General features: G+C 37.9%; 1 protein-coding gene and 1 non-coding gene across 2 annotated transcripts; both read left to right on the forward strand.

The window, feature by feature from the left end:
• Window positions 1-23,090: 23,090 nt before the first annotated feature.
• On the forward strand, window positions 23,091-82,490 carry RNF145 (ring finger protein 145). The gene is made up of 11 exons (XM_047091793.1): window positions 23,091-23,172; window positions 28,633-28,835; window positions 37,996-38,104; window positions 51,964-52,055; window positions 59,662-59,897; window positions 62,607-62,782; window positions 66,085-66,225; window positions 69,370-69,552; window positions 77,244-77,391; window positions 78,281-78,637; window positions 80,873-82,490. Exons 2-11 carry the CDS (start codon window positions 28,652-28,654, stop codon window positions 81,257-81,259), a joined length of 2,013 nt encoding a protein of 670 aa, XP_046947749.1. The 5' UTR covers window positions 23,091-23,172; window positions 28,633-28,651; the 3' UTR covers window positions 81,260-82,490.
• On the forward strand, window positions 38,328-38,412 carry TRNAL-UAG (transfer RNA leucine (anticodon UAG)). The gene has a single exon. It is a non-coding gene; the product is annotated as a tRNA-Leu (tRNA).
• Window positions 82,491-102,528: the final 20,038 nt, after the last annotated feature.

Here is a 102,528-nt window from a genome sequence, read left to right on the forward strand (position 1 = left end):
AAGTGAAGAGTTGGATATTTCCAGGTATTTATGAATGGCCACAATTTTTGTATTGATGATTTTGGTCTCAAGTCTGGTTTACGTTAAAGAAGAATGAGAGCCTCCAGATTGTCTCAGAATAAGGCTCATTTTCTAAAAATATTGATGTCTTTTCTGCACAAGAGCAGAAACTCCAATGGGCAGGCTTTTTTGTTTTTATTTGCATAAAATTATATTTTTAATAAAAATCTATGACTGGAAATACCATTATATTTCACAGCTACTGGTGGGGCTCTGTGAGAAGCACTGTTCTCATTAACTCTTTCTTATTCTTCAGCTATCAGCTCAAATGCCCTTTCCTCATGTAGGCTTTTGTGAACTCACAGACTAGGTCAGGTACTTGATTATGAACTCCAGAGAAACATAATCCTTTCCTTAAACTTACAGTTCATAATCACATTCCCCATTTCCACCTAGAAACAGCCATCGTCCTGAATTTGGTGTTAAGCATGACCTTTGTTTTAAAGGTTAATACATAGGTATATACCTCTAACATGAGGGGCGCCTGGGTAGTTCAGTCGATTAACCATCGATTTCTGCTCAGGTCATGATCTCCCAGTTTGTGAGTTTGAGCCCCGTGTTGGGTGGGCTCTGTGATGACAGCTCAGAGCCTGGAGCCTGCTTTGGATTTGGTGTCTCTGCCCTCTCTCTGCCCTCCCCCCACTCCTGCCCTGTCTTTCTCTGGCAATTTAAAAAAAATTACAAAATGGTGTGCCTGGGTGGCTCAGTTGGTTAAGCATCTGACAGGCTCAGGTCATGATCTCGCAGTTCTTGAGTTTGAGCCCCATGTGGGTCTCTGTGCTGACAGCTCAGAGCCTGGAGCCTGTTTCGGAGTCTGTGTTTCCCTCTCTCTCTGCCCCTCCCCCCACTCATACTCTGTCTCTCAAAAATAGATAAATTATTTAAAAAAATGTTTTTAATTAAAAAAATGTTATTCAGGTTTGTCTATTAAGCTACATCAATTAAATCACATATGGCATTCTGTGATTACTTTCACACTGTTATGGGATTCGGCCATTTTATGTGTGTGCTTGTATTAATTTTCACTGCTGTATTAAAAATCCGTGACATAGATACATCACAATTTTATCATCCATTTTATTGCCAATAGAAATTTGAATCTGGCCAAAGTTTTTGCCTATTGGGACTCTTATAATCTATTTTACATTGGAGTTTCTTATAGTGTCTTTTGCTTCATGTGTGCACAGATACTTTAATTTTATCTTTAGGAATAGAATTGTTTGGTATATGATCTGTGCTTATATGACCCTACCAGGGGATGGTAAATTGCTTTCCAAAGTTATGCCAAATTATATCTCCATGAGGAATATATGAGTTTGCCCTGCTCGATACTTTTTTTTAAATTAATTAATTTATTTAGAGAGAGCACTCGCGTATGTGCAAATTGGGAAGGAACAGAGAGAGAGGAGAGGGAGAGAATCCCAAGCAGCCTCCACACTGTCACTGCAGAGCCTGACACATGCCTTGCACTCAGGAACTGTGAGATCAGGACCTGAGCTGAATTCAAGAGTTGGACGCTCAACCGACAGAGCCCCTACCTGGCTTTACATTCTTGTCAAAACCTTAGTACTGTGTCATTTTTACATTTGTGCTAGTCTAGTGAGTTGAAATGATTTTTCATTATGGTTTTAATTTTCACTTCCCTGACTACTGATGAGATTAAGCTTTTTTTTTTTCCATTTCTGGGCATTTAGATTTCTGTTTCTGTCAAGAATCTTTTTGCTTATTTTCTGTATGGTTGTTTGTCTTTTTCTTAGTGGTTAGTAGGAGTTATAGATTCTGGATACTAATATTTTGTGCATTATATGTGTTGTGACTATTTTCTTCCAGTTATGCTTTTCATTTTCATTCTCTTTATCATGTCTTGTTGAACAGAAGTTCTTAATTCTGAGTATGTTTAATGTTTTACCTTTTGCTTTATGGATTGCTCTTTTTGTATCTTCTATAAGAAATTTTTCCCTAGCACATATCAGATATTCTGTATTTTATTTTGAAGCTTCCAAATTTTTACTATTTATATTTGATCCATGGAAATTAAATTTTGATTGTGGCATTAGCTAGGAATCCATTTTTACATGGGCTTGTTTTTCTCTTGTGTAAAACAAGTCTGAAGATAGCAATCTAGCAATTTTACTCCAAGGTGTTAGAAAGAGACTATTGGACAGACGCACCAGGAATCATATGAACAAGTTAATTATAACATAAGAGCAGCAACAACAATAAAAAATCTGGAAATAACAAGGAATTTAAGGTGGAGAACTAGTTTTAGAGCTTTGGCAGAGCTGAAAATAAGGTGAGGCATCTCAGAAATCGACAACTGCAGGGAACTGCTGCCATCTCTAGGAAAGAAGACAAAAAGAAGAGCTATAGTATGATTGGAGCCCAGGAACCAGGGTATGTGGCAGGACCCGGAAGTTAGAGGAGGAGCCTCCAGCACCACTGGATGGACTGTGCAGCCAGAGCTGGAGCCATGGTAGAGTGTGACCAGCAAGAACTGGACTAAAGAGTAGACGCAGTCACTGCCTGAGATGCTGCCCTCTAGTCTACCATCTGTGCCTCTATTGGCCAAACCTAACCAGAAGCCAGTGGCCAAGACATCCTGAGAAATGTGGGCTACCAAGGTCAGCATCCTGTGATATAGAGGTAAGCAGGGAAGGTCAGGGAATGGATTTGAGCACTAACAGACCAGTGACAGGCATAAGACACTCTCACATCTGGCCCTAATGTGCCTTCCTTCTCTCATTTCTACCACTCCTTTCTCTCTTGTTTTGTCTCAGCCATGTCAAGTTATTGGATATTTCCAGGCTATGCTATGTATATTCCCATTCTTTGGCTCTTTATTCAAACCATCCCCTCAGCTTGGAATTCTTCCTTGTCTGCCTTGAAGTCTTACTCATCCTTCCAACTATTAGTTTATGTCCTCATCCTTGAAACCTTGAAACCTTGAAACCTTTCCAGTCACATTCGTAAGTTTCTCACCCTCCAAATACCCTTTAAGTATTTGGGTCCCTAAGATTCTGTCCTTGATCCTCTTTTAGCTCATGTCACTGGGTGACCTTAGTGGGTGATTTCGTCCATCCCCATGACTCTCAACTTCCACTTAAGTAGTGATGAGTCACAAATTGTGTCTTTCCTAAACACCAGACCCACATATATAGGTACTGATTAGACATTTCCACTTGCCTTTTTCATAATGCCTCAGATTCCGTATGTCTGAAACTTAACTACCAAACTCCCTCTCCCAGTATATTTGTACTATATTATATTCAATTGCCCATGGGCCATATTTAGAAAATCCCCAGTGCTACTCCTTTCTTATGATCCCTTCCCCAGTTATAATCAATCATACCAAATCCTGTCAATGCTACCTCATTTACATCTCTCAAAGATGCACTCTAAAACTTTGGAAACATATATTAAAAGTCTTAAAGATAATGTTATGGGTTGAATTGTGTCTCCCTGAAAATCATTTGTTGGAGTCCTAACATTTAATACTTAAGAATGTCATTAAAAAAATTTTTTTAATGTTTATTTTTGAAAGGGGGGGCGCACTAGTGGGGGAGGGGCAGAAGGAGAGGGAGACACAGAATCCAAAGCAGGCTCCAGGCTCTGAGCTGTCCCCACAGAGCCTGACATGGGGCTCGAACTCCTGAACCACAAGATCATGACCTGAACCGAGGTCGGATGCTTAACCAACTGAGCCACCCAGGTGCCCCAAGAATATCATTTTATTTAGAAATCAGGTTATTGTAAATGTCATACTGGAGTAGGGTGACCCCCTAATACAATATGACTGGTGTCCTTATAAAAAGGGAAATTTTGGGCACTATAGGCAAACAGGGAGAATACCATGTGAAGATAAAGACAGAGATCAGGGTAATGCAGCAGAACACAAGGATGGCCAATGATGGCCAGCAAACCACCAGGAGCCAGGAGAGTGGCATGGAACAGATTCTCACTGCCCACAGAAGAAATCAACCTTCTAACAGTTTGATCTTTACTTTCTAGGCTCCAGAACTGTGACAATAAAATTCTATTGTTTAAGCCTCCTGGCTTGTTCCAGCAGCCTAGAAAGCTAATATAAATATGTGTACTCTTTGACCAGAATTATCACACCTACTAATTAATCCTATGAAAATAATTGCACAAGTGAACGAAGGACAACTATAGTGTTCATAATAGCATAATCAGAAATAACCTAAGTGTCTTAACAGTGGGACACAGAGTGCATCATTTATGGTATATTCAAACAGTGGAATGCCATATAGCTTTTAACAGTGAGGGTGTATGTATAAAGCTTGAAAGAAAAGGACTTTCACAATATAGTTGTTACTTAAAAGGGGCTATATGAGTTATGATGTGTGTTTTTTTGCAGCTTAAACTTCTGTGTATTATAAATGCATGGAAAAAAGTCTGAAAATATATCAACATATTTACAATAGTAGAATTTCAGGTAATTCACATTTTTATCTTTTTGCTTATCCATCTTCTCTTAGGAGCTGTGGCTTAAAAATTAACCAGTGTTTCTAGTTTTCTTCCCCCTCTAGCCTCTTCTCTTTGCCTGGGTAGATTCACAATCCCTCCCTATCTTGGAAAGCAGGACGAAATAAAGAATAGGAAGGGGAGAGGAAGAAGGAAAGGGAAGTCAAGCTGATTGAAGATCTAGAACAGAAAAATTAGGAATTTAGAAAGCAAAATTATCAGTGTGACCTGTAGGAGGAAAAGTTTTGGGGAGGTATAGTTAAGAATGAGAGAATCCAGTGTAATCTTGGTTGCAGAGAAATGTGGAAGAGAGAAAAAGAACACAGGAAAAGTGTTCCTGTGGGTTAGAAATGAGACCCTGTGGGGGGCTCCTGGCTGGTTCAGTTGGTGCAGCATGCGACTGTTTATCTTGGGTTCATTGTGAGTTCAAGCCCTGCATTGGCCCTAGAAGCTTAATTTAAAAAAAATTTTTCTAGAAGAATAACAACAATAAAATACTTACTAAAAAATAAATGAAATCCTCTGTAAAGATTGTTGAGCAATGCAAGTTAAAGCTCAGAATTTCATTTCATTTTTAAATAATTCTTACCTATTTAGACTGTACTTTTTAAAAAAAAATATATATATATATATATATATATATTTATTTTGAGAGAGAGAGAGACAGAGAGAGAGGGAGAATCCCAAGCAGACTCCATGCTGTCAGTGCAGAGCCCTATGTGGGGTTGATCTCATGAACTGTGAGATCATGACCTGAGCCAAAATCACAAGTTGGACACTTAACTGACTGAGCCACCCAGGTGCCACTACACCATACTTTTTTAAATGCAGTGTCCATATAGAGAAAAGACCCAATTGAGTCTAGGATTTATAGGTTATGGTTTTCTGTAATAAACATATAGACTGCAATTCACAAACTGAAATTTGCAAGAAATATAACTATTTTTCTATCTTTGAACTTAACTTTTATTTGGGGATGGGTAATTATTCTATTAGGGGGAGAAGATGAGCCTCAGACAATGCAAGTTTTCTGAGGTAACATTTAAGTGGAGGTAGGGGGTAAACATAGGCTTAGTTAATGTGAGTCACATGGAGAAGCCATCTGGGCCTCAGCTCTTAGAATGATAGCATCTTTTGAGATGTGCATCTTCCCATAAGGTCTTTGGTCTTTTGTCCACCCATGTTCCTGTCTTTTCTGGTTTGATGAGTCTCTTTGCTAGGGCCATGCTTTTTTTGAGGCAAGAAGGACCCTCACTGGGTCTGTTTTATTTCCTGAACCACACTGGGTTTCCCTGAACCACACTGGGTTGTGGGTAAACTCTGGGGTCTTGTCACCTTCAGAGCTTAATATGGGACTGGGTTATGGGCCCATAAATGCACTTAAACTACCAGATGAGTCTGTCACTCTCAATTCTTGCTAGGGTTTCAGCCATTACATCGTCAACCCCCTAGCTACCTCCCAGCAGGTACCATGATTTCTTCCGATTTCTTCCTCATGGACACCTACTGATATTTATCTCTTTTGCATTATCTCCAATTCTCTCTCTCCCCCTTGGCCTTGGGAAGTCTTGCCACAGTTTTGTGCTATCTAGATTTCTTAGGCTTCTGAGCATCCCTTCACTCTCTATTTCTTAGACTTTTGTTCTGTCTTCTGTCCATGAAGTAGTCAGCTACCCAGTATTCCATCTATGGCCCACTTGTCTTTTCCCAGGTTCTCTTCCACTCCCAGAGAATTAACTACCACTTCTGTGTTGACTCCTGAATGTACAGTTCCAGTCCAAAATCAATGCCCAGTTGCTGTATCTGTCTTCATGATCTCCCATAAGTCAATAAAAACTTATCTCAAATTCTAAGGGGATGCAAAGAAAGGATCTCTCATTTAGATATAACTGCAGCTGGCATCTCTGTATCTGCACAGCTCAGGAACTTGATCATGTCACTTCCTTGCTCCACATCTTGAGGAAAAACATATAGTGGTCTACTCAGGAGCATGGCCACTTGACAGAAGGGATCATTTTATCATTGTTTAGAATTGTTGGCAATGTAATCATTCTTATTATTGTTTTCAAATACTCCACAGACAATGCCCCCCGTCTTTGTCTACACCCAGGGTGGACCGTTCCAGTTGCCTTCTCTTTGGTGTGCCACTGAGAACTGTAGGTCTCCAGCCTCCTCTCCTTATTTCCCTTCTGCCTTGCAAGTAAGGATCTAAAGAACGCTTTGCTGTTTCTCACTTCTGTGTTTTTTATCATGCTCTCCCCTCTGTCTGAAATTGCCCCATTCCATACACATACATCATCTGGCTTCCCCCTACTCTTTAAAATTCAGCTTAGTGTCACTTCCCCCAGGAAGCCGCCTCTGCTCACTCAACTCTGAGTTATGTGTCCCTTCTTGGGCTTCCATAATGTCTTCTAAATACTGAACCTCTTCATTGTCCACATTGTACTCTAATCTGTTCATGACTCCGTCTTCCTCAGTTATTATGCACAAACCCAAGGTAGTCCTATTCATTTTTATATCTCCAAGATCTAGGGAAATACTTGTCTCTTAGTATGCCTTCAACAGAGGTTTACTGAAAGAGTGAAAAAATGAAATCATTATTTTATATTTCACCTATATTGATTAAGGTTTAACACATTTAGTGTTTCTGAACTATTAGATGTACATGCTGATAGTAAAGCGTGTTTAGTATTATTCTTAGGATGTAAGTTACAAATTCTACAGAACACTTATTTTCATGAAAAAAATGTTTATTTAGTAATCTCTTAGTATCTTCTTTCACTTCCTTTCCTGATGCCCTTTAGAAACCCTCATATGAACTTTCCACATATTTACTTAAGGCCTGATTAGTCTCCACACAAGCTGCCTTGATTCTGCACCATTCACAGATCGAAAGACATTTTTGAGTTTTAAAGAATGTTCTTCTCTAGATCTCTACAGATCTTTTGTTGTAGTGAGACAGTTATGCTCAGTGACTGAGAGTTTGGGATTCAATTATTATTTCATTCATTTAACTACACCAATAAATGGCGATAGAATTCAGAATTCTGAGCTACAATAAGGTGGAGTTTTAAGAGGCACTTGAAATTCTTGACAGCTGAAGTAGGGCCATTTTAAAATACACATGATGGGAAACTCAATTGTGAAATGTTCTCTTTGCAGTCTTCTCCAAAGAGATGCGTCTGGAAATGACTTCTTTTTCCAGGGGAGAAAATATAATCCGCTCCTCTCTTCCCATCACTGCCTTTAATAAACCATCAAGTCTTACAGATTTTTTTTTCCTCCCAGTGTCTCTTATAACCATCCCATTTATTTTAACTGCAGCAGCCTTATGAATGTTCCATCACTTACCATATCTTATGTAGTGATTCTTTAGTGTTGAAATATTTTTAAAAAGCTGGAAGCAGTGGTGTACTTGTAAATGTATCACAACCAGCTCTTTGGGTACAGAAGCTCTGTTTGTAGCACTTGCCAATTTCCTTGGTGTAAATACTCCCACCAAGGCAGATTTCAAGCTATCAATTTGATGTCACTGAATAAAGAATTAGAGAGAGATGTACACACTCAGCTTTCATGAGCCAGTGCAGAGCTGCTACACGTCTGCTCCAGCACACCACTGGCTAGAAGATTAATGTTTCTCAAGCACCATTAAGTAGACTACTCCCAAATTCAGGAATCTACCTGGACCTCTAATGCTAACTGTGGAAACCACAAATATGGTCTGTTCACTCTTCTCTATCACAAGTACTATGCTAGGCTACTTGATTGAAGACTGCAATAGCCATTTAAGTGATCTCCCTGCTTCCACTCTGGCCCTAGAATTCTCCACATAGCACACAGACTGATATTTTTAAAATCTTAATTTGATTATGTCACCCGCAGGGAGGCAATGTGCCACACCAGGGACTATGCCTGCAGTGTTTCATGGAGTTATATAGTGCCCAGGCTGTATAATCAGCCATACCTAACACCTCTGCCCTCTGCTTAAAATCCTTGGTGGTTTTTTCACAACACTTGGGATTTGTATAATATTTATACTTGTGTAACAGATGGTGTAACATGGCCTCCGAGGGTCTATCTGATCTGACCTGAGCCTCTTCTCAATCCAGCTCCATCTGTTCTGTTCTAGCACATCCAGCCCTTCCCAGGGCCCCACTGGGAACTCTCCTCTCCTTGTTCTTCCCTTGGTAATCTCATTTTCTGAAGTCTCTGCTCACAAGACACTTTCTCAGAGAGGCCTTTCTTGAACCCCTAATCTAAATTAAGTCCTCTCAATTAGTCTCGTTTTTCTTCTAGACAAAGACTATTTATTAAAAATATTATTTTTATATTTTTTTATTTTCATAACAGTGCTTTGTAGTTTACTGTCATCAATTCTCACATTTAGGTCAAAATGAATACAGGGGTCCCTGGATGGCTCAGTCAGTGGAGCCTGTGACTCTTGATCTCCAAAGCTAGAGCAAGATTCCTGTTACTTATGTATTGGATTTCACTGTATCATACCTTTTCTGAGTCATTACATACAGAATACTGAGATGAATGGACGGGTAAGGGCCAAAGGGAAACAGTACTAGGGACAAAATCACATTGATTAATGTTACCAAAATACTAACCCAGCACACACACTTTGGCAGTTTGTTTGGCAATTCCAAATGTTTATGGAATATTAATATTTGATGTCAGCCTTCCACCAGATTAGAAACACCATGAGGGCAGAGATCATGTCGTTTTGGTTTATTTTTATATTAAAAAGTACCTAGAATAGTACCTGGCACATAGTAGAAACTGAATAAATATTTGTTGAAGGCGTAAATGAATTTAAACCCCTTAGGATGACATTCAATATGTTTAACCAAATGATGATAACTCCTTGCTCTAAGAAGCTAATTTTACTTCTGTATTGACCGACTTTCCATGTCACCTGAAGTGGTATAGTTATTGCCTCTGTTTGTCACTTATTCAAGACTATATCACTTTTTTGAATATTTTGTTTTCTTGCTAAAAATATTCTTTCTCTTCTCTAATCATCTTTTCTCCTTTCAAACTGACCTTTGAAAACTGGCCGTAAAACTGACCTCCAAACAACCTCCCGTGATTGGCCTTGCTTGTCTATTCACTTAGTTTCATTCATTCCTCCTTTGAAAAATATTAAACAGTCACTGTGTATTGCACATCATTTTGGGCATTGGAGACATAAATATAAATAAGACAGAGAAAGTCTCTGTTTAAATAACCAACTACATAATTAAAGTATCTCCAAATAGTGGTGAATGCTATTAAAACACAAATATAGGATGATGTGTAAGAAAGTGATTGGGGCAGAACATTAGGTAAGGATTTAGGAAAGGACTTTTGAGGAGGCAGTGTTTGGTCTGATGTGAAGAAGATGTGAGAATAGAGCATTTCCAACAGCATTTCTGGCATGAAGGTGAACAGGTACATGGACCTGGTGCAGGCACAAAGCATTCCTGGAAAAGCAGGGGTGAGATCATGACTGGAGCTACCTGAGCGAGAAAGAGAGTGGTAGGAGTAAGGGTAGAGAGGCGGGCAATGCCAGATCAAGCAGGAACCTGTAGGCTAAGAACAGGAGTAGGGATTTTACTGTAAATGTAAGGGGGTATTTTAGAAGCTTTGAAACTTGGGCATGTCATGGCCTGATTTATGTTTCAAAAGACTCATTTGGCTGTTGGGTTGGTTATATACATCGACTGCAAAAGTGAAAGCAGAAAGACCAGGAAGAAAGTAATTGCACTAACTCTAGAGATGATGATAGCTTAGCATGAACTAGGGTGGTAGTGAAAACGGAGCAAACAGGGATATGTTCTAGAGGTAAAGCTAATAGGCATCCTTGGATTTGTTGGGGGTGGGAATGGAGGCTGGGGTGGATGTGGAAAGAACAAAATCAAATTTGATTATTAGATTTTTTTTTTTTTTTTTTAATTTGAGCAACTGGGTGTTGATGGTACCAAATACTAAGATGTAGAAGCAAGGACAAAAAGATTAAGGTGGGAATGGAGATGGGGTGGGGAGTGGGAGTCAAGCAGTCTATTTAGTTCTTGTAAGTGCAGATGTTAAGTTTGACCTTGAGAGCATGAGCCTGGAGCCCAGTGGAAAGCCAGAGCATGTAGTGGTCAAGAGAGGAGGCTCTGGACCCATCTTACGCAGTTTCAAATCCTGGCTCCTTCTCTCTATGTGGGCTTGAACAATTTACTTAACCTCCTTGTGCTTCAGTTTCTTCATCCATACATTGGGGATAAAAATAGTACCCCATAAATTTGGTGTAAGGATTAAATTAACTAATACACAGAAAGAATTTACAATAGAGTCTGGCACATAGGAAGCATCCAATAAGTTTTAACTAGGATTATCAATATGGGTACAGGTGAGGGCTAGAACCTAAATTTGGTAGTCATCAGTGGAATTTTAAAACCATGGGATTAGATGATATACCCTCAGGAGAGAGTATATTTAATTTTTTTAACTTTTTTTTTTTTTTTTTTTGAGAGAGAGAGCACAAGCGGGGAAGGGACAGAGAGAGAGGGAGACACAGAATCCAAAGCAGGCTCCAGGTTCTGAGCTGTCAGCACAGAGCCTGTGGTGGGGCTCAAACCCACGGACCGGGAGATCATGATCTGAGCAGAAGTCGGACACTTAACCCACTGAGCCTCCCAGGTGCCCCGAGAGAGTGTATTTAAAGAAGGCAAGGGGCAGGGAGTACCCAGATTCACGTCATGATCTCGTGATATATATATATATATATAGAGAGAGAGAGAAACATTTAAAAACAGAAGAAGAAGGCAAGGGGCCCTGGGCCAAGCCATGGGTCACTGCAACATTTAGAGTTGAATTAGGGGAAGCAAAGTAGCCCCAGAAGGAGAGTGAGGGGGAGCTGCCAGGGGGAAGGAGGAAACCAGCAGTGTGCAGTCACAGGAGTTATACTGAGTTGAATCCTGTCCGCCCAGAATTCATGTCCATCTGGAATCTCAGAATGTGACCATATTTGGAAATATGGTTTCTGCACATGCAGTTGGTTAAGTTCAGATAAGGTCATACTGGATACTGATGAGCCCAGAATTGAATAACTGATAATCTTATAAGAAGGCCATGTGATGATGGAGGCAGAGATTGGAGTGATGCATCATCTGTAAGACAGGAGTGCCAAGGATTTCTGGGAGCTGCCAGAAGCTGGAAGAGGCAAGGCATGGTTCTTCCTTAGAGCCTTCAGAGGGAACACGGCCCTGCTGATACCTTGATTTTGAACTCCTAGCCTCCAGAACTGAAAGAAAAAAAAAATTTCTGTCGTTTTTAGCTTCCCAATTGTGGAACTTTGTTACAGCAGCCCTAGGAATCCAGTGCAGAAATCAAGAAATGGAGATGTTTTTGGAAAGAAGGAAATGACAGATTCTTTGAAATGCTACTGGTAGTAGTAGTAGAATAAGATGAAGACTGGCAAGGGACTGTTGGACCTGACAATGAGGAAGTCTTTGATGATCTCACTGGGAATGGTTTCAAGGGGTATTTGGGGTGGACTTGTAAGTGGAGTGGGTTGAGGGGCAAATGGAGAGTGAGGAAATTGAGATAGCGCTGTAGACAACTTCTCAGAAAATCTTCGCAGTGATATGGGGGGTGATGGTTGCAAGGCATGAAGGGAGGGATTTTTTAAAGACTGCCATCCTGAGCATGTTTGTATGCTAGTGGTAGTTATCCATGAGAGAAGGAAGAGAAGTTGATGGTATGGGGGGGGAGGGGGAAGGGGAATTATTATAGGTTCTAAGTCCTTGAACAGCAAGAGAGGCTGTGATCCAGATCTCTAGTGGAGGACATGACCTTTGACAGAAGCAGGGAAACTTCTCCCACCTGAGGGGAGTGAAGACCAAGAATATCACCACCAAGCTGGTAGATCATGGAAGAAAGTTGAGGAACTTGATCGGTTACATCCATCTTCTCAGCTACTCACTCAGCTGAAAGTGAATGGAGGAGAGAGAGTAGGTGGTATTGGAAGTTTGAGAAGAAAGCAGAGTGAGCCACTCTGGGGAGTCGAGAACAACCTCACTAGAACAACGCAATGGTTCTGTGTAGCAGCACTGAAGGCTAAGCTTTGAGATTCATGGTTGCTTGTGTGGTTTGTCCAGCAATCTCAGCTGCTCAAGTGCAGGTGCTGAGCAGATGGTGGGAAGGAAAGTTAACATTTATAAATGAGACATTTAAATGGTAGACTGTAGAATCTATGCTGGGTAAAGAAAGAGGTAGGACATAAGAAAGGTATGTGAAGAGTTGGTACGGTCAGTGGATTGGAAGCTTGATGCTAAGAAGAACACACGAGTATATTTTTAAAAAGAATATTTGTAGGAGTGATCACAGAGAAAGATGCTCAAAATTGAAATTCTGGAAGTTGATGTTAATGACAGTTTGAGAATTAACTATGATAACAAATGGGTGGCAGGAAAAGATCATTTACACGAGAATGTTAAATGAGATTAGGAAGGGGATTAGGAGAAACAACTGCTTGACAGGCAGAGGGTTCCCTTTGGGGGCAAAGAAAATGGTTTAGAACTAGGTAGAGGTGGTGTTTGCCCAATATTGTGAATATACTAAATGCCACTCAATCGTTCACTTTAAAATGGCTAATTTGGGGGGCTCCTGGGTGGCTCAGTTGGTTTAGTGTCTGACTCTTGGTTTTGGATCAGGTCATGATCTCACATTTTGTGGGTTCGAGCCCCATGTCGGGCCTGCTTGGAATTCTCTCTGTCTCCCTTTCTCTGCCCCTCCCCTACTTATGCTGTCTCTGTCTCTCTCAAAATAATAAATAAATTAAAAAAAACAACAACAACATGTGGCTAATTTGATGTTACATGAATTTCACCACAACTTAAAAAAAAGAAAAAGGAAAAAAATCCCACATGGATTATCTATGTTGTTGAAGTCACAAAAAATGGGGGCACAAAAACTCTATGAGGTGGATAGGACAATTATCTCCATCCTAAAAAATGAAGGAACAGAGGTATAGAGAGGTCAAGTGATTTGCCCAGTGTCACACAGGTAGTCAGGGGTAAAGCTTAGGGAGGGAAAAAAAAACGAGTAAAGCTTAGAGGGGGTGCCTGAGTGGCTCAGTCGGTTAAGCATCCAACTTCAGCTCAGGTCATGATCTCACGGTTCTTGAGTTTGAGCTCTGAGTCAGGCTGTGTGCTAACAGCTTGGGGCCTGAAGCCTGCTTCAGATTCTGTGTCTCCCTCTCTTTCTGCCCCTCCCCCATTCATGCGCGTGCTTGCTCTCTCTGTCTCTCAAAATTGAATAAATATTAAAAAATAAATAAAAGAACAAAGCTTAGATTTAACTGAAGTTTGGGTTCTGGACTCAGAGACGTGTCTCTATGAACAAACTCATTACCTTTTCTGGTATATGGCTAGACCGACAGGAAGCAGAGCACAATGTGATAATTCATTTAAACTACCTAGTATAGAGCCTAGAACATAGTAAATGCCCAGTAACTATTACTGTCCTGTGCTAAGTACTCAGTATTGCTTCATTTCCTGTTAAAGTCCAGACTCCTTAGCATGCCATGGAAAGTCTTTCCTCAGCTCCTGAATAGAGCCCAGTTTACTTCATCTCTCCCTACATTCCCTCTGGAAATCTGAGATCAAATCATAATTATACTGCTTTTCATTTCTTGCATGTACTTTACACTCTGGGGGTATCTGATTTTGTTACCTACTAGCCGTCAACATTTTTATTCAGAAAATTTATTTTATTTTATTTATTTGCCCTGCCCTCCAAAGCAAACTTGGGCAGATCCCAAGACTTCTTAATGGATGCGCAGTCCTACTCACTTTAAGTTACAAATCACAGTCTTGATTCGGTAATTAGAATGTGTCCAGTCAGAAGATTAATTAAATGCTTCAATCTCCCTTCAGTGAAAGATCTCTCCATATGTGAAGTGGTGGACTTCTGCTCTGTCCCCACTGCCTTCCTTCCAGTGTACCAGCAACTGCATCAGACCCTACCTGGGTGGAGACCGCTCGAAGCGGGACAGGTCAGGGATGGGGAAATTCATACTTGTTGGGGGTCTTCAACTTCGCTGGGTCTGGCAGATGGCTACACTTGAAGCTTTCTCTTTTAGTACCTAGTGCACTTTTTTTTTTTTTAATAGCAGTTGATTGAAAAGATACAGGGATAATACAACAAAAAGTGATTTGCTAATAGCCCCAGGATGCTAGTCCACACAGTGACTTAGAAGGGGGACCTGGTTGCAAGAGTACTTAGGCTGCTTCCACATTGGTTGCTGGTTACTTTGTAGAATCTGAACGATCAGCACCGGACTGCTACTGGTCTATCAACTAGGAGAAGCTAGCTGGCTTTTTATAACTGACCAACTAAGGCAAGCTGGTGGCTCTCCATGGGTTGTTTGAAGATTCTTCTTTTTTTTAATTTTTTTTTATGTAAAAAAAATTTTTTTAATCTTTATTTATTTTAGAGAGAGAGAGAGAGAGAGTGAGCAGACACAGTGCAAGTGGGGGAGGAACAGAGAGAGAGGGAGACACAGAATCTAAAGTAGGCTCCAGGTTCTGAGTTGTCAGCCCAGAGCCCAATGCAGGGCTCGAAGTCATGGGCTGAAGTCGGATGCTTAACCGACTGAGCCGTCTAGGTGCCCCAAAATTCATTTTTTTTTAAATGTTTGTTTATTTATTTTGAGAGAGTCCCAAGCAGGCTATGCACCCTCAGCACACAGCCCTATGTGGGGGCTCAATCCCATGAACTGCCAGATCATGACTGAGCTGAAATTGATTCAGAATCTTCACTGACTGAGCCACCCAGGTACCCCTAGAAGATTCTTAATTCTTCAGTGACCTGGGTGGATGCATCCTTATTCTAGGTGATCACATGTGGCCCTAGGAATTGGATTTTTATCTCCAACTTCTTACTATCCGTCTCCTCTGTCCTTCTATTTAGTCCTATTGTACAGGACTCCAGACAACTGGGGCCATGTGGTGCACATCTGCTCCTTGGGAAACACCCACACACCTTTTGCTTCCTTTGATAAACTCTGATAATGCTCATCCGTCCCAAGACAGCCACACTGTCTTTTACTCTCTCAGTCTTTTGCAGAGAACCTATTTCAACTTCTGTGAATGGTCTCATAGAAGATCTCTCTACCGTCAGACCTGAGCAGAAGGAGGTAGTGTCCCCCATGATGCTTCCTTTGCTTGGTACTGACAGCAACAGCTCTCTCCAGAGAAACTTCTCTCAAATCCCCTCTCTGCTCACGCTTTTACACCATTATCTGGATAAATGGGTCCAGGAGCCTTGGAACTAGTTTGCTCACATTCCTTTTGTAAACTATGCCCAGGGAGAATTTACTTCACACCCATGCTGACATCCCATTGTATTGTTTTGGCAACTCCCTGAGGCAGGACGTGTCCCATGTTAACATCCTGAAATGTGTATGTAAAATGTGTGCTCTTCCCCTCTTTGCCTCAAGTCTTTACTCACCAGGTGACTCCTTATCTATTTTTCAACAATTAGAATGCCTTTTCCTAGCTTCCACCCTGTGACCCTACAGAATGCGCTAATCCATCCCATTTGTATTTCCATGGTAAACTTTGCCATCGTAACCAATTCATTTAGCTTTATATTAAAACCATTTATGGGTCTGTCTCCAAACCCAAGAGACTGAAAGTTCCCAGGGACAGGGACTCTCAAGATTTACTCTTTCATATTCAAAGACTAATATAAAATGTAAATTACCATTAGTAGTAGCATCAAAAACATAAAATATCTAGAAATTAATGTAATAAAAGGTAATGCAAGACCTCCATGTGAAAAACTAAAAATCTGAACTAGATTTTAGGAAACTTGACAAGCCAAAATTCCAAATTTGATTCCAAAATTGATAAAGAAATGCAAACAGCCAAGATTCTCTTGAAGAAAAGAAAACAAAACAAAAGAAAGAAATTCAGGGGAGAGGACTTGCTCAACAACCTATCAAGACTTCTTATTTAGCTAGAGTAATTGAAACAGTTTGGTATCCACATCAAGGTAAACAAACCAGTGGAATGGAATAGTAAGTTCAGAAACAAACTTACTCAAATATACACACCTGACTTACAATGGATGACACTGTGGAGCAGGGGGGAAACAGGCTTAAAAGAAGCATTTAATATAAATTAAATTAGGAATTTATGTTCATTAAAAAATACCATTTAGAGAATGAAAAGGAAGCTATGGAACAAGAGAAGATTTTTGCAGTGTATATAATTGACAAAGGGCTTACATTCAGAATATAAAGGATTATAAAACAAAAAGCAAAAGATAAACAACCCAGGAGAAAATTGGGTAAGAGACTTGAACAACTCACAAAAGAGGAAGTCCAAAGGCCAGGAAATACGTGAAAAAGTACTCAACCTCATAAGCAGTTGGGGAAATGCAAGTTACAAACTCACTAGAGTGGTTAAAATTTGAAATTGACAACGTCAATTGTAAACTAGAATGCAGAGCAATGGGAACTCTGAGGGATTGCTGCCAGGAGTGTAAATTGGTGCAAACACCTCTAAGTTGAATACTTCCAGACTATGGCCCAGCAATTCTTTTCTAAAGAAATGTGTGCCCATGTGCACTGGGAGACAAGAGCAAAAATGTTGATAGCATAATTTGTAGCAGCCCCAAACTGGAATTTGGGTGTTCATGAACCCAAATGCTCATATATAGCAGAATGAATAAACAAATAATATTCTATGCATGTGATAGCATTCTATACCGCAATGAAAATGGCTGAACCGCAGTTTCACACAAGTATATAACTGAATCTCAAACACAACGTTAAGCAGAAAAATCTGGTCACCAAAGAATACATACTATAGGCATCCATGTATATAAAATTCAAGTACAGGCAAAACTAAACTACAGTATTTAGAGATTCACACTTGGGTGGTTAAACAAAGAAAAGGAAGTGACTATATTAAAGTCAGAAAAATGGTTACCTTTGTGGTGAGATAGTTGTGATGGGAAAGAGTATGTGGGGATTTTCTGGGGTATTAGCAAGCTTCTATTTCTGGAGAGTGATTAAATAGCTTTGTTTTATAATTTGTTAAGTTGTACAATTGTGTTTCTATTTATTATTTTTTTAAGTTACTTCCTTCTGTTTGTAACAGTATATTACACTACAGATTAAAAGGATTGAATGCCTTAGGACTCTTTTAACTGCAAATAATAGAAAACTCACCCCACAGTAGCTAAGCAAAAGTAATGTATTGGCTGATATGAAGAATAGAAGGTGGACATGCTGGCTTCACATGAGGCTTAGAACAGGACTCATACACTGTGACCAGGTCCTGGTTTCTTTTTGTGTTGCAGGTTCTTTGACCTGCTTTGAGACATTTTCAGGCTGGCTCTTACCTTTTGGATCCGAGATGACTGCCCGTAGTCCTTGAAATTATGGGATTCCTTTTTTAGATCTAGCAGGAAAGAGAAAGCTCTGGTCAAAAGCTCTGGTGTTGAGTCTTGTCCTGATTGACTTGGGTCATGAGTCCTTCCCTGGACTAATCACTAAGGGAGATAGGGTAAAGTGATTAATTCACAATAGACTGCATGGCTAGAATGTTCAAGATGACATTAAAAAGAGAAAGAGGAGAATAATAGATATTGGGGAAGGTAAGTAACAAATGTCTATGACAATCAGTACCCATTCTATTTAGCTAATATCATCATGCTTGAAAAGCAACACACAATTTTGCATTACTAGCCATCTCTGTCTTAATCAGAATTAAACAGAGAAAGTGGCTGGGTAAAATAGAGGTACACCAGCAGAGCTTAAATCTGAAAATGATAGCAACAATACATTTTTCCCTCCTGCTGATGTTAGAGATTCCAAACAGTCCACAAGTACTCAGATGGATTAAAAGCAAAACTGGTTTGTAATACATAAAACTAAGGCAATGGGTGAAACTTGAGTGGATCTTGGTTAGGAAAAATGTTACCTGTGAAAGATATTTTGGGGAGAAATGTGAAAATTGGAACATCAGCCGGATAGTAAAAGATTAGGGAATTATCATTTATTTTCTTAGTTGTGGCAAGATCATTTGGTAATATTGGAGAAAGCTGGTATTTTTAGAAGAGGCAGCCTGCAGTATTAAGGGGTGCAATGTGTTGATGTCTGCAATTTACTCTCAAATAGCTTAACAACACATACATATGAAGCGAATACTCAAAACGTTAACAATTGCTGAATATAGATGAGCATATGAGTGATGATTGCAATTTTTTAACAATTCTGTATATTTGAAGCTCTACAAGATAAAAAAGTTGGGAAAATAAAAAATGTTTTGGGGGAAAATCTGAAAAATCCAAACCAAACAAAACAGGACTTGTTTCTATATTTTTTCCCTCCGTAGCCTCCTGTAGACCTAAGGTCTACAGGAGGTAGAAGAAGATAAATTTATTTTGTTATTAAAACAGTGTAAGTTCTATTGCTTTTCCAATTATCCATGAAAAATATTTATTCAGCACCAACCATGTATATGCATTTCTTATTGTTAATAGGCAGTTATAATTTTATCTCTGTCTGACTTTATTACAGAATAAATGTTGCCAACTGGATACCAAAGACAGAGGGAACTACTAACAACATATATACTGAGGGCTTACTTTGTACCAGGAACATTGATATACATAGTTTTATTTATTTTTTATTATAATCCTGTGAAATAGATACTGTCATTAATCCTTGTTTTACAGATGACAAATGGAGGTGTTTGTAAATTATGAACACTTGGCACAGAGTCCCATATCTAACAAGTAGGGGGTATCTGAATCTAACAGTAAATCTGTCCTTGTACACTGCTGGTGGGGATGTAAAATGGAGCAGCCACTTTAGAAAACAGTGGCAGTTGCTCAGAAAGTTAAACACAGTTACCATGTGACCAGGTGATTCATTTCTACTCCTAACTATATACCCAAGACAAATGAAAATATGTGTCCACACAAAGACTTATATGTGAATGTTGATAGCAGTACTATTCATAAGAGCCAAAAAAAGTGGAAACCACTCATATGTCTATCAACTGGTGAATGGATAGACAAAATGTGATATAGCTATACAATGGAATGTTATTTGGCAATAAAAGGAAATGAAATAACTATACATGCTACAACATGGATGCACTTTGTTGCTAAGGGAAAGAAGGCAGACACAAAAGATCACATTTTGTATGACATAACCTATATGAAATGTCTAGAATAGCTAAATCTGTAAGAGAGAGAAGGATTAGTAGTTGCCTAAGCGGGGGAGGCAAAGAGAATGACTGCTAAGGGATACAGCAGGTTTTTTGTTGTTGTTTTGTTTTGTTTTGTTTTGTTTTTGGAAGAGAGGTGGTGATGAAATGTTCTAAAATTGATTGTGATGGTCGCACAACTCTGTGAATCTACTAAAAACCATGGAATTGCACACTTTAAAAGTGTATTGTATCATATGTGAATTAGATCTCAATTATATCTCAAAAAAAGTTTATTTCCCCTTTACTGAACCATGTTGCCTAAGAAAACTTTAGTTTTCCTCTTAGAATCGGCTTTCAAAATCAAACCGTAAGAGTAGTCAGGTCGAAAGAGATTTTATATGTCATTTAGACTCTTCAAAAAGTTAATTATTTTGGAATTAGATGGAGAAAACCTTAAAGTGCCCATAGGAATAAAGTAAGTGAATAAATGCATACATGAAAATTCACCTTTCCTCCATATCTCCAGAGTTGGCTCTCTGAGTTTTTTGGATTTGGGCCCCATTACGTGAAGTCTGTTATGTGAGATCTTATCTCTGGATCTAGAAGGCATAGTGAACTGGCCATCAGCTATCTGCAGATTTGCAGCAGAGGACATTTTCTATGGGATTTATTAGCAATAGCTGGTTTTATAAGGCATTCAGGAACTAGTCTTTTGGAATGGCTAGAGCTGTAACAAACATACACTCTTCCAAACTTTACGCTGACTTCCTCCTTAATGTTGCATACATTTAGTGAATAGGAAGATGACCTTTGGAATCCTGAATGGTCTCCCATTCCATAGTCATAAACATTCCAGTTCTTTCCTTCTACCCCTGAAGCTAATTCCTTTTATGGCCAGGTTTGTGGTATTTGGACATTTGCTTAAGCTTGGTTTCAGGTACTTATAGTAAGTTTTGCTCCTAACCTTTGCTTTTTTGGGTGCCTCTAGAAAGTACTTTCTACACTGTAACTGCTTTTATTTGAATAGTCTTCTCTACTGCCCCACCCCCAGTCTTTTTCCCTCTTTTTTTTTTTTTCTTTTTTTTTAGTTTGATTCAGTTACCTGCATCTGGTAATGTGGAGCTTTCCCAAAACTGGATTAGCAGCAATATAATAGCAGTAACCCTTTCATTACCAGAGTAATTTTCTTCACTGTTTTGAACTTAGCATTTATAGGCAACTGCTGTAAAACTCAAAGGTGAAAAAGACGTGACTTTGTCCTGCTTTTACAAGTCCAGAGTACTTATTAGTGAGGGTTATAGAACTTTGAAGCCATTTTTTTTTCCTTTAAAAAAGGAAATGTGAGTGCTGAGGTAAGCTTTTCCTCCATTTAAACAAAACACACAAATCCAGTAACAATATTAAAGGAATATTTTCAATATTCTGCAGTTTACCCTAAAAGAATAAATAAATCCAGTAAGAATTTAAGGTTATATAGATTTTGACTTCTTTGCAATCTGTTTCTGGTCTTATGTTTTCTTGCCTGAAGTCAGTAGTAAAGTTGTTAAAATGCGGTGATGGAAACCAAGGTATAAGGCTTTGCTATCTTGGGCAGTTTTCTATTCTAGTCATTAGTCATGCGGACTCTGTAATTTAATTTCTTACTTACCAGGCTGTATAAAGAGACTCATAAAACGGCCTTTCTAGGATGTAGCATGCCTGATTATTCTAGTCTAAGGCAGCAGGATGAAAGCTGTCTACAGAGAGTTATGAACATACTTCCCAGAAATTTTTAAAACTTCATTTCTATAGAGCTATCAAACTAGTGGAAGGGAAGTTACTCAGAATTTGAATGTGGGATGCCTCCAGGAAAGCTTTCTTTTACAATTTTAGCAAGATACAAAGGTTGTGAGGTATTGGAGATTTATGTTTAAAGCACAGAGGCCAGAGAGTTGAATTTCCAAGGAAGGCCCCCAACACAGAGATCTACATTGAAATACATTAATTTCTCTTGTAACAGGCCGAAGTTGAGGTTTCACAATTTCAGGATGATCCAGGATAGTTGCAACATTTTACCCACTCCTGGGTGTGTGTCTTTGTGTATATAGGCACTACCAACATCAAAGGCCAGACTGGTTTCTAGTAGCTACAGGCTCTCCAGTTACTGACCAAAGACACAGCAAGGAATAGTGTAGGATTTTTTGTTTCCTGGAGAAGGGGTGTCACAGGGGGTGAGGGATTTGTAGAGTGTCGGTGAAGTCCTAGAAAAACTGGGGAATAAGGTGTCTTGCCAAAGCAAAAAACACTAGCAGCATCCTTGATTTGTTCTGTGCACGTGAGACATGCTTCAGGCTTTGTATTGTGGGTAAGTGGGGAACAGTTCCAGCCCTAAAAGGTATATTGCCATTCAAATTAAGGTAGGGATGCTGGTCAGTGGGGCACCTTGGGAAGGGGGTGTGTCCACTTACCTCTATTTTGAACCTTCGACCAAAAGCAACACACAAATACTATTCAATTTCGTATTACAATAAAATTCTTTGAACAAATTCTTTAAGGGGTGGAAGTTTAAAATTAAAGATAGTGAACGTTTTCAATTCACTTATTCAGGCATCCAGTCACTTATTCAACAGAGGCTTATGGAGCGCCTATTCTATGCTAGGCACTGCTGAGCCATCACAGACTTGGTCCCTGACGCCATGGAGTTGACAGTCTAGTCCAGTCAGTGAGGGAGTTAAAAAAATTCAGGCATCATTGCTACTGCGGTTGCACCGGGTGAAGATCAGCCCCTCCAATTCTCCCACGTGGTCGCAGCAGGTGAGTGTGGGTGTGAGCGCTCGCGGCTTCTGGTATTTGAGGAGTGTGAGAGCGCACGTGTGTCAGAATGGCGCGTGTCACAGTGTGAGTGCCAAGGTCGGGGTGGTAAGCGTCTCCACAGACGCTTGGGCCCGGCTGCGTGGGCCGCGGGAGGACTGCGTCTCCCGCCCACGTACTGGGGGCGGCGCGGGAACCACCCGGCCCGTGCGATTGTGAGTGAGCGCAAGAGCGCGCGCGCGCGCGCGCGGGGGCGGGGGAGGGGCGCGGCGCGCGCAGGCGCAGAGAGCTAGAGCGGACCGCGGCCGCCGCAGAGCGCCGGGGGCGGGAGGAGCGAGCGCAGTAGGCCATGGCCGCCGTCGGCTGCTGAGGGGCTCGGCCCGCGAGCGCCTGCCGCCGCGGACGATGGTGACCGCACGGGTCGGGCCGCTGCCGCCGCCGCTGCCGCCGCCTCCCAAGACGCTGCAACCAAGGCCCGGCGCGGAGGAGCCGCCGCTGTGAGCCGCGCCGTCCCGGCCCCCGCCGCCGCCGCCCGAGAAGAACGGGAGGGCGGGCGAGAGAGCCGGGGAGTTGCGGAGCACGCCTGCCCGCCGGCGGCGCCGCCGCCCTGCGGGGAGAGAGGCCACTGCCCGAGGTGACCGAGCCGTCCGCCCTGGCTGGCCTCTTCTCATCCAGGCTCCCCCGCCCCCTTCTCTTCCCACATCCTTCCTTCTCCCCTCCCCCACCCTTTTGCCGGCTTCTTCCTTTCCCCCCTCCCCCGCCCCTTCCTCGGTTCACCTCCCACCTTCTTCCCAGTCTCGGCGGCGTCCACATCCCCTCTTCTCCCCTGGCGTCCCCTCCCTCCTGACCAGCTGCCCCTCTTGCAGACCTCTTGGCCCCCCACCAGCTCTCTCCGACTCTCTGCCCTCCCTTCCCACCCCCCCTTCCCCGTACAGAGTCCCCTCCGCCAGCTCCAGGGCCTTGAGCGCCGCCTCCTTAATTGCCCACCCTCCCGGAGACATCCCTTACCTCCCCTGGCATTCCTAAGATGCTCTCTCTCTGAGCTTCTGCCCCATCGCATCCCTAGGACCCCCTTTCGAGGTCTTTTCTAAGCAGCTTCCTGAGCTGCCCCTTCCTAGGTGCTCCTTTCCAGCCCCTTTTCTCTAGTTCCCACTTCCAACTTTCCCTCTTTTGCGTCTTTGTCCGCTTTGCTTCTAAGCTTCCCTCCCTCTTTCCTTTTGACTTATCCTTTGGTCTACGCAGCCCCAAACTCGGCCTCCTCTTTCCTTCTTTCATGTGGTTTGAGGTTGTTTGGGGGTGCGGAAAGGCCTGCCAAGCCATTCTTCGAATGGGGGCCCATTTGCTCTGCATCCCATCTGTCCTTTTTCACTGTGAGAGCGTTCTCTATCCCTTCCTTTTTGTCCCCATCGCGTCCTCTCTCGGCTGCCATCCCTTCTCCACCCCACTCCTGTTTTGCTTTTCCCACTCAAGACCCTTGCCCTCCCTTTAGGAATGAGTCCCCTTTCTGCTCGGGGATGATGAACTTGGCCCGTGTCTTTCTTTGGAAGCTTTTCGGTGCGTGGCGCGGCGGAGCCAGCACCCTTGGCCAGACAAGAGGGGAGCTCCCTGGCACGGGCCTCTTTACTGGCAGAGTTTTTGCGAACGTAATCCCCTAGCCCCGCGGCGGCAGCGGCCCTGCTGCTGCGCTGCCTGCTTTGCAGCGAGCTGGGTTGGGGTTACTATAGTTCAAACGCGGCTGAGATCAGCAGGCGTGGAGGGCGGGGGAGGAGGTGCGGGGAGAGAGGAAGGGGGCTTTGCAGTGAGAAGGCATCAAAGATTAATGGATGGCTTTGCATCGCTGTCTGCAGTAAACAGGAAACTAGTTTGAAAGGAAAGGAGAGGATTGTGTGCCTTTTTATTTTTTAAAATGCGGACTGTGCTCTTCTACTGAATCTTGAATCATGCCCAAAGGATGAGCTGTCGGTGCTGCAGTCGTGACCCAGGCTGAGCGCCCAATGGCAGAGACAGCAGTTTTTATTCCCTCTGTCTGGCTCCTTAAGAGTTGAAAGATGGTCCTGTTATTCAGAATGGATTCTGTATCTTTGCCACTTTGGAGATGAGAAGCCACAGAATTGCTAGTAGTTTATGTGGAAACCAGGTACATACAAAGTTAGCTAGCAATAGTGTGGGAGTGGGGAGGACCAGCTATATTTAAAACATGTGCCAATGCTTATGTAAGAGGTGCGTTCTCCTCCTGGGTATCTCAGTTTTGTCTGAGTTTACTTATGATTTTAGGCTCTAGCTTTGCCCTATAACATTTTCAGGGGTTACCATCCTAATGTATGGACAGCCAGAAAATTTTTCTTGAGATTGGTTTTAGCAGATGGTAGAATTTTTTTTTTTTCCATTGGATTGGACAAAGAAAGGAGATTAATGGTGATTTATTTTTTTTCTTTCGAAGCGGAAGAAAGGTGTAGAAACTTTCAGCCTTAAATTATCTATCATACTGAATTTAAAATTGGGTCATATGATTTTCTCATTTATTTCTTATTTTTTATTTGCCTTTTTAAAAAGGGAGTTTATCTGCCTTTTTAAAAAGGAGATATGAATAGCCTTTTTTTTTGGTAAGATCCCATTTTCCGTTTCTTTTTCTTAATTCTTCAACAGACAAGCTATTACTTTAAAAACATACATTTTCCATGTTGTTCCGGATGATTTGTGTGATTTATTCATAAAACAAAAATCAAAGTGTTTCCAGGAAGGTGTAGAATGAGACTGTGTTTCCTAACCCACAAATATGAATGGTGAGCTGTGCAACGTTATACTTGTACAGGACATTACTGTGTAAGTAGTGATTGCTGCTTCCAAGCCTGGGAAAGTCCTCTAATGAAATCATTGTGGTCCTGTTTTTGGTTAGCTTTGTTGAGTTTTTGTTTTGTTTTGTTTTTTGCCATTTTTGGAAGGGTTTTTTTTTTTTTAAGGTGTTTCACTGTGTAAAAACATCTTTAAGCTTGAGTCACATTTAGTTTACATTACTTGCTGAAACATTGTGTTGGCATATTACTTTCCCAGTTCTGTTAACATTTCAAGGAGGACATATAAAAATCTTTCATGGAGGGGAAAATATGTGTAATTGAACATGACAGGAAATAACTTCAATATTTGGCCTTAGGAATGTCATCTTTGTGTTCAGCTCCTTTACTTATTTTTGAGGATAATTTGGTATTATTATGATTTTAAGAGAATTTTAAGCTTCCTCTGACTTGGAATATACTCATTAGCTCTGATAATAAATCTAGGAAAAAGATAAATTAGGCTTCAACCAAACATCATAGAAATACAATAATCTTTTTATGCCAGGGGAGAAAGCTCCATTTTTACTTCATGCTTCTGATAGAGTGGCTTGGCAAATGTGAGTGACTTCAGTGATTTTTAAACAAGATAAATGTTTCCACATTTTGCTTAGATGTTAATTTAGTGTGTGGTGCTGGAGTGTAGTGTGTGGTATTTGTGATGGTGATCACCCTATCATGTGGCACTTACACTTTAGAAATCACAAAGTTGGGCTGGGGATTTTGTGTGTGTGTGTGTGTGTGTGTGTGTGTGTGTGTGTCCACAGCTTTTGTGGGTAATATTTTAGATCTGGTTTTCCATGAATTTGTTTCGTCTATGTCCACATATAGGCCCAGCTTGCCAATGACTTGCTAAAATATAACTTACAGAAATAAATGTTTATAAGCAGTGGGGTTGTTATTAAGTGGGCATATTTCATTCTATACAAGGTCCTCCTTAATTCAGACATTTGGGTCTTGGATTTACTATGCAGTAGAATTTGGGGATCAGTCTCGGATATTCTGTATTGAGAGCTTTAGGAACTCAAGATTTCCCTTTTTCTATATGTGAGGCAGGAATAGTGGTTATTGAGAGGGAATTTGTACCATTATCCTAATGGCCCTCTTCTGTAATAGAGTTGAATCTCCAGAAGAATTGAGATTTTTTTTCTTGTTAGTTGTTCATATCTTGATTTCATATCGTGATGCAGGAGTGGTTATTGGTTTACTTAATTTTTTTTTTCTTTACCCCTTTGAGAGCTGCAATAAATGGTAAAAATGGGTACATGTAAAAACAGCAAAACACTAAAAAAGGAGGAAGGCTCTAACTCAGATGAAATAAATATGGACCACAAGTACTAACTTAGTAATAGTCCCTACAAAAGCAGTAGTGATTTATATTGGATTCTAGAATATGGAAAAAGTATATTCCATTATAGTATAAAGCCTGTCAGTGATACTGTTATCTTAGTCCATAATGATTTTCACACGGGACTGGTGTTTTGTGAGAAAAATCCATTGTTCATGTACTTTGAAATAAACTCCCAACTGAGTTTGACTGTTTATCTGTTTGACCACCTTAGTAAGTAGTTATGTTCTATATATTTCCGTAAGTCATCTAGATACCTGAGGTATATTATACTTTTTATAAAGAATTTCTTTTTTTAATCCCCAATAATGGGTATTCTACAACATTTGGCAAACAGAAAAGGAAATAAAAGTCACCTTAGCCTTATTGTTGGAAGGATGTTAATATGATATTTTGGTATTATTTCTTCTCAAGATTTTTTTTTTTCTCTCATGAGCTTTGAGAAATTGAAATTCCTGAATGGTGTAATTTGCACTAAATGTTGAGTAGAGTTTTTATTTTTCAGTGCTTTTTTTCCCCCCATAGGACACAACGGTTAGGTTTTAATTCTGACAATATTTATTTCTTATGTAGGAAAATTATTAAAGTGATCTTGTTCATTTAAAGTAATCAGAATTACAATACTTATTAATAAAAATGTTAATTGTGCATTCTTAGGATAACTTTTAAGTAATGGGAATGATTTATGATCATTCAATGATTGATATAATGTATCAGTTTTTCAGTGATTGACAAACTTCTATTAATGGTTTGCCAAGTTGAGCTCTTTTTTTTTTTTTTTTAAACTAAACTATCTGAGCTAGGAAGCTATGAAAATTAGAGGGTAAAATGGAAATACTGACAAATATTTAACCATAGCATAGTAATCTGTCACTGTAATTTTCTTCAGAAATAAATGTTTTCATTTGTCCTGTAATGTCTGAAATTACTGCCAAAGCTGGAAATGTGTTTAGCTTTCTCAGCAAAATTCTTAAAAGGATATTGTCAGAGCCAACAATCCAGAATTATCATTACTTTTAAAACTGTCTTTAACACACTTGTTTGCCTGATTCTCATAATTCCTTGGATTAATTTGCAGCACTATCATACAAAGTAGTGTTGCACAGAATTGTCCTTTTAAATAATAGATTGTCCTGGAGATCTTTCATTTCCTTTTTTTTTTTTTTTTTTTTTTTAATTCTATTCGTACTACTCATCAACAGCTGAGCACAGACAGGGGCTGCAGACTCCATGTGCCAGCGTATCTGTATATCACAGGAAGAATTTGATGTTGCAGTTGTTTCCCACTTTGAAGGCAGATTATGGGAATATCAAGTGAAGAGTTTAATGATTCAAGGAAATAATATTGTGAACAATGTTTTATTTACCTGTATCGTGAGTTTCTCTGAATTGTATCTACATCATGTAAATTCAGTACTTCAATTTTGATTGCAAGTAATATAGAAAAGGATAAGTCTTTGAGATGCTGCAAACTAAATGTGTAGTTAGCAAATTTTTATTGAATAGCTTAGGCTTTTTTTTTTTTTAATCAGTTAAATTTTGCTCTTTTTTAAGACCTACATAAATCTCACTTTTATAGGAGTGAATTTTTCCTTTCAAGTTAATTGGACAAAAGCTGTAGTATTATTAGGGTGTTTTGTTGCTAGTGCCTAGAGTTGGAGTTAAGCTTTTAAAAATAAAGTTTGAGGCCTTACCACTTATGCAGACTGGGAAGACCTGTAAGGAAGGGTCAGTGTGAAAACCCAATATAAAGATTGCTTCATGAAAGCCTAGAAGTAGTAGCTGTGGCTGAGGAGTTTTATACATTGTTATGTAGTGTTTGTATAGATATGGCAATCCATTAGATTCCTAAGAGGATATCTAAAAGCTGTTTGAGGTGACTTATTTTTTATATGTTGGATCTCCTGAATTTTAGGTCTGCTCCAAGAAAAAACATGGCTGCAAAGGAAAAACTGGAGGCAGTGTTAAATGTGGCCCTGAGGGTGCCAAGCATCATGCTGTTGGATGTCCTGTACAGATGGGATGTCAGCTCCTTCTTCCAGCAGATCCAAAGAAGTAGCCTCAGTAACAACCCTCTTTTCCAGTATAAGTATTTGGCTCTTAATATGCATTATGTAGGTAAGTGTCTATATCACCTTTGCTAATCTGTTAGTGAGCATTCTGATTTATATCTTTGTTAAGATGATTTTGAATTTGAGTAAAATGAGGTTTGGTTATGTTGAAATGACAGTGATAGTCATTGATGTTTATGAATCTTGTTTGTAATATAATTTGTCTTACCATTGCGTATGAATTATTAGGGCTAGAGAAGAACAGACAGTTTTGGGTTTATTTTACTGGATGACACTAGAAGGCAGAAGAAAACATTTTAGATTTTAATATGATAAAATGTAAATGAGAACAAATTTTCCAGACATTTGGTCTGTTCTAATTTGTCTATTAAGGGTTTTGTTAGTAACAAAGAAGTTGGGCTTCCTAAATGCAATATTCTTTATTGTTCCAGAACATTAGTATCAGTGGAACATAAGGCATTTATTTCAGTTAAATGAAATGTTGGAAATGACATTTGTAATATTAAAAATATATATGTTCCTTGAAATATAATTGATATGATTTGGAGTTAGTGGTTAAAGTAATGTTGAGGTTAAAGAGGTAGAAGTCAAGAAATACAAGCAGGAAGGGCACCTGGCTGGCTCAGTCAGTAGCACATGCTACTCTTGATCTTGGGGTTGTGAGTTTGAGCATCATGTTGGGTGCAGAGATTACTTAAACAAAATCTCAAGGGGCACCTGGCCTGGTTGGCTCACTCGATTAAGCCTCCGACTTTGGCTCAGGTCATGATCTCACAGTTCATGAATTTGAGCCCCATGTCGGGCTCTGTGCTGACAGCACGGAGCCTGGAACTTGTTTCCAGTTCTGTATCTCCCTGTCTCTTTGCCCCTCCCCTGCTCAAGCTCTGTCTTTCTGTCTCTCTATCTCAAAAATAAACATTAAAAAAAAAAAAATTAGAATCTTAAAATAAGGAAAAGAAATACAGGCAGGAAACAGGTAAAAATTCATCTAGTATGACAGTGATGATCCTTGATTTTTAGATTAATTTTTGGTTTATATGTAATCATAGCAATAATGTTTCATTTGGCATTACTATAACATAACTCAAGATGTGGTTTGATGATAGTGGTTTAATAATATTATTATTAGAGTTGTCCATCAAGAAGTATATATTTTATAGAATTGTGAAGGGTTTGTCCTGTCTCAGTGAGATTTATTTTTATCTATGGAAGGACTTTTTGGGTTCCAAAGCTCAGCCCTGAAAACCCCTTACATCTCTAAGAGATTCCCAAGTAAGCCATTGTGGGAAGAAGTATAGTAGAAAAGGCAGTGCACTAGAAGTAAAACATCTGGGTACAATAAATTCATCTCTCTTAGATGGCATTACCTTGGGAAATTCTTTGAAATGAGAATGTTCTTTTATGCTGCAAAGCACTATAATTCTCAGCCCTTTACTAAAAGCTTTGTATGTTAGGCAGTTCATGGAAAATAATTCCAATCTGTTGTAGAAGAACAATCGGGTACTTGGCTTAGATTTTTAGCTTAATCAGCAGAATAATTCACACTGTGCTTTAAAAAATGTGCTTATCACATATATTATTTCTGAGTAGATTGAAATATTTATTTTAAAAACAGCTGCCTAATAATCAGAAACATTAATTTTAGAAGTTGAGTGGGTTTTAATACAGTTGAAATTCATACTCTGGCTTATAACTTTGGGAATTCAACTGAGCCTTCTTAAATACACTTATTACATGCTATGGTAGAATTAACTCAGTGATTACATGAGTAGATAGTTACAGCTTGAGCAGTTTTTTGGTTAGAGTAACGTCTGGGTCAAAGTATTAAGGAGTGTTTACGTAATGTTCTAGTTTATAAACTTTCACCCTTAAATACATCTTTAAAATTCTTTTTAAAAATTAGTAATGTATTTATACATTTATTATATGTTAAAAAAATCAAAACATAGAAAGTGTACAGTGAAAAGTATCATTCTTCTTTTTGCCAACTACTAAGTTCTCTTAAGCCCCAGCAAGTAGCTATTTTTATTAACTTGTGAAAAATTCTAGAGATATTTTTATGTATACATAAGTCAATATAAAGATATATTGGTAAATAAACATAAATAAGTATAAATATATGTATGTTCTCTTTATACAGATGATGGGATAATATACAGTGTTCTTTTTTAAAAATGTTTATTTAATTTTTAAATTTATATCCAAGTTAATTAGCATATAGTGCAACAATGATTTCAGAAGTAGATTTACAGTGTCTTGAACCTGTTGTTTGTTTTAACTTAATGATGTATCACAGAGCCATAACTACTGCTTTTAGATATTCATGAAATAAAGCTTTGTACTCTGTGTTTTTATGTTGACACTTCCTGTTCTGCCAAATTTTAAGATTCTGATTAAATGTTAAGGCCTCCTTCTCCCCCTAGGCCTCCTAATTCTGTTTCGTAGTGGTGTAGTATCCTTGTATGGCCATACCACAGAATTGATGCTCTATTGGTGAACACTTTAGTTTCGTCTGCCATTTCATTCAGTGTTGCACTAAATAATTTTATATAGCCATAATTTTGACAGATACATATAGCCTTGATAAATTGCTAGAAGTGAAGTTGCTGTGTTAAAGAGTATATATGTCTGTAATAATGGATCGATATTACTCTCTATGGGGTTTTACAGACAGTGGTTGAGAGTTCCTACAGTCTTACATCTTTATCAAAAACCATGTTATCAAATTCTTACATTTGGTTATTCCAGTACATGAAAAATGGATGTTTTTTAACATAAGTTTTAATTTGTATTTCTCTTACTGTGAGTGAGATTGTATTTATTCACATGTTGATGAAAAACGTGTGTTTCCTCTTCTGTGACTTGTCAGATCATGTCCTTTGCCCACTTTTCTGTGGGATTTTAGCCTCTCCCCTCCCCCCTTTTTTTTCTCAAAGGCACAGGTAAGGCTTTATTGGGGCTACAGCTCTAGCTGAAGGGAGACACAGCACCAACAGAGAGTAGTTAGGCTGGCCTTCTCTGGATTTTAGCCTTTTCTTGCCAATTTGTGGGAGTTTGGTATACATTAGGGAAATTAACCTTTTATGATGAGTTAAAATTACTGTTTTCAGTTGTGCTTGTCTTGATTTTGGCTTATGATTTTTTTGACTTGCAGAATTTGTTTTTAATGAGATTGAATTTATTGTTTTTTCTTTTTTTTTTAGTTTATTTTTTATTGTTTGTATTTTAATTTTTTTTTCAGTATATGAAATTTATTGTCAAATTGGTTTCCATACAACACCCAGTGCTCATCCCAAAAGGTGCCCTCCTCAATACCCATCACCCATCCTCCCCTCCCTCCCACCCCCCATCAACCCTTAGTTCTCAGTTTTTAAGAGTCTCTTATGCTTTGGCTCTCTCCTACTCTAACCTCTTTTTTTTTTTTTTTTTTCCTTCCCCTCCCCCATGGGTTTCTGTTAAGTTTCTCAGGATCCACATAAGAGTGAAACCATATGGTATCTGTCTTTCTCTGTATGGCTTATTTCACTTAGCATCACACTCTCCAGTTCCATCCACGTGGCTACAAAGGGCCATATTTCATTCTTTCTCATTGCCACGTAGTACTCCACTGTGTATGTAAACCACAATTTCTTTATCCATTCATCAGTTGATTGACATTTAGGCTCTTTCCATAATTTGGCTATTGTTGAGAGTGCTGCTATAAACATTGGGGTACAAGTGCCCCTATGCATCAGTACTCCTGTATCCCTTGGGTAAATTCCTAGCAGTGCTATTGCTGGGTCATAGGGTAGGTCTATTTTTAATTTTCTGAGGAACCTCCACACTGTTTTCCAGAGTGGCTGCACCAGTTTGCTTTCCCACCAACAATGCAAGAGGGTTCCCGTTTCTCCACATCCTCTCCAGCATCTATAGTCTCCTGATTTGTTCATTTTGGCCACTCTGCCTGGCGTGAGGTGATATCTGAGTGTGGTTTTGATTTGTATTTCCCTGATGAGGAGCGATGTTGAGCATCTTTTCATGCGCCTGTTGGCCATCCGGATGTCTTCTTTAGAGAAGTGTCTATTCATGTTTTCTGCCCATTTCTTCACTGGGTTATTAATTGTTTTTCGGGTGTGGAGTTTGGTGAGCTCTTTATAGATTTTAGATACTAGCCCTTTGTCCGATATGTCATTTGCAAATATCTTTTCCCATTCCGTTGGTTGCCTTTTAGTTTTGTTGGTTGTTTCCTTTGCTGTGCAGAAGCTTTTTATCTTCATAAGGTCCCAGTAGTTTATCTTTGCTTTTAATTCCCTTGCCTTTGGGGATGTGTCGAGTAAGAGATTGCTACAACTGAGGTCAGAGAGTTATTTATTTATTTTGAGAGAGAGAGAGAGAGAGAGAGAGAGAATGAGCTGGGGAGGGGTAGAGATTGAAGGGGACAGAGGATCCGAAGCGAGCTCTGTGCTGACAGCAGAGAGTCCAGTGTGGGGCTTGAACTCGTGAACTGTGAGATCATGACCTGAGCCGAAGTGGGGCGCTTAACCAACTGAGCCACCCAGACACCCCTATTGTTTTTTCTTTTAGAACTTAGAATTTTGACTCAATTAGAAAAGGCTTCTCTATCATATTTTACTCCATTATTTTTATTTCATTTTTTACATTTACATCTTTGCTCCACTTAGGATTTATCTGCATGTACAGTGTGTTGTAGGTATAATTTTTTTCCCCTAGATAACTATCTGGTGGTTTCCATGTATTTATTAAATAGTTCATCTTTTCCTGGCTAATCATTATATACTAAGTTCTCCCATATATTTGGTTCCATTTCTGATATTTATTCCTGTTTTTTAAGTGTGTGGTCATAATGAATATTTAGACTATATTGTACTGTCTAGACTTAGTCCCTTCATTGTTTTTTATTTATCCCTCAGAGTTTTTCTGATATTGTTGGCTATACGAACTTTAGATACTTAGTTTAAGTTAAGATGAAGAGGTAGCTTAAAGATGTTAACTCTTCTCTATGTATGAACACAGAAAGCCTCCCTATGTTCCAGGTTTCTTTTGAGTCCTGGAGTGTTTTAAAGTTTTTATTATATAGGTCTTGGGCATTTATTGTTCAGTTCATTCCTAGGTATTTTGTCTCTTTTATTGATATTGTGACCCCCCTTTTATATCCTTTAATTATTATTAAGAGCTTAAACTTAAAAATCAAGGTAGGGAATGGTAAAGTTCATGTTTATGGAATATAATTGTACCTTCAAATTGAGAAGCTTTCCAGGGTGGGTTTTGTCTGAGAATAGCAAAAAGAAGTGATTGTCTAAATATAATTGGAATGCTAATTATAGAACTGTTTTGCGAAGTATAGGTTATAAAAGGGGAAATAGAAGTAATATTGAAAAGTTATAGTGGAGGAATTTGTGAAAAGACCTGAATACATATATTAGGTATTCATAATTTGGGAGGTAGTGATAGGTCAGTGAGGAATTTAGAGCAGGTGAACTGCACTTAAGAAGATTGATTAGGCAGTGTTCTACAGGCCACTGGATTGGGGAGGGGAGAAACCAAGGGTAAGAAGACCAGTTTGGATTTTAGGCAAGAGGTAATGAGAGCCAGAATTAGCCTTGTAAAAGGTGGAAAGCAAAGACTGGCTATGAGAACAATTCCATTGAAATTGCAATCACTAAAATCATTAGTGACCTAAAATGTAAAACTCAGGCTTCATTTGTGTTGTCATTCTGCAGACAATCTCATCTTTATGGAATTGTTGACTGCTTCCTCTTAACAGTGTTTCTGGATTCTTCTAACTTTCTGACCATTCCTTCTGACTCTTTTGCTGTGTTTTTTCTTTAGACTTCTTAAGTGTTGATACAGCCTAGAATTTGTGTTTAATTTTCATCTTTTGTTGTTTGTGTGATCTCATATAGTTTTGGCTGCAAATCCCTATCTCCAATTTCCGTTGCTTTTTTGACCACTGTAGTCTGGGGTTAGTGTTCTTTCCTCTGATCTCATGGTACCCAGTTCATAACCTCTCCCATAGCACTTACTATGCTGCATTCCAAGGATCCTTAGGCTCATCTATCTTCCTAACTAGATTGTGAGCCCCTTGAAGGTAGGAATGGGGTTATTCCTAGCGCTTAGCTAGTGCCTGGTACTGAATGGATTTCTAACTATTGTTAGACATGACCACCTAAGTATTCTGTAGACCCTTCGGTTTATGGTCATGAACTCATCATCTATACCTCAAACCTCCTCCTTCTCTTGTTTCCTATCTTAATGGTAAAGTTGTGATTATCTTGATTATCCAAGCTAGAAACATCAGAACCATTTTCACTTCCTTGTTCTCCACTCATAGATCACTATTAAGACTTCTTTAAATATGTTTCTCATAGGTGACCCTGCCAACTCCATACCAAAGCTGCCGATTTATTCTAGGTCCTCATTTTTCCCCTCACTACTAAAATAACCTTTAAATAGCAGAAATCCCTGCATTTTGTTAGGAACATTCATTAATGTTATTTTAGGTAGGTCATCATTTTTAAATGCTGCATGTCTTGCATTTTAATTATAAATTATTGTTGGGTTATCTTCATCATCATCAGTTGAGTTTGTTGTGATAGTTGAGTGAATAGTGATGCATATTTGCATGGGCAATAGTTTTGGCTTGTATTTTTCAAATAATTAGATTATATACATGTTATAATTTAGATAAATTATTCATACTGTTCTTGCTTTAGCAGTATTCATAATTGCTTAAGATTCTTGTGTGATATTTTTTGTTATCACTGAGTTATTTTTCCACTGCAGTGTGAAAAAGGAGGGGGATAATTGGGCCATAGGGTTTTTGTTGTTTTGTTTTTTGTTTTCTTACCTCACTTAAAAGTGTATCTAAAGGATTTGAGAACTGTTGGCCCAGTCTAAACTCTTTATTAGTGTATACAAGGCTTTATATTGAAGTGTTAGCCACCAGTTCTATCAGCATCATCTCCCAGTACTTTTTTATTTACACCAAATTTTAGTCTAGCCTACAGAGTTTATGGTCTCCTGAAAACATCCTTTTTTTTTTTTTTTAATAGTTTTCATGCCTGCTATTCTCTTTTCCTAAAATGTTTTTCTTTTTCTTAGCCTGATAAATTCACTGTTCTCAGTCCAGGTCAAGCTTAATCACTTAATAATAGCCCTTCTAATATTTGTATATTACAGCACCAATATTGTATCATACTTTTGTCCATGTTTTTTCACTAGACTATGATTACTTTATTGTTTGGATCTTTCATGTCTAGAAATGCATATGGTTCACACTTTATATGTAATAATTGGTTGAGTGGATAATTGAAAGAATGAATAAAATCAATATGTTTAGTCTAGAGGATTTGACAGCTGTTTTATGAGATGTGCACAAAAAGGGAAAGATAGGAATATCTGGAAAGGAAAATGATAGTTCATTAAAAGAGAACTTATGGAGAGTTTTCATGCAGTAGATTGAATAGAAAATCCTCAGCCACAAACACTAAACATGCTTGCTAAATATAATAAACATCCTTTTTAAATACCTCTAAAGTCCTTTGAGATAGGAATTAAAAAAATAAATTGGGGAAATTATTTTAAGAAATTAAAAGTTAGTAGAAATACTTCTGTCTAGCTTCTGCTGGATTGTTCTTAAAGTTAGGATATGTGGGAAATCTGAATTCTACCTCTTTAGTCCCTAGCATAGTGCTCCTGTCTCCTTAGCTTTAAGCATGAGAGGTGCATTGGGTACTAAGAAGGGTTATCTGTACCGTAATAAAGACTCGCTAATAAATGGAAAATAGTTATGGAAGAGTAGACAAGAACCAGATATTGCAAGACCTAGACTGTCAGACTGAGAAGTTAAGAACTTTTGAAGGTTTTTAAGCAAGAGATTTGTCTAGATGGTGATGGTTTTGTACTGAAGTGTAGGATCAATGAGGATGGAAAGAGACTGAAAGAAGAATAGTTATTAGTATGCTATTATATTGAGAGTGGACTGGGATATGGGGCATAGGGACTGGAAAGGAAGGGTGACATGAGACACTTAACTGGGAAAGACTCAGCAGGACTTGGTGATGACGGAAAGATGACTCAGGTTTGAGTCCGAGTGAATGGGATTTAGGGGAGAAAGAGGGTGAGCCAGCCTGTTGAGGGAGGAGGATGGGTGCTCAGTTTGTACTTGTATATGAGAACATTTAAGTGGATTATATCCCAGGCATTGTGAGATATGATATATCTGCTTAGAATAAGAAATGATTGCTTTTTTTTTTTTTTTGGCATATGCAGTAGGTAGGTTCTCAGTAACTTTGTTGATAACATACATTTAGAATGGTATATTTGAAGCAGCAACATAAATTGCTTGAGCTAAATACTTTGTAGGGGAAAAAGCAGTTTAGGGACTAAATTTCCTTTGTTCATTTGAGGGGGTAAAAAGCAGCGGGGGAATTTGGAGATTATAAGGAAATCCATGCCACAGAGCCAGTTTTGAGGGTGGTTGCCGGGACAAGGATAAGCAGGGTGTTTTAGGTTTGACAAGTAGGCAGTTGTTGACTTCTGAGGTTTTTTTTAGAGTAGAAGGGCAAAGAAGTTTCATAGAGCATTTGTAGATTGTAGACGATTAAGAGGAAATAATGGAGTGTTAGAGAATGGAGGCATTAGTACAGATAGTTTACAACATTTGTCAGTGGAATGAGAAAAATAGATAATAGCATGAAGAGAAGTTTCTCAAGATTGGAAGAAGAGCCCTGTATGTCCTTGGAAGAGAAAAGTGAGCACCGGTGTTAGGGGGATGATTGAAGATGTAGGAGATTAGGAATTAGAAAAATAAGATCTTGAGTCAAGTGGAAGAGGCAGCTTTAGAGAGGGACATTAAGCAGTGTTTCCTCTGGGACGAGAGGATGAGAGAATTGGTGTAGAACAAGTAAGTTGACATCAAGGAAAGGTAGATAATGAGAGGAGTGCTGTTGTATCTTTGTGTGGTATACTTGATTGTAAAGCAGAGAAGGCTACAAAAAAAAAGTGAAAAATGCTTTGTTTTCAACAAAAAGTCCATAGTGATTTTTACTGTATTAAACTTACTTTGGTATGAAGTAAAAAACCTGAAAGTTGTTGAAACTTAATTGGAAAGTAATTGACTTCAGGTTCTTTTTATTAGTATAATTAATTGGAAGACTAAATTAGAATTATATTTTATTTATAATCTCTCTTTATTTCTACTACAGGTTATATTTTAAGTGTTGTGCTACTAACCTTGCCCAGACAGCATCTGGTTCAGCTTTACCTGTATTTTTTGACTGCCCTGCTCCTCTATGCTGGCCATCAAATCTCCAGGTAAGAATGTGACCTTGTTTTTGAAATGTATGACCAAATATGGTTTTTCATTACCAATAAAATATTTTTCATGAATACTGTTAATAAACTGAGGCTTTGCTAAGTTCCAGAACAGGGTTTTTAATATTTGTTTTTTAAGTAAATATTATTTTATGGAAATAATAGCTGGGGTTATGCCTCAAATTTTATTTCTGCGTTTAAAAACAATCTTAATATGAGGGTTGCCTGGGTGGCTCAGTCGGTTGAGTGTCTGACTTAGGCTCAGGTCACGATCTCATGGTTCATGGGTTCGAGCCCCATGTCGGGCTCTGTGCTGACATCTCAGAGACTGGAGCCTGCCTCAGATTCTGTGTCTCCCTCTCTCTCTGCCCCTCCCCTGTTCGTGCTTTGTGTCTCTCTCAGAAATAAACAAACATTAAGAAAAATTAAAAAAAAAACAATCAATATGAAATGGACCTTAAGATTATGTTTACAGAGATACTCATGAGCTTTTCTATATCACCTAAGACAAGAATTTCCAAAGATAGGCTGTAGAATATTTTAACAATTATAGACTTGATTATTTTCATCATTTTAGGGAATCAAGTTTATGATGCAGGAGAATCGGCATGAGATGCGACCACCTATATAGTGGATGATTTGTATAAATTATCTGATGAGGTTCATGGTATAGCTCAGAACTTCTTCATCTTTAGCAATGTTGTGTTTGTCTGGGTCTGCTAGTCCTAAATTTTAAGACTCTGGTCTGCCGATGAAAATGAACTTCCTACTTTGGAATGGAATGTTAAAATACAGGTGAACCAAAAGCCACACAATAAATGTAATGGTGGGGGTATAAATAAATTTGGAGGGTATGATTTCTTTTGTTATGATTGAAATGTATAACCAAAATTAAATATACTCCCAATCCTAAGAAGAGGGACAGTTACTTTGCGTATATAATAAGAAGTAGTTGTCTAGAAGTCTGAAACGCAGATTTTGGTGTTAGCTTGAAAATTAATCTTAGAAATAGCATTTTTATATTACTAGAATTGAATGGTTGACTTGGAAACTTTTTTACTCTCTTATAAAATAATACTGTTCATTGGAGATGAGTTTTGGGAAATACAGAAAATTTAAAGGTAGTAACAATTACGTACTGTAATCATACCACCCAGAGATAAACCTGTTAAAATCTGGCATTTCCTTCCAATTTTCTTAATACCTTCTAGTTTTTACCACTTTTGTGGATACGAAAAGAATGAAAATAGCAATAGTCCCGGACTCTTGGCCCCTCTTGTTGAAGCAGGACTTTTATCCTCCTTAAAATTTCATCTGGTTATTTCTCAAAGGACCCAAAGCGTTTTGCAGAAACTCCATCTTCTCACATTTCTCTCCTCAGTTCCTGTCTGGTCAGTTTTCTCTGGTACCTGGAAGGTGATGTTTTACTCTCTAACTGCCATTATCCTTGCCCAGGGTATGTCCTTGGATGTCAGTTACAAAACTGGACCTATTGGAGTAGTACTGCATTTCTTGTAATCCTAACAGTGGTTCAAGTTGAGCTGTGTTTTACTCCTAAAGTGAAGACATGAGTTTTCTAATTTTGTGTCACACAAGTATGTCCCTGTGTCTTGGACTCCTTCATGGGAACATGAATTAGATTCGTAGCATCTTTATTCACATAGCCAAGAAGAGGAGTCCAGTGGCCAGTACCAACACAGACAACAGAATGTACTTCCAATCCATTACCACCAGCCCCAAACCCTGACACAGTCTGTTCCTGTGGCCTTACCCAGGACACCTCTGAATCTGAGCTCAAGTTCAAGGTAGAGACACTTCTCTATCTTTATTCCCTTTTTTTTTTTTTCCTGGAGAGAGAAAGAGGGCACAAGTGAGCGAGGGGCAGAGAGAGAATCCCACAAGAGGGAGAGAGAGAGAGAGAGAAGAGGGGTTCACCTGAAGCAGGGCTTGAGCTCAGGTGATGTGGGACTCAAACACACAAACCTTGAGATCATGATCTGAGCCGAAGTCAGATGCTTAATGGCTGACTCACTCAGGTGCCCTGTCTTTATTCATTTTTAAGCAAAAATTGTGTCTGTAGAGTATAATGCAGTAGTTAGAGTATAGGGTTTTCTAAGTCATCATTTTTGTGTACAGATGAGTGCCTGGCCATCTAAGAGTGCTGTATTTTTTAGATAAGTGGACAGGTGATTGGGGCGTTTCAAATTCCATGTTCTTTATTTACTATTCTATAACCTCAGTGTCACCAGAAAGATAGGTCTCCGTTTTCTTACCTGTAAAATGTTGATAATATCTTACGGGGCTATTGTAAAGGTTCAGTAAGGTAAGGCATGTAAAGCTCTTAGCATGATTTCTGACATACAAGTGTTCCGTGAATTTTTTCTTTTTTTTTTTTTTTAAGTTTTTTATTTTAATTCCAGTATAGTTAACATCAGTGTTATGTTAGTTTTAGGTGTACAATATAGTGATTCAACAATTCTATACAGTACTCCATGCTCATCATAAGTGTACTCTTAATCCCCTTCACCTATTTCACATCTCCCCCCACCCACCTCCTCTCTGGTAACCATCAGTTCTCTGTAGTTAAGAGTCTGTTTCTTGGTTTGGCTCTCTCTTTTTTTCCCTTTGTTCGTTTGTTTTCTTAAATTCCACATATGAATGAAATCATATGGTATCTGTCTTTCTCTAACTTATTTCACTTAGCATTATACTCTCTAGCTCCATCCATCTTGTTGCAAATGGCAAGACCATTCTTTTTTTTATGGCTGAATAATATTCCATCGTGTATGTATATACCACATCTTCTTTATCCATTCATCTGTGACACTTGGGCTGCTTCCATAATTTGGCTGTTGTGAATAATGCTGCAGTAAACATAGGGGTGCATATATCCTTTCGAATTAGGGTTTTTGTATTCTTTGGGTAAATACCCAGTAGTGGGATTACTGGATTGTAGGGTAGGTCTATGTTTTTGTAATGTTTGTTTATTTTTGAGAGAGAGGGAAGGAGTGCGAGTGGGGGAGGGGTAGAGAGAGAGGGAGACACAGAATCTGAAGCAAGCTCCAGGCTCTGAGCTGTCAGCACAGAGTTCGGTGCAGGGCTCAAACCTACACACACGAGATCATAACCTGAGCCGAAGTCAGAAGCTTGACCCACTGAGCCACCCAGGCGCCCCAAGGTAGTTCTATTTTTAACTTTTTTGGGGTTTTTTTGTTTGTTTGTTTGTTTGAAGAACTGATTTTTTTTTTGTAATTTATGAAGAATTCTGTCCTAGATATCCAATTAGAGTATCAACTACAGGATCTTTCAGATTCATCAGTTGGAGTAAGATCCCAGTTGCCTAAAGTTTCTGAATTATGAACTACTTTTTTTTTTTTTTTTAATTCTCAAGTTAGTTAACATACAGTGTAGTCTTGGCTTCAGGTGTAGAACCCAGTGATTCATTTTGTACATATGACACCCAGTGCTCATCCTAAAAAGTGTCCTCCTTAATGCCCGTCATCCGTTTAACCCACCCCGACACCCCTACCCCCATTAACCTTCAATTTGTTCTCTGTATTTGAGTCTCTTATGATTTGCCTCCCTCTGTTTTAATCTTATTTTTCCTCCCCTTCCCCTATGTTCATCTCAGATTCCACATATGAAAGAATTTCTCAGATTCTGCCTATGAAAGAAACCATATGAGATCTGTCTTTCTCTGACTTACTTCGCTTAGCATATCCTCCACTTCCATCTCGTTGTTGCAGATGGCAAGATTTCATTCTTTTTCATCGCTGTGTATTATTCCATTGTATATATAAACCACATCTTTATCCATTCATCAATTGATGGAGATTTGAGCTTTTTCCATAATTTGGCTATTGTTGATAGCACTGCTATAAACATTGGAGTGCATGTGCCCCTTCGAATCAGCATTTTTGTATCCTTTGGATAAATTCCTAGTAGTGCAATTGCTGGGTCATTTTGTGAACACTTGATGTTTCTTGTGTTTTTGATTTTAGACATTCTGACAGGTGTGAAGTGATACCTTACTGTAGTTTTGATTTGCATTTCCCTTCTGGTGAGTTATGTTGAGCATCTCTCCATTTGTCTGTTGGCCATCTGGATGTCTTCTTTGGAGAAATGACTATTCATGTCTTCTGCCCATTTTTTAATTGGATTATTTGTTTTTTGGGTGTAGTGCTTAGTGAATTTTAACTAACATTCTTGTGTCTTGTTTTTATTACACAGCCATGTTTTATGAGCATTTTCCTGTGTGTCATTCTTTAAAAAAAGATTTTTTAAATCTGTATTATGATATAGCTATATAATGATAGCCTTTTAGGTTGATGTGATTTCTTTGATTAATCATCAAAATCCTAAAGTTGAAGGTAGAGCTATATTAGTTATAATTCTGGGTGAGAAAACAATGATACTATCCTTTCCCTCATGCTTTTTTGGTTTCCATGTGGTTTAGTGGTGTAGTGATGAAAGTCTGTAGCTCTATTTTTCTATACCGTGTTGCCATCCAGGCTTTTTTAGAGATCAGAATTCTGTTATATAAAGATAAAGGTGACTGTGACCATGTCAGGGGTAAAGGAAAGCCTTTTTCTGACCATTCTTCTGGTGGCAATTTTAACTTTTGATTTTTAGTTTATGGGAATGTTTTTTTCTAATGTTTAGAGTTTGTTTTTATTATAAGATCAAACTTATTTAAAATAGTAAAAATAATTATAATAGAATTTTATAATAACACACATAAAATACAAAAACATTTCTTTTTTTTTTTTTTTTTTTTTCCGTTTTGATCCTTATCCCAGTCCTTTGGGATTTATAGAAGAAAAAATTGAAGTGGGTGAATAGCTGGGAAGGAACAGTCTCAGACTTTAATTTGAATGTAGGTTTTCTAATTGCTAGTTTAGTCCTCTTAGGGAGACAGCATGGTTAGTGGGAAGAAAATGAGTTTTAGAATCAGACTGTGTATGAACTGGTTCCCTACTTAGTAAATATATTACCTTGGCAAGTTGTTTCTTTGAACCTATAAAGAAAGATAATGCCTATCTAATGGAGTTAGTTTTGATATTAAACTAACAAATTTCAAGAAATGAAATATTTTAGTATTTCTTTTCTTAGTATAATATTTATTACATGGTGCTGTCTCACAAAAGGTTAGTAAAGATGTGTTATCCTTGATTAATTATTCATAATATGTCACATTTATAAATATTGAGGCTTAAACATTACATTTATAAAATATTAAGGCTGAAGTTTTTAGTTTTAAAAAGCATAATTGTTCACATTTCATGTAGCAACTTTATAGCTATCCTTTTTTTTTTTAAGTAACAGTTTTATTGAGATATAATTCACATACCTATTTAAGGGACACAGCTCAGTGGTTTTAGTACACTCACAGAATTTTACAGACCATCACCACACTTTAGAACATTTTTTTTTTTTAATTTTTTTTTTTTAACGTTTATTTATTTTTGGGACAGACAGAGACAGAGCATGAACGGGGGAGGGGCAGAGAGAGAGGGAGACACAGAATCGGAAGCAGGCTCCAGGCTCTGAGCCATCAGCCCAGAGCCCGACGCGGGGCTTGAACTCACGAACCGCGAGATCGTGACCTGAGCTGAAGTCGGACGCTTAACCGACTGAGCCACCCAGGCGCCCCTAGAACATTTTTATCACTCCAAAAAGAAACCCCGTACCTGTCAGCAGTCACTCACCATTTTCCATTAATTCCCTTGCCCCCAACCTAGGCAACTGTGAGTCTATTTTCTGTCTCTATGGATTGGCCTATTTTGGACATTTCATATAGACATATACAGTGTGTGGTACTTTGCGCCTGGCTTCTCTTAATTAGCATGTTTTCATCCATGTTGTAGCAATTGTATCAGTATTTTGTCTGTCCAAATCGTATTCTGTTGTATGAATATTGCCACATTTTGTTTATTCATCCATCAATTGATGGACATTTGGGTTCTTTCCACGTTTTGACTGTTACGAATAGTGCTGTGAACATTATGAGTAGGCTTTGTGGACATGCTTTTTTTTTCTTGAGCATATACTTTGGGGTGGAGTTGCATTTAACCTTTTGAGGAACTGCTATACTAATTTTCTGAAGTGGCTTCAGTATTTTACATTTCTAACAGTAGTGTGTAAGGGTTCTAGTTTCTCACATCCTTACCAACACTTGTTGACATCTGTCATTTTTAGTATAGCCATCATAGTGTGAAGTGATTATTTCATTGTGGTCTTGATTTGTACTTCCCTGATGGCTAATGATATTGAGCATCTTTTCATATGTTCATTAACCATTTGTAAATCTTTTAGAAAAGTATTTATTGGGATCCTTTGTTAATCATTTAACGTTATTATTATTTAACATTATTTAATCATTATTATTATTATTATTATTATTATTATGGAGTTGTAATACAACTCAGTTCTAGCTAGATACAACTCCTTTATACAATTATACGATTTACAAATATTTTTTACTATTCACTCTAGTCTGGTTATATCAAGACAAAGTGTAGTATGGTTCTACAAAGGAGAATCGATACTTGGATAATTTAAATAATTAACTTGGTACTTGAAAAACTGGCTATAGGATAAGTCATTTGGAAATATTAATTTCTTAAATTGAAAATTTCATAAGCTTTTAAAAAGCTGAGTTTTTATTTTCCCTTAAGACATGTATTTAAGAAATAATGAAGCTAATTATCCTTAAGTGAATAAAAACTTGTTTAGAGTATGTCTAGAATGGATATAGCTTTTAGTTCAGAGAAACTAAACTTTTGAAAATTCATGGCCATAGTTGGTATAGTATGAACATTTAATATTCTGTTTAAGCTTATTAGAATTTGATAAATTTCAAGTTCCTTAATTCTTAAAATTACTAAACTGTGCTTCTCATTTTGAGTGATGTAAGGAATGTATTTTCCAGTATCAATCCTACTTTAAAATTGAAACTATCCAGTGGATTATTTATCGGGTGTTAAGTTCTTTGTAGATTTTGGATACTAGCCCTTTATCCAGTATGTCATTTGCAAATATCTTTTCCCATTCCGGCGGTGTCCTCTTAGTTTTGTTGATTGTTTCCTTTGCAGTGCAGAAGCTTTTTATCTTGATGAGGTCCCAATAGTTCATTTTTGCTTTTAATTCCCTTGCCTTTGGAGATGTGTCGAGTAAGAATTTGCTGCAGCTGAAGTCAAAGAGGTTGTTGCCTGCTTTCTCCTCTAGGGTTTTTTTGTTTTGTTTAAAAAAAATTTTTTTTAATGTTCATTTAATTTTGAGAGAGAGAGAGCAGGAGTTGGGGAGGGGCAGAGAGAGAGTGAGGGAGACAGAATCCAAAGCAGGTTCCAGGCTCTGAGCTGTCAGCCCAGAGCCCAACGCAGAGCTTCAACCCACAAACTGCAAGATCATGACCTGAGCCAAAGTCGGACGCTCAACCGACTGAGCCACCCAGCCGCCCCTCTCCTCTAGGGTTTTGATGGTTTTCTGCCTCACATTTAGGTCTTTAATTAACATTTTGAGTTTATTTTTGTGTATGGTGTAAGAAGGTGGTTTAGTTTCATTCTTCTGCATGTTGCCGTCCAGTTCTCCCAGCACCATTTGTTAGAGAGACTGTCTTTTTTCCATTGGATACTCTTTCCTGCTTTGTCAAAGATTAGTTGGCCATACATTTGTGGGTCCAATTCTGGGTTTTCTATTTTATTCTATTGGTCTATGTGTCTGTTTTACAAGAGACTGTGAAATACAGAGAACAAGCTAAGGTGGGGGGAATACGGTGATGGGCATTGAGGAGGGCACTTGTTGGGATGAGTACTGCTGGGTGTTGTATGTAAGCCAATTTGACAATAAATTATATTCACACAAAAAAATAAATAAAATTGAAACTATCCAGAACTACAGGGAAAAAAGAAAAACTATAACTGACATGACCATTCCTATGAGGGGTGTGGTCTTGGTTTACATCACAATTGTTTTTTTGTAAAAGTTTTAAACTCTAATATTCTTAAATTCTTTGTTTTATTGTTAGATTTATGAACTATCATATCAGTTTTGTGTATGTATAATTTAAATTAGAGCCCATGGGTTTCACAAGATTGAAAGCATACTCCTTTTCATCCTAGTCTTGGGTATGTAAGTGTTGTTTCAAATGTAAAACTTTCCCAAGAGTTATTTATGTGTGAAATGTAGATAATTAGCTCCCCATTTCATGAAAGCTTGTCTAATTTAAAGTTTCTGTATTTCAGGACTGTTAGCATTTTGGGCTAGGTCTTGATTTGCTGTGGGGGCAGTCTTGTGTATTACAGAATGCTAACTTGCCTCTCTCTGCTCACTAGTTTGTAGAGCACCACTCCCCAGCAGTGCTGAAACCAAAAAGCACCCTAATTGCCAGTGTGATCTCCTGGGGAACAAAATTTTCCTCAGTTGAGAACCACTGCTATTAGATAAAGGAATTGTTAAAATGAATTTTATCATTATATACTTAAAATTTAATTTTGACGGGAATAAAATTGACCCATTTCAGTATTTGATATGTTTTCTTCTTTTGAACATTATCAGATCCAGGCACTAAATATTTGAGTAGGGGATCAGAAAGCAGCTAAAGAGAGGGGCAGGGTGGCTGAGATGATTTAAATAATTAAGCCCTGAGTAAATGAACTATTATTATTCAATTACTGGTACATTTCTTAGGGTGTAGTAGGTACTCAGATCCAGGGGTTGGACATCTCAGTATCTGGGATCTCTTAAATTGAGCGCAGTGCCTTTTGTTTGCACATATTCCATAAGATAACTTCAAGGGCTCACAGCTTTATTCTCTGTGAAAGTAGATTAGGTTTCTTTGAATTAAACCGTTTGAAAGCTTTTAAGTGGCCAGAATGTACAGATTGTTCCTAGGTTGTTCAGGTTGCTTAAGAGAGTGTTACAAGGTCAATTGGTGAATTGGTAAGCTTCTAGGTTTTATTGTTGTTACTTATTCTTTATAACTTGTATGCTTCTCTTTATAGCAAGTATTTTCCTAATTGCAAGCTATCCTTGAGGCCTTTTACATGTATCTTACACACTCCTCAGACCCAAAGCAATTTCAGTCACTGGAGAATAGGCTATCATAGGGAACTAGAGAAGTAGATTTTCAAAGTGTTTAGTTTATTAGTGCTCAGGATTGATGTCAGTATTGCACAAATTGCACAAATGAAAAAAAGTTTAAGAAGGGAAAGATTTAATTCAGTTACAAGTAGATGGCAGGGATTCTTGCTTCCTACCAACTTAATACATTTTACTGTTTAAATCTCCTAAATTGAAAAATCAAATACTGGGGGCGCCTGGCTGGCTCAGTTGGTGGAGTGTGCAACTCTTGATCTTAGGGTTTGTGAGTTTGAGCCCCAGGTTGTGTGTACAGATTGTTTATTTATTTTGAGAGAGAGCGCATGTATGTGCAAGCAGGGAGGGGCAGAGAGAGAGGGAGAGAGAGAATCCCAAGCAGGCTCCATGCCAATGTGATTTCCCACGAACCATCAGACATGACCTGAACCGAAATCAAGAGTCAGATGCTTAACCTACTGAGTCACCCAGGTGCCTCCCCACAAAAAGTAAATCTTAAAAAAAAACAAAAAACAAAACCATATAATGCTTTTGAACATTTCATCTGATTCAGTCTTTTTTTTTTAAGTTTTTGTTTTTTTTTTTAATTAATTTATTTTGAGAAACAGAGAGGTAAGAGAGAGAATCCCAAGCAGGCTCTGCACTCTCAGCACTGAGCCTGATAGGGGGCTTGAACTCAGGAACTGTGAGATCACGACCTGAGCTGAAACCAAGAGTCAGATGCTTAACAGATCGAGCCACGCAGGTGCCCCTGATTCAGTTGTAAAATAGTTACTAAATTCTATTAAAAATTAGAATTTCATGGCTATTGCATCAGAGTAATTTTTGGACTAAAATGACTCATGGAATTTTGGATAATTCCTTCTCTGGATTCTTTTTATTTGGCTTTCTGTCTTGTTTTTTTATATTGTGAATGACCCATTTTGTTGAGAGACTAGTAATGAAGAGTTTACATTGTCAGCATGAGATGCCAGGAAGTTGTTCATAACTTGGAGATCTTTGTTCAGATACTGATCCATGTTAAAGTTCTCTTGTATAGTTTGGGGTGCAACAATGCCCAGATTCTTCTTTCAAAAGGGACAGCTCAGTAGTGGCTCCTTGGTGAGAGCAGTAGTTTAGCCCTCACCAAAGCCACTGCCCTGGCTCTGGCAAGCCAAGCTCAGTGGGACCAAAGAGGGACTACAGACTTTCTGGCCCTGGCCGTCTTTCTTGAGGTGGGGCTTATTGATGAGTCAGCCAGACAGGAAAGATTGTGAAGGACCATCTTGAGAGACAGGAGTGGAGCAAAGGAGAAAGGGTCTGGGGTACCTCGAGAAGGTGTTAATTTCTGTGGTAGGATGATTGTTCCAGTAGCATTGAGGAGGGGTTGCAGCATTGAGGAGAGCTGTTCTCTTAGGGTTCTAGAGGAGGGCAGCCCAGAGAGCTAGTGGTAAGAAGCTGTTCAACACTGTGGTGTTGTCTTTAAGGCCTAACGGTTGATTATTCTTTTGGAAGACAGATCTCCCTTAGTCCCCTGTAATTTCACTAAATCACAAAGTCACGAAATACGGAGAGTGAAAAAGAGAAAAAAAATCATTCTATATTAAAAAATTTTTTTTATATTTTTATTCATTTTTGAGGGAGAGACAGACAGACAGCGGGAGCAGGGAGGGGCAGAGAGAGGAGACACAGAATCCAAAGCAGTCTCCAGGCTCTGAGCTGTCAGCACAGAGCCCAACGCGAGGCCCTGAATTCACAAACTGTGAGATCATGACCTGAGCTGAAGTTGGACACTTAACCGACTGAGCCACCCAGGCGCCCCTCATTCTATATTTTTATAGCATTTATCACAATTATAATTATTATTGTAATTGTAATTATATAATTGTAATTATTATTAGTATTAATCTAGTAATTGTAGGTCTCTCTTCCTGGTTTGTAAGCTTCATGCTAACAGGAATTGTTACTTTCCTGTCTACTGTAGTATTCCCAGAGGGTAGCAGTGTGCTAACAACATATTATGTATACGGTATATTTTTTGTGAGGCCAAAAAACATGGAGAATGTTGATTTTCCTTACAGGTTTTGTTATGTAAAGTCAGAATTTAAGATTAGAGGCTCTAAAGAAGACAAAGAAGTGCTAAAAAATAAACTAAAGTAGGCTAGGAAATAATGCAAAACAATTAACAAATGTCTCGGCAATAAGAAATTCTAGAGTAATGGGTTTGCTGAGTTATATATAAAACATCAGTAATATGATGACAAAAGCAAACAAGGGAGAGAAAACATGTCAGGGAGACCAACTCTGCAGTTTCCACCCCCCACGTTACTAGGAAAGATTTCCTGGGCACTGAACCCTTTGGGGACACCTTTTGGCTCTTCCCCTTGGGGATGGAATTCCTGTAGTCACCCCATTCCCTTTTTATTGAAGTGAAATTCACATAAAATTAACCTTTAAAGTGAACAGTTCATTGGCATATAGTACATTCATAATGTACAACCATCACCCCACGATAAAACCCAGTACATATTACGTCTTTTCCATTTTCCCTCCCCTCCCCTCTCCCTCAGCCCCTGGCAAGCATCAATCTGCTTTTTGTCTTTGTGGGTTTCCCCTCTTTTAACTGGATCTGTTGGAGAAGGATATGAGATGGCCACAAAGAAATTATTTGCCTTCAGAGGTCTTGGACTCAGAATTAGAGCTCTTTTAAGTACGAATTTATTTGGGGGCGCCTGGGTGACTCAGACGGTTGGGCGACTGACTTAGGCTCAGGTCATGAGCTCATGGTATGTGGGTTCAAGCCCTGCATCAGGCTTTGTGCTGACAGCTCAGAGCCTGGAGCCTGCTTCAGATTCTGTGTCTCCCTCTCTCTCTACTCCTCACTCGCCTTGTGTTCTATTAAAAATAAATAAAGACTAAATAAACTTTTTTAAAGATAAATTTTTTCTTTAATAGCATTTTCAAAGACTTCATAAATTTTAAGTGATATTTATATGTGTATTTTATTGTAAATTTCATAATTCTCTTAATTCTTCAGTTTTCTGTCCTAAAACTTTGTAAAATGTAGTAATTTTATGTTGGTGGTTATCTAGTAAGATAGCATTCAGATATTTATATGTTATTTGCATGTGTAGCATTTGTACTTCTCACAGGGTTTTGAGCACTGACCTCTGGACTGAGTAATCCTTTGTTATAGGGCTGTCCTGTGCACTGGAGATAGGATGTTGTGGCAGCATCTTGGCCTAGGTGCTCACAGCACCCCCAACCCTTTTAAATTGTGACAGCTAAAAATGTCTTCAGACAGTGCAAAATGCCCCTTGGGGTCAAAATCACCCCTGGTTGGCCAGCACTGCATTAAAATCATTCGTCTTGAGAATTTCAGTAAAAAGAGACTATTAATATATTATTTGTTAGAAGTGGTCATCATAGAGTGATAGAGGAGAATTACTAAATCTCCCATGAATTTAGGTCCATTATTGATTTTTGTAAATTGTCCCCCAAACTGCTTCTGTTCATAAAACTTATTTTGGTTTTTTGACAGTATTCTCCTTTTGGATTATGTAAGGGTCATTTCTTGTTTGGCTGTGCTACACTAAAGGAATTCAACTTGATTGCCTAATAGGAAGTAATTTCATGGAAAAAGTAATTATAGCTGTGGGTTTGTTCAGAAATATTGAAACATTCAGATTCTTTTAAATACAGTGGATAAAGCATTCAATAATTGAAGAAAAGGAGAATTTTTTTACACAGTTTCCTTACGATGATGTCAAAAGAACTTAACAGTCTTCTAGTATTACTGTTTTAACTTGCTGATAAATTAAATTCTCCCTTTTTGTGCTTCTTGGCTGTGCACTGAAAGTTCTGTTTTCTCAGTGTGGAAAGACTTTTTTTTTTCTCTACTTATTTCTTAGTAATCACATGTCATTTAACATCATTTAAATTTTAAAAGGAATATTTGATGTGATTTAAAATTTGATTCAAAATAAATCTGTAGCCTACTTTATTATAAGTCTAATTATAGATTCTTGATAGAGTTGAAAGTGACAATTTTTTTTTTAATTTTTTTTTTCAACGTTTATTTGTGGGACAGAGAGAGACAGAGCATGAACGGGGGAGGGGCAGAGAGAGAGGGAGACACAGAATCGGAAACAGGCTCCAGGCTCCGAGCCATCAGCCCAGAGCCTGACGCGGGGCTCGAACTCATGTACCGCGAGATCGTGACCTGGCTGAAGTCGGACGCTTAACCGACTGCGCCACCCAGGCGCCCCGAAAGTGACAATTTTTAAGGATTGTCCTGTGAGCCAGTTTTCTACTTAGTTTGTGATTTTACCTATAACTAAGAATAATTGGGGATAAAACTTTGGGGAAAGTAAGATAGGTGGGATGGTGGAAGAGAGCCAAAAGAGGGGAAATTTGATGTAATATTATTGGGTATTATCACTTAAGTAATAGGGTTGAGGGATGGTTTCTCAAATGTTTTTTTTTACTGGGAATATTATTTAACAAGGCCATAGGAAAAAAGAAAATCCCACAGAGTAGATTTTTGTCTGTCTTCTCTGCATAGTAAAATTCAGATGCAGTAAATTCTGATCCATGTGTGGAAGAAGGAAATGAAGACCATCCTTACCTAGTTTTTTATACCTAAAATTTTCCTTAATGTAGATGTGGAAAGAAGTGTTATTAACATAATATGCTTTTTATAAAAATACTGTGCTTTAGTTGCTTTTCTTTTCCATATGTGCTTGGTATGTATCTAATATGTTATTACCATTTGATTTATTTAGGGACTACGTCAGGAGTGAACTGGAGTCTGCCTATGAAGGACCAATGTATTTAGAACCTCTCTCCATGAATCGGTTTACCACAGCCTTAATAGGTAAGTATTAGAAAAGAATTGAAAGTGTAGGTGGAGACCAACCTTACTTATTATTTTTTTACATGCTAATAATCATACGTAGCCTATAGTTGCTTGTGTTTTTTTAATGATATTTTAACGATTTAGAAGGTTAATTTTTAAATAAAGCTAATTATTATTTTATAAGATTAAAATTAAATATGTAATGTCTTTATTGTTATTGAGAGCCATCACTGTATTCAAATATAAGTTGCCAGAAATGTCAAGAACTTGAGACCTGATTGAAATATTTAGGTAGTAGAATGTTAAAAATAGGAGTGTTAGCTAAGACCCAAAAATAATATAGAAATCCCAAGTGATGTACTAGACCTTGCCTACCATGCCGGAATTATAGAAAAGGAAGTGAGAGAAAATCTATTTTATGACTTTTACACTCACCCATATAGAGTGTCTTGCAAAATTAAATGTTGGAGATTAAGGAGAATTTCTTTAGAGAGCTGTTTGCTCTGAAATACCTCCCCAGCCATTCACATTTAGAGAAATCAGCAGAAGACCATTTGGAGAGTCACATGTCTTCTGCGGTTTAGGGGGGGGGATACTGTGAACTGACCCACACTTTGAAAATCTAAAGCTGCACCATCCAAAATTAGCCACATATGGGGTACCTGGGTGGCTTAATCGGTTAAGTGTCCAACTTTTGATTTCAGCTCAGCTCATCGTCTCATGGTTTGTGAGATTGAGCCCCACGTCAGGCTCTGTGCTGACAGTGTGGAGCCTGCTTGGGATTCTATCTCTGTACCTCCCTCACTCTTTCTCTCTCTCTCTCTCAAAATAAATAAGCAAACATTAAAAAAATAAAATTAAATGTAGCTGTCGAGCTCTTGAAATGTGGCTAGTCCAAATTAAGATACACTATAAGTGTAAAACACACATACCTACTTTCTAAGACTTAGTACAAAAAAGGATGCAAAATGTCTTTTTTTTAATGCAGATTGGATGTTTTTATATGATAATCTATGGGGTATGTTGTTATATATATTTATTGTTAACATATATATATATGTATGTATGTATATATATATATATATATATATATATATATATATATATATATGAGTGAGTTGGCTTGCTGTGAGTTTTCTGACTATGGACATAGTGAAAATGTCTTTTGGGGTTCTTTTGTATCTTCTAATCTGGGTAGGCAAAGGATGTTAATTTCTTGTGAACTAGTTAAGGGCCCCAAGAGTCTATGGGATTTTTTTTAGGTCTTTCTAAGAGGGACTTTAGAAGGATAAGACTCCAACAGGGATTGAACCTCCAAGAGTTCAGCAAAGAACCAGAAACAGCCAGAGGAAGGGTACATAACAAATACTAAGGGTGGGAGAGCCACCGTGATAGGAACAATCTGAGAAGAACCCATAAAAATGCTCAAGAGAAAAGAGGATAAGTTTTAAGTGTTCCAGCTTCAGGGAGCACCAACACCCAATCTCTGTAAGAGCATAGTCCAGTAAGAATTTCCTACTACCCACTCTCCTTCTTTCCTACATGCTTCAAGCCTAGGTAAGTCAGGAAGAGAGGGCAGTGGTGCTGGCAGAGAAAGAGGGCAAAGCCTGCCATAACTTCTTCATCCCCCTCACAGTTGCAGGTTTTCCATCTATAGTCCCATAGGAGGCCTGAGCTAACGTAAGGGAAAAGCCTGAACTAAATCAGTTTCAGAGTTTTAGTCATTGTTCAATTGGGACTGTGTAACCTAAGTTAGATTAGAAAAGTTATAGGATCTGGCTTAGGGGCAGGAGAACACTAAACTTCACAGAGTGGATTTTAAATAATTTTTTAATGTGTATTTATTTTTTGAGAGAGAGAGAGTGAGTGAGTGGGGAAAGGGCAGAGAGAAGGAGAGGAAATCCCAAGCAGGCTCCACGCTGTCAGCACAGAGCCCGATGCAGGGCTTGATCTCACCAACTGTGAGATCATGACCTGAGCTGAAACCAAGAGTCGGATGCTTGATAGACTGAGCCACCCAGGAGTCCCTTCACAGAGTGGATTTTAAAATCATTTTCCTTAGGATTTGCTTAATAACGTTCTCTTTTCCTTAGCTTACTTTATTATATAAGAATATAGTATGTGTTACATATAACATACAAAATATGTGTTATGTTATTGGTAACAATTCCAGTCAACAGTAGGCTGTAGGCTTTAAGTAGTTAATATTTGGAGAGTCAAAAGTTATGCAAGCATTTTCAACTCTGCATCGTTGAACAAATACATTGTTGAACAATGTTGAACATTGAACAGCCCTTGCATTGTGCAAGTGTCAAGTGTATTTGAAAGGTTATATTTGAAAGGTTAAAGAGCTCGTAAGGTATTATTTTTTATTCCGTGCAATGTAGTACAAACTTGAAACATTTCCTTAAATTTTTGCCATCGGTGGCTATGATACTCTGTTTACTCAGCTAAGATTCAATTAATTGGAAATAAAATCCATAAACTGTTAAGCACTATATTTTCTTCCAATTTGGATTTTAAAGGTACTTTCTATTTTCTTCTGTTTCATTAATGAGCTTTTAATGAAAAACTGAGTAATATTAATATGCCATCATCTCTTAGAGTTGCAGACTTCTGGGAGCTATTTCTAATAGTGGAATCCTGAAATCCAAAGATTACTTTGTGATTTTGATTTATTCAGAATTACCAATTAGAATAGGCACATCAATTTAAACAACTTCCCGTTCTTTTGGAGCTATAGGAAAGATTTCTGCTCCTTCCTTTTTTCACCTAAATAGGAGAAGTGGTCTTCTGTTAAAGAGAATCATAGCATATGAGTCATAGTCTTCTCTGAAAGAAAATGAAGTCTGCAACCCCAGAGTTGAGCACTGAATGTGTTGGCATAGATTTCGGGGAATTTTCAGAGTGTAGAGGAAGTTTATATCATGCTGAACGGGAAATTTAAATATCATAGCTGTGAGTACAGTGAAAATAAAATGTGTGAGAGTGAACATTCCTAATTATTCCTAGCATTAAAGCATTTCCTCTGAGTACTTTCTTTTCGAGTTTTTGCTAATTTTTTAATCAAAGAAATACGCTTGTTTTTAAAAGTTGAGACCTACCAGTTTTATGATAAACACTGGCTCTCTTCTGTACCGCTCTGTTCCACGTTCCTGTACCAGCTCCCCACAGGCCTCTCCTTTCTAGTCACAGCTGTGTTGGCCCTGCTACTTTCTCTCTTGGCCCTCTCTAGAAATCCTGTGAACTGGGTAATGTTCCTCCTACATTGACCCCCTAACTTTCTTACTGTTCTATTTTCCTTTTTTTCTCCCCCTCTGTCTTTTGTTTAACTTTCTGAGATTTTCCAACTTTATCTTCCAGCCCTTTTATTGTACCTTTTTTTTTTTTTATTTTTTTTATTTTAAAAAAAATTTTTTTTTTCCAACGTTTATTTATTTTTGGGACAGAGAGAGACAGAGCATGAACGGGGGAGGGGCAGAGAGAGAGGGAGACACAGAATCGGAAACAGGCTCCAGGCTCTGAGCCATCAGCCCAGAGCCTGACGCGGGGCTCGAACTCACGGACCGCGAGATCGTGACCTGGCTGAAGTCGGACGCTTAACCGACTGCGCCACCCAGGCGCCCCTGTACCTTTTTTTGTTGTATATTGTTAATATCCATGAGCTTGTTTTCATTGAAGTTTCTTTTTACTGTGAGAGTCTTTTTTTTTTATTTCTTAGGTATATCACTTATCTCTTTGAAGCTTTCTTTTATTCTTGAATTATCCATTTCCTCTGAGATCTTTTTTTCTGGTTTTTTTTGGTGTTTGTCTTTCATGGGATAGTAGTGTTTCTTAAGCCTGGATTTGAATCCTGGTTATATTTGGTAAAGATTTATAAATACTGATTTCTAGGCCTCATCTGAGGCTGATTAAACCATAAATTTTATTTAAATATCTGGAGGTCCTTAGCTGATCATTTGTATTAAAGTGAGTTAAGTTGTTGATTAGAATCTCTTTAGGGCTTACCAACTGGTATGTTTCACAGTTGATGTTCAAGTGGGATTGGCTGTTTTTGAGTATTTGTATGTCTTTTCACTTGGACTTGGTCATTTTCCCCACATAGGAATCTTTGTATTCCCTGTAGGGGAGGCTTATGTCAGTGACTAGAATGGGTAACAATAAACATGGCAACATGTTTGGATATCTAGAAAGATTTCACCTCTCAGGGTGCAGACTTTTGTTTTAATCCCCTCTTTTCATTTGGGCATCTCCTCTCTGCTCGGGGCTGTACATGGTCATGTCCAGGTGCCTGTTGCAGTCTCTCCAGTAAACCTCAGTCTTCCCCCCAGGGTGGGGAAAAGAGTAATGGCTTGGCTTAAAACCACAGTTCGTTGCCTCCTATCTCTTTGATTTCTGTGCTCTAAAATGTTGTTCTCATATCTCACTTGGTGGCCACTCCTCCTGTTTTGTTTTGCTTTTATTTATTTTTTTTAGTATTGTGGGTTTTCCTCCTTTTATACATTTATGAATATTTTTCACATTATTTAGATATCAGTTCTTTAAAGGCTAAAATTAATATTTGTGGGAGAAAATACCACATTATAACATGGTAGATTGTTAATAAATGTTTTTAGCTTTGTGTAAAAATGGTTGCCATTTTTGTATTCTTGTAACAGTAATACAGATTGAACACAAAACAAAAATCTCAAAGTATTGTTTTGCCCTTCATTGGCAAGAAGGAAGAGAATTTGACTATATGATTCTTAATCTGGAAGATAACATGTTCAAGAATTTTCATAAAATTTTAAAAAGAGCAATGAGAGGAGACTTGTCCAGTCAGTGAAATGGGACAGTGGACAGTGTGGTACTGTCATCAGAGTAGAGTGTTGAAAAAAGAAAAATAGTAATTTCTAGGGTGCCTGGGTAGCTCAGTAAGCTAAACATCCAACTCTTGGTTTCAGCTCAGGTCATGATCTCATGTTTCCTGAGATTGAGCCCTGCATTGGGCTCCTCGCTGTCAGCCTGGAACCTGCTTGGGATTCTTGCTTTTTCTCCTCTTCCTCCTCCTCCTCCTCCTCCTCCTCCTCTTCCTCCTCCACCTCCTCCCTATCTTTCTCTCTCTCTCGCTCTCTCATTTTTCTGCCCTTCCCCCCTCACATGTGTGCTCACTCACTCTCAAATTTAAAAAAAATAGCAAGTTCTGACACAGACTCAAATATACAAAAAATTTGAAGGTATACTAGAATGGCATTTCAAAGTAATAAGAAAAGAATTGGATGATTCCAGTAGCTAGTTTTGAGACAACTGACTAAAACATCTGGAAAAACACACTTAGATCTTTTTTTGTTGTTGTATATTTTTAATATCCAGGACTTTTTTCATTGAATTCTTTTTATTATGACAGTCTTTTTTTATTTCATAGATATATCATTTATCTCTTTGAAGCTTTCTTTTATTCCTTGAATTATCCATTTCCTCTGAGATCTTTTTTTGTTTGTTTTGGTTTTTGTCTTTCATGGGACAGTAGTGTTTCTTAAGCTTGAATCACCTGGTTATATTAAGTGAAGATTTATAAGTGCTGAAATTCTAAAATAAATTATTCTAAAATAAATTCCAAATGTATTAATTTTTAAATTAAAGAATAATAAAAGAAAACGTAGGTGGGGCACCTGGTTGGCTCAGTAGGTTAAGCATCCGACTTTGGCCATGAGGCCATGATCTCATGGTTTGTGAGTTCGAGCCCTATATCAGGCTCTGCAGACAGCTCGGAGCCTGGAGCCTACTTTATCTCCCTCTCTCTCTGCCCTTCCCTGCTCACACTCTGTCTCTCTCCCAAAAATAAATAAACATTAAAAAAAAATTTTTTTTTAAATGTACGTGATTACTTGTATAATCTTAAGTAGGAGAACCCATGTGATTAACCATGGCACCAAAGGTAGAAACCATGAAGGAAAAGGTTTGATAGGTTTGACTATTTACAGTAAAAACTTCTGTAAGAGAAAAAATTACTAAAATATTCAAATAATACATTGGGAAAATATAGTCATGTGACAAAGGAAATTAATATCTTAGTCAAAACATAGAAGGCTACATTCCCCAGTAGAAATGGCCAAAGAATGTAAACAAGCATTTCACCAAATCATTGCAAATTATTTTTATGTACTTATTTGTAATTGGTAATCAACAAAATGCAATATTTAGAAAATCTTAGGAAATATTCCTTCTTTAAATTATTTTTACTGTTGGCAAGTCAGTAGAAAAATGCACACCCTGTACCCTGGGTGTTTTGTTTCTGTAGGGCCGTCTGATTGTATGTGTCAAAGTCTTAAAGGTTTCTTCTGACTGAGTAATTACACTTTTAGGAATTTAGTCTAAGAAGATATTAGGAAATGTGCTCCAAGTATATGAGGATGTCATAAGCGTTAAACATCAGGCTTATTCATAACAAAGCATTTTATAATTATGAACTATTTGAAAACAGCCAAATGCTAATACTGTTTCATACACATTCAGTGTAGTATACCATACAACTGAAAAAAAAAAAGTATATGTTTATTGGTATGGGGAGAGCTACATGTATTATATGTATTAACTGAAAAAACTGTAGTGTGTCCACTGTAATCTCATTTATATAATAAAACATTTGTATATTCACTTGCATAGAATAAATCTGAAAACAGTATGAATAGCTAATTTTTGTTGAGCACTTACTAGGTTTCAGACACAATGCTTAGACTCTCTATGCAGTGCTTTAATTAATGGACCAAAGATACTGGACTATAAGAAATTGAGTTTTCCCTTTTTATTTCTCTGTATTTTCTTTTTTTTTTTTTTTTTAATTTTTTTTTTTCAACGTTTATTTATTTTTGGGACAGAGAGAGACAGAGCATGAACGGGGGAGGGGCCGAGAGAGAGGGAGACACAGAAACAGAAACAGGCTCCAGGCTCTGAGCCATCAGCCCAGAGCCCGACGCGGGGCTCGAACTCACGGACCGCGAGATCGTGACCTGGCTGAAGTCGGACGTTTAACCGACTGCGCCACCCAGGCGCCCCTTTCTCTGTATTTTCTAACTTTTCTATAATGATCATGCCTAATCATCTGAGAAGAATTTGTTGCTTAAACAAAGTTTTACTTTCATTATTGAGTCCTTTGGGAAGGCTTGCATGATCCTGTAAATGTAATTAAAGCTTGAAAATCTCAATGAATTTTGTCGCATCATGATCTTAGAGAAGTAACTGTATCTCTTGGATTTTATGCTTTTACCTATCAACCAGAACAATTAAATATTGATGGACCTTTGTGAAAAGAGCTATATGTAAACAGTAGTAATTGAATTATTATAATACTGAGCTAGACATTTAAAAAAACGTTTTTTGTATTATGTATGTCATCTGAAATGTGATGAAGACTAGTGGATATTTGTACTGCTTTTTTCAGATCACTACCTAGGGAATTGATGCTCAGAATTGACGGGACATATGAATATGTAATTATGGTCAGATGAGGTAAAAATTTGATTTAGACTGTTACCTAGGAGATCTTAGACTTTTTCAAAAGCTGTGTCATCATGCTTATTGGCATTATCTTTTGCTTTTATTTTGTGAATACCAAATCTTAAATGCATTCTCCTCCCCATTTTAGGTCAGTTGGTGGTGTGTACTTTATGTTCCTGTGTCATGAAAACGAAGCAGATTTGGCTGTTTTCAGCTCACATGCTTCCTCTGCTAGCACGACTCTGCCTTGTTCCTCTGGAGACCATTGTTATCATCAACAAATTTGCTATGATTTTTACTGGATTGGAAGTTCTCTATTTTCTTGGGTCTAATCTTTTAGTACCTTATAACCTTGCTAAGTCTGCATACAGAGAATTGGTTCAGGTAAGACTGACACCACACACAGGTAGATAAAATTCTGCATAAATACTAGTTATATTAAAGGTTTAGCTCCTTGTTATTTCAGTCATGGTTATGGTAACATTCTGTTGGACAGTTTTTAAATAGCAACCTAATTAGGAACATGTAAGATTTTTTATTATGAAGTGTTGTATAGAGAGGCAGTAAAGGGATTCTGTGGAAGCAGAGTGTCTGGGTTTTTACTCTGGCACTGTTGTTTACTAGCTGTGTAACCTGGGGATAGTCACTTAAGTTGGTTTATCCATAAAATGGAGCTAATAATAACGGTTGTACCTAACTCATAGGGTTGCTCTGATATTTAAGTGAGTTTGGTGCCAGGCAGACATTATTCTGTATGTGTTGAGTATTATAACAAAGACCAAAGTAATACAGAATTGAAAAGCTAGGGGTCAAATCCTGGTTTTTCTCCTGGTTATAGTCCTGTGCCTACAGTTATTTCCCCCTATGTTTGCTTAATTTATGTAAACTGAGAAGTTAAGTTGTTTATACTATGATGGATTTTGCTTAGATATACTGATGTTGCCAACATGATGTGCTTCTGCCTTATCCTACTTTTTTTAACCTTTGCTCTAAAACAGATTATTCCCAGACAGAAACAATAGATATTTATCTATTTCCATTTGTCTTAATTGATAAGTTTCAGTATATAAAATAGATACTAAAACTGACATTGATATATAAAAACAAAATGTTAAAATGGACATTCTTTACTACCTTTCGACTGTGTGTATGTGACCTTAAGGTACAGGATGCTCTCAGATTGACCAAACTGAAACTACTAAGTGAAGTGGGTTTTGTTGTTGTCGTTGTTGTTGTTGTTGTTGTTGTAGCCCCAGGGACAGATTTCCCGGAAAAATTTCCCTCTACTCTTGGCTTTAGCCTGATTCTGCCTTCATTGTTCATCTTATGTAATGATTAACTTGGGCAGTTTTCCTAAAAGTAGGTCTTTCAGAGAAGAGGAAGTTATTTTCACACTCCGTGAAGAGCTATTTCATGAGGAAGCATTGTACTTCCATTCAGAGTAAGAATGACTAGTGTTTTTCTTTGAATTCAGTCTTGTGGAGCTATCCTAGTTTGTAGGAAAACAGTAGGCAGTAAATATTAATTGGATGCTGTTTTATCATCATAAGGACAGAGCCCTCATTTTTCAATGTCATGTTTACCTTCTTGGTTGCCATAAGATTCATGCATCACTAGATGTTGTAGTTGAAAATAAATTATAGGTTATAAAATTCACAACCTGGAAAGAATTGGATAGGCAAGAAATGGAAACTATCAGGCTTTTTAGTCATGTTTCTTGAATGGAAAGGAGGAAAAATACTCTCTACCTCTCAATGATCATTTGCTGCTAATAATTATTTTGCACGTAGTTGGACAATTTGCTTTTTCTTTAAATATTTTCTAGTAGGGGAAAAATAGAAGTTAATCTTGACTAGATTTTAGAAAAAGCATTTGAGTTACAAATGGAATTTATCATTTTTTTATTACTAAAAGTATTTTTTATAATTTTTAAAAGAATGTTTATTATTGAGAGAGAGAGAAAGACAGAGTGTGACAGGGGGAGGGGCAGAGAAAGCGAGACACAGAATCTAAAGCAAGCTCCAGGGTCTGAGCTGTCAGCCTCAGAGAGGCTGTGAACTGTGAGATCATGACCTGAGCTGAAGTTGGATCCTTAACCGATTGAGCCACCTAGGTGCCTCCAGGTGAAAATAATTTAAATTTAGAATAACTTGCAAGTCAGTGTATTTTAACTTAATGCTTAAAAGATCTTTATCTATCTAGAGATAGGTATTAATTAGAAATCAGAATAACTTGAAGTCAGTGTATTTTAAGATGTTTGTAGTTTATTGAAGCATTCTGGTATCACACTGAGAGTTTCAGCAAGACCATTTGGCTCTGTAGGTTATAGTTTATAGCCTGCCTTGGAGAACCCTGTTGTGTTACCAGGGTCTGGTCCCTGGCATAGTAACTCTAGAAACTTGGTTACATTGTGCTCTTCGGCTGAATCAGATTATGAAAATTGATTCTTCCTAATCAAAGCTAATTTACTTATTAGTAGATTAATAAACTTTTTTTACATGTACCTTTTTTCTTGGTGTTAAGGCACTTGGCAAACCAAATAAATTGAGAAATGTTGTTTGAAAAATGCATAGGAGGAACAAGGGGAATTGATTTATCTGGGGAAAAAAAGACTTGCTGTCTTCTCTCTCCAGTAAACTCCAGTGATTATTCTGTCTTCATCAAACTGTTTCACCTATAAAATTTCCTGACTAAATCCTGAAAAAGTCTTCCTTTCATATTGCCTGTTTTTCTAGCCACTCAAGCACTATTGTATCATTTAAGGTAGTCCTGATTGATCATTAGGATTTACAGATGAGTCAGTTTACAACCTGCCTTTGATGTAATTTTACTCTGAAAGTGACTTTACTCTGAACCATAAGGGGAATTTATGGTGGTCATTTGATGAGTGTGTGTCATGTTAACAATAATGAAAACTCAGTGAATTTTTAAAAATGTGGTAGTGACTGTATAGAGAAAACTTTAAAGGAATTTATCTGAAACAACCTTACAGTGAAAAAAAGTTATTTTATTTTTCCCTGTATTACTCTTTTATGTTTAAATGTGTTTGTTGAAGTGATACAAGATGTTTTCCTATCTTATTTTCTTACTCAGGTAGTAGAGGTATATGGCCTTCTAGCCTTGGGAATGTCCCTGTGGAATCAACTCGTAGTCCCTGTACTTTTCATGGTTTTCTGGCTCGTCTTATTTGCTCTTCAGATTTACTCCTATTTCAGTACTCGAGATCAGCCTGCATCACGTGAGAGGCTTCTTTTCCTTTTCCTGACAAGGTAATTAATGAGAACATGTGATACTGTACATAATCTTAGGAAGAGAAAACGTTGATCTAGGAGTAGTAAGTTTTGCAAATTAACTTTTCCCAGTTATATTAGAATACCCCATATTTAATTGAGATAGGATTTTCATTCAGTGGATGCCTATGTCTGGCAGTGCAGGGAAGGTGCTAATGTAATAATGGTATATTTGGTTTCGTCAAATGATTTGTGAAAAGGTACATAGCAAATTTTAAAAATATTTTTTCAGAGGCCCCTGGTTGGCTCAGTTGGTGAAGTGTCTGACTTCAGCTCAGGTCATGATCTCACAGTTCGTGAGTTTGAGGCCTGCACCGGACTCTGTGCTGACAGCTCAGAGCCTGGAGCCTGCTTCTGATTCTGTGTCTCCCTCTCCCTCTCTCTCTCTGCCCCTCCCCCGTTGGTACTCAGTCTCTCTCTCTCTCTCTCTCTCTCTCTCTCTCTCTCTCTCTCTCTCTCAAAAATAAACATTTAAAAATATAAATAAAAATATTTTTTCAATTTCAAGGTAAATTATTGGTTGGGTAAATAAAACATATGTTACTAAAAGTAATTATCATTTACTCAGTATTTAATATATGCCAACCACACTACTAAACACTTTTCTTCACACTTAATCTTTACAGCAACCCTGAGAGATAGGTGCTTCTATTATCATTATCATTTTAATAGCTCAGGAGACTGTGCCAAGAGTAACTTGCCCCAGGTGACACTGGTAAAAAAAACAAAAACAGTGCTGATCTCAAATCCCATCTGAGTTCAAACCCTATGACTTCCTCTTGCACTATGCCATATTATTTCATTTTTAAGTTTTTTTATTTTGAGAAAGCAAGAAAGTACAAGTGAGGGAGGGACAGAGAGAGGGAGAGAGGGAGAGAGAGAGAGAATCTGCACATCAGCACAGAGCTCAACATGGGGCTCAAACCCACGAACCATGAGATCATGACCTGAACCAAAGCCGGATGCTTAACTGACTGAGCCACCCAGGCACCCCTATGCCATGTTATTTTTAATGTTTTGCTTCATTATTCAGATACAGTTAAATAATTGGTGAAATAAGTATATCCTAATACTTTTCTATTTGCCCCAAAGGAATTCTAAGACTTAGTTTTTAAGATTTAGATTTTTTAAAAAAATGGTCTTAAGTCATCAGAGTCCTTTTTCTACTAAAGTATCTTTTTTGTGAGCTTATGCTAGATCTGTATTTGTTATTTTTCCACTCTTGAATTTGAATCTCAGGCCCCCAATCTAGCACATGGGTTTGTGTGTGTGTGTCTGTGTACACACACACACCCACACAGACACACACACACACTATCTTCATTCCCTGGTACATAAAGGCAAGACTGAAACTCTGTCCTTCAGGAAAGTACATATAAGCAGATCAAAGGGTTTTTTGGTATTTTTATTTAATTTGGTTTTTTAATTTACATCCAAGTTAGCATATAGTACAACAATGATTTCAGGAGTAGATTCCTTAATGCCCCTTACTCATTTAGCCCATCCCACCTCCCGCAACCCCTCCAGCAACCCTGTTTGTTCTCTATATTTGAGTCTCTTATGTTTTGTCCCCCTCCCTGTTTTTATGTTATTTTTGCTTCCCTTTCCTTATGTCCATCTGTTTTGTAGCTTAAAGTCCTCATGTGAATGAAGTCAGATGATATTTGTCTTTCTTTGACTTAATTCACCTAGCATAATACCTTCTAGTTCCATCCACGTAGTTGGAAATGGCAAGATTTCATTCTTTTTGATTGCTGAGTAATACTCTGTTGTATATATATACCACATCTTCTTTATCCATTCGTCCATTGGTGGACATTTGGTCTCTTTCCATACTTTGGCTCTTGTTGATAGTGTAAGCAAATAAAAATTTTAAATTTTTCATTAATAGAGCCATTGTTTCTCGGCCAACCAAATGATGGAGCACTGTGCACTAAGTGGTGTAGGGAAAATGTTACACAGAATTAAATATCAATAGAAATGTCATAGGACATACCTATTTTAGTAAATAAGTAGAATAAATTTATTGGCACTGAGTCTGATTTTGTACTTTATTTATTTATTTATTTTTAAATGTTTATTTTTGAGAGAGCATGAGGAAGGGAGGGAGGGGCAGAGAAAGAGAGGGAGATACAGAATCTGAAGCAGGCTCCAGTCTCTGGAGCCCCATGTAGGTCTCGAACCCACAAACTGGGAGATCCTGACCTGAGCCGAAGTCAGACGCTTAACCAACTGAGCCACCCAGGTGCCCCTGATTTTGTACTTTCTGAAAATAACAGCTTTAATTGATAATTAGCTTCTATAAACATGCAATAAATTGATACCAAATACATTTTGATAGCCAACTCATTATTAATGAAGTTTCACTGCTATTGGTATTTATGTAATTACTATGGAAGTTTTATGCAGAATTTTAAGATGATCCAAAAAGTAATTCAATTTAAGGAGAAAAGAAATAGAATTCTGTGGTTAGGATAATAACTTAAGCATGGGACTGGGATTGGTTGTGTTTTAAACCAGATTATTATCCATTAGAAAGCACAACCAAATGAAGTGTAGCATGGTGTAATAGGCTTAATAAATCAATAAGCTATGAATGAATTTGGACTTATTTAAAAAGTAAGAAAGTAATAGAGATTTTATTTTTTATTTTTTTATTAAAAAATTTTTGTAATGTTGATTTCTATTTGAGAGAGAGAGAGAGAGACAGAGCACAAGTGGGGGAGGGGTAGAAAGACGAGACAGAATCTGAAGCAGGCTTCAGGCTCTGAGCTGTCAGCATAGAGCCCAGTGTGGGGCTTGAACCCATGAACTCCAAGATCATGACCTGAGCTGAAGTTGAACACATAACTGAGCTACCCAGGAGCCCCTAATACTGAGATTTTAGATGACGTTTAGGTGTCTTGCCCAAGTAATTTTTCTATTCCTTTTTTATACATACATACATACATAATTGTATGTTTCTTAAGGTTTGAACAAAATTTTAAGCTCTTACTGCATTTGAAAGAGATGATAGATAAATAAAAATAGACTTGTTTCAGATATGGTTCTATATACTGAATATTTGCCAAAGAGATTTTTAAAAAGTGTAGGTTAGGATAATAATAAGAATGGATTTAAATTATTAGTGGAGTGGTCAGGTGATTTTACCTTAAATTTTGGTTTGGGTGTTTTAATTGATAAGGATCAGAACAAGCTTGGTGGTTATTTGAAGGCTTAAGATGGTTTTATTTCCAGGGGAAAACGTTTATCTATCAATACCCCCACCTCCTCTTTTCTAGTATTGCTGAATGCTGCAGCACTCCTTACTCACTTCTGGGCTTGGTCTTCACGGTTTCTTTTGTTGCCTTGGGTGTTCTGACACTCTGCAAGTTTTACTTGCAAGGTTATCGAGCTTTCATGAATGATCCTGCCATGAATAGGTAAGTTCTTGACTATGAATATCTCTAGAAATTTAAATATTATATATAACTTGAAGAAGTAATGATGAATTTCAGAGGAAATGATATTTTGAAGGTTTGTTTTTTTTTTTTTTTTGAATGGTTGAAACTATTTGGATTAAAAATACTATGAAAAATATAACTGAATTTCCATATGTAAAAGATGGATTTTTATTGTTTGTACTTATCAGTATATACTGGACACTTTCCTAGAGTTAAGAGATTAAAAAAATTTTTTTTTAATGTTTATTTATTTTTGAAAGAGAGAGCATGCACGAGCAGGGGAGGGACAAGAGAGAAAGGGAGACACAGAATCCGAAGCAGGTTCCAGGCTTTGAGCTGTCAGCACAGAGCCTGGCATGGGGCTCAAACTCACCAACTTTGAGATCATGACCTGAGCCGAAGTCAGATGCTTAACCGACTGAGCCACCCAGGAGCCCCAGAGTTTAAGAGATTTTTAATAGCTTGTTTTTTTCCATTTGAAGTTAAGTGTAGCCATGTTAAAATCAAATTTCTGTATTTGATACTTGCTTAATTTTTTATGGTTGGACATAAATTTGATGCTGATTGAAGTTTCAAAGGATGCATTAATGATAATCCAAGAATAGTTAATCTAGTTGTTATTAAATCACTAAGATCAGATATTGGGAAACCCTGTTTTTGGAACTTGTCATAATTTCTGTTATCTTAATGTAAGAATTTTTAATGGTTTCATTTATATAAATTTAAAGAATCTTAAAGTCTTTAAATCTTTATGGAATATTTCAGAATTAGTAGATGGTGAGTACCTTGTAAATGGAAGAAATAAATTTTTTTTCTTGGTGTACATTTTATTTTTTTTTATTTTTTTATTTATTTTTTTTTAATTTTTTTTCAACGTTTATTTATTTTTGGGACAGAGAGAGACAGAGCACGAACGGGGGAGGGGCAGAGAGAGAGGGAGACACAGAATCGGAAACAGGCTTCAGGCTCTGAGCCATCAGCCCAGAGCCCGACGCGGGGCTCGAACTCACGGACCGCGAGATCGTGACCTGGCTGAAGTCGGACGCTTAACCGACTGCGCCACCCAGGCGCCCCTTTTTCTTGGTGTACATTTTAGTTTTTTTATGAGAAAAGAGAAAAGCTTCTACCTTATAACCTTCCTGCCAGTCCCAGCTAACACTTTTGTAATGGAAAAAAGAAGGGGGGGAAGGCAAGAAAGAAAAATAATTCATGTATAAGCTCACCAAATTAATACCATTCAGAAAATACCAAACGGGAAGTGACAACTCTTCCTTCCCCTGCTTGTCATTTCCTTTCCCCAAAGGTAACAGCTATAGATCATTATTTTAAATTTTCTTATGGGGAAAAATGCATATATATATTTTGTTGTTGTTCATTTCCACATACTGTAAACAGTTCTGCACCTTATTTTTTCTTTTAAATAGTTTTTAGATAATTTGTTTATGTCAACAGAGACATCCTCATTTTTTTGATTAAAGCATAGTATTCTAAAATATAAATGTATTTTTTTTGCTATTAAAAATTGTGCTATGAGTATCTTTGTCTATGTCTCTCTTTTTTTAACTCTTAAATTAGGAAAATTTCAAATTAACAAAGTTGAGAGAATAGTAAAATGAACCTCCATATACTTGTCACCCATCTCCAATAATATGGCCTATCTTCTATCATGCATGCCCTTATCAACTTCACTTACTTTGTCCCCTCCATAACTCCTGGCTGCATTTGTTTGGCACAAATCTCAGATATGATACCATTTTACCCACAAGTATTTCAGTCTCATATGAAAAAACGTAACAACAATAAAATATTCATTCCCAGTAAGAGAAGAATTCCTTGACCTCAAATTCCCAGTTGGTGTTCATATTTTCCTGATCTTTTTTTTAAAACATTTTATTTGCTCAGCTTCAGATCCAAATAAGGCCCATATTGCAGTTGGTTAATATCTTTTAAGTCTCTTTTAATGTTTAGGTCCTTGCTGTCTCTCTGTATTTTTCCCTCTCTCATTTTATTTGTTGAAGACACTAGATTGTTCTACTTAAATTTTCAGAATCTGGATTTTGCCAGTTATATTCCCATGATGTCACATAACATGTTTTGTTATTCACTGTGTTTTCTCTTACATATAAATTTTTTGTAGTACATCCATAGGGTAAATTATTACCAGCAAGATTATTGAGTTAAATTGTGTATATATTTTAAATTTATTAGCAAATTTTTCTCCAGAAAGGTTTTACATGTTTTATGTCAACATTAGTGTTCCCATTTTTTCTCAGATTCCTTGTCAGTGCTTGGGTCATCAGACTTCGAAATATTTGCTAATTTGTGGTTTTGAAAATTGGACTTAATCCTTTGTTCATTTATTTGTAAGAGTTATTTATAAATCAAGTCAATAGGATAAAAAAAGATCTCTAAGGATTTTTGTATATATTTTCCATATGTCAATTGAATTTCAAAAAAGTTTGTATTTATGTCTTCTGGTTCTTATGGTCTGCTTAAAGAGACCTTTCCTACTTCAAGATTATGAAGACATTCACCTATGATTTTATCTTTTATAGTCAGGAAAAAGCTCATGATATAAATATGTGTAATTCAGTGGATATCTCAGAATGGTAGAGTGGGGGCGCCTGGGTGGCGCAGTCGGTTAAGCGTCCGACTTCAGCCAGGTCACGATCTCGCGGTCCGTGAGTTCGAGCCCCGCGTCGGGCTCTGGGCTGATGGCTCAGAGCCTGGAGCCTGTTTCCGATTCTGTGTCTCCCTCTCTCTCTGCCCCTCCCCTGTTCATGCTCTGTCTCTCTCTGTCCCAAAAATAAATAAACGTTGAAAAAAAAAAAAAAAAAAAAAAAGAATGGTAGAGTGTCTGGCTCATTAGCAAAACCTTTTATTTATCTTAGAAGTTGCTTTTATTCTCATTGTATGCTAAAATAATAATAATTATATTTTACACATATAGTGAAATATCATGACTATTACATAGTCATTATATTGTTATTACATGTCAGTGTTATATATTATATGTGTTATATCAATGTTATATGTATTAACATTCTGATCAGGATTATTTGCTCATGGAATGAAATGAGATTCTGATTATTGTTTGTTTTTCTAAAAATGTGTTTTTTTTAGGGGCATGACAGAAGGAGTTACGCTGTTAATCTTGGCAGTACAGACTGGTCTCATAGAACTACAGGTTGTTCATCGGGCATTCCTGCTCAGTATTATCCTCTTCATTGTTGTAGCTTCTATCCTACAGTCAATGTTAGAGATTGCAGATCCAATTGTTTTGGCGCTGGGAGCATCTAGAGACAAGTAAGAAACTTCCTAAAAATTTTTTGTAATATTCTTTATATATGTAGATTTTTTTTTTGAAGATTTTTTTGAAGATAATGTTTAGAGACAGAACATGGATGAATAATTGGTATTAGCTTAAGGTGATGAGTTTACATTTTAAAATTTTTTTCTATATGTTTAACATTTCTGTTTTTTTCCTCTCAAGATGCCTATAGTTAGAAATCACATCAAAGACCATGTAATTAATTACAAGTCAGTGTTTTTCTTCTTCAGAGATATTTAATACTTTTTATATTTGTCCAATTTTAAAATGGAGAGCAGAAAATTCAGTCCAAGAAATATACCAAATAATTTTATTTTGTGTAATGCTAAAGCAGAGAAAGCATTGAGAGAAAGGAGAAAATCATTGGAAAGAGAGAAATAAAGGCTCTCAGGCAGTCGTAAAGATAGCCATTAATGGAATAACTACCTCATCTGATGGCATTTTAGAACCATTGCAACTTATTGAGGTTTTATTTTTTTTTAATGTTTATTACTTTTGAGAGAAAGAGAGAGGGGCAGGCATGAACAAGGGAGGGGCAGAGAGAGGGAGACACAGAATCTGAAGCAGGCTTCAGGCTCTTAGCTGTCAGCACAGAGCCTGACGCGGGGCTCGAACTCACAGACCATGACGCGAGATCATGACGAGCTGAATTTGGACGCTTAACCAACTGAGCCACTCAGGCGCCCCCAACTTAGGTTTTAATGGGACTTTTTGACACCTTCTGGGACCAAGTGAAATTAATAGCTGCATTCATGTTCATGCCATACTATATAGAGGTTTTCTTAAGGAATAAAAGTCAAATTATCATTTAGCTCTTTAAGATACAATTTTAGCTTATTATAGTTTATACAAGGGCATTCTATAAGAACGCTTAAAATTCAGTGTCACTGTTTTTTTCCAGCATCCATTCACACTCTCTTGATTTTTGAAATATCTGAATTTATTGCCGCTTTGGTAGTGTTTTATGAGTAAGGGAACAGGTGATCTTTTGGGAGATCGAAATTTGATAGCAGATTTTTAAAACATTCCAAATTAACATTTTGTAGTTCATCAGATTTATCTTTCTATTCCCATATCCCACATTACTGAACATTCTGAAATTTTTTCTCAAATGGTAGAATAGCTGACAGAATCCATTTTAATTTAAATAAACTTTGATTTGTTTCAGATAACCTTAATCGTTACAGTTCATTATAGTTTTTTGAGATTTGGTTTTGAGGGTTGAAGTATCTCAATAGAAGCATTTAAGATGTTGAACTTGGTGCTGAACTCCCTTAAATAGCCACTTAAGTGATTGGGTTGTTTTTTATCTAAGTACAACACTATTTTGTCCTTTCTGGGAGTATCGTTTAGTAGTATTAATTATACTAATTACTTTGGCATATATTAGTAAGACTAATATAATACTATGGAAAGTTTGAAAGAGAAAAAACAATCTGTAATTCCACTGCCATAAGAACCATTAAATCCAGTTCTTGTTTCCTCCAGGATGTTGCACTACCTTTATTTATTACTGACTTCTTCCTCCAAGGTCTCATGCAGAGGAAATTTAGAGGGAAAGGAGCAAAACTGAGAAGTATGAGAAAAATGTATCTTACTAGAACTGACTCAAGAAGAATTTAAAAACCTGGATAGTTCTGTAGCTGTTAAAGAAATGAAGGCAAATGGTAAACAGATGGCAGTACAGGCAAGTTCCAAACTTTGAAGGAACAGATTATCCCTATTTTAAACATGCACTTCCAGACAATAGAAAGAATACTACACAACTCATTCTGTGTGGCTAGTATAATCCTTGTATTGAAATCAAACAGACAACTTGAGGAAGATAAAGTTTTATTTCACTCATAGTAAGAGGTACTATGAAGCTTTTGTAATACTGGCTCAAGTAGAAACAACTTGAGCATTTGAACAGGGAGCCCCCAAACAGATCTGTGTATGTGGAACTTTGGTATGTGACGGAGGTGGCATATCAGATGAGTGGGGACAGGTGGTAGTCTTCCGTAATTCTGCTGGAAGAAAATGGTTTCTGTTTAGAAAAGGATGGAATGGGTTCCTATCTCACACCATAAACAAAGGATCAACTCTGGAATTTTAAGAGACCTGAAATGTCAAAACAAAAAATTAAAACTCTACATAGGCGGGGCGCCTGGGTGGCGCAGTCGGTTAAGCGTCCGACTTCAGCCAGGTCACGATTTCGCGGTCTGTGAGTTCGAGCCCCGCGTCGGGCTCTGGGCTGATGGCTCAGAGCCTGGAGCCTGTTTCCGATTCTGTGTCTCCCTCTCTCTCTGCCCCTCCCCCGTTCATGCTCTGTCTCTCTCTGTCCCAAAAATAAATAAACGTTGAAAAAAAAAAAATTAAAAAAATAAAACTCTACATAGGCTAGCATATTTTGGACCTTCAAGTGGGAAACAATCTCTTAAACTGACAGAACTGCTGGGAAAGGGAGACTAGGAGTTGAGAATGACTGTGAAAGCAGAGTGATAAATCTAACTATTAAAATTAACTTTTTAAACCTAAAGTTAACTTTACAAACTACGAGAAGATACTCGAAGTATTTATACTCATCCAAGAATTGATATCAATACACAAACAGCTCAGATGAAGAAGAGAAATAGAAGATGAAATACATCTTTATCTTTAGGTTTTTAGTGAAAGAAGAAACACAGGACTATGAAGAGAGGTTCAACCTCTTTACTAATGGGGGAAATGTAAATCAAGACCACATTGAGGTGCTATTTTCAACCTCTGGGATTGGCAAGGAATAAATAAATAAGGAAGGAAGAAGAGAGAGAGAGAAAAAAAATCAGCTGATACCTAGGGTGGAGGAAGGTCTAGATCACAGGGTATCTCTGGTTTCGGGTGGGAGTGTAAAGTGTAATGACTTTGGAAACAGTTTGGTCATTATCTCCTCCTACATGTATACTCAGGACATTCTTGCACATGCTCAGTAAGGACATGTAGAAGAATGTTCATAGCACAATGCATAGTAGCAGACATCTGGAAACAACCCAAATGACATGTTTGGGAACAGGAAAGTGGGTGAGTAAATGTGATAATTGTCACCATGGAATATTAGAAATCTCGTGACACATAAAACAGTAGGAGTGATTCATAACATTATAAAGTTAAAAAGTAAGTCCAAAAAGATGACAGTATAGAATGTTATTTTTATGTTAAAAACAAAAAATTCTAAATCTCCTCTTTAGGAATACATACAGATTAAAACTCTAAAAAGGGAAGCAAGCAAGAGAGTAAAGAACACTTTCATTGTATGGAGTGAGGCAGGATATAGAAAAGGCAGGCCTTCCATATGGTTAAATGGGGGTTATTGTCCAGGCTCTCACTTTTGTATGGGGAGATGGGTTCGTGAAGGCTTGCTACAATATTTAAGAGAGCTAATTAGGTTACTAACTCAGTAAAGAGAGGGACACCCACAGACCAATGGCAATAGTGCATTCTGAATCAGGGATTATGATTAATTCAGTGTACTGGGTTAAGATTAAAAAAGGAAATGAAACGTGTCTTAATTCTCAAATTAGAGAAACAAGAGATAATATTGATAATTCATGAAACATTGCTTCTCTCTGTCATTAAAGAAAATAATTATTAGGGGAAGAATCCTCACATGTCTTTGGAGTTGCTTAGACTAGAGGCAATTTTCAGTGTTTAACTTAAAAAGGTGTCTCAATTTTAGCCATAGAGATATTTGTTAACCTTTATCTATAAATTTTACTCCTGGTCTTAACAAGGAATTTTAGGATGATGGTCTACTTATTCTAATTACGTAGTAGATATTCAAATGACAAACTTTTTAAAAAAATGGATTGGGGTGTTTATAAGGTATATTTTATTGTATAGTGCTTAACCTGGGTTGTTTTTTTTTAATTTTTTAAAATGTTTTTAAGCTTTATTTATTTTTGAGAGAGAGAGAGTGGGCATGAGTGGGGGAAGAGCAAAGGGAGGAAGATACAGAATCCGAATCAGGCTCCAGGCTCTGAGCTGTCAGCACAGAGCCTGATGTGGGGCTTGAACTCATGAACTGTGAGATCATGATCTGAGGCGAAGTCTGACACTCAACCGACTGAGCCTCCCAGGCACCTGTTACTGGGATGAGGTTTCAGTGTCATTTCTGCTATTCTTTTTATATTTTATCTTAAATTAGATTTAAAAAAAATTTTTTTTAAGTTTATTTATATATTTGAGAGAGAGCATGAGTGGGGGAGGGGCAGAGAGAGAATCCCAAGCAGGCTCCACACTGCCAGCACAGAGCCCGTCATGGGGCTCAAACTCAAGAAACCGTGAGATCATGACCTGAGCCAAAACCAAGAGTCAGACACTTAACCAATTGAGACACTCAGGCGCCCTTTAGATTTTTACTGAATTTTTACTGCTTAAATAGATGTGTATATTTGCTTCTGTATATAATATACACACCTGTATTTGTGTTTATGTATATATATTTTTGTGTTTGTGTGTATACACACTTATGCCAAAATTAGACATAAATTGTAACTCTTGGCATAATGTTGTATATACTTCTCAGTGTATGTGTATAAATATATGGTTGTGTATATGTAAATATATACCTATTTTATATAAATGTATTACAGCTTGATTTTGAAAAATATATTTAAAGTTTTAAGGTAAATTACCCTATTTAAAGAAAATTTATAATTTATCATCTAATATAGTATAACTACTGTTACACTAATCCCTTCCTGCCTGCCTTTCTTTAAAAAAACTAAAATTGTTGTGCATCTCAAAGCAGAACTACTGACAAGTTTGTCTCTTAACTTCAGAAAGTAGAAGTGCTTGCAAGAAAAGGTGTAAAACAGTTCCAAAGTGCCTGTCTTTAATTTTTATCATAATAATTCACTTCTCTGAATTACTAATTACAAGTAGTCCCACACAGTTTAGCATTTAGCTTTGTGTGTGGTTATTTTTCCTTCCCACCTATATTATAGTTAAAGGTAGAATGGGTGATTTATGTTACTTTTTTTTTGTCTCCTTGAGACTCTACATTGATTTTAGATCACAGATGCTGATTTTTTTTTTTTAATTTTTTTTTTTCAACGTTTATTTATTTTTGGGACAGAGAGAGACAGAGCATGAACAGGGGAGGGGCAGAGAGAGAGGGAGACACAGAATCGGAAACAGGCTCCAGGCTCCGAGCCATCAGCCCAGAGCCTGACGCGGGGCTCGAACTCACGGACCGCGAGATCGTGACCTGGCTGAAGTCGGACGCTTAACCGACTGCGCCACCCAGGCGCCCCCACAGATGCTGATTTTTAATTAAAACAGTTTAATTTTTTTGTAGCCATGAGCTTTAAACTATTTTGGTTGAAATCTACATTTCCTCATAATGAACTTAAATAAGTGTTCATGTTTTATAGGAAATCATTAACAATTGTTAAGTCTTGATATTCACTTTACATAGATTGTAATGGAGTTTTGTGTTTAAGAGAGGAAAAGACAGAGGGTTCACACTGTCTTTCTAGATTTGTAATTACTATGTTAAAAAATTAACTTTGGCCTTTATTTACCCAGGAAATGGAAACAGCTGATAAATATATATATATATATATATTTTTTAATCCCTTGTGGTGGCCCTCTATCATCTATTTACTTGGAAATTGGGTATATAAAGTAAATAGTTCTATAAGTAAACTTGCAGGGGAGTGGAAATCACACCTTTTTTTCCTGTTGCATGAAAATTTTCCAAAGTTCTGCTTCAGGCACTCGGGAAAAGTTTTTGTTTATGTATCTTCTACAACTTGGTATATAATCTGTCTTAAATTGGGATGTATTTAAGGGATGATTTATTAGAATATTGTGATGTATGAAGAGATACACAAAAAGAAAAGTTATGTTCCTTCTCCTTTTACCATAATTACACGGCCTCTGGTGTATGTATTCCACTACTGATGAGTAGGGTTAAAGTGGAGTCAGAAACTGAAATCTAAGAAGGCTCTTAATTTGTTGGTGTCTTAAAAGCACAAGGTTATACTATATTTCAAAAGTGTGTGTGTGTGTGTGTGTGTGTGTACACACAACATATGTGTACGCATACTGAACTATATATGAAGTATATATATGTAAACACTAACCTATATATATATATATGTACTTTATATATATTTATGTATACTTTATACCTATATAGTAACTATTCCCCCATGAGATAACCATAACTTTTATCCTGCTTATAGGGCTTTGCATTTGAGTGGATAGATAAGTAGGTAAAAAAATAAAAGGTAATGAAAATAATTTGAAAAATATCAGGCAAAAATAAATGTTCTAGTTTTATTTGGCACTTACTTCATATAAGCCTTTGTGTCTAAAAACTGAGCCATGTGAAGGAAGAGTTCTTGTTCTTTTTTTCAAGGAGTTTAAATTTGGGTGATAAGACATTTTTCTGGGTATGTACATATATATTATTTAGATAATATAAAATAAACATAAACATGTTTAGCTATATGATATATAAATATCTGTATAATTGAAACAATACTACAGTTTATTTTTTTTAATTTTTTTATGTTTATTTATCTTTGAGAGTGAGAGAGAGCACAAGTGGGGCAGAGAGAGAGAGAGAGAGAGAGAGACAGAATCTGAAGCAGGCTCCAGGCTCTGAGCTGTCAACACAGAGCCTGACTTGGGGCTCAAACTCGCAAACTGAGATCATGACCTGAGCCAAAGTAGGACGCTTAACCAACTGAGCCATCCATCCAGGTGCCCCGAAACAATACTACAGTTTAGTGATTGGCCTGTACCAGTGTTAAGGATTCTGAGAGGATTGGTGATTCCTGGAGAAAGGATTCACATTACCTGTCTGTGTGCATGTATTTGTTCAGCTTGAGCTAGCCTAAAGGGTTTAGAACAAAAGAGAGTGGGACAGAGGCATTTCTGGTGGAATGAAAGAATGTTTGTATTTTTCTTAGAATACAGTTAATGAACCATCTTTGCTTATAGTGAGGAAGAGATGTTGACAAGTTTAGACCAAGAAATTGGGAGTAGAGGAGCTCAAAAGCCAGGCTAGGAAGTTTAGAACAGGTTTTGGCAATATTACCCTAGCAGAGCTGTAGGAAGATTAGGCAGGCCATGTCCAGGATAGATTAGGCACCAGGAGAGGAAGACCGGCTAGTAGGTCCTACATATAACACAGTGGTTCATAGTTTTTCACCCCCAAGCCTGACAGATGTGAGGATTAATAGTATAGCTGTTCACTGGAGCACCATTCCTCTTAGTAATATTGTACTCACAGTAGCAGAGATTTTCGTCATGGCGCAGTGGGTGGAGATGTCTCATGACTTAAAACCACAAATTACTCTTGAAATTGCTAAGGCTTAATGCTACAAAAGCCTAAAATCACTTTGGAATTGGTAGGAATGAGAATGGAACCGAAAGCTAACCATTAGGGAAAAAACAAAAAAAGAAAAAAAATTGATGGCACTTGGCAATTGACTGTGGAGAGAAGAGGTGAGTCGGGGGCTCTAAATACCAAGCCTATGACACTTGCCCTGAAATTTAGCACAGTGACGGGCATGGACAAGGATGCTCAGTAAACTGGGAAATGTAAGCACAGCCCAAAGACCTATCAGTTGCTAATGTGATCGTTGTGCTCCTGGGTGACAGGTACTTTAAAGAAATACTTTTCTTTCTCTAGGAGTTTATGGAAACACTTCCGTGCGGTGAGCCTTTGTTTATTTTTACTAGTGTTCCCTGCTTATATGGCTTACATGATTTGCCAGTTTTTCCACATGGATTTTTGGTTGCTTATCATTATTTCCAGCAGCATTCTCACCTCTCTTCAGGTAAGCCTAGGAGTAACTAACTTTCTGCAATAACTGATTTTATTTTCCTTCTTGAAAAGAAATTAAACTTCTTCAGGATTAATGATTAGAAGTAGCCTGTTTAGGCGATCACTTCCCAACTTATTTGTCAGAAAATATTACACTGATTTCAGCATAGGAGTTAGATGGTAGGTTATTAAAATACCAGACCTGTCTATGTCACTGTATTTTTATTACCAAGGTAATTAAACTTTGCTGGTTTTGTAAATGATACACAACTATCATGTAAAGCTTAAATTAATAAGGAACTCTAAAATATTAAAAGATTTTATAACTTGTTTGGAGCACATTTTTAAAGTAAATACCTACTCAGAAATATCTTTTGTTTCATGGTATATATAAATATATGACATACGTGTGTATCACACATGTATATATACAACTGATAATACTGCCCTGGAAATGAAAACCTTGTTGTAGTTTGAAGGTGGCTCTTTGCTGCTAGATCAGTAAAAAGTAACAAAATATAGCACTGGCAACACAGATTTATTCATTGTTCCCCGTAGGGGTAAAGGTTCTTTGAAAGTTGAGGAACATGTATGACTACAGAATTAGGACAATTTAGATGGAACTTTAATAGGTTTTGATGATCTGGGGAATAAATGGAAAGGATGAGTCAGAAACTAATCAGAATCATTTTTAAGAAAGTTATGTCTCAAGGTGTGGCTTTCTGATAGCGAATGCCTGGATTACTGAGAGCACCCACATTTTAATGACACCACTGTCTCTAGGTATTAAATATGGCACCCTAAAAGTATTTAGGAATGTTGTTATTGCTTAAAGTCTATGCAAAGCCTTTATTAGTGGTAATATTCTGTTTTAAAATAATGTGATTTTTTTTTTTTTCCAGGTTTTGGGAACACTTTTTATTTATGTCTTATTTATGGTTGAGGAATTCAGAAAAGAGCCAGTGGAAAACATGGATGATGTCATCTACTATGTGAATGGCACTTACCGCCTCTTGGAGTTTCTTGTGGCCCTCTGTGTGGTGGCCTATGGTGTCTCAGAGACCATCTTCGGAGAGTGGACCGTAATGGGCTCAATGATCATCTTCATCCATTCCTATTATAATGTGTGGCTTCGGGCACAGCTGGGGTGGAAGAGCTTCCTTCTCCGCAGGGATGCTGTGAATAAGATTAAATCATTACCTATTGCTACAAAAGAGCAGCTGGAAAAACACAATGATATTTGTGCCATCTGTTACCAGGTAACTTGCACAGTAAGAATCCATTTGGGTGGGTCATACAATGTATCTCCTGGGACTTTAACCATATTAACCAAGTTTAAGTTAAATTTCTAGGCAGAATTATTTCCTGGGTTTAAAAAAAAAAAAAAAAAGGTTTCAAAGATTATTAAAGACCTGATAGACTATTTCCGTTTTATTTCTAAACTAAGTTTTTAATTTAGTCCAAGTTCTAATTTATTGTTATTTTCAACATTGCTCACCCATAAATAAAGGAAAAACAGGTCAGGTGTATTTTATATTTACTCCTGAATACACACACACACACACACACACACACACACACACACAGATATATGTACTATCAAGTATATACTATCAGGAGTCAGCAACTTCTGAAAAGTGGTGTGCCAAGATTCTGACTCTTTTCCTTCTGGTATTTCCAGGGTGGGGAAGAAGTATTCATTTACTTAACATAGTTGGAGAGAGTGCGTGTTTACCTGTGGGTTGATGGATATCTGAGATGGAGATAGCCTGTGTGTATGGACGTGGGGTAGAGGCAACCAATTGGTATGGCACTGTAGTTGGCCTTCCTGGCATCTTTGGCATGTGTGCCATGAATAGCTGATGATTGCCCTCTATTAAAACTGAAAGATAGTATGTAAAGGAGTTTGGAAATGTCACAACAAAAAAATAGGCCTAGAGTTTAGTCCCCAATAACCTGTGCAAGGGGGTGGTTGAGTAGCAGCTTTTATAGCTTAGCTGTACTGTCAGAAATTGTTCCTTTAAAATTGCTCTCAAAGAGCGTGTGCTAGGGGAATAAAACTATAGATGGTGTCACTGAGTATGAAGGAATGTTCTTTCTCCAAGGCTGCTCTATGGTTTAATGGGGTGTGTGTATCTGTGTGTTTAAGACTATCTAGTACAAGAATTTTGTCTAAGAATAAAATGCAACTACCACTTTTTTATTGTTACTAGAACATACCTTGGGTACTCACAGAATAATGTTTTCCAGGTTGGTTTTTGCATTTGGGGGAACTAAGGAGTGTATTGTAGGTTCCCCCCAAGTGAAGTGGTCCTGGTCTTAGTTCTGGTTCCTTTGTGCTTGGTAGCCCTGTTGTATGCAGGACAAAGCATGTCAAAGACCTGTACATCAGCTTTAGCAGCCCATACCTAAATGTTCCATCTCTGGGATTTAAGAGTCCTCTTTTTGTATTTCCTGTTGTCACATCACTTTTTTGAGGTGCTAGAACTACCTGCTGATATCACACAGAAAATGAAACTCAAATTGCTTAACTTCCCAGCTGGCTGCTTTTCCTTGGATGGCTTTCTGCTTAAAAGTTGACTCCCAGGTGTTACCAGTTTTTGGCAAGGAATTTATGTGACAACTACAACTCCTTATTTTGAGACTTCAAACAAAATTAATGGTTGTGTCACCAAATGTATATGTTTACAATTGAAGCATCATGTCCTCAGCCTTCTCTCTTTAAATATTTCTTCTGCAAGGAATATTAATGCAAAATACACCACTTCTTTCTTATTGCAGTAGTTATCAAACTTGAGTGTGCATAAAAGTCACATGGGTGGCTCGTTGTAATTACAGATTTGTGAATGCCATCTTCAGATATCCCAATTCAGTAGAACTGGGGTGGCCCAGGAATGTGCATGGTTAACAAGCACTCTGGTGCTTGTGATGAAAGTTGAGAAATGCTGGTTTATACGGACCTTACCTTGAAGACTGCGTTACATTGTCCCTAATGAAATTGCCACTTCCTTGCCAATACCCTGGTGTTATGTGGCTGACTTTGTCTCCTTGCCGTAATTTCATCATGGAATAAATAATCTGTCCAGCTGTGTTGAAGCATTACTGTGGAAAGTCCTGCCTTCATCAGATTTTCTCAGGTTCTACTTACACTCATGCTGTGCCGGGGGAGACCCAGTAATCACACTGCAATAGTTGTGTGATGCTCATGTTTCATACTGAGGCAGAAGCCAGTTAAGTTAGTTTCCTTCTCATTTTTGGTTTTTACTTTCTTTTTTATTTACTTAGGTAGTGGTTCTTGCATTTTGGTATAAAGGGGTCTCTGATGGCAGGAGGATTATTATTATAATCTAAAATGAGTTTTATTCTAAGATCTGTGTTACAAATTTTATATGGGGAACTTGTGGGAAAGAAATGATGAAACTAGAACTTTTGGGATTAGCAGCAACGATTTTAGATAATAGACATTTATGAGATACCTTTCCTCTTGCTTCTAGGACATGAAATCTGCTGTGATCACACCTTGCAGTCATTTCTTCCATGCAGGGTGTCTCAAGAAATGGCTGTATGTCCAGGAGACCTGCCCTCTGTGCCACTGCCACCTCAAAAACTCCTCCCAGCTTGCAGGGTTAGGAACGGAGCTGGTTCCACAACCTCATGCTGGAGCTGAGCAACACATCATGCTTCAGGAAGGTACTGAACCTCCAAATCAAGAGCATCCTCCAGGGACTGGGATGCAGGAAGGTTCTAGGGACAATAACGAATGCATTGTCACACGATCAGATAGCCAGGAAGGGACTTGTGATCCTAAGGAATATCGTGTTAGTGCAGAAGATGAAGTATGTCCTGTTGAGGTCAGCCCAGAAGAAAAGAAGCAGAAGTAACGCTTTGATACTCTGGAGAAGTTAACTCACTATGAAATTCGCACTCAGATTTGAGAAATGAATGTATAAGATGATGAGGCAGGAGACTTGACATTCCAAGAATCTGACCCAGGAAGTACTCTCAGTGGAGACTGCTGGCTTTCATCCCCTTGACATTGTGGGAGAAATTTTGCAATGTATGCTAATCAAAATGTATTTCTGTATCCTATGCTGATATAGAAGTTTGCCAACAAAATTCAGCCTTAGCAGCTTCAGAAATTGCCCCTGACTTGGAAGGGATAAATAAAATCACATTTGAGTGCTTGAAAGGGGCTAAAGAAAGAAGGATAAAGAGCATCAGGACAGCGTGGGAAGAAGCAGGCCGAAGCAGAACAGACCTCTCACTCTCTGTGGAACAGGATCATTCTTGTTACAAAGTATGAGTAGTGACCAGCCCTTGTCACCAACCCCTTTCCCTTAGTTAATTGGGACTCAGTCAGGTGATAATTGAGTTTTGTACAGCACTGAAATGAAATCAAAGATGTAGGAGCATTGATTGTATTCAAAGATTGAAGCACGCTCATACTTCGTATGTGCTTTAGGGGGTGGGTGGGCACTTGGGCCTTGCGGGTGCATTCATGTAATCTGAGACTCTTGAACTTTATGATGGAGTCTCCAATATTTTGATGTATATGAAACTTTTGTTAATATATTGTATACTGTGTTGGCTGTGTGAAGTAAACTAAAACTCTAATGAACACTTTGGGGTCCACATTCGTGTAGGAGACCAAAGTGGGAAGGGCTTTAGGGCACTGATAGAGGCCCTTAAGTGTACTTTTCAATGCTGTGTAATGTTTAATTCTTGCAACTGAATCAAAACAGTGTTAAATTATGGCAATATTTGCACTTTGGGAATGAGTACATAACTGTATGATCACACTCTGCAAATGCCACTTTTAAAGCTGTTAATAGACTTTGCACCTTTTCTTTGACAAGGATGTGTCATATTTAAATTTTTACATTCATCATGGCTACAGGTAGAACTGGGGAGGGGGGAATGTAATTTTTTATGGGAATTTTGATATGAAAAGAAACTAGTCATTTATTTATACAATAGGCTTGGCTCAAAAAGTGTTTTTCAGACTCAATATTCCTAATGTGGGATGTGACTTTATTTTATTTTTAGTAGCAAATTTGGATGTAGACTGACAGACATAGCTGAATGTCTTAATAAATTTAAATTTGAAGATAACTGTGTTTTGTTCCTGTGATGGTTATTATTGTGAAGTTCTTGAAATCGTGTTCTTGGGAGGTTTTTGTTTTTATCCAACCAGATTTCTTTTTTTTTTTTTAAATATTTATTTATTTTTGAAAGAGAGACAGTACATGTGTCAGGAACAGCAGAAAAAGGGAGAGAGAATCTTTAAGCAGGCTCCACGTTATCAGCACAGAGCCCAAGACAGGGCTCAATCTCAGAAACCGTGAGATCATGACCTGGGTTGAAATTATGAGTCAGAAGCTTAACCTACTGAGCTACCCAGGTGCCCTGTCCAATCAGGTTTCTTATATCTTGATCCCTGTCAAAAATGCCCTGCAGGTGGCAAAACTTTTTGATTGGAAATGACCAGCTCTTTGAAATCTTCTACACTGGTGGAATCAAACCTAGCTTTGCATCAGAATATTTGGGGAGCTTTTTAAAAAAAGTACATATTTCATGGATAGGACTAGAGGGTATTAACGCTAAGTGAAATCAGTCAGACTGAGAAAGACAAATGCCATATGATTTCACTTACATGTGGAATCTAAAAAACAAAACATGAGTAAGCATACAGAAAGAATCAGACCTATAAAGTCAGAGAACTGATGGTTCACAGACAGGAAGGGAATGGGGGAGGGGCAAAATGGGTGGAGGGGAGTGGGAGGCACACACTTCCAGTTAGGAAATGAATGAGTCACAGGGACGAAAGGTATAGCAGAGGGTATATAGTCGATGGCATTGTGATAGCACCGTGTTGTGACAGATGGTAGCTACACTTGTGAGTGTAGCATAACATAAGAGATGTCTAATCACTGGCACACACCTGAAACTAACATAACATTGTCAACTATACTCCCCCAATTTTTTTCTTTAAAGAAAATTTTAAATTTTTATTTTTTAAATTTATATCCAAGTTAGCATATAGTGCAACAATGATTTCAAGAGTATATTCCTTAATGCCCCTTACCCATTTAGCCCATCCCCCCTCCCACAACCCCTCCAGTAACCCTCTGTTTGTTCTCCATATTTAAGAGTCTCTTAGGTTTTGCCCCCCCGCCTTGTTTTTATATTATTTTTGCTTCCCTTCCCTTATGTCCATCTGTTTTGTATCTTAAAGTCCTCATATGAATGAAGTCAGATGATGTTTGTCTTTCTCTGACTTATTTCAGTTAGCATAATACCCTCTAGTTCCATCCATGTAGTTGCAAATGGCAAGATTTCATTCTTTTTGATCGCCGAGTGATACTCCATTGTAGATATATACCACATCTTCTTTATCCATTCATCCATTGATGGACGTTTGGGCTCTTTCCATACTTTGGCTAATGTTGATAGTGCTGCTATAAACATTGGGGTGTATGTGCCCCTTTGAAACAACATACCTATATCCCTTGAATAAATACCTAGTAGTGCAATTGCAGGGTTGTAGGGTAGTTCTATTTTTAATTTTTTGAGGAACCTCCATACTGTTTTCCAAAGTGGCTACACCAGCTTGGATTCCCACCAGCAATGCAAAAGAGATCCTCTTTCTCCACATCCTCGCCAACATCTGTTGTTGCCTGAGTTGTTAATGTTAGCCATTCTGACAGGTGTGAGGTGGTATCTCATTGTGGTTTTGATTTGATGATAAATGATGTTGAGCATTTTTTTCATGTGTTGGTTGACCATCTGGATGTCTTCTTTGGAGAAGTGTCTGTTCATGTCTTTTGTCCATTTCTTCACTGGATTATTTGTTTTTTGCTGTTGAGTTTGAGTTCTTTATAAATTTTGGATACTAACCCTTTATCTGATATGTCGTTCACAAATATCTTCTCCCATTCCATCGGTTGCCTTTTAGTTTTGCTGATTGTTGACTTCCCTGTGCAGAGCTTTTTTTATTTTGATGAGTTCCCAAAAGTTCATTTTTGCTTTTGTTTCCCTTGCCTCAGGAGACATTGCTGCGGCCAAGGTCAAAGAGGTTTTTGCCTGCTTTCCCCTATAGGATTTTGATGGTTTCCCGTCTTATATTAAGGTCTTTCATCCATTTTGAGTTTATTTTTGTGTATGGTGCAAGAAAGTGGTCCAGGTTCATTTTTCTGCATGTCGCTGTCCAGTTTTCCCAGCACCACTTGCTGAAGAGACTGTCTTTTTGCCATTGGATATTCTTTCCTGCTTTGTCAAAGATTAGTTGGCCATACGTTTATGGGTCCATTTCTGGGTTCTCTATTCTGTTCCGTTGATCTGAGTGTCTGTTCTTGTTCCACTACCATACTTTCTTGATGATTACAGCTTTGTAATACAGCTTGAAGTCCGGGATTGTGAAGCCTCCAGCTTTGGTTTTCTTTTTCAAGATTGCTTTGGCTCTTCGGGGGTCTTTTCTGGTTCCATACAAATTTTAGGATTGTTTCTAGCTCTGTGAAGAATGCTTGTGTTATTTTGTTAGGGATTGCATTGAATATGTAGATTGCTTTGGGTAGTATTGACATTTTCACAATATTTGTTCCTCCGATCCATGAGCATGAAATATTTTTCCACTTTTTTTGTGTCTTCTTCAATTTCTTTCATAAGCTTTCTATAGTTTTCAGTGTATAGATTTTTCACCTCTTTAGTAAGGTTTATTCCTAGGTATTTTACGGGTTTTGGTGCAATTGTAAATGGGATCGACTCCTTGATTTCTCTTCTGTTGCTTCATTGTTGGTGTATAGGAACGTAACCGATTTCTGTGAATTGATTTTATATCCTGCAACTTTGCTGAATTCATGAATCAGTTCTAGCAGGTTTTTGGTGGAATCTTTTGGGTTTTCCCTATAGAGTATCACGTCATCTGCAAAGAGTGAAAGTTTGACCTCCTCCTGGCCAATTTGGATACGTTTTATTTCTTTGTGTTGTCTGATTGCTGAGGCTATGACTTCCAATACTATGTTGAATAACAGTGGTGAGAGTGGATATTCCTGTCTTGTTCCTGACCTTGGGGGAAAGCTCTCAGTTTTTCCCCATTGAGGATGATATTAGCATTGGGTCTTTCATATATGGCTTTTATGATCTCTCGAGGTATGATCCTTCTATCCCTACTTAAAGGTTTTTATCAAGAAAGGATGCTATGTTTTGTCAAATGCTTTCTCTGCATCTACTCTCAATAGATGAAAGATCATGTGGTTCTTGTCCTTTCTTTTATTGATGTGATGAATCACATTGATTATTTTGCGGATATTGAACCAGCCCTGCATCCCAGGTATAAATCCCACTTGGTCATGGTGAATAATTTTTTTAATGTATTGTTGGATCCAGTTTGCTAGTATCTTGTTGAGGATTTTTGCCTCCATGTTCCTCAGGGAAATTGGTCTATAGTTCTCCTTTTTAGTGGAGTCTTTGTCTGGTTTTGGAATCCAGGTAATGCTGGCTTCATAGAATGAGTTTGGAAGTTTTCCTTCCATTTCTATTTTTTGGAACAGCTTCAAAAGAATAGGTGTTAACTCTTCCTTAAATGTTTGGTAGAATTCCCCTGGAAAGCCATTTGACCCTGGACCTGTTTGTTGGGAGATTTTTGATTACTAATTCAATTTCTTTACTGGTTATGGGTCTGTTCAAATTTTCTATTTCCTCCTGTTTCAGTTTTGTCAGTTTATGTTTCTAGGAATTTGTTCATTTCTCCAGATTGCCCATTTTATTGGTGTATAATTGCTCATAATATTCTCTTATTGTTTTTATTTCTGCTGTGTTGGTTGTGATTTCTCCTCCTTCATTCTTGATTTTATTTATTTGGGTCCTTTCCTTTTTGATCAAACTGGCTAGTGGTTTATCAATTTTGTTAATTCTTTCAAAGAACCAGCTTCTGGTTTCATTGATCTACTGTTTTTTTTGGTTTTTATAGCATTGATTACCGCTCTAATCTTTATTATTTCCTGTCTTCTGCTGGTTTGGGGTTTTATTTGCTGTTCTTTTTCCAGCTCTTTAAGCTGTAAGGTTAGGTTATGTATCTGAGACCTTTCTTCATTCTATAGAAAGGCCTGGATTGCTATATACTTTCCTCTTATGACTGCCTTTGCTGCGTCCCAGAGGTTTGGGGCTGTGGTGTTATCATTTTCATTGGTTTCCATGTACTTTTTAATTTCCTCTTTAACTTCTTGGTTAGCCCATTCATTCTTTAGTAGGATGTTCTTTACTCTCCAGTATGCTTCCCAAATTTTTTTTAAATTATGCATTTCTGAACCCGACTTCAGACCTACTGAATCAGGCTTTGGGGGTTTCTGAGAATGTGATTTTCAAAGCTCCCTAGGTAATACTGACACAGTTTTATGTTTAGAAAAGAAGTGGCTAGACTAGAATGCATTTCTCCCCTAGGTGTAGCTCAAGTTGCTCACCATCTTTGGTGAGCCAAGTTAGGCAAAAACAAGAGCAGATGGCTCCCTCTAGTGGTAGGCTAGAGGTCTAAAGACCTGGTTAGTGAGCTTGAACTTAAAACTGATTTTTAGCCTTTGTGTAAAAGGTATGTGTTCAAATATTAAATAAAATCACAGTTAAAGTTGAAATCATTGGGGTGCCTGGGTGGCTCAGTCAGTTGAGTGTCCGACTTCAGCTCAGGTCATGATCTCATGGTTAGTGGGTTTGAGCCCCGCATCAGGCTCTGCGCTGACAGCTTGCTCAGAGCCTGGAGCCTGCTTTGGATTCTGTGTCTCCTTCTCCCTGCCCCTCCTCCACTCATGCGCTGTCTCACTCTGTCTCTCAAAAATAAATAAAATGTAAAAAAAATTAAAAAGTTGAAATCATTTATGGCATAGTGAACTTGGCCGTCTTTTAGCATTGTTTACACTTCTGACCAAGTGTAACATTTTTATAGACCTTAAGAGAAGCACTCAAATGTTTTAATAAAGGTGGAGACTTCTTTGGCCTCAGTTTCATGTTATAATATACTTTTTACCTCCTAGTAGCACAGAGACCCCAGCTCTACTTACCACGTCATGTGAGCCTCTCAGCCCAGCACCCAGGAGGACACATAGCATTCTGATCCTTTCAGGAGAACTATATTATGTGGTTGTGACAAAACCTCTCAAAATCTCAGTGGCTTTAAACCAAAAGAAGTTTACGTGTCATGCACACAGCGTATGTGACCGCGAAGTTGGCAGGGGTGCTCTGTTTGGTGCGGACACTTTGGATCTAGGCTGATGGAACAGCCACTATTAAACCTTCAGGATGTCCATGGCAAAGAGAAAGGGCTCTGGAAGACCGTGCATTAGCAATCCCAGGCTCCTCTCAGCAGTGGACGCCTGCCCCTTCTGCTTATCACCCCATGGCCTGAACTATGGCCTCATCAGCACAGGGGCATGCAGTCTTCCTTCCGTGGCCTGGAAAGACAACACATTTGCAATGCTGACCACTACCACACCTCAGCTGGAGCAGCACATACTTTTATTTACAAGTTATTCAGACTTGGGGAGCATACCTCTGAATGGTTCAAAGTGTACTGGTTGAGAACCTCTGACTTAATTGATTTCTTGTTCTGATATGCTGGGATGGTAGCATTGTGTAACGCCATCTGTATTTCACGTTTGTGTTTCCTGGTCATTTTTGTAATAGTTTCCAACTCACAGGCTTTTGACATACGATATAAAGTTTAACCATCTGTACGACTGAAGAGAAAACAAAGTTAAATTCAATTTCTCTCCTATTATACTTGATCAAATTAAATGAGAAAATATTACATCCTTCATGGGCCCTTTTTGGGTCCACTTACTGATTTCCGCTGTTTTTCAGGCCACATGTATGTATTTTCACTCATAATCAGTTTTCTCTTAAGAACTTTTTATTGCCTTATGAATTTTGACATCAAAGTATGAAACAATCTAAACCCTCATTCTAGTTATTAACATGTATTTCTACTTTGTGTTGTTTTCATGTCCTAAACTTGTTCTAGTGATCTAAACCATGCTATAGGCACAGTATGTCTCTGGAGGCCTGATTTTCAAACACTGGACTGAACATGAGGCTCCTTGAGATCCCTCATTAGGGCTTCTGTGTTGTCTCTGAAGTATGCCATGTTTTCATGAGCATTTTACATCAGAAACACTCTGCTTTCCCTAAAGGTTTTGACATTATGTCAAATTGTGAATGTAATTGGTTAGGGGAGAAGGAAAAATTTTGTAGTTTTCAGGTTTAAAAGGAAGGTCTTTTTTTCCTACGGCTCTGGTAATGGGAAAAGGGCCTTACAGAGATTTAAGTATTAACACCTTATATGCCAAGGTAATAAACACACCTTTTAGCAAATAAGTTTTACACTCTCATTGCTTCTACTCTGGCTTTCATAAAAATAGAGTCCAATTTTAGAATCATGGCAAATTGAAAGTAGGAATTACAAGGTTTCAATTATTTTGTAAATCCTACATAGGTTTTAAAAATACATTTTCCTCATTTTGAAGCCCTGCTTATTGGAAAACAAAGTATTTAAAAAGAATAAAAATAACCCATAATCTCCCTTTTGGAATTAGTCTTTTCAAGTTTCTTTTAAGAATTTTTTTTAATGTTTTTCATTTTTGAAAGAGAGAAAGTGTGAGCGAGGGAGGGACAGAGAGCAAGGGAGACATAGAATCTGAAGCAGGCTCCAGGCTCCAAGCTGTCAGCACAGAGCCTGATGTAGAGCTTGAACCCACAAACCATGATGAGATCATGACCTGAGCCAAAGTCAGACGCTTAACCGACTGAGCCACCCAGGCGTCCCTTCAAGTTACTTTTACATTCAGCGCTAACAGAACTCCCTTCATTGACAAGCACACCCCCACTTACCGAGGAGTCGCTTTTACTTCTATTTTTAAAGTCTACTGCCTATCATCAGGCATCTGAAATTCAAACATATGCCACACAATTCTGTAATTTGTCAGTTAAAGCACACCAACTTTGAAAATAGAGACTGCTATGACTTAAAAATAAAGTTGCATTTTATAGGTAGTACTTGCTTGGAAAATAATAAAAAATACTAGGAGCAGCTTATAGAACGAGTTATTCTTTTGGCCATGCAGAAATCTACTCCCTTTCTTGACATTTAATTGCAGTGTGGTTTAAAGTGAAGGTGGGGCATTTCTAGTAAAGACTGAGTAAGCCCTGCAGGTAACCATGATTCTAGAGTCCTATCCATTTTCCTTGCTCTTACTAAAACTGATGTTGGTGTCCTTTTCCTAATCTATTTTTCATGAATGTTGGCTGTGTGAGCCTTATTTTTTCTTTCTATTCTTAATAGATATAAGTAACTCCTTGCTTTTCTATTGTTTTATATATTCTAAGGTAAAACAGAATGGCTTCTGACTAGCTGGAAATTATAATTCCCATGAATGTAGAAGAAATTCTGTGTCACTTCTAGATGAGTGTTCTATTACTTTCCAAGTGAGAACTTGCCAAACTGAAGTCATCTCCCTGAGTGGCACCATGCCTGTTAGTTTCCTCTGACAATCATTTATCCGTCCCCTTGGATTTGGGCAAATAGGCACAGAGGAGAGGAGGCTAGACTAAAGGCAAGAGCTCTGGGCTAAAATTTTTATTCCTTTTTGAGCTGTGTGATCCTTGGCCAGACTTTGTTTTTCTGGGCTTCAGCCTCATCTGAAAAAAATGATCTCTGAGGTGTCATACTGCTCTTAAGATTTTGCCCATCTGTATTTTTAATCATTACCATGGACTGAGTGATAAGCTTTATGTGTTTTCTTATGTGCTATGCCAAATGTTAAAGTTAGCTAAGGTTTGGGTTACCACTGTGTTTCCAGTGCCTGGGGTGGGGCAGGAGCTCTCTACATATCTGAGTGAACAAATGAACTTAATATGTGACTTAATATGGATAAACCCCAGAGTTCAAAAATGGCAGAGAATTCTGTTAGTTCTAGAGGCAGAGAGCATAACATTACATGCCAGAGAGATGAGGTCATTTCGGTGAGTGGTTTTTGATTATCTGACTCAATTCAGATACAGAACTCAGAGCTTTCTAGAATAGTTTACAAACCTGGGGTATTCAGGTGAAATCTGGGCTGATGAATTTTTCTTGGTTTTATTGTTTGACCTCAAAGGTGCACTTTTTAAAAAAATGTTTATTTATTTTGAGAGAGAGAGAGAGAGTGTGCTGGGGAGGAGCAGAGAGAGAGAGAGAGGGAGAGAGAGAATCCTAAGCAGGCTCTGCACTCTCAGTGCATAGCCCTATGCGGGGCTCAAACTCATGAACTGTGAGATCATGACCTGAGCTGAATGAAATCAAGAGTCAGACACTTAATCAACTGAGCCACCCAGGTGCCCCTCAAAGGTGTAATTTTATTTATTTATTTTTATGTTTTTTTTTTTAATTTAAATCCAAGTTAGTTAACATAAAATGTAATAATAATTTCAGGAAAAGAATTTAGTGCTTTATCACTTACATAAAAGACCCACTACTCATCCCAACAAGTGTCCTCTTTAATGTCCCTCATCCCTGTAGCCCAGCCCCCCACCCAAACCCTGCCAGCAACCCTCAGTTTGTTCTCTGTATTTAAGAGTCTCTTATATTTTGTCTCCCTCTCTGTTTTTGTATTATTTTTGCTTCTCTTCCCTTATGTTCATCTGTTTTGTATCTTAAATTCCACATATGAGTGAAGTCATATGATATTTGTCTTTCTCTGACTTAGTTTGCTGAGCATAATACACTCTATTTCCACCCACGTTGTTGCAAATGGCAAGATTTCATACTTTTTAGTTGCCAAGTAATATTCCAGTGTGTGTGTGTGTGTGTGTGTGTGTGTGTGTGTGTGTGTATCACATCTTCTTTATCCATTCATCAGTAGATGGACATTTGGGCTCTTTCCATACTTTGGTTATTGTTGATAGTGCTGCTATAAACATTGGGGTGCCTGTACCCCTTTGAATTAGCACTGTTGTATCCTTTGGGTAAATACCTAGTAGTGCAATTGCTGGGTCATAGGGTAGTTCTATTTTTAATTTTTTGAGGAACCTCATACTGTTTTCCAGAGTGGCTACACCAGTTTGCATTCCCACCAGCCGTACAAAAGTGTTCCTCTTTCTCCTTGTCAGCATCTGTTGTTGCCTGAGTTGTTCATGTTAGCCATTCTGACAGGTGTGAGGTAGTATTTCATTGTGGTTTTGATTTGTATTTCCCTGATGATGAATGATGTTGAGCATCTCTTCATGTGTCTGTTAGCCATCTGGATGTCTTCTTTGGAAAAGTGTCTATTCATGTCTTTTGCCCATTTCTTCACTGGATTGTTTTTTTGGGTGTTGAGTTTGGTAAGTTCTCTATAGATTTTGGATACTAACCCTTTATTTGATATGTCATTTGCAAATATTTTCTCCCATTCCATCGGTTGCCTTTTAGTTTTGCTGATTTTTTTCTTTCACTGTGCAGAAGCTTTTTATCTTCATGAGGTCCCAAAAGTTCATTTTTGCTTTTGTTTCCCTTGCCTCTGGAGATATGTCAAGTAAGAAGTTGCTTTGGCCAAGGTTAAAGGTCTTTTCATAGATCTGCCGTCCATTTTGAGTTTATTTTTGTGTATGGTGCAAGAAAGTGGTCCAGGTTCATTTTTCTGCATGTTGCTGTCCAGTTTTCCCAACACCATTTGTTGCAGAGACTGTCTTTTTGCCATTGGATATTCTTTCCTGCTTTGTCAAAGATTAGTTGGCCATACGTTTGTGGGTCCATTTCTGGGTTCTCTATTCTGCTCCATTGATCTATGTGTCTGTTCTTGTGTCAGTATCATACTGTCTTGATGATTACAGCTGTGTAATACACTTTGAAGTCCAGAATTGTGATGCCTCCAGCTTTGGTTTTCTTTTTCAGAATTTCTTTGGCTATTTGGGGTCTTTTCTGGTTCCATACCAATTTTAGGATTGTTTATTCTAGCACTGTGAAGAATGCTGGTGTTATTTTGATAGGGATTGCATTGAATATGTAGATTGCTGTGGGTAGTATTGACATTTTAACACTATTTGTTCCTCCAATCCATGAGCATGGAATATTTTTCCATTTTTTTGTGTCTTCTTCAGAACTTTCTTTCTATAGTTTCTATAAGTTCTTTCTACAGTTTTTTCAGCTTTCTGTAGTTTTCAGTGTATAGATTTTTCACCTCTTTGGTTAGGTTTATTCCTAGGTATTTTATGGCTTTTGGTGCAATTGAAAATGGGATTGATTCCTTGATGTCTGTTTCTTCTATTATTGATGTATAGAAATGTAACCGATCTCTGTGAATTGATTTTATATCCTGTGACTTTGCTGAATTCATGAATCAGTTCTAGCAGTTTTTTTGGTGGAGTCTTTTGGGTTTTCTACATAGAGTATTATGTCATCTGCCAAGAATGATAGTTTGACCTCCCCCTCGCTGGTTGGATACCTTTTATTTATTTGTGCTGTTTGATTGTTGAGGCTAGGACTTCCAACACTATGTTGAATAACAGTGGTGAGAGTGGACATCCTGGTCGTATTCCTGATGGTAGGGGGAAAGATCTCAGTTTTTCTGCATTGAGGATGATAATAGCAGTGGGTCTTTCATATTATGGCCTTTCTGATCTTGAAGTATGATCCTTCTATCAAGAATGATGTTGTAGAAAGGATACTGTATTTTGTCAAATGCTTTTTAAGCATCCTTTGAGAGGATCATGTGGTTCTTATCCTTTCTTTTATTAATGTAATGTATCGCATTGATTGATTTGCGGATATTGAACCAGCATCCCAGGAATAAATCCCACTTGATTGTGGTGAATGATTCTTTTAATGTATTGTTTGATCCAGTTTGCTAGTATCTTATTGAGAATTTTTGCATCCATGTTCCTCAGGGAAATTGGTCTATAGTTCTCCTTTTTAGTGGGGTCTTTGTCTGGTTTTGGAATCAAGGTAATACTGGCTTCATAGAATGAGTTTGGAAGTTTTCCTTGCATTTCTATTTTTTGGAACAGCTTCAAAAGAATAGGTGTTAACTCTTCCTTAAATGTTTGGTAGAATTCCCCTGGAAAGCCATCTGACCCTGGACTCTTGTTTGTTGGGAGATTTTTGATTACTAATTCAATTTCTTTACTGGTTATCGGTCTGTTCAAATGTTCTATTTCTTCCTGTTTCAGTTTTCGTAGTTTATATGGTTCTAGGAATTTCTCCATTTCTTCCAGATTACCCAATTTGTTGGCATATAATTGTTCATTATGTTCTCTTATTATTGTTTGTATTTCTGTGGTGTTGGTTGTGATCTCTCCTCTTTCTTTTTTTATTTAAAAAAAATTTTTTTACATTTATTTATTTTTGAGAGAGAGAGAAACAGAGCACAAGTGGGGGAGGGGCAGAGAGAGAAGGAGACACCGAATCTGAAGCAGGCTCCAGGCTCTGAGCTGTCAGCACAGAGCCTGACGTGGGGCTCAAACTCACAAACCATGAGATCATGACCTGAGCTGAAGCTGGACGCTTAACCAGCTGAGCCACCCAGGGGCTCCATGATCTCTCCTCTTTCATTCATGATTTTATTTATTTGGGTCCTTTCCTTTTTCTTTTTGATCAATCCAGCTAGTGGTTTATCAATGTTGTTAATTCTTTCAAAGATCCAGCTTCTGGTTTCATTGATCTGTTCTACTATTGTTGTTTTTTAATTTCACTATCATTGATTTCTGCTTTAATTTTATTATTTCCCTTTTTCTGCTGGTTTTGGGCTTTATTTGCTGTTCTTTTCCCAGCTCTTTTAAGTGTAAGGTTAGGTTCTGTATTTCAGACCTTTCTTCCTTCTTTAGGAAATCCTGGATTGCTATATACTTCCCTCTTATGACTGCTTTTGCTGCATCCCAGAGGTTTTGGACTGTAATGTTTTCATTTTCATTTGCTTCCATGTACTTTTTAATTTCCTCTTTAATTTCTTGGTTAACCTATTCACCCATTTATTCTTTAGTATGATGTTCTTTAGTTTCCAAGTGTTCATTGTCTTTCTATTTTTTTTTCTTGTGGTTGATTTTGAGTTTCATAGCATTGTGATCTGAAAATATGCAAGGTATGATCTCGATTTTTTTTTACTTTTTGAGGGCTGATTTGTGACCCAGTATGTGATCTATTCTGGAGAATGTTCCATGTGCACTCAAGAAGAATGTGTATTCTGCTGCTTTAGGATGAAATGTTCTGATTATATCTGTTAAGTCCATCTGTCCAGTGTATCATTCAAAGCCATTGTTTCCTTGTCGATTTTCTGCTTAGATGATCTGTCCATTGCTCTAAGTGGGGAGTTGAAGTCCCCTACTATGATGGTACTATTATCAATGAGTTTCTTATTTGTGATTAATTGATTTATATATTTGGGTGCTTCCATGTTGGCATAAATATTTACAATTGTTAGATCTTGTTGGATGACCCCTTAATTACGATATAATGCCCTTCCTCATTTCTTGTTACAGTCTTCATTTTAAAATCTAGTTTGTCTGATATAAGTATGGCTACTCTAGCTTTCTTTTGATAGATGATTTTCCATCCCCTTACTTTCAATCTGCAGGTGTCTTTAGGTCTAAAATGAGTCTCTTGTAAGCAGCATATAGGTCTTGTTTTCTTATCTGTTCTGATACCCTATGTCTTTTAATTGGAGTATTTAGTCCATTGACACTTAGAGTGAGTACTGAGACATGAATTTAGCACCATTGTGTTGCCTTTTGAGTTGGTGTTTTTGGAGGTGTTCTCTGGTTCTTTCTAGACTTTGTTGCTTTTGGTCTGTTTTGTTTTGTTTTGTCTTTTCTCCAGTCAAAATACCCCCCTTAAAGTTTCTTGCAGGGCGTTTAGTGGTCACGAACTCCTTTAGTTTGTGTTTGTCTGGGAAACTCTTTATCTCTCCTACTATTTTGAATGACCGTCTTGCTGGATAAAGAATTCTTGACTGCATATTTTTCTGATTCATCATGTTGAATAAATCCTGCTACTCCTTTCTGGCCTGCCAAGTTTCTGGATAGGTCTGCTGTGAACATGATCTGTATTCCCTTATAGGTTAAGGACATTTTTTCCCTTCCTGCTTTCATAATTCTTTCCTTGTCTGTATATTTCATGAATTTGACTATGATTTGTTGTTTTTTTGTCGAATCTAATGGGAGTTTTCTGCGCTTCTTGGATTTTGATGTCTGTGTCTTTCCCCAGATTAGAAAGTCTTCCACTATAATTTGCTCACATAAACCTTCTGCCCCTTTTTCTCTCTCTTCATCTTCTGGGACTCCTATGATTTAGATGTTATTCCTTTTTAATAAGTCACTGAGTTCTTTAAGTTTGTATTGTGACCTTTTGCCTTTGTTTCCCTCTTTTTTTTTCTTTCTTTTTTTTTCAATATATGAAGTTTATTGTCATATTGGTTTCCATACAACACCCAGTGCTCATCCCAAAAGGTGCCCTCCTCAATACCCATCCCTCTTTTTTTTTTCTGCTTCATTATTCTCCATAATTTTATCTTCTAAATCACCAATTCACTGTTCTGCCTCATCCATTCTTGCCTTCGTGGCATTCACCCGAGATTGCATCTTGGTGATAGCATCTTTAATTTCGTCCTGACTAGATTTTATTTCTTTAATCTCCACAGAAAAGTATTCTTTTTTCAACCCCAGCTAGTATTATTATTGTGGTTCTAAATTCTAGTTCAGACATCTTGTTTATATGTATGTTGATTAAGCCCCTGTCTATCATTTCCTCCTGTTCTTTCTTTTGGGGTGAATTCCTTCATTTTGTCATTTTGAAGGAAGAAAAAATTAATAAAATTAAAAATTAAAATTAAAAAATTAAAAACAAAACAAAAAATCAAATAAAGAAAGCTAGATCCTAGGTGCATTTTGGTCTGGTTGTTAAAAGAAACTTGATAGAATAGAGAAAAAAGGGAAAGAAAAGAGAAAAAGTAAGAAAAAATTTAAAAATGAAAAATATATATAATAAAATAGAATAAAATGAATAAAGAAAATGAAATAGAATAAAACATTTAAAAATAAAGTAATAAAAAATAAAATTTTCTCTTTTCTGTATCCAAGAATGGTGAAGAAAAGAAAGGGAAAAAAAGAAAAAATAAAACAATTTAAGCAAAAACAGAAGCAAAGAAAATGAACAGATAAAGGAACCAGAAAACAGAATGAAACCTAAAGAAGTTACATCCTGTTTTCTCTAGGACTGAAAGTATGGAGTCTTCTATAGTCTGTGCACTAAGCAGGTGGAGTGACTTGTGCTGGTCTTCTAGGGAATGTGCTTGGAGGGCGCAGTTGGTGGGGAGCTTGGTGTAAGGGCTCCATTATCCACCAGGTGGCACTGCTTAGCTTACTGGGGTGGGTCAGTGCGATGTGCATGCAGCTGTGTGGGAGAGGTGGAAATGGCTTCATCCAGCTCCCTAGTCTCTGGCACAGGAACTTTGCACTCTCACCGACCTTTGATCAAATATCTCTTCTTTGTCTCAGGCCTCCGTCCACTCCTCTTCTCCACCCTGTCCGTGTCCAAGCTGTCCACCTGCCAGGTAGCACTTCCCTCCAGAGTTTTATCTCAGATGGGGCTGTGTTGCAAAACCCCATGCTTCTGAGACCCCTGTAGCTTGGACCTGCACCAATTCTCTGGGGGAAGGATCTTGCTGAGCAATGGCAGGGTGCCAGCTTGCCCCAGAAGAGTTTCTTGCAATCATGCAGTGGCAGAGGTTCAGAAATTATGGCAAATCACAACACACAGCCAGCGCCAGGTTTCATCACACTCTGGTGACTTTGTCCCAGTAGTGGCAAACATGGCACCTTTCAGGGGTCTGCCAAGACCTTTGCCTGTGGGAAGGCCGTATGCCCTCTACCAAATGCACTCCAAACAGGGCAACCACTTCTCCCCGTGTGGCACATGGACCCCTCAGACTGCACTGCCTGCTTCTGGGAATTCGTCCTGTTTCCTCACCAGAACACCACTAGGCACTGAGCTCCAAAACTTCAGACTCTGTGCTCCACCGTTTATAAAATCCTGGTGGTATTGAAACCCTCTCCTTGCTTCCCACCAATGGTTTGGGGGAACAGATTTCTTGTTCAGTCCCCTGCTAGTGTTTTTACTCTTACTCTCTCTTTCTTTCCAGCTACTTTCAGGGGAGTGCTTTTCTTGCACATCCCAATGCACCACACTCTCTCCCTTTCTCTCTTTCTGTCCTCTCTCCACAAAAACAGCTCCCTATCCTCTGTGGCTTTTCTCTCCCCCAGTTCACCTCTCCACACCATGTACCTGCCGAGTTCTGTGGCTCAAGTTATGCAGATTGTTGTGTTAATCCTCAGATCGATTTCCTAGGTATTCAAAATGGTTTGGTGCTGATCTGGCTGTTTCAGAGACAAGACAAACTCAGGGTCTCCATGCTGCTCCAACATCTTGACCGTCTTCTAAAGGTGTACTTTTAAATGAATTTTTATTTTTTTTATTATTTTTAAAACTATTTTTTATTTATTTATTTATTTATTTATTTATTTATTTATTTATTTATTTATTAAAGAGAGAGACAGAGCGAGTGGGAGAGGGACAGAAAGAGAGGGGGAGACACAGAATTCGAAGCAGGCTCCAGGCTCTGAGCTCTCAGCACAGAGCCTAACGTGAGGCTCGAACTCACAAGCCATGAGATCATGAGCTAAGCCGAAGTCGGACACTCAACTGACTGAGCCACCCAGGCACCCCTAAATGAATTTTTTTAAAAAAAAATTAAATTCGTTGCCAACCATTTAAAAATTGCAGGCTCATACATACAAATCCAATTTCTGGCTTCTCTTGGAAACTTGGAAGAGCTGGCTGCATGAAGTTATTCATTCCTGCCTGGTAACAGTTGGCAGGAGCTGAAGTGGGTCAAGTAGGCTTTCTGATTTCACCCCAGATCCTGTCTCTGCCACTACCTTCTTTCAAAAATTAGATTATCATCAAACTTCTGTTCAAGTAGGAGATGCTGTGATTACTGGCAAACTTGGCTGCTCATTTAACGACATTGTATAGTGCAAATACCTCTGTATTGATTAAAGTGAAAAATATAAGAGAACCAGGAGCAATGTGGATAAATCTGATGTTCATTTGTGAAAGTGTAGAATCTGTATTTTCATTTTTCTTTAATTATAGTATTCATTGAACAGAATCAGTGACCAAGTGTCTCATTTGAATGTATTTTCAGTTTGATTCTACACGTGAAGTTTGCATTCAGTGATATCACCACATTGTTACATGGACCTGGGCCAGTGTTTCTCCATCTTTGTTGAGCGTTGGAAGGAGATAGGAAGCTTGTGAAAAATATCATGCTTGGGCCCAACCCCATGGATTCCGACTGGGTACGTTTGGGAAGGAGCCTATTTGTTCTTTGTATCAATTTTGCAGCTGATTCTGATCCATTAAAATGCGAGAACCAACTTTGATCTAGGGTAAATATTCCTACTGTTTTGGTGAGGGGGGTGGTTCCTTGTTTTTGGAACTACTGCTTTTATGGAAGATGATTCTTAGAGAAGAAATACACACAAAGACATTTGCCTCTGAGAAACATTTATGGGTAAGTATTCCAGCAGTTTACAGGGCTTCTGCAGTGGAACAGCAAAGCCTGGCCAGCATGTCAGTGTAGGTACACGTGTGAGACCTGACCTAGTCTACCGACCGTTTTGGTTGATTAACCATCTGGAAATGTCTGAAACTATATTTTCAGTTTTACATTGTCAGTTTTTTCCCCCCACAAACATACAGAATTAAAGAACCACAGAATTTTAGAAGTAACCCAGTCTTCAGAAATCTAGATCACCTGCCCTGTTTTATAAGAGAGCCAACTGTTCAACCGTCCAAGACCACACACAGTTGACGGTTGCACTGGGAACAGTGCTTAGATTTCTGAATTCCAGTCTAGTGTTCTTCCTATCATTTCTGCTCACCTCAAAACAATATCCAAATATCCATGTGTATTATGTTGCATTCAAGAGACCTGCTTTGTTAAATTAAAAGGTGTTATATGTGAGCTTTGGTGAAAATACAGAACAGTGAAAGTTTCTGAGATATAATATTTAAAACTATCAATTGGAATCAATTTTTTGGTAAATTTTTTATAAAAGGGAAACAAGTAAATCAAAGTCAGGGTGCAGAATAAATCTTACTATATGGCAAGCCACAGCCCGTCAAGATATGGAATTTGGAAACTGTTAGCTATAAAATGTTTTTGTGCTGGGGTACCTGGGTGGCTCAGTCGGGGAAGTGTCCAACTCTTGATTTTGGCTCAGGTCATGATCTCGGGCTCGTGAATTTGAGTCCTGCATCAGGCTCTATACTGACAGTGCTGAGTCTCCTTGGGATTCTATCTCTCATGCTCTCTCTCTCTCAAAATAAATAAACATTTAAAAAATAAAATTCTTTATTCTTTTATTTATGATTTTATTTTACTTTAGAGAGAGAGAGACAGAGAGAGAGAGAGAGAGAGAGAGAGAGAGAGAGAGAGACAGAGCATGAGCAGGGAAGGGGCAGAGAGAGAGAGAGAGAGGAGACAGAGAATCAGAAGCAGGCTCCAGGCTCTGAGCTGTTGGCACAGAGCCTGACACGGGGCTTGAACCCACAGATGGTGAGATCATGACCTGAGCTGAAGTCAGACGCCCAACCAACCGAGCCACCCAGGCACCCCTTAAAAAATAAATGAAATTCTTTAAAAAATGTCCTTGTACTATTTATTAGGAAAATGCTCTCTTTGTGGTTATAATGATCCCATCCAATGGTCCAGACCATGCGATCACACTGTTTGCAGGAACAGATGGACAGTGTTTGGGACTGGAGAGTCAAGTCTTGGTTTAGAGAATTTTAAAATATAAAACTACTTCCTTCCCAAGAGAAGTATTACATCACTGAGAGATAACCTTATAAGCGTTATAAATTCCCATTTTCTTTCTAGTTCAATAAATCTTTTCCAAAACCCACTAGTCTTTCCAAATTTACTCTGAAATTCTTTCCCTCTCCCTTAGAAAAGATGAAGCACAGCTGAAAATTTAAGGGGCACTTATATTTTTGTTATTATGAGCTATGTTGCACAACTCACAAAAAAGTGAACTTGGAAGATGGGAGCCTCTGTGTTTTATGCTGCTGGCAGCGGAAGATTGATTTCTAAAAGGCCATGGGTGTACCTCCCACCCATCCCTGCCCCCATCCCAGCCTGTCCAACACTGAACGTTTGTATTCTCAACCTCAGGCACGCTGATCTCTGATGCCTCTGCCAAACTTTGGGCTCAGAGCTGGCAAATTGGCACGTAGGGGATCAATCTGACCAACAAAACTTGCTTTGTTTTGCTTAGACAATATTTCTAAAACATTTGAGCTACCATTTACAAATTGGGAGGTTTCACATAAAAAATCTGGATTCTTGAGTTCTTGGGAAATATCAGAAAATCCAGGTCCATTCCCACTGTGATATTCAATAAGAAACCTAGGGCAGCTCAGTTGGTTAAGTGTCTTGACTCTTGATTTCGGTTCAGGTTATGATCTCTTGGTTTGTGAGTTGGAGCCCCGTGTCTGTCTCTGCCCTGACAGTGTGGAGCCTGTTTGGGATTCTCTCTCCCTTTCTCACTGCCCCTCCTCTGCTCATTCTTTCTCTCTCCCTCTCAAAATTAAATAAATAAACATTTAAAAAAAATACTCAATAGTAGCTTAGGAGCTCCTGCCCCTTAAGGTGGCATCTACTCCCTGCCTCCTAACTACACTCTAGGAAATGTAGCTCAATAGAACATTCTATGTTGATCGAAATGTTCTGTAGCTGCCCTGTCCAACTGGATAGTAGCCTTTAGCCATGTGTGACTTGAGCACTTGAAATGTGGCTAGTGTGACTGAAGAATTGAATTTTTTTTTTTTAATAATTTATTAGCAAATCTTTTTTATTTTTTTTTAACATTTTTATTTATTTTTGGGACAGAGAGAGACAGAGCATGAACGGGGGAGGGGCAGAGAGAGAGGGAGACACAGAATCGGAAACAGGCTCCAGGCTCTGAGCCATCAGCCCAGAGCCCGACGCGGGGCTCGAACTCACGGACCGCGAGATCGTGACCTGGCTGAAGTCGGACGCTCAACCGACTGCGCCACCCAGGCGCCCCTGAAGAATTGAATTTTGAATTTTATTTCATTTTTATTAATTTAAATTTAAATAGCCATATGTGGCTAGTGATGACCATTTTGGAATGAGTCTAGCTGGTTATTGCTGAGTAGAAGTGAATGTGCATCCAGATGTTCTGTTTTTTTTCCAGAGCATCTGGGAATGAAGATTTTTAATGAAGTCTCTTCCATTTAAAATTTTGGCTCCATTTTAAAAATGTGAAAGCCAAAAAAACACATTGATGGCATGAATCATGACCTATGACCACTCAGTGACACCCCCTACTCATTGGATTAATGAATAGCCAAGGGCAAAAAGAAAAACACCTTGCACATCTGTCAGTGGAAATCAAAAGGTACAGTTAAAGTGTTATCATTGCTTTGAAATATAGCCTTACTTTCACAAATTAAAGATGGTTAAAATTTTGTCAGTGGCAAAGATTATGTGCATCCTGTTCTATAAAAGCATTTAACAAGTGATGTTTAGGCTGAGACAAAGGACAAAGAGAAGGTAGGTCTTTGAATGAGAGAGAATAGCAAAAGGACAAAGACCCAGAGGCAAGAGAGGTTTAGTTGGTTGGGAACCTAAAGAAACTTCACGTGTCTGTTGTGTCCAATATGGTACCCACTAGCCACATGTGGCTATTTAAATTTAAATGAAATTTCCTCAACATCACTCATCATCAGGGAAATACAAGTCAAAACCACAATGAGATACCACCTTACACCTGTCAAGATGGCGAACGTTAACAACTCAGGCAACAACAAATATTGGCGAGGATGTGGAGAAGGAGGATCTCTTTTGCATTGTTGGTGGGAATGCAAGCTGGAGCAGCCACTCTGAAAAACAGTATGGAGGTTCCTCAAAAAACTAAAAATAGAACTACTCTACGACCCAGCAATTGCACTACTAGGCATTTACCCATGGGACGCAGGTGTGCTGTTTCAAAGGGACACATGCACCCCCATGTTTATAGTAGCACTATCAACAATAGCCAAAGTATGGAAAGAACCCAAATGTCCATCGAT

The sequence above is a fragment of the Lynx rufus genome, unplaced genomic scaffold, assembly GCF_022079265.1.
Source record: "Lynx rufus isolate CCGP_SWC_20201006 ecotype Redwood Valley unplaced genomic scaffold, mLynRuf1.p SCAF_1, whole genome shotgun sequence".
Classification (NCBI taxonomy): Eukaryota; Metazoa; Chordata; class Mammalia; order Carnivora; family Felidae; genus Lynx; species Lynx rufus.

Coding starts and splice junctions, on each gene's coding strand:
- RNF145 (XM_047091793.1), top strand. CDS start 28,652: ATGGCTGCAAAGGAAAAACTGGAGGCAGTGTTAAATGTGGCCCTGAGG. Junction 38,105..51,963: donor GCTGGCCATCAAATCTCCAG/GTAAGAATGTGA, acceptor TGATTTATTTAG/GGACTACGTCAGGAGTGAAC. Junction 52,056..59,661: donor GTTTACCACAGCCTTAATAG/GTAAGTATTAGA, acceptor TCCCCATTTTAG/GTCAGTTGGTGGTGTGTACT.